This window comes from Euprymna scolopes, chromosome 23 (assembly GCF_053919585.1).
Source record: "Euprymna scolopes isolate OS-2025 chromosome 23, ASM5391958v1, whole genome shotgun sequence".
NCBI classification, from domain to species: Eukaryota; Metazoa; Mollusca; class Cephalopoda; order Sepiida; family Sepiolidae; genus Euprymna; species Euprymna scolopes.
The window spans coordinates 84,293,338-84,437,516 of NC_136504.1; positions in this window are offsets into that span (position 1 = coordinate 84,293,338).

The window sequence follows — 144,179 nt, forward strand, 5'->3', positions numbered from 1 at the left end:
GCCCGGTGGAAGCACCGCCCTCTCATAAAAAAATAAACTACAGTTGTTGTTGGTGGCCAATCCCTAACGTCTTAATGTAAAGAACGGCTTCGGAACAGCCTTCTCATGTTAAGAATGTTGTATGGAATAGACACGCTAAACCTCACCATGGTAAGAATGGCTTTCGAAATAGACACCCTATTGTATGAAAGGGGAGATTGTCAAAGTATTTGCCTCAAGTTGAACCTTCATATATATTGTTAGCATACCCGCCTACAAAGACTATAAACCAAAAAAGAAATTGGGGTGCAGTGTCGTGTGGAGAAATGTAGACTTGTTTATCGCATGTGTAGAACAGTGAATTACAGTGCATAATACATGTTATTTTATTTCGAAAACTACTTGTCTCCACCAAAGTTAAAAGAGACTATCTTATTCAGCATAGTCTAAAACCTCTAGAAGTCGTCAGTGTAAAGAAAAATTGTGTAGGTGTATCTTAGGTAAAACAATTACCTAAAAAAGACAACGAGAATTTAATGTCTTAGCAGTGTCGAAAATAAGGCCTGAAAAGAAAAAACAAAACAAACAAAACAAAACAATTATAATAAAAAAACAAATATATAACAAATAATTCTATCCGTATGAAATGTAATGAAAGGTAAATTTGTAATTTAGCTGCGTAAAATATTTGACAAACCAAAAAATTAAAAATACTGGCGTAAATGTAATCAGATCCAAACTGAATCAAAATTAATGAAAATGAGAATTTTTCTGAATGTAATTCAGGCTTTGAGTGAGAAAATGTGTTTATATAAAAAGAAGTAGTTTTATGATTTGTTAGTCTGCCAACAAACGAATCATTCACAGTATTATTAAATTATATAAAAAGGCAGAAAATAGAAGGCAAAATAAAAGGAAAACAAAACCAAAAAAGGAAATAGGATTGTGTAAGGTTTTTGAAGACACTCCCAAATCGAAAAAAAGTAATTATTGTTTCTTTTTGCCTAATCACCCCAATCAAGATGCCACTTTGATGTAGTGGGCTACTACAGCTCTCTTTTCTAAAGAGATTCGTTCATATTTTTATCTCATAAGTTCGGAAGTTCGATCGAACGATATTTTTATTAAATCAAAACATTATAGGCAGAAAGCTGTTACGATTTTTAATGCTAAAGATAAATGTTTAAAAAGCGCTATCATAACATGTACTGTTTAAAATAATAATAAAAAAAATAGTTGCCGCAGCCTATTTTGTAAATGTTTTCATGTAATAGAAATATTGTTGGTTCGTAACTTTTTTAAGAACCGTACCATAACACTTACTGTTAATTTCAAGTAAAAGGTGCCGCAGTTTCTTGTGTAAATGTTTACATGTAATGAAAGTATTATTGGTTCGGTGGTTTTCTGTTAATACTCAGATACAGAGAACAGTTTGTATTCGTTTACTAAGAGATCAATTCATGTTATCATCGCATAATATAGGACGTTGAAACCGAACATGATAAAAAGAACGCTGCGACGAAATTTTTTTAGTGTACCCATATGTACATATTGTTAATCTAAATAATGCAAAATGGCATAATTCACGACGCTGAAACCAACGAAGCAACAGTATTTGCAATAGATGTAAGCATTATCAGAAGAAGATGTGCTAACTGATTTGTATCAAAGTTACGACTATTTATTTGTGTAACTTAAAACTAAAGGTTATGGTAATTTTTCTAAACATTAGTGTGTTACATCGCGGAAAAGCAACGATAGGAAATTATAATTGATTTAAAACAATGTGTGGCGATAATGTGTGTGTAGTAAAAAGTGAGGGTATAATTACGTAAAGTTATGAATATGAACGTGGTAGAATTTTTTATTTGCTTTAATAGGCATAAAAGTAATGAGTTGTGTAGATTAAACGGCCATATTGAATACGTTTGACGTGCTTATTTTTGTAAGAATGTGTACATTCTGGAATAATAGCATTTTATGGTCTCAGCCAATGAGAATAACCGCAATGTAAGTGAGAAGAAATCATTACTTTCGAATAGTGAAGTGTAAAGGTGGTTGTATGTGTATGAGTGTTTCATTCAGTTAATAAGGGTGACAGGACAATATAGTTATAATGTTTAAATAATTACCCAGTGTTGACTAGGTGTGGTGGGAGGGCATTTGTTTTAGAAGGGAAAATACAAACTATTTTGTCTACAGATCGTGGCGATCGTGATGATGTCGCTCGTAGGAAGTAAGGTAGGATTTTAACATAACGAATAAATGTGTACGTAAAGGCGTTCGAAAATTACATAAGATGGGGTGGGTAATAGCTTAGATATAATACATTTTTATGCGGCATTTGTTATTGCAAACCTATCGGAATTTGTTCCAGAGGAGAATATATGCAAACATTTTATTATATAGTAGATCGATAGTATTATTTTTATATTTGTCTTCACTTCGGCATTTAAACACTCGAGTTATACAATGCGGACTATATAAATTCTACTTTTAATGATATCTCTTCCTCTCACTCTTTCTCTCAATATATATATATATATATATATATATATATATATATATATATATATATATATATGAGAGAGAGAGAGAAAGAGAGAGGGAGAGAGAGAGGATATCATAAAAAGTATATATATTTATTTATTTATTTATTAGTGGCCTGGCAAAGCTACAAGGGTAACAACCGGAGCAGCAAATCTGAAGCTGGGCTGCAGGATACTATATATAAAAATATAGGCAAATTTGAGCATATTTCATTGGTTTGAAAATATAGGTTCTCTTTTACCAATTTTCATAAAAGTTTAACCATAAACTAATATATTAATCTTCAAAAAGCCTGCAAATTTTCATGTAGTTTTGCTCTATAGAACCAAAGATATGAGCATTTCAATATTCAATTTAAAAAAAAATTACTACCTTTTTTGACAATTTCATAAGTTCTAAATCTCATCGACTATATTGATCAAAATTTAACAAATGAAAGCTCGTTGGAAAGGTAATGACCAGAATTGTGCTATGTAACATTTGCTCTTCAAGTCGCACATCCATAATCGAGAGCCTACTTTTGGCACTTTTTACAGCCATAAAATATTTCAATCATAGTCATTTGTTTTCCTAGTTTTGCATATGAATTGCAAAATATCTTATATGTCCCCAAAATTTGTGGCCTTGATGGGGGGGGAGACTAAAACTTGCTACTATGGTTTCAAATGATCTGAAATAACAGCAAAGGAAGACTTGATTCCAAATATTTCTCATATGTTATATTCCCTTGTTCGGTTTAAATACATAAAGTAAATTTCACAGTGTATAAGTATTATTTGATATTGGAGATATTCATAATCGTACGATAAATATTTGGAATCGTCTCCCCTTGCTGTTATTACAGATCAGACAATGCCCGACAGCGGAAGTCAGGTGATTTCATTTTGGTCATGGTCACCAATGCCGGCTATTTTCCAGGGCTGACAACCGTAGTTTGATTTGTTTTCAAGGAGAGGAGGGCTTTACTAAATAAGTTCTGGCTTTGTGTCATACTTCCACCGGACATCGCCGATACACGTTATGCTAGTTTATATATATATATATATATATATATATATATATATATATATATATATATATATATATATATATATATATATATGTGTGTGTGTGTGTGTGTGTTCAGTTGTCTAGCATAATTGTCCGAATGTCACTTTCTTAGGTTTGTTACGCGTAAATTCGAAACATCATTTACTTTGGTCCGTCACGTTTACGTTTGAACTAACACTTTCATCTTAAAACCTGGAGATTGAACAGATGAATCTTAACACTATCCATTCTGTTTTTTCTATTCATTTCATAAATCAATTCTTATTAAGATTTTGGCAGTTCAATTAAAAACTAAAACTTTCTTCTTTCGTAACTGATATTATTAGTTTCCTGTCAAAGGAATAGAATCGCTATTTTGATGCTTCCATATTAGCTGATATATTGATTATGTGTTTTATGTTTTTACAATCATTTGAGTGGGTTATTTAATCCTAGAATACAATACCTATTTTAAATGTATCATTGTGGATGGAAGGAGTACTATGTTAGCTACAGCCAGGACGATTAATTTTGTTTTGCTTTGTTTTACAGCATATCAACTAGTGATGGGACGATTCCAATATTTTTCCCGATTCCGATACAATCACCAATTCCATACTAAATTTCTGATTCCGATACAATTATCGATTCCGATTCTTTAGAAATCTTTAAATATTTAAATATAGAGTTATTATTTTTCCCGACCACCATAAAAAACACATGCTAAATGTGCACATATATTCCCAAACAAAAAAATACACTTGTAGGAATAATCTATCGATTTTAGTTTTACTAGTAGTTAAAAACCAATAAATATTTATTATTTTATAATTATTACCAGTAAAGATTTTGCTTTAAACATACCCCCCCCCCAAAAAAAAGACAAACGAATCGTTTTGGCATCGGAAAATATGCACAAATTTTTCCGATTCCGATACCTTTAAATGTTCCGATTTTTCCGATTCCCGATTCTGATTAATCGTCCCAACACTTATATCAACCCTTTTAAGGTTATTTAATGCCGAATCCAATAATTTTGGGAAAAAAAACTTACTTGAAGTTCGTTATATCTTCAAATGTTATATTGTTGGTTCCCGAAAAACCGCCGGAAAGTACCCTGAACGGTCATTATTATGATTGTTTCGTAGTCTAAATGGAATTTTAACTAAAGTAGTTATTAGAAATGTTAAATGTCGAATTTTAACATAAAGCAACCACGTTAGGAATTTCAAATACCAATAATAACTTTGGAATTCTTAGATAAAATAAAAGTATGTGACAAAAAGTCAGGTAGTGATCCTTTAATGCCACGTGTATTGATGACGTAATTAGAAAAGGAGATAGTTTCTTATATACACGTAGATTTGAGAGAGAGAGAGAGAGAGAGAGAGAGAGAGAGAGAGAGAGAGAGTGATTAGTCATAAAGACAGCCAATTTGGGCAATCAGTTAGCTACCGGTCGTCATGGCTCTGAACACCTGGGGAAGCTGTTCGGCCAATGTATATGTAAAAAGTTAGGACACATGTGCCACTCCAAAGTTGAGGGAACATCTGAAATAAAAGTTGCCAGAAAATACAACCCGAAACTTGTTGGTCGTTTTCTTGGGAAGCATCTGCGTTGCACCTAAAGATAGACAAGGTATCTTTGACCTATTGACCAGATGTAAAACAACACACAACTATTATCCGCCCCTTTGTTGTAAAAGCTTGTCTGTTGTAAATTGTAACATGTTCACGTTTGTTGTTCTGTATTAATACGATGTATACACTTATACATAAATATCGACACCTAATTAATAAAATAGACAGTTAGTTTTGCATATATTATTTTGATAAAGAAAGTAAATGTTCATATTTAAAAAAAAAACGTATGAATAAAACTAAATTCAATAAATATTTTGGTAATTAAATTTTCTCGTTGTGTAAATTTAATGTAAAAAAACAAATCGCTAAAAAAATCATTACACTTCTGGATTGGTTTCCACTTTTCCATGTAGAACGTTTCCAAAACTTGAAACAAATAATTATCAGTGGCACACTAAAGTGTACAAATACCTACAAATGTCATTACAGGGTGGAACGATAAAATTGTCGCCCTAAAAGAAAGCAACACTACAACTTTATTTTTAAACTTTTATTGAAAAAAAAAAAATCAATTCATGTAACTTGATTATTTAGTAGAGCTGACACCTATTAAATATAGCAGCATTCAGTCTTAATCATTGCCACAGTACGGGTCCGGACTAGGAGCATGCCTTTTTCACAGCGAAACTTAGCAAATGGCGGTGATTAGGCTGCCTTTGATGTTGTGAGAGGTAATGTTGGTGATGTTTTCGATGTATGACCAAACGAAGTAGTTCAGTGGTTCAGGTTGGGAGTAGGGGGGGCAAGAGACGAGTACAATATCGTAGCATTCCTTCTGAAGCCAAGCCTGGGTTTCTTTGGACGTAGTCGGCGCTGAGTCCTGCTGCCACACCCGACGGTCTATCAGCTGATTGCACCAGGGGATTACTACACTCTTCAGCACACCCGGGTACACTTTAGAGTTGACTTTTAAGCCGACTTTGAAGATATCGAGTGGCATGATGTGGCCCTCACTTGAAATCACACCAAAGGCCATAACCGTGACCGGAAACTTCGTTGGAGCTGTACCCTCAAGCGTTTAACCACCCAGATTTGCGGTTTGAGCATGCTATCAATGGTCTTGTTTTCATAACTTGTATCGGTAGAGAGCATGAGTTGTACAGCGGCTTATCTCCAATCTTGCTCGTTAAACATTTCACATATGGTAGAAAGATCCTATCGCTCTTGGCATTTGTACACAACCGGTCAAATAGTAGATGGTCTGCAAAAAAAAAAAAAAAAAGAAAACCAATTTCTATCAATGGAATCATGTCATCTTTTCTAGGGGGACAATTTTATCGTTCCACTCCGTATTATTTTTTTGAAACTCTTTAAAAGAAGTGAGAACTTTGTTCATTAGATGGCATTTTCTTTTAAGTCCCAAAGAATGAAAATATTTTTCTAGGTTCTAAATTGTTGATATGAGCTTGTGGTCTTCCTTCCTCCCTTGTTCATACTTTTATTTATTCTCTCCTAGTATTTTGCCCTTTTTTTCCTTTTTTCATCGTCTTCCACTTCCCATTCCTCATACCAAAATTTGACAAAAATCAATACATTAATATACAGATCATATCATTTAAGTAATAAATCATTATAAGGAACCAGCATTGTATTCACGTTGAGGAGCGTCTAAATTAAATGCCGTCCTTAGTAATACAAAATCTAACTGAACTAGAGTAGAGGCATGTATTTGGGGGTGGGGAGACGGTGCAGTGACTCCAAACATCCAGATTAGGGAAGCATCCAATTTTATTCAAACTATCTCCCTTTCAGTACTAGGACATAACTGAGTCTTTGGGGCATACAACTAAGGAGCTGACCTCGGGTATCGCCTAGGCATCATTAGACCTCTGCACACCATTAAACTGGAACCAGTAATGCGCAGACTGAAAATGAGGCTCTTTCATTGAGCATCATCATCCTGGCTTAACACTGTTTTCGATTGCAATGTTTATTATTATTATTATTATTATTATTATTATTTAAAAGTTTTGGTTTGTTGTTTCTCCACGTTTTCTTTGGTTTATCAATTATTGATTATGAAAATTGATTAGCTGGATCAATGCCTCAGTCTCACTGGGCCTGAATTACCAATCATTGTTGAAGTGCAAAAAAAGGATATCGATTTTGCCAGAGAAATAAAACTATTAAACATTTTAAAAAGAAACAAAGAAATCGAATTCGATTGTCAGAGTTCTTTTAGAGCAAAATAATTAACATCATTGCTATTTTAATAATTTTTGTCATTTTTTTTCTAAAATTGGACATGCCATTCAAAAGGAACCAACTTATCGATTCCCGCTGACAATCTGTCATTCTTTGACACAAATATAAGAGTTTATTAAAAACGGATTTTTATTGAATCCAAATCATATGTTCGAATATGTTAATGGTGTACTTGTTATTAGTTTCACAGCATGACTTTGCCATCCAGGAGGGATCAGTTTATTATTGGATCATTTAAAATGTTAGCATCCCCTTTTTTCTGTAGTTATCAAATACTTCAAAAAGTTATCAAGTAGTTAACTAAATACGTCAACTACATTCATAGAAAAAAAAACTGACATTATTAAAGTAGGCACTTTAGCAGTGTACAGGCCGTGTTACTTTTTAGGTAGGATTTTCTAAGTTAAATTAAATTTTTACGATATCTTTTGCTGCTTGTTAAAATGTTAGATGAAAGTACAGAATAGTTAACAAATCCTTTTCATATTAGGAATGGGTTTCTAAGTAATAAAGTTTTTATTGTTTCTGAATTTTGAGATGAAGTTTGAAAATTTGTATCATTTAGATTATTCGACCGATTGTCCTCATATGGAATGTAATTCGCACAGCTTTAATGAACCTTGTTGAAGTGTATCTTTTCGAACTTGAAAATCTTTTTTGTCAAACTCGAGAATCTATACAGAATTTTAAGCAAAAACCTTTGTTTAATCCATGGAGATAGCACGCGATCATTCTGTCAACCATGACCGAAAGTATAATGCATTTAATACTGGCTAAATATATTTATCTCCCAACAAAGCTATAGCAAAAAGCTAACAGTCGAGAAAATCAGCTCCCTCTGAGAAGGAACTCTGGTTGGTCACAAAAATATATCAGACAACCATCAATAACAACGCGTTTCTCTTCCCAAAGGAGAAGATAATTCCTAGGATGGTGCACCGAACCAAACCATACTTTTTGCGCTTCCGCAATGATTTGTCATTCAGTTACTACCGGTTTAAGTATTATTAAACGGCGTTTTCAGGAAATCTATAGAAATGTACAAGATTATAGTTTTTTTTAGCTTATTAGAAACTTCCGTCACTAAAACAAAATGATTTTTCAGAAATAAATGCTTATTTTTCTTATTATTAATTGTTTGTTTTTCATTATCTGCCTGTCGTGCCTTTATAGGCATTTTCCTTTTTTATAATCTTCATAATTTAATCCATGTTTTCTTCTTGTCTTTTTGCATGATTAATAAATAATTACAACAGCAATCAAATCCGATTAAATATTTCATCCGATAGTTTAAAACAAATGCCTATTTCATTGCGATTATTTTCTGAATTCATCTTAAATCGTTACACTTTTTCATTTGATCTAGCATCTTGTTCCAAAAATATATTACTTTATTAGCAAAAGAATGTAATTGGTTATTAGATCTAGGTTTTTTACAATATTATTCCATTGTGAAACTCTTTAGTTCGAGAGTTTTCATATCAATATAAAGATGAATATCGTTTGTAATAATTGATTAAAATTGTTGCTTCATATGCACTGGTTTGCTGATTCGTTCAGAAATGTGGAAACCATTTTAAGTAAAAAAAAAATAAAATAAAAGATTTAACAAGTTTTATCTTTATTCACTATTCAAAAGAAAAACGCAATGTAATATCCCTAATCCCTCATCCCTTGAATGAACTCTTCCGTTAACTATAAATGCTGCGTAATTAACGCTATTTGTGACTTTCAAAAGAAAAACGCAGTAACTACAGTTTTTTAAAAATATTCTTTCAACTTTTGAACAGATTTCAATTTGTATTACAGTTTGTAATGTAGTGTTTGAAACTGAAACAAAAAAAAATGTCAGTTTATTTATGCGGGAACGGCTAAGGTGTTATGTTATTTAACAGTGCTTCAAAATTTGTTTGCGTTTTTTTTTTCTCTCGTTCAACATGAAAGAAATCGCCTGATTGTTTTTAAAGTTTACCTAGTTCGCTTGAGTTAAGTGTGAAGTAAGATGTTTGTCGGAGATAGCAAATTTTGTACGTCTGGATTTACTGATATGTATTTCTGTGATATTGCCTCTGCACATATCCCGACAACTTACATCAACCGCTGAAATATGCCAAGCACTGATCAAATTTTAAAACGCTAAAAAACACACACACAAAAAAAACACATTTACCATATAGTAAATTAGAATGATGACAAATAGGAATACAATGCATAAAAATATAACATCACCTTACCATAGGTTTCATGGATAAATATTTATCTTTTTTTCTTAAATAAAAACATATTTTGGAGGAAAAGAAGAATTTCCTTTTGTAAGAAACATTTGTGAAAATATGTTTTTTTTTTTTTGGTATTTTATTTTGTAAGAAGGATTTTTTTTTATATAATTTTTTTTTTTGTGGGGGAGGGATTTTTCTTTCTGTTTACTATCCTTTATTATGTTAAGGTTTAGGGAATAGGTTATTTCCTTAGGAATATTTTCGGTCGACTGAAGGGCAACCGCTGACGGCAAAGAGGGATATCCTACCCACATAATTCGTTGTAGCCTTCATCATATAATCTACGAAACTAAGACTGTGGTTCAATGGAACCATTCTGATATTAATTTACTGTAAGCTTTTCAACAGTCGGATACGACAAAATATACTTCATTATCACGTGAAACGTTAGGGTTTCGGCGTTACAGTTTTGTACTGTAACTAGGAAACCCTTCTTCTTAGTGGAGTCATAACCCCCCCCACCCCACCCCAAACCCGAAACGGTTTAAGGATCCTCTCAATGTTGTTTTTCCAATTCATTAACTGTTATCTACTAAGAATTTCATTTTAAACACACGACGCGTTTGTTATATCAATCGATTTTTTATTGGTTGAGCGTTTTTGCCAGATCCCGGCAGTCTACGTAAGCAAGATTCACAGAAAAACAGGTCAATAAATGCAGAAGTACGTAACTTTGTTTCAGGTTCCAGTTGAAAAGATACACATCTGTACAATTATTAACTTTAGTTTGCAGTTTCCTCAACACAGGGACACAAAAATGTAAGACTGATTGGTATGGACGACAGGCATCAAATTCAAGTCTTTAGTTTCACTTTTCATCTAAGCCAGAGAGTAGAGCAAAGAAATATACGTCTTTTCACCTTGCATCTCAATTGTAACTGTTTATATATTTTTTTGTGTGCTAGCATATAATCACATCTCTAGTGATTTTATGTGATTCGATCAGATAACACAGACATGTCATAACTCGCATAGTAAATACATAGGGCGCTAAGAACAATTTATGCATTTGTGCCTTTCTGACAATGTATGCTTCCTTGGTTTGATGATTGGATTTTCAACGAATGAAGACAATGTTCTTCAATCTCTTCCAAACTCCTTGTCTAGATCTATGAGAGATAAACCTTCAACAGCACTTCCTTTTCACTAGCTGTCAATCGACCCTTTCTAGGCATTTTGGGAAACATGCAATAAAGGGAATCGACACTTAAAATTACCAGAAAATAGACAAATTAGCATAACTTTCAAAATATTTGTTCAAATTCCGCAAACTTCTGGGAAATAAGGCATGTTATTATGCTCTTCTAGTGTACCAAATTTCATCTCTCTGCATCCCATAGCAATTTCAAAATTAAAAAAATAGTGACCTGCAATACACAGGGTTTATTAAGCACCAAAGTAGGTCTGAGTATAAATTGTCAGAAAGGCACAAATGCGTAAATTGTTCTTAGTGCCGTATGTACTACTATGCAAGTTTGGACATATCTGTGTTATCAGACCAAATCACATACTAATCACAAACGATTGCACTGAAAGGGACGGCTAGAATCCTGAAAAGATCTCTTGGTTGGACTCACTAAAATAGGGGTAAATGTCAGACATCTGGTTGGATGTCCCATCCCCTACAAGAAAAAGTTTAAGAAAAATGAAAAAAAAAAAAAATCACTACAGGTGTGATTATGTATTAGCAAAAATTAAAATAGATCTTTATCGTATAACTGTTACAGTTGCTCGTTGCACAGAAAATTAAGTTTACAGGTTTAATTTAATGCCTTGGTACGACCACCAAAAAGTAACAACAGCAATAGAGAAAGAAATAATACAATTTATAGTTAATTTATTCACTTTAATTACCACACATTGTTAATAATGTATGATTTGTGATTATTTGGTGATCTACTCTCTATTATTGTTAATTTTTAGTAAGGATGACAAAACTTTCAGATCAACTTGTACATATGTTTACTAAAACTAAAAAGTTTAGCAGATGGAATAGTGGATAAGCATCACAACAGACTAATAACGGAAATATAGGCTCTAGTTTAATGATGTGTTTGTATTATTATTTATTCAAATGCCTTCATAATTTTGAGAGATTAGATGGCTCTTCCATTGTCTTCCCACAAAATTTTACATGAGAATACATTTTTAGATTTTATGTAGCTTCTATAACCTTTCTATGTATACAGAACATACAACCGGTACATATATATATATATATATATATATATATATATATATATATATATATATATATATATATATATATTCAGAAAATGTGAGAAAATATATATAATTATTTTCCACAGACGACCCAACGTTGTAACCCACAAGAGCCAAGAAAGTCAACAAACGGGAAGTCCAAGACTCGAGTTTCGCCCTCATTTGGGCTCATCAGTTAGACATATCCGCGCTCATGGTTTGAAACCCGAACCTCCTGCATGCTAGATGAACATTCTACCAACTGAGCAACCACGCCACACACACAGGAATGTCTGTTAATTTACACAAATCAAGCAAACCGCGGCACATCCAACAGTGGAAAGAACCTATCGAACGAGGGACGAGGTATCAAACCAGCTTTAACCCAAGCCGACGTCTCACCAGTAGGAATTTATATACTCGAAAGGACAATGTCACCCTAATAAGCTAACCTAACGAGTAATCAATAGAATGTTCCGAAAGTGTGAGAGAATACATATAATTATTTTCCACAGCCGAACCAACAACGTTTTTGCTCAGCTGGTAGAGTGCTCGCCTAGCATGCAAGAGGTTCAAGTTTCAAATCCTGAGCGCGGATATGTCTAACTGATGAGCCCAAATGAGGGCGAAACTCGAGTCTTAGACTTCCGGTTTGTTGGCTTTCTTGGCTCTTGTGAGCTGCGACTTTGGTTCGGCTATGAAAAATAATTATATGTATATACATATATATATGTACATATATCGATATTTGTATATATATATATATATATATATATATATATATATATACAGGGTGTCCCAATATAAAACAAAAATTTATTGATCAAAATAAGCACCATCAGAATCAACACACTTTCAATAATGCCAAACAAGTATATTCATGCCAGTAACGTAAAAGTCATGCACTATTGTGGCAATGAAGTCGCTGAAGGAGTTTTTGAAATGGTTTCATTTGAAAAAAAATAGTATTATTTTCCTTAGTGTCACGTGTCTATATAGAAAAAATGACAATACACTGATATGTAAAATATTAGATATGTCTTTATTGTCCATGGTGGTGAAGGAATGTAACCTAGTAAAGAAATAAGGTGTATGCATATACAATGGTTCTTCTCAGTTCTGAGTTGTTAATCATCTAACAATGTTAATGTTAGGTTGATATGCGAGAATAATTTATGACAACCTCATCTCTACTTGCAAGCGTCCATTGCAGGACTTCACCGTCAATGTGGCTACACCTATATGGGATATTTCCTTATGCTGCTAACTTTTGCAGATGTTTTCAACCAAGAATTATCTATTTCTGACAATCTACCATATTTGTTTGTCATGACCAGGTGGCTTGACTTCAACCAACGATGATTTAATTATCGATGATCACTCTTCTTACATTGTTCCTGTTTTTTTTCAACCAGTTGCATCTTCATGTCAAGTGCGCCTACTCTTGTCAAACTACCTTTACGGTACATCCAACCTGGATCTTTAACATTAGTTAGTTTAAATAAAATATATTTTAAAATAGAATAATCTTCCCTTTTATGTATGTGCTACATATACAAACCCTACATTACTTGGAAGTGTTATTATATTTGTTCTTTTGCATTTCCTTTTCACCAATTCAACCGAAAAATACTATAACCTCTATCAAAAAACTAATCAAATGAAAATTTGTTAACTTTCAAATGCATCGTCCTAGTTTGATTAAGTAAACAAACTAATTTCTGAAAGAATGTGGCACTGAAGATAATGATGAGTCGATTTTATGTTCACCCTAACCCATATATTCATGCATTCGAAAGGGCAGAAAGAAAAATAGTTCATTATTTAAGTCGAAATCCATCTCATCCTAGGTGATACAGGTGACAGAAATAGGGATTAGCATGTAATGTTTTAATGTTAAACATGAATATTAAAAATTCTCATGTCTGCAAAGAATATTTGCATAATTAACTACACCAAAGAATTGTATACAGATTAAAACAACATTTACTAACAATATGGTATAATTCATATTGACAGATTTCTATTAGATCACTGAAGTTAAGCAACGTTGAGCCCGTTCAGTACTAAAATGGGTGACCACTTGGGAATTCCAGATGCTGTATGTGCTTTCCACTTATGCTCTCTGCTTATCTGATGCTGTGCTTCACCTTTTCTGTCCTCGGTCGGTGGAGGAGAAATTCTTCGTGACTAAGGCAATCTTAATTTTTGTTCCTATCCAGAGTGGCCCATTTGGGAGTGATGGATATTCCCCCACATTAAAAACGGACCTTATGTCTGAGTCTGCCCTCGAGCGGCAGTAAATAGAACAATAATTGAAGTGTTTATAGCAACATGGCTTCATCACCTGTGACCCATTTGATGAACTGGTTGGCGTAGAAAAGCATGGAACCATTATGAAGTATTATTTTATCGATGAAAATTGATTTTGTTTGGCCATTTTTAAAACCAAAATAATTTATTATCACCAGAAAAAAGGAAAGCAGAGAAAAAATCTTATGAAATAAAATATGCATTTATGAAAAGCTTTAAAAGGCAAAGTTCAATATATGCGGCTCATTCAGTAAACATATAAAACTGATTCTAGACATGGGGTTTAGTATAATTATATATTGTTAATTATATCTTGATTTTAAACTTAATAAGTGGGCATAAAAGTGGTGCATAACTGTTTCGTTCAAAGGTTTCATTTTATCCGTCCTATGACGGGTATTCTTCTAGTTAATAATAATTATAAACGGTGAAGAGTTCCACAGATCAAAAGTTAAGTACTAGCCTATCCTGACACATGGAAACACAATGTCAGTTCAATTTTGGGAAATTCCCTATCATTTTCTCAAATGTCGGTAAAGCCGTTCCTTCTCAAACTGACAGCTTGTCAAGTTCTGCACCTTTCTTTCTTCGCTGCGCAACTACAACTTTGAATAAATCAATCTTTCTGTTGACAGATTAGATGATATTTGGTAAAAGCTCTCTCCACAAACTTGGCACACCAAAGTTGTTGCTTTAACAATTTCTTAGTCCACCTGGAATTTAATCTTTTAAAGTACAAATAAAATGTCTAATATAATCCGATTCAGAAATGTCAAGCTATACCAGGTGGTATGTAAAATTGAGAGGACTTATTGTTATTCCTAGTTTTATCTTTTTAGTGGTAGTAGTTGCATTGGTAAGCATTCATTCATTATCTATGTGCATAGCACATTATGAAGCTTCTAGTTACTGCCATAGGTTACTGTGTAAGTGTTTTGGCCTCTTGATTGGTATGTGGAAGAAACCTTAAGATGCGCATGGATTTGTCAAATTCCTTTTTTTTTTTTTTTTTTTTTTTACACAGTGATCACCACTTATCAAGGCCCGGAAGCCACTCAGGGATAAGGGTTATTGCAAGTACATCACGTTAGTGAGGAGATTTTATGAAGTGTTTAATTAGGGGGGCGGTTCATTTGGAATTTGTTAACATTAGACTTGAAGAAATCCAAGTTGTAGTCCGGAGGGAAGCAGGCAGACGGAACAGAGTTCCACAGGCGTGCAGTTCTAAGAAAGAAGCCTTGCTCATGAAATCCGCGTTTTGATTTAGGCACAGATATAGAGTGGGGGAAATTTTTCACAGTGGATTCAGCTAAAATCGGACAATATAGAGATATGCGGGCAAAACAGGATGTTATAATATGAACTGCCGGGCATTGCCAAGTAACCTAGACGCTTACTATTGTGATTGTTGTTATTCAAAATATAGATGTTTGAATGCTAAAAATATAATAGAGAAATATTGATGAAAGCAAGATATTTCGATAGGGTTTGGAATTTGGGAAAATGAAATTTAACTAAAATATGTATTAGGAATTTTAACTTGATAAACTTGGTAAAATCGAATTTAGAAACAATTTAGTTTTCATAAATAACGAGTAAATACGTGACAAAGATCAGGTGATTTTTTGTGCTATGTTGCGGATGATGACATAGAAAGGCAGAGTTTGATATATGCAAGTAGATTTAGTCAGAGAACAGAGGAGAAAGTCAGTATGAGTCAGAGAACAGACCAGTTAGGTGGCTCGAGTTTTAGAGTCTGAGTCGACAGCTATGAAAGTATTTGGCTGGGAGGACAGTAGGATGAACCCCCCCCCCCCAAAAAAAAAAAAGAAATTGTGTGCACTCCAATAAAAAAAAATCGCAACCATGAATAAATGTTTTATGTGTAAAATCTAGTTTGGTTGTCAGAGGAGAAAATGATTTGCATTTTCAGGAGAACGTCTAGAACCATGCACTTATCAACTGGTATCAACTATGCAAAGATATCTTTATTCATCTCGTAAGGAACTGTTTATAAACTGTTATATGTCCTGTGGGAAGGTAAAGCACTGTATGTACTGCAAGGTAAAATACCAGGTTGTGAAACTGGCATGGTCTATCCTTCTCTCGAAGGTAGATGGGACTCTCTTAAGGCGTGGTAGGCACCCTGTCTGGTGATGGCTTCATGATAAAAAATACTGAATAAAATAATAAATAAACCTGGCCAGAGATAGATTAATTTTTAATTTCATTTCTGTCCAACACATGTCAGCACAGGCATTTAACCAAATATGATGATGATCCTTGCTGAAAGACATGATAAAAAAAAAACTAGTGTGATTTGGCAGTTGGTCATATTTTTTAATATAATAATAAATAAGAGTTTTGCGGTTAGTAAATGCAGACGAATTGCTGAGAATGTCAAGAAAAACATGTAAGGAATTTAGAAAGATGGATTTGAGAGAAAACGAGATAAATAAACCCGTGCAGAGATAAATTAGTTTAGAAGTCAATTTATATAATCCGTGCAATACATACCAATATGTAAAACAGATGTTAAACCGAATATGATGATGGTGTTGGAAAAATACAGATAATTCGCGATAAATACGCAAAGAATGAGACAACAGTCAGTTTATCTATGGGCAGAACATTTACATAAAATAAATATAAACATGATTAAAATAAGACAAATCTATGGTGCCAACCACCACACACTTACTCAGAACCTAAGCTAAATGAAGATACCACATCTGTGGCAAATCCACTCAGACCTTAAGGTCTCCTTCATGTAGCGGTTCCCCTGATAGTGTCTTAATCACCTACTTAGTTATTTACACATAAGTCCTTATGATCACTACTGAGAACTTCCCTGACATATAGAGAGAGGAGACACAGCTTATAAATAACAAAACACAAGGATACTCTAATGGGAAAATTATCTACCTTGAAGAAATCATTGGCTTTGATGCTAGATGGCATTCTAATTGTTTGATTTTTTTCTCCTGGCAAGTCATGTGATCATCACCTGAAAAAGAGGTTTAAGCATCAGCATTACATATGGAAGAACAATTAGAAAGTTAGTTAATCCTTCAATGAAGACTTTGGTTCTAGGGCAATAGGTCTTGGCATATCAAAGGTCTTTGATAGAGTCTACTTCACAAAATTGCCAGCTACGGAATAGGTGGAAATGTCTTTAATTATTAAGTCCTTTCTCTCTCTTTTTTATTACTTTTACAGTGGTTGCTAGCGTTCCTGAAAGCAGCTTTAGTCTCAGTGCATCTATTACGTTAGTAGCTATGGAAAAAGTGATTTCTGTGCGCGATGGCAGCAGCACATTGTGAGGAGAACCATGGCTGGCTGTTAGGTTTTTGTTGGAATTTTTTTAGATGGTATGAATCGGTCTATGCCTACAATTAACCGTTCGGTCAGGTCTGATACTATAAAGGACACATCCTTTTAAAACATGGAATGCAGAGGTAGATCAGATATGAATGTGCGGAAGCTATCCCAGTCAGCCATGGAGTATCAGTATACAGTACGGTGGAGGAGTACGTCAGGGGACTGATTACATTTAATTTTTATCTTAACGGATACGACTGAGTGATTGGAGGATCCTAGAGGAGAAAGAATGGAACATGAACATAGCTCAGGGGCAGTGGAGAGAAAAACGTCTAGAAGGCTTGCATACTACACTTCAAAGGCTAACAATGACCGAGATCTTTCTGATTCTTTCTTTTCTCATCTTTCTCTTCTAGTGCATTTGGGGAAAAGGTGGCTGATTAATTTTAATTCAGCAAAACAAAGCTTCTATCTTTTCATTATAATCGTACTGATCTCAATCATGCCCCAATTGAAATGAAGTGATCTTTTCTTGGGGAGACACCATGTCTTGACAAGCTTCTGGAACTGACCTTCACTCCAGATCTGAAATAGAGCACATATATCAAATATGTTGCTAAGACAGCTGTAAAAATGATTAGATCTACTGCTTCAGTAGTTATATCACTGTCGATACATCCTCTAGCCAAATATGTCCTAAGATGGAATATCGTTGCCATATCTGGGTAAGAGCTGCTCGATGCACCATATCCTGTCTTGATAGAGTTAAATACTGACTTTGAAATCTAATAGTTGATGCTCTTTACTCTTGCCTCCAGCTTCTTTCTTACAGAAGAGATGTTGCAAGCCTGGTTCTGCTCTATCGTAATTTCCATGGAAAGTGCTCGTCTGAGCTTCAATGTATGCTCCCTCTTTGCCAAACTTTCACAAAATACACTACATTTGCTACAATCACTACCAACAATTTCTCCCACTTTCTATCCGTGCCTAAATCTAAACACAGATTCCACGAACATAGCTCCTTTCCTAGAACTACCCGCCTGTGGAACATTGTTCCGCTGTCCTGCTTCCCGGCCGACTACAGTATGGTAGCCTTCAAATCTAATGTAAACAAGTTTCTGTTGAGCCGTCCACTTAAATAATTACATTGTGCCCAACTTCCATTATTAACGATTACTACACTACTATCTTACATATATTAACCCTTATCGTCGAGTAGTCTTCGAGCCTTGATATATGGTAACTCCCTTGTAATAAAAAAAAAATCATAAGGATGATTATTTAACGGCTAAAAATTTGTTTACGTTAATTAGTAGGCTAGACACATTAAATCAATATTATCAATTGTTGAATGTTTATTTTAATGTAAATGACTTAAAAAAATTTATGATTTTTTAATTTTTTATTTTTATTCGGATTTGCGTTATCAACTAAACTGTGTTTATATCGAGAATATATATAAGTGAGGATTAGTTACCCCTCTTTAAAACTGAACAAAGAAGATAGAAATAGAAATCAGTCCAACCTTTGTCTGAGAAAATCTATGCATTGGCTAAGGAAAACATTAACCTATGAGTGGGACAAACAATGAATCTGATTGATTAGTAGCCAAACTTACCAAAATGTGTATATATAAAAACACCCGTTTACATATATTCCATGCGTTTTAGTCTAACGAGACTTTATGAGGATGAAATGCAAAACATTCTGTGTTTCTTAATTGTCATATACATTTTTATAACTTACTACAATGTATATGTTTAATCTTTTATATAGAAAGGCGCTGTTTTGTCTTCTGCATTCAAGAATGAACTAGAACATTAATAATGGTATTTAAACTCATATTGCCGATTATGATTTTACTCTGAAAATATAAAAGTTATTGTTGTCATGTGTCAAATATTCTCGGATTTGATCTATATTCGTTTTTCTGATTTGATCAAGCATGGAATCATCAAAAACCGCGTGACGGATCAAGGACGATCATTTGCAACATGGATTCTAAAGATGGAGCAAATGGAATAATCCAAGTTTATGTTGAAGAGATTCTGGTGCATTTTAGATGTTTATCCCACTTATGTCCCTCTACCCCACCTACATATTCTATTGTGATTCACCGTAATCTCATTCTAAAAATCAAGTAAAAGGATTTAATGAATAAACCAAAAACCATGCTAAATATGAGGCATATATATTTATATACAGTTTTATACAATACTTACTTTGTGCTTAATAATTTGGGCAGAGATACACTTGGTGTATGATTTCAGCCCAAATAAGCCATACCGCCATCGAAACATAATGAGCTCTAATCTATGGTTCCTCCTCATAAAACATTCATACAAAAACTCGTCTATCTACAACCACAGTTAATAATTTCCCTTTTACCCTCTGTGTACCTAAAACTAAACAGGGCTACCCGGCGTTGCCCGGGACCGTATAAACAATGAAAACAACAAAAGCAGATATTGAACATATGTTTTATTCTTAGGGGAGAGGAATCTTTCAGGGTGAGAGAGAGAGAGAAGATAAAGAGTGTGAGAGAGAGGCAGAAGAGAAAGTTGTTCCATCCTCTTTCCCAAATTTGACTACTGGTCACGTTTGAACTCTCATCGTCGAGTTGATCCTCGAGATGCTTATTGGCCTTGATAAGTGCTAATATAGAGAGAAGAGAAACAGGGTGAGAGAGAGAGAGAAGATAAAGAGTGTGAGAGAGAGGCAGAAGAGAAAGTTGTTCCATCCTCTTTCCCAAATTTAGATACTGTGCACGTTTGAACTCTCATCGTCGAGTTGATCCTCTAGTTGCCTATTGGCCTTGATAAGTGCTAATATAGAGAGAAGAGAAACAGGGAGAGAGAGAGAGAGAGAAGATAAAGAGTGTGAGAAAGAGGCAGAAGAGAAAGTTGTTCCATCCTCTTTCCCAAATTTGAATACTGTGCACGTTTGAACTCTCATCGTCGAGTTGATCCTCGAGTTGCCTATTGGCCTTGATAAGTGCTAATATAGAGAGAAGAGAAACAGGGCGAGAGAGAGAGAGAGAGAGAAGATAAAGAGTGTGAGAGAGAGGCAGAAGAGAAATTTGTTCCATCCTCTTTCCCAAATTTGAATACTGTGCACGTTTGAACTCTCATCGTCGAGTTGATGCTCGAGTTGCCTATTGGCCTTGATAAGTGCTAATATAGAGAGAAGAGAAACAGGGTTAGAGAGAGAGAGCGAGAGAGAGAGAGAAGATAAAGAGTGTGAGAGAGAGGCAGAAGAGAAAGTTGTTCCATCCTCTTTCCCCAATTTGAATACTGTGCACGTTTGAACTCTCATGGTTTCTTTTCTAAAACAAATCATCTTTACAACACAGTTCCACAGACCAACTTTTCATCTGATTATAATAGTCGTTTTTTAAGTCAGTCTAAATAAATTCTTGTTGAGCCGTCGTTTTAAATAATCAAATTCTGACCAGTCACAACCATCATCAGCAATCCTTATGACGTTTTTTCACCATCCACCTGAGAGTCTAATTAACCTTTATTCTTGAGTGGTATTTTGCCTTCATAAGCTATGACTCATAAGCTAAAAAAAAAACTAAGAGTCAAATTTATATGAGAACACCATTAGAGGGGAGTTGATCAAAAAATGTTCATTCAAATCACATTTAAGTGCATATTGGTATGATCGAGAGAACAGCGAAGAAATTCAAAAGACAAATGATCTAATCGGGGTATTTTTTGTTTTGGGGGTACAAGTTCAGTATCTTCATGGGAGCACATTCTGTGAAAGTATTTGTAAAACAAGTACAAAGATGCAACACAATACGACAGGGTCAGAAGCTTGGTAGACTTATTCACTGATCAATTTATATATTAAGTTTTTGGATTATTTTATTTTGGTAAAAGGTTTTGTATTCGAGGTTTTTAATATTTTCACATATTTCATAAATTCTATTTTGTATATAAGTGATTTATTTATTTTTTTACAAGGTGGTCAGCACTTATCAAGGCCCGGAAGCCACTCAGGGATAATGGCTACGGCATGTACAGTACGTTAGTGTGGAGAGTTAATAACGTGTCTACTTAAGGAGGCGGTTCATCAGGAATTTGTTTACATTGGACTTGAAGACATCCAAGTTGTAGTCAGGTGGGAAGCAGGCAGACGGAACAGAGTTCCACAGGCGTGCAGTTCTAAGAAAGAAGCTTTGTTCATGAAATCTACGTTTTGATTTAGGAACAGATAAAGAGTGGGGAAAATTTTTGACAGTGGTTTCAGCTAGACGGGTGTTTTTCGTAAAAGCTTGGCGAGGGGGGACCAGAGATTGGAGTCAGACGAGCACCTGCCATGGAAATAACGATAAAACAAAGATAGGCTCGCAACGTTTCTTCTGTGGAAGAGAGGTTGCAGGGAAGAAAAAAGGCCCCCCCCCACTAAGCCACAAAGTCTATTTTGTACTCTGTCAAGGCAGGATAGGCTGTTTTTAGCAGCTCCTGTCCAGATATGGCAGCAGTATTCCATCCTTGGACGTACTTGGCTTTTATATAGATAGCGAATTGCATCAGTAGTGAGATATCTTCTGGAGCAGTAGAAGGATCCCACCATCTTTCCAGCGACCTTGGCAACAGACTTGATGTACGTGTTCCATTTCAGATCAGGAGTAAAGGTCAAGCCCAGAAGCTTGTCAAAACATGGGGTTTCTCCTAGATGAGACCCATCCATTTCAATTGATACCAGATGGGGATCAGAGCGTTGATGACGTAAGGATAGGAGTTTGGTTTTAGATGCATTAAAGGTAACCAGCAACGTCTTACCCCACTGAACCATGCGCTCAGGATCAGAGGAGAGAGATTCAGAGAGAAGTTTGTCATTTACAGCCTTTGATGTGTTGCCGTAGATGGTCGTGTCATCAGTATGGATGTCAACGAATGATTTAAGTATGTCTTTAGGGAGATCATTGATGTAGATCAGGAAGAGATTTGGGTCCAGGATGGACCCCTGAGGGACTCCAGCATTAATACTGTGGGCCTCTGATTTTTGTCCATCGACCACTATGAGCCTATCAGAGAGAAATGATTTAATGATAGGAGAAACATTTCCAGTTATACTGTAGCTGGAAATCTTGTGAAGTAGGACCTTATGCCATACCCTGTTGAAGGCCTTTGATATGTCGAGAGCAATTGCTCTAGAAAGGGAGCTTTTGTCAAGAGATTCACTAATCCTATGAGTTAGCACATCTGTGGTAGATCTTGCAGAACGGAAACCATATTGCGTGTCGCTAAGAAGGTTATTTCTGCTGAGGTGGTTGAGTATTTCTCTATTTAATATGGATTCCAGCAACTTACTCATGACACACAGGAGACTTATTGGTCTCTACTGAGAGGGAGATGACTTATCCCCTGAATTCTTAAATACAGGGCATACTGATGAGGTTTTCCAGGGAGTCGGAAAGCACTTCTCCTTAAGGCAACGCTTCAGCGGTTTTGTAAGTATGAGGGCAAGTTCTGGTTGGAACTTTTTCAGCACTATAACTGGAATGCTATCAGGGCCAGTTGCTTTACTGGAATCAAGGTTCTTTAGTTTGGCGACCTCACGCACAGATATTTGTATGTTGCATAGCGTGTTGTCCGTTATAGGAGGAAATACGGGGAGTTGATGGCCTTCGTCGCATAGGGTAGAATTAACTGCAAAGTTCTTGACAAATAGTTTGGCCTTGTCCGATGCTGACGAGATGACCTTAGGTCCATTGATAATGGTTGGGATAGAACGCACACTTCTGTTAAAGATCTTATTTATTATTTGCCAAAACTGGTGGGAACCAAGCCACTGATCAGCTACTTTGGATTTAACAGACTGAGCATATAGCTCTCTTGCATTTTTTATTACTCTTTTACAGTGGTTGCTGGCGTTCCTGAAAGCAGCTTTAGTATCAGCTTTAGCATCTATTTCGTTGGTAGCTATGGAAAAAGTGATTTTTGTGCACAATGGCAGCAGCACATTCTGTGGAGAACCATGGCTGGCTGTGAGGTTTTCGTTGGAATATTTTAGATGGTATGAATCGGTCTATGCCTACAATTAACCAGTCGGTCAGGTCTGATACTATAGAGGACACATCCTTTTTAAACATGGAATGGAGAGGTAGATCAGATATGAATGTACGGAAGCTATCCCAGTCAGCCATAGAGTATCGGTATACAGTGCGGTGGAGCAGTACGTCTGGGGACTGATTACATTTCATTTTTATCTTAACTGATACGACGGAGTGGTTGGAGGATCCTAGAGGAGAAAGAATGGAACATGAACATAGCTCAGAGGAAGTGGATAGAAAAAGGTCTAGAAGGCTTGCAAACAATCTGAGTGAGGTCATAGGCAATGGAAAAATCATGACAGAACCTACCCTCATTGTCTGTCTTATTTGAGTGGGTCAGCCATTCCACGTTGTGGACGTTGAAGTCACCACAAATGTGAATGTTCGCGAGGGATGTGCCGACAGGATGTGGTCTATTTTTTCACATATACTCTTAAAGATAGTAACTCTGCTGTTATGGGGCCGATAGAGGGCAAATATAAATGACGTGTTGTAAGCAAGTGCAACCCGGAAGCACATATAAGGTAAATTAGGATCTTCTCTTGAGATATCCCTGCCACACAGGAAGCTATCTTTAATGTAGGCACATATTCCATGCCCATGGCGGCTTTGGGGTCAGATTTAGATGTTAAGTTAGAGTATCCGTTAATTATGAACTCATCTAGAGAAGTGGTCGGCCCTATTGCAGTTTTCGCTTAGAAAGTCCGGTTTTGTCTTCTGTAATTGGATTTCAACCTCTGGAAGGTTGGAACGTAGACCCCTGATGTTGGAGAAGGAAACATGGTAGTAGGGGTCTACGTTAGAAGATGGGGTTCTAGGTTTAAGTGAAAAAATAAGGAATTTGATTTTGTTTATTGGGCTTAGAGATATTAGATTTTTGGGTATATCCACTGTCTTTTTGAATGAGACTATAGGTTTCACCTTGACGACATCAAAGAATTCCTGCATGATGTCAATATTGTAATATCTTAGTCTCATTGATGTAAAATAAACAAATTCTATTACAAACTGTCTCACCATATATGAGATGAAAAATGGCAGAACATGGTGACACTTTTTGTTCAAGCAGTAGACAATGCAGAACCTATTTGGTTAGGAATTCTTTTTACAATTTGTAATAATGTATAGTGCCGGCTTATTGAGCTTCTGTATCTGATTGGGATTGTCGTATAAATATTGATACTGATATTTATAGGGATTTTAATTTTACGGTATTATATAATCTGTAATCTGAAATTATTTCAAAATTTCAGTTAATATATATATATATATATATATATATATATATATATATATATATATACACGTGTGTGTATGTATGTAACAGGATAAAAACAAGTATATAAGGATTCTTTTAATTGAAACTTTTCAATATAATAAAAAAGCTTGATATGCAGATGGAGGTTAGATACAAGAGGAAAAAATATTGGTAATAGAAAAATATATCCTGATGCATATAGATATATTGATCAGTTTTAAACAAGAAAATACAATATAGTGTATAGGCGTTAATATGCCTATTGCTAGACATCACATCCATATCTCGTTTCCTAGCACAACTCCTCCACTTCTACTAAAAAGCATTAACTCTCGAAATTCCTAGCATAAAGAGCTTTTAAGGACCCTACATACTGTATTGTATTCCCTTATTTCAAATTGAGCAATAAATCTATATGCATCACTATATATTTTTCTATTATAAATATCTTTTCGTCTTTCCTAGATTATAACTTCCATAAAAATAACCAATAATATTATGTTTTGCCAGTTTATCTAAATATATTATTAAAATATTCCTATAAATTCATACCATTTTGCCAGTAACTTAATTTTTAACATATGAATTAACATTATGAATTATTATTATCATTTCTGATGAGGAAAAGTTAAAAATAGAATACTTAATGTTGACTTTTTATTAGAGAGTGGAGGATTTCTTTCAGAATTCACCTCAAATAGTGAGGTAAGTATGAGATCGTTGTTTGTCTTTCTCACTTTCTCTCACCATTTGAAATGGCTTTATTCAAAGAACTCGTGCTTTGTTAATTTTTGTGACGAAATTAAAGTAAATATAAATAGACATATTTAATACAGTGGAGGGTGCACACATACTATGCTTTATTCTCGAGTTGGTAACATGACTTAATAAAAACAATCCTTATATTACTTCCACATCATGCAGTATATTTCAGTACTCCCCTCTCTCTCTCTCTTTCAATATATATATATATATATATATATATATATATATATATATATACAGAAAAGCTTATGAAGAGGAATTTACTAATAAAGAAAAAGCAACCAGCAAATACATAGAAATGTTAAAATTTTAACGTGACTTTCTGACAATTTCGCTAACATTGTTTTCCTCTAATGAGAAGAAATAGCATTTTTTGAAAATCCGCGGATTAAGAAGCACCCAGCTTTAGAGTATTCTGGCGAATAATAAAAACTTTTTGTAAAATTCTACTTTGCAACTCTGTTCTTATTATATATATATATATATATATATATATATATATATATATATATCAGTAAATAAAGTATATTATAAGTTGTCATCTTATTGAATAACATGTTCTGGCCTTCGCTCCAATGACAGAATCAAAAGAGAACGTCTTCCAATGTTATACAACCGCATATGAGGGCTACGAACGTTGTGAGTCTCCCTTTATAGTCAGCCAAGTTTCTTTCATTCACAAAGAAAGATACACCTACCATTTTGACATATTCTTATATGTCTTTTACTATGGATATTCATTTCTCTTAGTTAAGAGTTGCTTCTGCTCATCTGAAAATAGTCAGAGGCAACTTATTTGTCTTTCGCTTTCTCTTATTTCCTCCGTCTATCTATCCTTTTTTCTCTCGCTGCTCTCTCTCTCTCTCTCTTTCTCTCTCTTGCCTTCTCCATATCCCGTACTATCTCTTTCCACATCCAATTTTCTCTTTTCTCCTTCTCTCTCTTTCTTCCTTCTTCTCGGATTCACTTTTATGCTCTTCTCTCTTTCTCTCATTCTTTCTCTTGTACCTCCACTCTCTTTCTTAATTTTATCTAGCAGGATCTTACATTATATGTTTTTTACAATTCATTCTACAAAAGAGCTCTAACCTCAAAACCTTTCCTGCGTCACATGATAAAACGAACTAATCAGTATCAACTTTCTAGATATGCTTCACAACATATATACAATTTGGCAGGTAGATTTTTACCTTATAAATGTGTATTTATTTCATATTTTTTAAATTTTATTCCATTTTCATCTCAAACAAGGCACAGTGGCACTTTGATGTAGAGGACAGCGATCGGGGCCATAAGTTTTAGGGATACTATGTAGGGAGTTGAGCAGCAACATGTCTGTTCACATTACACTTATGCATGCCAATACAGTTAGGAAAACAAACATCCAGAAGAGCATTCCAAATCTAGCAGTTCTGGGAAAGAAACTATTAGAGTAGAAGGCCTTTTTACATCTAGGGATCTATACTATGTAAGGGTGGGACTTTGCTGCTTGTCGAGTTTGTCGGGGGTATTTAAGTCAAGGGGGTACAAAGGTTGTAGTTCATTGGAGCATCCATCATTAAAATACCTGTAAAACAGGCAGAGGGATGCAACATTTTGTCGATGAGACAGAGGCTTAAGCCTAGATGACAGTTCAGGACCTATCAGGTTGGCAACTCTTTTTTGAACCCTGTCCAAGAGCGAGAGACTAGCAGCGGATGCATCAGCCCAAATGTGCCAACAATACTCCATACATGAGTGAATGGTGACCTTATAGAGGTACAGAATACTTGTATGTGTAAGTAACTTTTTAGCACGAGACAGCCTTCCTTAATCGTAGCAGCTCTGGAAATGCTCTCAATATATCTGTTCCAACTCATGTTCCTTGTGAATGCTAAGCCGAGCAGTTTGAAAGAAGTATTTTCAGGTAATGTATCTTTACCATAGCTATTGGTGGTTTAGAAGGTTTCTTGTAATTATTGAAGGAAACAAGCTTAGTCTCGATAGCATTGAATATGATCATCCGTTTTTGACCCCATTCAACGACAGACAAATATTTTTTTCTTGTAAGCAGTCTAATCTGAATTCAATCCCGCGTTTTTCCCTGATGGACAACACACTAGCGACCTTTGCACATTTTCCTTGTGGCCTGCTACAGTTAGTTTATAGTTAGTTGCCGGAAGCACCATTGCGGAGGCGTGCTAACAAGGTCGCTCAGATAATTTTTTTATGAGACAACACTGCACCAGCTATTTTACGCCGGTCTACTAACCCACCTTTAGGCCTTGTGCCGTCGTGGAAAGGAAGTAAATACAAAGTAAATCAAAAGTTTTGAACACAATAAATGATAAAAAGACAGTTAAGACCGACAATGTTTACTAATAATATAGATGTTTTTCTTTCTTTTTATCAAAATCGCTCCAGACAAAGCGTGAAGCCACTTGATGTAAGGAGCTAAAAAATAAAATAAAAAATACTTCAAGCTCAAAAGCTACCCAACGGTAAGTGTTAGATGAATAGATTCCGACTGAGAAAACATCAATTCTTTACCCTTTGTCAGAAACATCTCTCATAGAATGTGAGAACTAAAGAATAAAATAAGTAAAGCAAAATTCTCGAGACTGCCGAAAGTAAGCCCAAGTGAGAGATGGGTTGTAAAACCTATCACCCACTGTAGATAGAGGCGTTCAACTAGTAAATATCAAAGATAATTTTTCACCAGGACAATTTAGACAACTTTAAAATTTAGTCATGTCTTTCATTTTAACTAGGTGTTAAAAAAACAACATTCATGGTAATATTTCATCAATTTCATGCTGTGATAATTATACCCAAGAGATCGATAATATTGTTCTGCAAGTACGTATTTGCAATATTATATTTTCCCACGAGTCAAACGAAAGATATGAGGACAACATCTACATATATCAATGCATAATAACACGAGCATCTTTAGACATAAGACTATAATTATGTGTCAGTGTCCGAACGTGCTGTCCTATATTAATAAAAGTTCATTGAGTGAAATACAAACATATAATTATATGATCTGAACTGATGCATTTTGTTCAACTATAATTATTAAACCACTAAGTTTATTGTCTTATTTTGATTGACGCCTTTACTGCAAGAACGTCGTCTATTGATTGGTTGATTTTGTTGGGACGTTTTCAAGTGTAAGTGCTAAATAAAGAAATGTTAGATTTATCAAAGGATGGTTATCGTGAGTTTCTTCCCATTCTAACAGTTAACTTTCATCTGTTACTCGGGGCCCAGTTTACCACAGCTATGTCCTAGTGTGATTAATTCATGTTTTAATTAATTAATGTGACCGTATTAATTTAGTTTTTTTTCTCCAAAATGCAGAAGAACACGTATCAGAAGCAATATGCTTTGTATGAAAGAAATGCAAGTAAGAAAAAATATGTCTGTCTACGTTTAAATAGTTACCGGAAAAATGTTTACTTCTTAGTATTTGGCAAATTGCGTTAATGGTGTGGAGAGTCATAGCAATAAGCGGCCACGGTTGGCATGTGCCCGCTGTAAGAAAGCACTGGTACCAGCACCTGGAACCCTTCCGATATATGGATAATACAATTATGCAAATTTATGCACTGTTTGAAGTCCGAAGTGGCAGCATAAAAAGACGGATATTTTTGTTTGACAGGAGTATTTTGCTTTTGAACGTTGTCTCGTTAATGTGTGATTTTATTGTTGGCTAGAGAGAAAAAAAGACAAGATTGCCGTTGCTTGGATAAAAAAGAAAGGAGAGCAACGTTTTGTCATGAAGAAAAGAAAAAACACAAAAGAATCCCATTCGGGTGTAAATTTTTTCAACTCGAAAAAATTTACGTGACTGAAATAGGAATTAATTTCCTCGTTCGATCATGAGAAATTATAGAACATCTTTCACAAAGAAAAGTTATTTGGAAGTTCGTGTTCTGAGATGTACGAATTTAATGTCTTGCACATACATATTGAATTTTTAATCATTTATCAGAAAAAAAACATTTAAGGAAGAACTATGTCGAACAATATAACATGTCGTCATTCGTTGTTATTTGCATTATTCAGTTATAAAAAAATTGTTCAGAGTATACTAGTGAAAAGATAGTTGAAATATGTAATTGATGAATTCGATTAGAATTGTTTTCATCATTTACATAACTCGGATTGTAAAATTATGTAACTCACTGGCAGAGGCACAATCAAATAACGATTTGACATATGCTGTTTAGGTCTGATGACGAGAAATGTACAAGATAATTTACATGTAATATATATATCTCCGTAAAATCGGTGACAGTGTTCTCGATTATCAAAAAATCCAAAATACAAGCGTAATATTTATATATGTATTACAGAAGATCAGAACAACATTGGTACCGTCGGTTTCGAATACGACCAAAGGAAACAGCATGTGATCGTCCTTTGTAGACTCGTTTCAGCCTCCATTATGGCATATTGCTTTAGAAAATAGGAACTCGTGAACTGTGTGAAATTTTTCAGGCGATGTAACCGAAGTCGTAGATGGTATGAATTCAGTGTAATCTCAACTTAAATTTATAAATCTTAAACTGTAATTTTTGTCAACTTTTTATGTTGTAAATATATGTAAAATATAGTAATATAAACTAAAATAAAAAAAAGATAGGATAGAGGATTGAAATGTTGATACTACCTCTTACAGCAGACGAGTAGCAATTTTTCTAGGTAACACACCACGAAGAGTCCACAAAGGAGGGTTATATCTTGTCTCCCTTTGTCAAATTTGAAATGGACGGTACAAAAATTGTTTTGATTTTCTGTGATACATAAATAAATATTATATATACGTATATATATATATATATATATATATATATATATATCACAGAAAATAAGTAATATGTGTGTAATATATATATAATATACATATATATTATATGTAATATATATCTTACACAAATCTTATGTATATATATATACAGTTGTCCTCAAAATTATTCATACCCCATACAAAAAAAAAATTCTTGTTTTGATTATTCATTTCTGAAAGGTATTATGATGGTACTTCCTTTGTATTTTGTCTACTTGTTATTGCACATAAATCCACACGTGAGTTGGCTAAACCTTATTTTCATAATAATAGATAGGGACCAAAGTTATGTTTTGCACATGTTCAGATCAATCATACCCCTGCCAATATCTAAACAAAAATGTACTTTTATGATCAACCCCATTCTTTTTACTTCCTATTAATGTGCTACCCCTTTTAATCTTTGTCTTGTAGTTATTTCAAGATGTTTCAATTGAATGAATACCTTTTTCGATGTCAATATAAATAGATTAAAAAAGTTTCTTTGTCCACAGGTTCTGATCATCATGGGGAAGAAAAAAGAACTTAGCGAAGACCTACGTCAACGTATTGTGCAAGCCCACGGTGAGTGAAATGGTTACAAGGCTATACAGTACAATGTTCCTGTGGCAACCGTCCAGAGTATAATTAATAAGTATAAGCGATTCAGCACTGTTAAAAACCTCAGTGGGCGTGGCAGGAAGCGTAAGGTTTCAACCAAACTTGCAAGGAAGATCTGCCGAGAGATCAGCAAAGATCCCCGAACCACAACCAAGGTCCTAAAAAAAGAACTTCACCAGGCAGGGACGATGGTTTCAAGGTCCACTATCGAGAGAGTTTTGCACAGATGCATGGATGCAGGCCTCGAAAGACACCGCTGCTCCAAAAGAATCATGTGAAGGCTCGCCTGGCCTTTGCTACATACAGCAAGATTCCAGCTTCTGGTCAACCATCCTGTGGTCTGATGAGACGAAGTTGGAGTTGTTCGGCCACAGAGATACTGCATACGTATGGAGGAAGACAGGAGAAGCATACAATCCAAAGAACACAGTGCCAACCGTCAAGCACGGTGGTGGAAACATCATGCTATGGGGATGCTTCTCTTCCCACGATACAGGGAACCTCGTCAGGATCCAGGGAATCATGAGAAAGGAGAAATACATCCAGATCCTTGATGAAAACCTGAAGGAATCTGCAGAGAAGCTCAAACTTGGCGACAACTGGAAGTTCCAGCAAGACAATGACCCAAAGCATACTGCTAAAGTAGTCCAGAAATGGTTCAAGGATAATGATATCAGCGTCCTGGAGTGGCCTAGTCAGAGTCCTGACCTCAATCCCATAGAGAACTTATGGCGGGACTTAAAAACCCGAGTGATGGCCAGGAAACCAACTAACCTGACCCAGATTGAGTCTTTTGCAATGGAAGAATGGGCCAAAATCCCGCAGGAAACGTGTAGTAAGCTTGTGGACACCTATAAGAACCGACTTAATGCTATTGACTATTGAAGAAAGAAAATGGACACTGTAAACCTAGGGTATGAATAATTTTGAACATGACTTTTTTTTAAAGATCTGTGAATAAAATACCCCTGAAACTGAATATTTTTTAATTTGCCTATTGCTGTTATACTTTCACCTGTTGGTTGCACATAAATCATAAACAAACTTAAAAAAATGCTTTCATTTCATCACAACAATGAATTATGTCAAAAATCAACGAGGGTATGAATAATTTTGAGGCCAACTGTATATACATATATTTATACACAGATATTAGACATATTTATATATATATATATATATATATATATATATATATATATATATATATATATATAAACACGTTATATATATAAACACACATATATATATATGTATAAACACACACACATATATATATGTGTATAAACATACATTTATATATATTTAAACACACATTATATATATATTTAAACACACACACACACACACACACATATATATATATATTTAAAAACATAATTTGTATATATAAGATGTTTGTAACATAAATAAACAAACATCCAAAAACTTGTGATACACATTTTTTTTTAATTTATCGCAGTGTGAAATGATTTGGCTTTCCCCAAAAATAAACAGCGGAATAAGAAATATCTGCAGACTGAAAAATAAGCAATCTAACGGAAGATGAATTTTTGGAAAGAATCCAAGAGTTTCGACATTTCTTCGAATCTCACAAATAAGTCTCATTTGTTTGATTGTAATTTTTGTTTCGATGTTTTGTATCTAGCCTCGCCAATGAACCACAGTACAATGATGGCGGTGGAAAATAAGAAAAACATACGAACAACGCAGAACACCATAACAACAAATAAAGAAACACTATGTAAAAAAAGAATCTATTGTTTTCCCTGTTGCTTACATATAGGACAATTAAAGATGATAAGATTATATATATATATATATATATATATATATATATATATATATATATATATATATATATATATATATATGGGTGTGTGTGTGTGTGTGTGTGTGTGTGTGTGTGAACATGCATGAAAATGGATAGGAAAAGTATAAAATTTTTCTTTATTCACTTTCTGTTGGTGACGTTTAGGAATACAAAATATTATGTAAGAAATTTAAAAACTTTTTTACAAGAATATATTTTCGACTGTACCTTCGGTCTTCTTCAGTGTACTGAAAGAGATGTGCATGCACAGAGGAAAGACAGGAAGGAAAAGGAAGAAGGAGAAAGTGCCATGTAAGAATTAAATACATATAAGTACGCAAAACACGCGTGCACACAATACATGTATACATATAAAAGAAAGATAAAAAATTAAACACTAAATAAAAAGAATAAAAGAAACACGCATTTAGCTGTCTAATATTTTTAATTACAACGACAATATTTATTCCAAAAGAGAACAAAAATCTAATAGATATAAAACGTTTTGAGGAGAGACGCTGTGAAGTCCTTGTAATTTTCATCGACCTATATTTTTAATTGACTTTTCATCGACTCTATATATTTTAACTTACCGCCGTTTACTGTATATTTTAGTTTTCACTTTTAATTCAACACCTGATGATGATTCGTGGACGAATCGAAAGCGCTTGTGACAGTAACAACTATGGAACTTTTATTAATATTTTTGATTTTGATACAAAAAAGATTATACGGAAAATCGAAAAATTAAAAAAAAAAAGAAACATATATATATACGTCCAAGGTAAGGATATATGGTTCAAGCATATTTTCTTCTCGAAGTGTCCGCAGTTTTTTTTTTAAAGTTTTAACTTTTCGTGTAATCATCTACACCTCTCCAGGAATGTGTGTGAGAGATTCGATAGAGATTATGAGAAGATTTATTTGAATTGTAGTTGGGTTGCGAGCGAAGGTGCGTGTGAGGGTCAGTAGGTCTGCTGGCGGCAGTGGGGGTGCTAGTATCATGAGGAACGGGAGAGCGTTTCAGTTCCAGGGTCAGTAACAGGAACGGGTTGGGTGTTAGAGGGAGGAGTTATGTAAGGCATTTATGTATGTTGGTACTATTTCAGAATTCGACCTGATTAAGAGTAGGTTTTTGCGTTTTTATATTAATAGCTTAAAGGATTTTTAGCTTCTTAACGTTTGTTTCGTGGTGTAGTATTTTTGTGTTGTTGATTAAAATTTCTCTGAAATTTGAAAGCGGCAGTGATGCTTTTTATATAAAACTTGGAATATGGCACTACATTCAACATTATGGCAGGTAATAATGTAGTAGTGGTATGTCCGACGTTACTATTAATTGCATTGTTGTTATAGGGGTTACATTCTCCCAAGGGACATTTAAACTTATAGATGGCGTTGATGCGTTTAAGTGGTTTTAGAGGAGAGAATGGATTGTTTTAATAACTAAGTTTTGGATTTTAAATTCTTTATAGTTAATGTTATTTTTGTCAACGGGGGAGATGTGTCTGTGGATGATGTTTCTTATAGCGATTTCTTCTAACTTAAAGCCCGAATGCATTTGATTGTAGTAAAGCAGATTGATTGTATAAGCGTTATTACGTTGTGGTGTATTACTGTTAGTGGGGGTTTACTTATTGTGTCGGCCCTGTCGGTGGGGCATTAGAATACACCGACTGCCCCCTGCAGAGGGTAAAAGTCCCTCAATGGGGATCCTGGATATGACCTTAAACTATATCCAATGGTAAGGCCCTAGCTTGTGGGCTTTAAAGAGTGTGGAGCCACCCTTTAATTGCCATTGCTCCCAGGTTCACTCTGACCCAGAGTGGTAGTACCTGTTAGGGTTCCAACTATGGGTTAAATAGAAACCGACTTGAAAACAACAAATATATTCTATTAAAAATTCTTCAAAATCTTTGGATTCGGCATTAAATAACCCGAAAAGGGTTGATATGCCGTAAAACAAAAACAACCAACCAACTTATTGTGTGTGTTATGGCTGTTAAGGCGTGGGCGGAATTCCAGGCCTGTTCCCCCCTCCATGTAACTGCCCATTGTGCATTTGGTGCAGTATAATAAATGTACTACATCTGAGCTATTGCAGTTGAGAAAGGGGTGAGTTTGACGTTAGTGCCTGGAGAGGTGAATGTGCAGTTGGTGTTAATGTGTTGACATATTTGACATCTAGACTTGTTGCATGTTTTGTTTCCTTGAGATGCGAGGTGTGATTTATTTGAATGGATGTTAGCAAAGAATGTACATTAGGGAGCTATCGTTTTGCACAAATGAGTGGTTTGTTATATATTGTGTTGACTATGGGGTCCTGTTGTGGTTGTTTGAACTTCTGTTTTAGAGAGTTGTGTAGATGTTTAATGTCATTGAAGGCAAATAGCATATGGATTCGTGTGGATGTTTTGTTCTTTTTTGTACGTTCGTATATTATGTCTGCTAATATGTGATGCGCGGTTGAGGGCGTGTTTTACTATTTTGAGTGGATAGTTGATACAGAGAAAGTGATTGGTTAGAATGCCTATCAATGCATCATTATCGGATGGGTTTGTGCAGATCCCTTTAATGCGCAGGCATTGACAGTATATGATGGATCTTTTTGTTGCAATTGGGTGGTAACTCTCCAAATGCAGGTAAAGGCGTCCGTCGTTGAGTATGGTGTAGGAATGTTAAGCAAGACTAAAAACGGGATGTTTGTGATGGAGGGTCCAGTAATGAATTTTATGTTGCTAAGGCAGTGGTTGATGTTTTGATAAAAGTCCATCAGTGTCTCTTCGCCGTGTAGCCAAATGAAAAAGATGCCATTTATGTATCTGTAATAGTTTGAGGGAGTATGTGTGTATGTAGTTTTGTTCCAATGTGTGCATGAAGATGTTGGCAAATATATATATATATATATATATATATATATATATATATATATATATATATATATATATATATATATATATATATATCTTTGAGGCATTGTTAATCCACATTAATAAACCAACGATTAACCAGACTCAAAACCAAACGAAATATTTTAGTGATTTTAAGCGATTTTAATCGTCTTTTAATCATCATTTAATCGTCTTTTCATTTCATCTCACTATTTTCATTTTTCAATTTCATTTTTTATTTTTTACTACTCGCCTGAAGATGACCAATGGAAGTCGCAATTATGGGAAATTTCACTCGGAAAAAACGTTCGGAAAATGGTCCGACAAAGAGAAAAGGGGGATTACAAGAAAAACAGACAAGAGTTTTCTGTGCTATTTAATGAAACGTGCATATATATATATATATATATATATATATATATATATATATATATATATATATAGAAAGAGAGAGAGAGAGAGAGAGAGAGAGAGAGAGAAGGGGATATGGTACAGCTGAGACACTAGTTCCCATTAGATCACCGAGGTTAAGTTACATTAAATCTGGCCAATACAAAATGGATAATAATATGGAAATACTATGCTCTCTATGTCATCTCCCCTAGCCGTGACACAGATAGTGACTGGAGTTCACATGTGAATTTTTACTCCCCATAAATTTCTGTAAAACAATGGTCCACAAAAATGCCATCATTTGAGCCGCCTCACACCACTTTGCGATCTTGTGTCTCGGAGAAGATGCACTTTGAAAAAATGTAGGGGATTTTATAAATTAGATTAGTGCTTACACTGGCGAAGCATAATTTTTTTCTGTTATTTGTATGTAGGGTATACACTCGTATAGTTATAATATGTTAGGTTCAGTCAAATACAACATTTGTTGGTTTTCTGATCGGCAACATAATACATTTTCACATGCATGATATTAGCTTCAGTCAAACTCTTTACGCTGACGCATAAAATTGGCAAGAGTTAGATGATTGCTATCAGCTCTAAAGTTGTAAAACATTTTACGCAATCTCATATTTCCATTTTTACGTTACAATTGTGAACGAGTATAAGTCTGACGTAATTGACACACAATCGACGTTGTTTATATCTCCTAATATGTCTAAAAACTCAATCTTTTGTTTTTTGGCATGACTTAATGTGAGAGTACTTAAGCAGGACAAACCAAAGGAAATTTTATTCCAAAGGTATACATAACAGATCAAAGAAAATGGTATTTTAAAGTTAGATGTAACGAACCAAAGTAAATGGTATTTCAAAAATACACGTGACAGATCAAAGAATATTCCATTCCGATATGACACAGGACAAACCAAAGAAAATTATATTTTAAAGTAAGCATGATAGGCCAAAGAAAATAGTATTTTAAACTTACACGTGAAAGACAAAAGAACATTCTATTTCAAACTTACATGTGACAAACTGAAGAAAATTCTATTTCGCTGTTATCCAGGACAAATCGAAGAAAATTATATTTCAAATGTAAGCACGATAGACCAAAATAAATGCCATTTCAAACTGGACAATTAATCAATCAACTGTGACAGAAAGCCTCTCAAGCCGATACGAGAACATATATCCAATAAGCATAGCCGTATCGTTGTCTTATCGTTTCCCAGCAAAAATAAATCCAAAGTTTGAGCAATTTATATCGAGTTTGTTTCACCAACAAAACACAAACAATTTCAGATAATGTGAACAACTCGACCTGCACATAAATTGAATTTTATCTACATTAGTCGTTAATGGTTTCTTTCATGTTGTTGGTGTGAGTTCGATAAGATCGCTTTCCATGATTACTTTCTGTTTCGAGTTTCCTTTTTACAGGCTAAAAAAACTGACAATTATTTATCGTTTAAAAAACAATATAAAACTTTATAAATGTTTCTGTTATCCTGAAAGTCTGTTTATTTACCTTATCTGCAGAAAAGTAGGCACAAGCTCGGTTGAGGTTCTTGAGTTTACTTTCGGCAGCCACGTAACTCCCGCTTCTCTTATTTTGTCCTTTAATCCTCATATTCGATGAGCCATGTGTATGACAAATGGGGAAACATTGCTGATTTCTGGGTTGGAATCGGTCTATATAACATTTATCATCGTTGGCAAGTGTTTTTTCCTTAAACTGCTTTTTTAGCTTCTTACATCAAATGGCTCCACACATTGTCTAGGACGATTTTTTAGAAAAGCAAAAGTACTAGGTGAGCTACGCTCTGGCCCACAAAATATGCGTAAACAACTCTATCAGAATTTCTCGATAGGAGCGCTTCAGGCTTATGTATAAACCAACCTCTGCTCAGAAAGTAAGATCTGAAAGAATCGACCTGGCACGACCTAGTAGAAAAATACTCTCAGATAAGAGTAGGAAAGCCACTGCCAGACTGATAGTCAAGAATCTCACCTACTCGAACTGTACCAGATAATCTTGAAACCCTGGCCATTAAAAAAGGCCAAGATTAACAGATGTCTGCTGTAACGAATGATAGAAAGTAGGCAACAAGACACAACAGGGAAACGGTTATAAACGACTGGATCTTTTTTGGCTACTGCTAAATAATTTTCTATTATTTGCTTAAGCGCTCTGGAGTTTATAAAATGTACATCTATTGAGCTTAAATTTTCAAAGTGATTATAAATTATATATATATATATTAGCATGCCAAAGAATAGATTGACGAAAATAATGACAAGCTTTAAAAGCGAGCGAAAAAAAGGGATATCTGACTTACTACAAAAAAATGCTAGTTTTATTTTGGTGTTCATATTTTTGCTGATTAGGAGACTTTGTTTAAAGAAAATCTTTTATCAAATTATTGTTCAAGACATATACTGTCTATTTCAATAAAAACATCGTTTCCGAAACGATCGTACAATCTAATGATTTTGTTTGTTTTCCTTTTGAAATTGATTTTTAATTCAAAATTATGAATCGTTTTACTAATATATATATATATATATATATATATATATATATATATATATGAATGAATGAATAACGGATAGAATAGAATCTCACCTACTCGAACTGTACCAGATAATCTTGAAACCCTGGCCATTAAAAAAGGCCAAGATTCACAGATGTCTGCTGTAACGAATGATAGAAAGTAGACACAACAGGGAAACGGTTATAAACGACTGGATCTTTTTTGGCTACTGCTAAATAATTTTCTATTATTTGCTTAAGCGCTCTGGAGTTCATAAAATGTACATCTATTGAGCTTATGTACAGAAAGTAAGTAAAATAGTAGCTAAAGAGTCAACATTGAAGAAGGTTGGAACTTGGCTGAAGTAAGTCGATTAATCCTGATACTTCTACGCATGCACAAATATACATTCATATGTTAATGCCGCTTAATTTTTAATGTTTTTTCTCCATCTGACGATAGTTCAGATGGTAATGATTAAGGCTGGAGCATTACATGTTTTGCTTGATAGCTGATGACACCCAAGACATATATATATATAGATATATGCTTACTTTTGAAATCACCTCTATATTGGGCGCAATATAATATGTAATAATCAATTGAAAATTGACTCTATAATAATAAATACGAAATCTGGATGAATCAAAATATCATATTTAAGCATATTTTACGACCGAGCAACGCCAGCCGCCTAACTAGTGATAATGTAATATAAGTTTTCTCTCTTGCATTTCTAAAAGTTGATATTTTCTTTCTCGTAAGCAGCAGATGTTAAGGAGTTAAATGATACATTTTAAGTTTAAATATTATATTAACAGCAGCTTTCAATCCTATTTTTTCCTGTCCGTTTTGTCAAAAGATTAGATCTCAACGCTGAAAGGTCAGAACTGTTTTAGCTTTTAAAAAAAAATCGAAGAAAAAAGTATAAATAACCATCAGAAAAACAAAATTTCTCCAAATCTATCGCATGAAGAATATGAAACATGATTGCATTGAATTCCTTGGCAAAAACTAATTTGAATTTTATATTTTTTATTCTTTAGTATATAACTGTTTAATTTCGTGCTTAGAACAAACTTGTTTTCTCTAGAGAGATCTATAGATAGCAATGTCTGCTTACTGTTTCGGCAAGTTTCTCATCTACTAATCTGAATCTGAATTTTCAATATTTTTCTGCCTAAGCTCTTGAGCTTTTCTTTTATGTTAGACAGAAAAATAATCCCATTCTCGCAATATCTTTTTTAGATGAAAATAAATGAATTCAGACATTTTTTCTTTTTTATTTCTATATAAATTAGGTGATATATATTTCTATGCCCCACCGAAAGTTGAATCATGCCACAATATGTCACGTCGTCGTTCCTATTCTTTTAAAGACTTCATTTTTCTAATATAAAACAATAATATAATAAAGAGAACGATTTAGATTTTGGAAAAGGGAAGAAAGACAAACATAAAAAAACAAATAATTTCACAAAATTAATATATGTTACTTCGTTTGTGTACAATGTACAACCTAGCGTCCATATCGTTGACCAATCATCACCAAACTTTAACAAAATATCATAATCTTAGAAGTGATAAAATTTTGAAATACCTAGGTTGAAAATTTAGATCACAGAAAAGATTGAAGTCCCACTTCTCACAATAATTTCGACTCTGTGCATTATAGAGGTTTGATATTTCGAAATTTGATGTATGGATCTGATGATTTTTTATATTAGGTTGGTACAAAACCAATATCGTTTTCTCACATGTTACTTTTATATAGGATTTCTGCATTAATTCATTAATATATATAACCATGTTATATATAATTTTGAAGCGCGTTTTTCGTTCTCTTGAATTGTATTATTCGTTACCATTCGCAATCGCTTCATTCATTTTTGCAGGCTTTTTCACAGCATGGACAAAATTCAAATCCGCACGATTTTCTTGTTCCAGTTCAAATTAGGCCGAAAAGCTGCCGAGACAGCTCATAATATCAATGATGCGTTTGGCCCAGGAACCACTAACGAACGTGTGGTACAACAGTGGTTCAAGAAATTTTGCAATGGTGACGAGAGCCTCGAAGATGAAGACGGCCGCGGCCTGCCGATTGCGCTTGATAACGAACATTTGAAAGCCTTAATTGAAGCCGATTCTCGCAAAACCACACAAGAAATGGATGTTAAACTCGAGGTCAACCTCTCAACAGTAGTTCATCATTTAAAGCAAATAGGGAACACAAAATGTTGGATAAATCGGTACCGCATGAATTGAACGATAATAAAAAATCCTTGTTTTGAGGTGTCTTCTTCACTCCTTCTGCACAACAAAAACGACCCATTTCTTGAGCGGATTTTGACGTGTGATGAGAAGTGGATCCCCCTACGACAACTGGTGACGTTCGCTACAGTGGTTGGATGCTGGCGAAGCTCCTCAATACTTCCCAAAGCCAAAATTGCACCCAAAAAGAGTGACGGTTTGATGGTCTGCAGCCGGTCTCATCCATCACAGCTTCTATAATCCGGGCGGAACGATTACAGCAGAGAAGTACTGCCGACAAATTGACGAAATGCACCAGAAGCTCCAAGGTATGTGCCCGAGATTAATCAATATGAAGGGAACAATTCTCCTCCATAACGCTCGCCTGCATGTTGCCCAATTGACCCTGCAGAAGCTGAACGAATTAGGCTACGAAACGCTGCCTTATCCGCCATATTCACTGGACCTCTTACCCACCGAGTATCACCTTCTCAAGTATCTCCTATGTGAAAAATGCTTCAAAAGCCGAGATGATGCCGAATCGGCCTTCAATGACTTCATCGCTTCCAGAACTCCGGATTTCTATGCTAATGGGATAAACAAACTTGTTTCTTGTTGGCAAAAAGGTGTCGATTCTAACGGTTCTTATTTCGATTAATAAAGTTTATTATGCAAGGAGTTATGATTTTTTGAAGTTGAACGTCAAAAAAAAACGACATTAATTTTTGCACCAACCTAATAGTAATAAACACTATGCAAAATTTCGGACTGGGCAGATAAATAGGATTTTTGTCAAACGTTGGAGAAATAAGGTTTTGATAAAACTTTGATTATCCTTACGTTGTCAAAAAAAGTATACAGTCTCGTGATTAACTTATGTTCTTGTATTCATTAAAACTAATGCATGAAAATATGTAGGTAAGAATTATAGTAGTGTCTACAGATACGCATTTGGAATGAATAAAAAAGAAAACGAAAGCGTTTTTGTTTTTCATTTAGTACTTTGTATGGAAATCGTTCCAGACAAGGCGCAAAGCTACTTGATGTAAGTAACTATAAAGGTCACTACTACTTCAAAGTCAAAAATTATCAAACAGTAAATGTAAAGCTGATGAATTTCGATCCAGAAAACATCAATTGTCCCCCCTTTGTCAGAAACAATAATAAAATGTGAAAACTAAAGTACAAAATAAATGCAGCGATAGTTACGAGGCTGCAGACAGCAAACCCAAGGTCCTCTTTCCTATCTCCTACTTTCACAAATATGAACTACGCCAATCAAATAACAAAAGAAGACATATTTAGTGATAAAATTAATAAAAGTGATTAAAATCAATAAAAGTGATTAAAATCAATAAAAGTGATTAAAATTAATAAAAGTGATTAAAATTAATAAAAGTGATTAAAGTGAATAATTATGCATCTCATTAAAAAGTTGTTTTTTTATTTATTATTTGGAAATGTATTTATACTTCTTTTTCTGTATTTGCTCGTGAATAATAAGTGTTCATTTCGTTGGCATTGAAAGTCTGCATTATCGAACATCAGTATAGTACAGCAACTCATCTGACCATGCAGTCCGAATCATGTTATAATGATTGGTCGCGAGTGGACGAAGGCCATTAATGAAACATTGAAGAAAATTGCACTTACAGACCCCTGTCTAAATGTTTAACACTATAATGAAGATAAACATCGAGAAATAATTATTCGAGAAGATGACGTAGATAATAATATGTCCTGTTGCAAGATTTCATCAATCTATATAGGATAGGTGGCAGGGGTATGCGATGCCGAGGCGGTCAGAGTAAGAGGAATGAAATAGAAAGCCGATTGAGACAACATTGTTCCTTTGAAGTTGTCCCGGATCGGGCGGCCAAATTGGCTGTCAATTTTTGTTTTATTTTAATTGTTTTGTTTTTATGCAGAAATGGATATGACTGCGTTGTGATTGTGTTATTTCGGGCATACAATTCGGTTGGGTGGATCAGAGAAAGATAACAGGCCTTTTATTGAGTTCAAAACCTTGTTTTTCATGTTAAAAATAGTCATCACTAATCAGGCTCACGGGTCCGTCAAAATGCTTTTGCGGTCCGGATCCCACTCGCAGGCCATAACTTTCCAACCCTTGGTGTAGTAGTTACATTACTTCACCATATCTCACTGAAAAGACATTGCTGGTCTCTCTCTCTCTCTCTCTCTCTCTCTCGATAATTCCATGTAAAGTGCTCGACCGAGCTCCAATCTTGGGTTTCTCCTTGTAAAACATTCAGAGTGAGAACTTGTATTGCTACCACAACTGATTTGTTGATATACCCAACCACTGAAGTAGAGACACTTTCTTTGTTCTTACGAAACAAAGAATGTTGGGCATTCATAACTGAAACTTGGTAGAAAATTCAGACATAAAGTGAAGCTTATTTGTGACACAGATAAGCTACACTTTATGTCTGAATTTTCACACACATACACACACATGACCGGAAGACACAAAATATGGTTTATTGACAGGGGAACATAATTCTTCGGAAATAATAATTATTGGTGGATTAAAAACTACCTGGAAAGTTAATTTTAATTTGCAAAAGATTACCGCAGGTGGGAATATGCTAGATAAACGCTCTATTGGCGTAACTACATTGACAGTGAAGGCAGAATCTTAGAATAGACATTTACTGGTGGATGCCTGGGTTTCCCAAATTATTATATAAACTAACCCGGAATCTCAATTCCGGGTTAGTTTATATAATAATTATTGGCAGTCAACTGAAGATCGAATTTACGAAAACCGCTCTATCAATTCCCGTGTATATGCTCCACCTTTCTCACCTACTTATCTTTGTAAACTGCCAACAATAATAAAAATATAACATTATATTTTTATACATCAGAGCTTCTCCTTATTTAAGCATAGCAGAAATACAATAGAAGAAAGGATTCTAAATTTTATTAATGATTCCATGGGTGACATTTTTAGAGGGTTGATCACTCACTCTCTCTCTCTCTCATATATATAACTTTATATTAAATGCTAAGAAAAGAGCCACAATTATTTTTCAAGATAAATAAGTAAACGTCTTACACACCATACATTTATCTCATAAAAAGAAATCTTCTTTTACCTACAAACACCAATAATTTGCAATACATTAAACAAACAAGGAATTCCAGTCATACAAATCACATCACAAACCATAAAACAAATATTAAAAACAATAAAACATCTCCAAAACAATCCAGTTTCCAATATAGCCATATACACTGTTCCTTGCCAAAATTGACATCATATAAAGGTTTGTGAAACCCAACAATGATTAGAGAAAACCCCCCAATAAACATAAAAGATATAAGAAATAGCAATTTTCTGAATGCATTATTCTCTCATTTATTGTAGCATAATTATACTTTTTACTTCAAAGAAGCAAAAAAAAAAAAAATAGTTAAATTTATTTCAAAATAGTTAAATTTATTTCAAATAAACTGCGACGGAGATTCTTGAATCAGCGCTTATCGCAAATTCAAACACAATTAAGCAGCGTGGATGTTTTTATAATGTATCGCCACTAATAAGTAAACTTCTGTTAAAAGAACATAATTTAATTTTAAATATAGGTTAATTGACTCACACCATAGAAAACACTTCCTATATTAATTAACATATGTCACCAGTCAATAAATTACACAACGAAAATACACTAATTTCATTTCAGATTCACATCCTTATTTGGATTATAACGGAAATATGAGTTCCAGAAAGAATATGAATTGCATCACAGCTTTTTAAATATATATATGACATTATAAAAAATCTTGCCTTCCACAACGCTATACCTTCCCATTTTTTAAATTTCCAACGACTTTTTCCGTTTCTGGAATGGAACAGTGTCATACATTTCATTACATCAAAAATATATTTTCAAATATTTGTACTGATGTTTTGTTTTCTTAATTTCATTCATCCAAGGGAAGTCTCGAAATAAAGATAAAACGTTGATGAACACACAACTTGGTTTTTTCCTTATTTACCCCCCTCTCTCTCTCTATATATATATATATATATATACATATATATATATATATATATATATATATATATATATATATATATATATTCGCTGTTATATATCAAAGTGTTTTAATCTAAAAATTAAAAAAAATAATTATACTGAAAACAACGCGCAAAAAAAAGTATGTGATAAATATTTCTCCAAACTTGAGAGTTAGAAGTTATTGATCCTGGATAACGCCAGGTATCCTCGCTTGTTTAAACTATCTTGCTGTATTCAACGTAATTGATAAGTCTAATCCTACTTTCCTCGTTTTTATCTTTTTCGACTTTTACTCTGGCTGGCACCTGTCAGGTCTTCTTTGCAAGAAAAGTATCTATTAAGTAAAAAATCAAGGAAGCGCCTGTTATAATTCCCAAGAACTAAGAAGAGACTTCGGTCGATGTGAGGCGAGGCGGCAAGGTTTTTAATCCTTGAAGAATATAGATTACAGTTACCAGTTTTGAGAGCTTGCAATCGTTATCAGTTTAGAACGGAAGGCGTTATTTTCTTACAAGCTTATCTTACTCTCCTCCCCCACAACGCGCTCAACGATAGCAAGAAGAACTTGATTCGTTTGTGTAATGTTTACATTACATGAACGAATCAAGTCCTTCTTGCACGACATTATTCTATCTAACCATCGATTCTAAGTCTGTCTTTCTGTTGATTCTCTTACTTATCAATGTACCAATATCCTAAGATAATTACTATGAACTTTGTTTACCTATCAGTTTTAAACAAACATTGCTGAAATTAACTATTATCGATTGAATTTTTCTGGACTTTTCCAAGGATCTAACTATGAGCGTACAAGATGTCGGCAATCTTGACGTGTTCTGTCGCTGGATGGTCGAATAAGCTTTTATGTAAAAATAGAAACTGACTGGAAGCAAAACAAAATTCAAACTAGCACACGAACAAGGAGCTAAATGAAACTGAAACAGACTAAAAAAATGAGATTTTTGTTTAATTACTATTTTTAAAAACTATTTTATTAAAAAAAATTAGTTTAATATTTTTTATTGCTTTTTAATTTTTTTTCTAAAGGGGATGCTAATGTAGAAATTTTAATTTGGGGCGCTAAAAACCTATTCAATTGAAAAATGGACTCAAATTCAAAAAAGTGGTAGTAGGCAGGCAGGCTCGAACCCGTACTGCGAAGGAGGAAAATAATGTGAAAAAAAAAACAACAAAAAACCCTGACGTCTTTGCTGTTGCGCCAGCCAAACCAGAAGTGACGAATGTTTAAATTAAGGCTTGTCAATCGAAAAGCGGGGGGGTGAATTTCGAAAATATCAGTGAAAAAAACTATCCCTCCATGTAGAAAAGTGTCCAGTTGAGGGTGAAGGAATTAATGTTTTTAGCCAATTTTTCGATATTTGTCGTCCGAGCTTTAAAACGATACCAATCTCGAGAAAATCCGGCGCCTCTGTGGAAAGTTTTAGACTAACATACATACATACATAAATACATACATTTAAACAAACAAGTGAGCTTACTTTAATAGATGACTGAACAAGTCAAAATTACCTGTAAAGGATCTGTAAATTTACCCTTGTTCGTGCATCCATTCGTCTGTCCGCACTTTTCTCTAAAACTAGGCCTTGGAATTTTTTTAAATATTGCACAAACATTAAACATGATACGAGTAAAAAAGTAACAGAACGAATTTTCCGGACCCCCCCCCCCCCGGGATTCCTTTCGGGTTAAAATGCCTAACATTGATACTTTTGTGCTTATATAAAAAAAAATTGATGCCTTGGACTTTTATAAAACTTTCTGAAAAGTTGTAACTAACTGATTTGTATATGGTTTTGTTTGTCTATACTTTGCGATAATTCTTGGGTGTGCCCCAGGGTCTCTTTTAGGGTTAATAAAAACACTCCATTTTGAGACTATTTTACCATATTTGTCCAAAATTTTCTGTGTATGTGTATTTAGAAGTTTTGCATGGTGCTGAATTCAAATTTAAATATGTTAAGGCCTTGGGGTGTTTTGGGGCAAAATGAGGACGGACAAATGATGAACTTAGTCATTTATCTTTTGCATGGTGCAGAACTCAAATTTACATATGTTAAAGCCAAAAACTGCACCGTTTGTTCGTTTTCACCAGGATTTGACGCCCCCTAGTGGGAGGGGCAATGCTGAGCTTAGTCGATTTTTTATGCCTCGTTCACTGTGCACTCACAGGGGTCTATGTATGCTTCACTTGTTAATTTTTTTAAAAGGCAATATGCAGTAACTAAGAGATTATTTTCCAAAAGAATATAAAATGTTGAACGTATCGGAGTTGAAATCAATTTAGTATTATCAAATATATATTTTGTGTATTCATGCAGTATATGAAAACGAAATGATCATTTGGGGAGGGGGAGTTGGGAGCTACTGTAGTACATGTTTGTTTGTTATGATTCCATCCCCTGAGCATTACCTCCTTCTTTTTTTGGAGGAAGGGGAATGTAACACAAAGTAGAAACATTTTTAACACCGTTGTAAACTAGTACATCGGCTTATTTGCCGTACATCGGCTTATTTGACAGGATCGATACAAAAATTGGAATGGAAACTAGTTGAGTAATAAAAATAATTTATTTTAAAAAATAATATTCATAAAAATATTTTTTTCACGACATATTTCTCATGTTTTGGTACACTTGTTTTGTTTTCTCGTTGGTGAGTTTATAATAATAATTGATTTCAAAACTGAAAATATTGATAAACATTTTTACTTCTTTTCATCGAATCTACCGCCTATTCAAGTTTTTAGCAACTAGGTCGATCCAATGCAACATATTGTCATCTAGGAAATAAGCCGATAATACTAGCATAGTTACTCATTTAAAAGAGTTTTCCCTCAGATGTCATATATAATACTCAATTGATTTTACTTTTAATACGTTCAGTAGGTCATCATTATTTTAAACACACAAAAAATGTGAACTAGTGTATATGATCTTTCTGTAAAAAAATTATACGTCATCTAATCTTCAGGTTTACCAAATTATAAAATTTACTTCAAGATAAAGATTTTCATTTAACTATCTTGAACAGTAAAAATAAATGAACATTTTTTTAACATTTGGATTCAGCAGACTACTGTTCTCATATTGAATCTCATTTTAACATTTCGGTCGATGTAACCTCCTACCTTCTTCAGGTGTATCTTGTCGAACTAGAGAATGTTTCTGTCCACAAAAAACCTTGGCACAATGGTTAGCGTACTTGGAAAAATCAATTGTAAAAGTGATATTCTCCTGAAGGTTAAAGATTCAATTTTCAGTGTGGGCGACCGAAAAATACAATTGCAAATTACTTAGGACCTCTATTCAGTCATAGCGGACGGAACAAGAACATGCTACCCCTGTGAAAAAAATAAAAGGTTCTGCTCGAAATTCCGTCCAAATTCTCGAGTTCAACAAGATACACCCGAAGAAGGTCAAAGGTTACATCGACCGAAACGTTGTAAAAATCAAACTCAAGACGAGAACAGTAGTCCGACGAATCCAAATGATACCAATAACCAATCCTCATCTCAAAAGTGCAGAAACGTATTTTTTCAAATTTACCCAAATATTATTGAAAAATTTATTATTATTGAACAATTGCTAAAACATGAAGGAAAGAAAGAGAAAACAAAATATTAGGTGGTTTTGAGTTTCATCCGAGGACATTTCTAAGAAATTACGTATTGGAAAGTTCATCAGTCAAATCTGTGTGAACAGAGAAAACGGAAGTAACAAACTCCTGATTTGATTAACAAACTTAGGGGACGTTATTGAAATGATCGGTTTTCATAAAATAAAATGAGGTTTTAAACTATTAGCTAAACAAAATCGAAGGTATCGTTCTCTGTGTTACTTGGATTATTCAGACTACTCTTATAATATTGGATGTTATTCTTATAATGTTTCCGCCGATGTAACATTTGACCTTCTTCAGGTGGGTCTTGTTGAAATTGAGAATCTGTATATCGAACTCACAAATCTATATGAAATGTCCAACGAACACTTTATTTAATCCATTGAATTAGTTTGTCCTCGTTCCATCAGCTATGACTAAGTTTTAAGTAATCCATAATTGTATTCTTAGCACCGCGTGTACTTGCGATTGAACCCATCACGTAACACATAAAATAATTAAGTAATAAACAATTCTATGTGACAGTCTTCTGGAAATCGAAGGTTGTAAGAATAACAGCCAAGATGAGAACAGTAGTCCATATAATCCAAATTATTAATCATCATATTAAAAAAACATTCCGAAGTATATTATCTGTCTAATTGTATATTAGGCGGCTTTGAATTCATTCAAGGGCATATTTATAAGAAGTAATTGTTCAGAGTTCAATAAATAAAGTTTCAGAAAGCGGAAGGAAGAGTCACGTGATATCATCGACAAAGTTAGTGGAAGTCGTTATTGGGAGACTGATTGGAAGCCAACCAACTACATAAAATAAATGAGGTTTGAGAAGTATTCGTTGAGAAAACTAAAATTATTTATCCCTCTTCTATACTGTGCACTGGGATGATTAAATTATAAATAAAGAACAAGACATTATCGTCTGTGTTAATTAATTGCAATTGACAACAACTAGATGGATTTCGTCAAGCCAAGAAATCTTCATATCTTTCAGTCACAGCATCAACAACGTTTCCCCACTTTCCTAACGGATAAATAGACACTACACCACCACACGATACGCACACCGTTCAGCATTGAATTAATGCACGCACAAAAAAGAGACGCCTCCAAGGAAACTAATCTCACTTTTGTTAATAAAAATAGCTACAATAAAAACAAAAATATATATTGCAAAATAATAAGAAATAAGAGTTTTTAGTCCGTTAAAAACTGGCAAAAAGTATACCCGTTGACTTATTATGTGCCATTTATTTCAAACTTCCAAAGTAAATGTAGCATTGGAGTGACTAATTCCTATTAATCTGTATTAATACTTAACTATGCATTGAACCCTATTAATCTGTATTAATACTTAACTATACATTTAACCCTATTAATCTGTATTAATACTTAACTATGCATTGACCCCTCTTAATTTGTATTAATACTAAGCTATACATTTAACCCTATTAATCTGTATTAATACTTAACTATGCATTTAACCCTATTAATCTGTATTAATACTTAACTATGCATTGAACCCTATTTATCTGTTTTAATACTTAACTATGCATTGGACCTATTAATCTGTATTAATACTTAACCATGCATTGAACAGATACTATAATACTTGGTTCACTGCACAGTATCATAACAAAGGTTCATACAAAATTTCAGCCAGATCAGTCAGTAGTTTCTGAGAACAAGTTGAACTGACAAACTGACAAACATGATGTACTAGACAGAGTTTTGTTACATTAGAGCACATGGTGGAGCAGCTGATAGTGTGATTACAAGAATTAGGATTGGATAGAATAATTTCAGAACATTTCTTCCATTAATAATAAGCAAAGCATTATCACTGTCGACTGATGTATGGAAATGAAATCTAGGCAGTTAGGTTGAGAACATGCAGTACATGAAAAAAATATCGTACACGTTCGTTCGTCATGATTCCATCCACCCAGGAATTACCTCCTTTTGGGGGATGGTGTGTGGGGGAAAATGTAGTATATTATCTGTTCTGTTGCGATGATACCATATTCCAAAGGAATTAACTTCTCCTTTGATAGGCAGTGTAATATATGTTCGTTCTTGGTGATATCATCCTCCCAAGCATTACCTCCTTCTATTTTGGGGATGAGGGTGGGAAGAAATATAGTATATTATCTATTCTGTTGCCATAACACCATGTTTCAAAGAAATAAACTCCTCATTTGACGGGCAGTGTAGTATATATTCGTTCATTATGATGCCATCCTCGCAGGCTTATACATAGTAAGATACATCTCCATTTACCTATATATAATAAAGATATACTTACCTATGTGTCATTATGTGATTTAAGCAGACTTTATTGAAGTGCTCATTTTAGATTAATAAAAAGATTATATATATTGTTTACTTCTAATTGATTTATTTTTATTGATTTTTATATACATTAGTGAAAGAGATGTGAGTCAGCAATCTCTCCCTTTATTTCTCTTTAAAGATTCATATTAGACTTAATGGAAATTTTTCAATAAGATATGTTAAAAACCCCCACTTAAATCCCATAACATTTGAAACAACAACAAAAAAAATGTCTTGCACTCAAATAAATCTAAACTTTGTATTTGGAAATTGTTTAATGCACACATTTTTGTTTTAATGTTTTCCAACTTTTGAGATGAGTCGTGTTATTTGGGTTCATCTGATTACTGTTCTCATGTTGAGCGTGATTTTCACAATGTTTTGACCGAGGTAATTTAATAAGATGCGAAGAGTAATCCAAATAATCCAAATAAAACGAATCATCTCAAAAGTTCAGAAACATAATATTTTGAGACAAGGAGGTATATTATTCAGATTATTCAAATATCATTCAGATTATTCAAATATCATACAGATTATTCAAATATCATTCAGATTATTCAAATATCATTCAGATTATTCAAATATCATTCAGATTATTCAAATATCATTCAGATTATTCAAATATCATTCAAATTATTCAAATATCATTCAGATTATTCCAATATTATTCAGATTATTCAAATATTATTCATATTATTCAAATATCATTCAGATTATTCAAATATGATTCAAATTATTCAAATATCATTCAGATTATTCAAATATCATTCAGATTATTCAAATATTCAGATTATTCAAATATCATTCAGATTATTCAAATATCATTCAGATTATTCAAATATCATTCAGATTATTCAAATATTATTCAGATTATTCAAATATCATTCAGATTATTCAAATATCATTCAGATTATTCAAATATCATTCAGATTATTCAAATATCATTCAGATTATTCAAATATTATTCAGATTATTCAAATATTATTCAGATTATTCAAATATCATTCAGATTATTCAAATATCATTCAGATTATTCAAATATGATTCAAATTATTAAAATATGATTCAGATTATTCAAATATTATTCAAATTATTCAAATATGATTCAGATTATTCAAATATTATTCAGATTATTCAAATATCATTCAGATTATTCAAATATTATTCAGATTATTCAAATATTATTCAGATTATTCAAATATGATTCAAATTATTCAAATATCATTCAGATTATTCAAATATTATTCAGATTATTCAAATATTATTCAAATTATTCAAATATCATTCAGATTATTCAAATATCATTCAGATTATTCAAATATCATTCAGATTATTCAAATATTCAGATTATTCAAATATCATTCAGATTATTCAAATATCATTCAGATTATTCAAATATTATTCAGATTATTCAAATATTATTCAGATTATTCAAATATCATTCAGATTATTCAAATATTATTCAGATTATTCAAATATCATTCAGATTATTCAAATATTATTCAAATTATTCAAATATCATTCAGATTATTCAAATATCATTCAGATTATTCAAATATTATTCAGATTATTCAAATATTATTCAGATTATTCAAATATGATTCTCATCTTAGACGTTATTCTCAAATCGTTTCGGCCTTTGTAACATCCGACTTTTTTCAAATACGTCTCGTTTAACTCATGGCACGATGTATATATGTGCTAAGTAATAATTAGAGTTAGGACAACAGCATATTCTTTTCATTGTTTTGACTCTAGAGTGTGTATCCATTGATATGCTTTTATATAGAGTGATGTGGTGCTCGGTTGATTACCAGTGTCTTACTGTGTCGGATATATACTAGAGAGTCAAAACAGTGAAAAGAATATTCTGTTGTCATAGCCCTGATAATAAGTTCTAAATAAATCATTCTGGAGGTAGATGGTTCAATGCTCAGTACAATCGATACTAAGAATCCAATTACAAATTGCTGAAGTTTTCTATCCAACCATGGTTCATGGAATGGGAACAAGCTATGTCCATGGGCTAAATAAAGCGTGCAGGTAGTAATTCTGTATAGATTCTCAAGTTGTACAACAAGCACCTGAAGCAAATCAGAAGTTGCAGCGGTTGAAATGTCATAATAATCAAAATAATACAAAATATTTGATTTGATGCAGTTTCAAAATGGAAACAAATTAAACAGAATGCTCTAAACTTGTGTAGAGCTATTTATTCACGTGTTTAATCTGTAAAAAGTTCAAAGCATATGAAATTTACAAAAGAGTGTATGATCACTCGGTTAAATGTTACTGTAAACCATCTAAAAATCTTTCTGCCGTACTTTTCTGTCTGTTAAACAAGCGAAACAAAAATAAGAAAAGAATGAAAGAAATTCTTTCCATTTTCTCTTGTCAGACAAACCAGCAAAAGTAAAGAAGTTATGCGTAAAGGAAGAATCAAGACGCCCTTTCCGTTTTTCACCATTGAATATTCAAATGTTTGTTATGATGTCAGTACACGGTGATTTGGGTAGGAGTATTAGGACATCTGGCTGTAAGGTTGAATGGTCGGTCATTTCTATCTAGTTAGGACCAATAAAAATAAAATATAGATCAGGACTAAATATTAAAATCGAAGAAATCGATTGAAAATATAATTTTTCATTACAAATCAACGAAGTAGTTTACAAGAAAATTGAAACAGTATTAAAAATTAAGACAAGCCAGAAGAGGACAACTGGAATAGTGAGATCATTTAATTTGCACAGTTAAAATAGAGAATATTTCTAAAAAATTGGGAATTTCTGTGAGTACAACACACACTTGTGCATTGTAACTATAAATATATTTGGAAATTCCACAAAAATCATTGAAATAACACACATTGTTATGCTCTTCCAGTATATAAACTTTCACATTTCTGAGGTTTATATTAATTTCCAAATAAACAAAATAACCTGCAATAAGGCAATTTACATGGTTTATATATATATATATATATATATATATATATATATATATATATATATATATATAAAATAAAAATTACAATTAAATTTACCAAAATGATCCAAGATGGTAAAACTAAAGTATATTGTAAATGAATTAATATTTATAAAGTTATCTCAGCCAGATGTAAAAGCTCGATAAAACCAAATAGGAGATAGAGCTTATAATAGCTTATAATAGTTATGTCTCGCCAGCAGTGATAAAAGCACATCTTATTTTTCTTTTATTAATTTTATTGAAATTTTTCCCCTTTTCCCTTGTACATATTTGTGAATTATTCCATGGATTTCGGCCTTTTGGATTATTTTGGACCATCTTCCAATTACGGGATTTCCTTGGATTTTACTTGTGCAAATGGAAATTTAAATTGACTTTCTTGAAGTTATATTTTTGGATTTTACCGTCATTGGATTATTTATCTTTCACCAGACTATTCATTCACGTGTAATCACCTTTTTCGTCACCATATTCCCTCTGCTTCACTTTTTTGTTATAAAGTAAGATTTTTGACTTACTTGTTGTTTCATCAAATACTTTTGTATGCAAAATCCAATTGCTAATTCCTACCCTCTGATGAGAAGGAAAGTATTTCTTCGAAACTCCGCGGATTAAGGACTATCCACTTATCAAGTGTTCCCTTTTCAGATTAAATATGTTTTTAACTCTTTTTCAAAGTGTTTTTAACATGTTTTATTAACTGTTTGCTCCTATATATATATATATATATATATATATATATATATACTGTTACTATATATACGACTCTTAAAAATCATTCTCACGGTCCTGCAATCTTTTAGAACCTTTCCCAAAAAATAATTGAAGCATTTTTCTTTATCAATTCACAGGTTGCCATAATCTTTTGATAGGAAAAGTTTAAGGCAAAACGGACTGTAAGTGGAAAATTTTGAATAGATAGACTAATAAATATGTCCAGTTTTTAATAAATACTTTTGTTTGGGCTTTTTTATATCTTGTATGGTTCTGCCATTTCAATATTGAGCACTCACTATAATATTAGTAATTTCTATGATATCTTTGGCCACTATCCTTTATGATAAATTATAAAATATAAATTATATAATAATTTTTAAATTATATATATATATATATATATATATGTGTGTGTGTGTGTGTGTGTGTGTGTGTGTGTGTGTATTGTTAGTATCTATCCGCATATGTTGCCATTTTATAGGAAATTTATTTCAATTTCTGATCGTGATATTAACTTTCATAATTCAATAGTCTGACATTAATTTTAAAAGAACAAGAAATGTCGGTGCACAACACTTTTCTTTCTTTCTTCCGGTAACAGAGGGCCAAATGATTCTTATTAGAAACCAAATCATTTATGATTCTTTATTCTGCGATCTTTTGAAAATTCCTACATCTGTGAATATTTATGGCACTGTACGGAAGGCCATAAATATTCAGGACGACAATTTACACTTGATAAGAATCAATTTAATATTTAAGAACTTAAAGTGAATCTATTTGCATCCTGGAAATGACAGCAATGTATATGAATATATATATATATATATATATAAAGGATGGAATGAAAATTGCCGCTCTTGAAAAGACGACATGATTCCATTTCCGTTTAACAAAAACATTTTTTTTTGTGTTTCAGACCGCAGACCCTCTACTAGTTAGCCAGTTGTGTATAAATCCCAAGAACGATAGAAGCCTTTTATCATGTCTTCAAGTGACACAATGCTTAATGAGCGAGATCAGAGATGCGCCGCTGTACAACTCATGCTCTCTATCAATTCAAGTTATGACAACAGGACCATTGTCAGCATCTTTAAAATGTATCGCTGGATTGGCACAAATAACAGGGACATGGCCAGGGTTATGAAAACAAAGTTTCTAGCCACCGTTTGGTCTTTGGTGTTGTTCAAGTGAGGGCCACATCTTCGAAGTCAGCTTGAAAGTCAATACCAAAGTGTACCTGGATGTGCTGAAGAGTATGGTGAACCCCTGCTGCAATCAGGTGACCGCTAGTAGAAACTAGGTGTGGCAGCAGGATTCGGCACCGGCCCACGTCCAAAGATACCCAGGCTTGACATTAAAAGGAGTATTACGACTTTGTACCCTTCTCTAACTGCACCCCTCCTTCTTTGACCTGAACCCACTGGACTAGTTCGTTTGGTCACATGTTGAGAACATCACCAACATGATCTTCCACAAAAGCCAGCCTGATCGCTGCCATCCGCTGATTATTCGCCGAGTATTCGCTGAGCTCCTGCCAGCACTTGTGGGAAATGCATGCTCTCAGTTCCAGACCTGTATGGAGGCGGTGATTGAAGCTATATTGAATAGATGTCAGCTCTATTACATAATCAAATTACCTGAATGCATTTTTTTTAATAAAGGTTTTTAAATTTTCTGTAGTGTTATTTTCAAAAAGTTCAGTTCACTCCAACCTCCCGTCATTATTTTTTATTTAGTCTATCTGTTGGCCCCTAAAGGGTAAGATTGCTCAAAATAAAGAGTGATTTTCAGATTATATTGTCTTTTATTGTTTTGAGAAAACAATTTTTTTTTTGAGTGACCAGTGAAAAATTTAAACTCAGGGAGATTCCAGAACACTATCACAAGCACTAATTAAAATTAAGAAGGCCCTACTAAAAGCTAAAACTAAGTTTCTACCTCCCCACCCAGCAGTAAATATTGTTATAAATATAATTACTGTTGGAATATTTTCTGTTTTTACACCAACAATTGTATACTCCCCCCCTGTGTATATACTTATATTTTTTATGCTGGTTCATGATTTATATTTATATATATATTGTTTTATTGGATTGGGTTCCGTGTCCCTTTTTTGTACGAAACTCCCTTCAATTTGGAGAAAAGAGAAGTGCTAGCTCTGTGATGACGTCATGAGCTCAGCGCGTATTTCGCGCTCTTTTGAAATTCTGCTGTCGAGGAGAGAGACCGTGTTCTTTGCCCGGCGCTGAAGATGGAATTTTGAAGAGCCCTCCTTGAAAGAAGTAAACCCGGCTGTGACGAGACAGGCTTCTGGAAGTTAACTACGTGGCTGCGGTCCTGCACGTATTTATTTTATTATTATTTTACAAGGAGTGAAATTTAAAGAAAATACCTTTTACGTGACAAGGTATTATGGAATTTCCTATCCGGACAAGCGACGAGGTCTTGCTCCTGTAATACGTGTGTCTACGGTTTTCACGCAGGAAAGGAAAATTCTAAAAGAACTTTGAACATTATTTTTGTGAGTACGTTCCTTTATTCAAGGCTTTATTTCGGAAGTACTTTTACTTTTAATATATTCTGTGGTAGTCGGGTTAACAAACGACCCTTCCGTTAAAACATTGTTTTATATAGAAGAACCAGCATTTTTTGTTTTGTTACTGTATTATTGCGAGCGTGTTTTGTCTTCGTTATTTTGGCGTTTTAAGTTTAATGCCCGCAAAGGGAAAAATTTGCAACTTATTGTAAATAAAGTTTCTTCTTCGTTTTAAAAGCAAGACATTTATATTTCATTCCTTACCCCCACCCCCTTTTGTTTCATGCCTTTTTTTCAGCCTAGTTACTTTTGCGTTGAATTTATCTGGAAGCAAGATAAATTCCGACATTACTTACATATTATTATATTCCTATTTTAAACTAGCTCTTTTTTTAACTCAACAGGGTTAAATTACATTTATTTGGAAAGAAATTATGTTAAAATAAGTTAATCAAAAATATATTGTTGACCTTGTGTATGCATTGAATAGCAGCAGCGGCTTTTAATATCATAACTTAAGGCGACCATGAAATAGCTAAGCAGACTCATTTTTTTAAAAACCGGAAATCACAAACCGGATGGACGATTTAAACACCCAAGCAAGCAAGCAAGCTGATCTGAGTTTTATAATTATATAGATTATTAAAATATCTGAACCTTGCAACTATGTGAGAATGTAATATTTATATTCATATTCATCATTATTTCCGAATTGCCGAGAAAAGAATATCTTTTTCATATCGACAGAATTCAATGAGTGGGCGATATGATTAATTTTTGGCAGAGTGCAATTCTTGCAGAAGATTCTTTCATTTATTTATTTTCTATTGTTCTCCCTGCTGCTTTTCTCATCATTCATCTTTGTCTTCCATTTTGATTAAAATATGTTTGCGTTTTTGGCAGATTACATTCCAGTTAGACACAATCCATCAAAACCTGCAAACAAGAAGAAAAAATAGATGCACAACAAAGCACTAGATACCTACGATTTATCATCGTGGCCAGCACGCTTCATGCTACCATATTCTTCATTATTATTATTATTATTATTATTATTGCTGTTGTTATCTCCCTTGTTCGTCTGAACTATTCAATGGACAAAGTTACATTTACTATGTTCTAAGATGCAGAACAAGGAACTTATTAAATATAAAGAACATAGCTAAAAAAATAAAACAGAAAAAATATCTAATAAAACATTAGATTTTATAAGTGCCCCTTTCATTTCTTATCTGATTTGTTTGCACTTATCAAATATACAATAAATATCAAATATATAATAAATATTAAATATATAGTAAACTAACAGAGCTACCCGGCGTTGCCCGGGGCCATAAAAGAAAAACAAAATAAAGTGTGTATTTTAAAATTAAGGAATAGGAGAACTATATATCTAAATATTACCCTGTTCCTTCATTCTCATTTCATATCTAAATATCTTAAAGCCAGTTTTTTTTCTATATTCGCATTGTGTATTATTCTGGCCCTTCTCCTCTTCTGATGAGAAGCATTTAGCTTCGAAATGCTATCGCCTAAAGAGGCTTTTTCTTAATTTTCCCCTTAACTTTTCTTTATTGTCCTGATGATATAATAGAGTTATATATAACTTTTTTTCTCATCTTTCATTTATTATTATTGTTTGCTCCTCTTAATAGTGTTGAACTTTTCTTATCTGGAAAGTTTTGCTTTGTTAAAGATTTACTCTTTGGTAATTACATATATATATATATATATATATATATATATATATATATATATATATATATATATATATATTAAATCGTATTTCCACGTTTAATTAAAGTTTTATATGTTTTTTTATTCAATTCCAAGGTTAAAGTACAGAATAGGTACAAAACACCCTCCCCATGTTAAGAACGGCTTTTAAATAATAACGTTATTATTTCAGCATGGATCACTCTCTGCATGAGTACCCATTTTTCTTTTAATATTCATAAAAAGTAAAACTTTTTTTCAAAATAAATAAATAAATGTTTGTAAATGTGACAAATAATCGTTTAGTTACGGCAACGTCAGTAAATAAAAGATGTTACGTGCGGGGTGAGGTGGGGGACTAAGGGAGCGACTTATTTTTTTTTCTGCTGGTCGCCATGGAACTCAACGCCCAAGGAGTACCAAAATGTAATTTTTTTTTGTCAAATAAATAAATTTCAAGCAATTTTTGCAATAAATAATAGATAGCAACTTCGTTAATTTTACGACTCGCCCCAGCATATTATAAACTTCCCCATATTAAAACGGCTTTCGGAATGAACACCCCAACCTCCCCATATTAAGAACGGCTTTCGAGGTTTATGGAAGGGCGTGTTTTTTTTTAACATGGGGATGTTAGGGTGTTTATAATACGTTGAGGCATGTCGTAAAAAGGAAACAGTTAAGAAAAAGTTAAAACAAACTTTTTATGTAAACAATGCCGTGAAAAGAAACTAAACAATTAAAACGTAATGTTTCATGAGTGAAAAGCCTTAACATAAATAAAAGAATTTAAAATTAAAAATTTGTAAGTACATAAATGAATTTACATTTTTAAAATATGGGATTATTTTTTTTGTGCTAATGCAGAGAGTGATCCGCGCTATTATTTTAAATCGTATTTCCACATTTAATTAAAGTTTTATGATATGTTTTTATTCAATTGTAAGGTTAAAGTACAGAATAGGTACAAAACACCCTCCCTTCCCATCTTAAGAATGGCTTTCTAAATAATGTTAATGATTCAGTACTGTTCCTTGTCTGCTTAAGTTTAACTTTTGTTTATTAAATTGTTAGGTGAAAGTCCAGAATAGTTAAAAACACCCCTATGCCCATGTTAAGAATGGCTTTCTAAATAATAACGTCATTATTTCAGCGGGGTAGCTTCTCTGCATAAGTACCATGTTTTGTTTTTAAATTGTTAGGTGAAAGAACAGAATTATTACAAAATACCATCCCCATGTTAAGAATGTCTTTCTAAATAACATTATTTCAGCACGGTATTTTCTATGCATACGTACTATCTATTTTTGTTTATTAAATTGCTAGGTGAAAGTATAGAATAGATGCAAAACTGCCTCCCCATGTTAAGAATAGCTTTCTAGATAACGGTATTATTTCAGCACGGTACCTTCTCTGCATAAGTACTATCTTTTGTTTATTAAATTGTTAGGTGAAAATATAAAATAGTTACAGAACACTCTCCCTTTCCCATGTTAAGAATGGCTTTCTTAATAGCGTTATTTCAGCACGGTACCTTCTCTGTATAAGTACCATCTTTTGTTTATTAAATTGTTAGGTGAAAGTATAGAATAGTAACAAAACGTCCTCCCCATGTTAAGAATGGCTTTCTAAATAACGTTATTATTCTATTATTATATTATTATGGTACTTTCTCTGCCTAATGTTTTGTTTATTTTATTGTTAGGTGAAAGTACAGTACTCATGCAGAGAGTGATCCGTGTTGAAATAATAACGTTATTATTTAAAAAGCCATTCGTAACATGGGGGGAGGGTGTTTTGTACCTAATCTGTATTTTAACCTTACAATTGAATAAAAAATAATAAAACTTTAATTAAACCTGGAAATACGATTTAAAAAATAGCACGGACCACTCTTTGCATTAGCACCAAATATTATTTAAGCAAGTTACCAATCCGTAAAAACAAACTGTACTTTTACCAACAAATCTTATATCGAAAAAAAAAAAAAAAAAAAAAACTCAAAAAGCAAGCGACAAACTTTTTTTTGTGCCTTATATAATAAAGAAAAAATGTTTAAATTAAAAAATTTGGAAGATAAACAAATGAATTATGTTTTTTTGCTTTGTTTTTTTTTTACTTATCGAGTAAACAGAAAATGAAATCTACTTCGTTTCGTGAATTCGTGGCTGTTAAATGAATCAGACCGGAAGTTCAGTTCTATCAACAAAACAGCTTCGCACTAACGGTTATGAAAATATATTTATTCTATTTAATATTTTAATAATTCGCGAGGTAAATTTATTTTAATAATATAAAAACATCCCTCGACTCTAAAGATGGGTTGTCTGAAAATTTCAAATAAATTGGTAACATAGAAATATGGTTTTATTCGCTTATAACGAACGAAGAATTACATTTATAGATAAAACATTTAATGCCAAAATTTTACCCTGGCTTTATTTAAGATCGCATTCAATTATATGTTGACACGGATCGTGCTGAAATAATAACGTTATAATTTATAACCCTAGTTTTAACACGAGGAGGAAGGTTTTGTTAACTATTCTGTACTTTTACCTAAAAATTTAATAAACAAAAGATATCGTACAATCTACTTTAACTTTAAAATTTATAAATTATTAATAAATAATAATATAATATATAAATATATATTATATAAAATTATAAAGAAATAGTATGGTCTGCACTGCAAAAATACCGTATGGGTGTGTGTGTGTGTTATCAGCAGACAGAGGTGGAGTCTCCATATCATATGTACATGAGACTTATGCAGAAGACAGACCGTGATATTTTTTAGATAAGATTTTCAGATTAAATTCAGTTCTTGTGACATGATTTGTTTATTAAATTGTTAGGTGAAAGTACAGATTAGTTACAAAACTCCTTCCTCTTCCCATTCGTATCTACATATGTTTGTGTATGTGTTTGCGCACACGTGTGTGTGTGTGTGTTTTTAAAAACAAAGGCGGCAGAGTTTACAAAAGTGACGTGATATATTTATATACGATCATTACCAAACCTGACATGATGATAGTCCCCTACCTAGAGATTGTGTACACCATTTTTGGTGCACTATTACAATATCCACTTACTACAAGGGTGCTCACAAAGCGAGTGCTCAAGTGCATAGCAAAATCCTGCACAAAGCACGGGTATTTTTGCTAGTGGAAATATATCACAAACTCCTTAAACATATTTATTCTGAACATACATTAATCAGAGTACTTAGACAAGTAGGTTTCAGTTTGAACAAAGGTGATACAATAAATTTGTGGAGTCGGCATTTATGTCAGATTTCCATAGAAAGAAAATATTTTTAAATAGAGCATCAGTATACAATAGACGGAGGATACAACTGTGCAATGTCTATTGGTCCCACAAGTGTGTAATAAATAAAAAATAATGATAATAAAAATAAACTTGTCAGTTTCCTTTATCCTAAAAAAAAAAAGACCGTGGTATCAACATCATCAGTTGGAAACACAAAATGGCTACAGTGTTTTTGAGAAAAGGTAACGAACAAGGAGGGATAGTACCACCCAAATTTCAAATAGAAAAAAGAAACATTACTGAAATATTGAGGAGATTTATTGTCACTCAAATCTCAGGTAAAACAGGAAACTCATTACTTATGATTGATGCGAGAATGTAAAGTTAGAATAATAAAAAATGTAGCTTGCTGGAATACCTATGGAAACATGCTGTCACTCAAACTGCAGGGAAACAATGGTTGGTGTGAGAACTCCAAGTGAGTATTAATAACATTTTTTCAACCACACACACTCAGGTGAAAACTCCACTGACATTTTACTTCCACATATTCCTATTCTGCATTGCCGTTTCTAGATGCCTGGACATCTTAATTTGAATCTTTTCCAGAGTAGCCTGAAAACTGTTTACGTAAGTGAACTGTCCCCAAAGGGATGCCAGGAAAGGAAGGGATGGGACTAGATAACTTAATTTTCTTTGAGAGTCATAGAAGTTTAGACTGAGATCGGCATAGATGGCCTGAAGAATTTTGTAGCTTCTCCAGTTAATATTGTGTGCCCTTCTCAACAGGTTCATGTGCGTTCCATACCACTCACGTCACACAGCCAAGGTTCAAGCCCCCAAACCATGAATAAGAATAGACGCTATTAGAGTTTGGAAACTCTTGGCCTGGTATCAAAATGTTCGTTTTAACTTCATTAGTTCTTCTAGTTTTTAAAATAATAATAATCAATAATAACAATAATAATGTGTGTAAAAGGAAAAAAAAAAGAAAAAAACTTATGTTAAAAATTGAAAAGTTACAAAAGAGTTAACTAGTAAGGAGCAAGGAATTTAAGGCAAGAAATGAATAAAAAATGAAAGACAAGTGCACTGAGAAGAAAATGCATGATCAATTCAGTAGAAATTTATCAGAAATAGTGGACAAGGAAAATCCTGGCAATGGGAAAGGTGCAGAAAATGCTGGGACTACCAGGAGGCTTATTTCAACCTACATCCCAGAAAACACCAATTGCCGTTGCCAGCAGGAAATCAATGGTAAATGGCTGTTGCGATACCACGAAATCATTTGCTATAGTCATTGAAAGAAGTGGAGAGTACTGGGAATCTAAGTAGACTTATTGTTAACCACACTCCATAGAACGCCATCTGTTATTATCAGTGAGTAATCATTAATAATGACCTGTGACAGTACCCCTAGTGAGTAGTAACAATAAAAGTAGGAACAGAGTCGGAAAATTTGATAAAAAGACTTGGAGAAATTGGAATCGAAGGGAAGGCTGAGACTATACAAATGGCATTGATAAAAACAACTGAAATCGTAAAGAAAATCCTTAAATGTGTAACCGATAAATCACAAACACTAACCAAACACATTTAATTGCAACAGAAATAAAACAAAATCATCGAAGGAATATCAATTGAACCCGAGGGAACTGAAACTGCAAAAAATCAAATTCCAGAGAAGACCAATGATCAGAGCAACTCCACACTTATATTAATAATACTACAACTATTACAAGTATATTACTATTTTGTGTGGTACAGAGAGCATTCCAAAAGTAATGCCTCCTATTTTTATTCTATCCGAATGAATCAGAGAGTTTCCTCTCTCTGTTGCAGATATTGACCGTAGGAGACTAAGAAAGCAACTCCTGTCATGGACATGAATCAGAAGCAAGGATGCGTCATTGAATTCCTCCATGCAGAAAAAATTAAACTAATAAATATTCACCGGCGCCTGTTAAACGTTTGATGTAGTTGATGTCATCACAGTTAGAATATAGGTTCATCGACTTCAGAGTGGCGACTGGAGAGGCTTATTACCATCCAAATTCTAGTGGGAGCATGCTTTTTCCACAAGCATCAGTCAGTGGGAACTCGTCAAATACTCGGGGTATGGCAGCAATAAGGCTGACTTTGGTGTTCTGGGAGGTCATGTTCATGATGTTCTCGACGTATGACCAAACAATGTAGTTCAGTGGCTTCATGTCAATAGAGGAGAGGGGAGCAGTGAGAGAAGGATACAACGTCGTTACACTCCTTCTGAAGTGAAGCCTGAGTCTCTTTGGACTTTCAGGTTGGCGCCGAGTCCTGCTGCCACACCCAGTGTCTGTTAGCGGCCACTTGATTGGACTAGGGGATCAACAAACTCTTCATTACATCCAGGTACACTTTGGTGTTGACTTTCAAGCCGACTTCGAAGATGTGAGGTGGCATGATGTGGCCTTCACTTGAAACAACACCAAAGACTGTAACTGTGACTGGAAACTTTGCATGTGTCTGTTATTCGTGGCAATCCAGCGATGTATTTTGAGGGTGCTGTCAATGGTCCTATTGTTATAAGTTGGATCAGTACAGAACATGAGTTTTACAGTGATGCATCTCAAATCTCGCTTGTTTAACATTGTGTCACTTTCAGGATAGAAGGCTCCTATTGCTCTTGGGGTTTGTACACAACTGACCAATTAGTAGAAAGTTTGCAACAAAAAAAAAGAAAAAAGAAAAAAAAAAGAAAGAAAACTGATTTTCATCAAACGAAAATGGAATCATGTCGTCTTTTCTAGGGCGACAATTTTATCGTTCCACCCTATACACATATACATAGAAAGAAAGATAAACGGAAAAAACGGATATAATAAAATGATCCAATAAAATTGAAAATGTGTTATTTACAATGATTTACAATAATAAACGTAATAGACAAAACAGATAAAAACAGATAAAAAATAAAACAAGAGGGGAGAGAAATACAAAAGGGTGATTTCAATTTTCTTTCTTTAATGGTTGATTACGGTTAATAAAAAAAAAATGCTGAGAAATTTCCTTTCCTTTCTTTTTTTGTAAAGTGCACATCGAACTACTTAGAAACTTTGACATTTTTTCAAACGTCATTTAAAATGCAAAGCAGCAGTCAGAAATGTCAAAAGAAATTTAAGAATAAATATGGTAAATTCTTGCCAAGAATGAAAACCATCAGTTTATTCTTTATAAGAAGCTTATAGAAATTCAGAAGACAAAACTAAAACTGCCAATCTTGGAGCAGCTTAGAATAATTCGATTTAATATTTGATGATGATGATGATGATGATGATGATAGTAGTAATAATAATAATAATAAAAACAATGGCCAAGGTAATCTGTGAAATTTCATCGTTAATCAAAATTTTTGGTTTACTTTATTCTTTTTATTTGGAAGTATTTGATTTTGCAATTAGAAGGAACAGAAATGTTGCTTTTGGCTTGGGATAGTGTATATTGTCTAGTTAAATTGGAGGATGAAAAAGATGGATAAAAACATGAATATTATGAATGGTCACCAATTAATCGATGCCTCCGTTCAATCTCGAAAGACAAAGGATACGCCCTGTAGGGGCAGCTGCGTGTGTAGTTGTGAGGCAAGGGTTGTGCAATCCCTGACCACTCCTCTTCTGAATCGGCAAGGAGAAGGCCAGGACGACTGAAAACAATGCCGAGATAAGTGGAAAACATATACAGCACCTGGAAGTCTCAAATGGTCACCCATTTAGTATTGACCAGGTTCAACGTTGCTTAACTTCAGTGATCCAGCAGGAACTGATGTGTCAATGTGATTAACCAATTAATAAATGCTATTTTACTAACAGGAATTTTGGAATGAGAGCGATAAAACATAACGAACTAAATATATTTATATTAACAATCTTAGAAAGATATAAAATATATCAACGTTTATTGATAAGTTTTAATGTTCTTGAATACGAAATAAAAATAAAGTTTGTTTCCGTTCTATTGCAAATATGCAAAAATAAAGCGTTACAGGTTAACGAAACTGAAAAAACTCTTTAGAACTGAAGCGTTACAAACCAACGAAAATGAAATTGATATTTCAAACTAAAACATGCCAACCTCTTCTACATAAATGTTTGGATGAATTCATCCAATCAGTGAGTTTAGCGATAAAAATGGTAATTCAAGCTCGACCACAAATGGAAGATGGACAAAGCCTATTAGAGATATGATGACTTATAACATAAAAAAAAACAAAAACAAACAACAAAAGAAGATCAAAGATGAAAATATTAATTCTCAAAGACCAAAATATTCCTCAGGGTTTAAATCAATGGTGACTAATTATCTAGCATTTTATTTTAACAAAAAGATTAAAAACAATGTAATCTTTTGAAAATGAAAGGGCCAGATGCCGACATAAGGAGAGAACAATTACGAGCATTTCCTCTGGGTGTGAGAGGATGGCTTCATCTAAATAATAAATGAAGTAGCTCTAATTACTAATTCATTATCTTTAATTTATACATTAAAAAAGAAAAGTTTCTGACTATGCAAAGAAAGTTACGTTTTTTGTTGACATTAATGTATTGGCTTAGAAAGTTCATAAAAAAAATGAATCATGCATGGTCCCCCGTGAGTGCACACTGAACGAGGCATAAAAAAAAATGAGTTCAGCATATGCCCCCCGCCTCCTTTAGCCACAAAAATCCCCAGGGGACGTCAAATCCTGGTGAAAATGAACAAACTGCAGTTTTAGGCTTTAACATATGTAAATTTGAGTTCTGCACCATGCAAAAAAACAAAAAAAGGAAATGGCCAAGCCCCACCCCAGCCCCATTTTGCTCCAAAAGTCTCAACGGCCTTAACATATTTAAATTTCAGTTCAGAACCATGCAAAACTGCTAAATAGACATACACAGAAAATTTTGGACAAATATGGTTGTGGACGACTGTGACGGCAGAAGCAGCAGCGACTGTTCACGGTTTACGATTTTGAGTATGTTAGGCTTATAAGATAAGCGATTCAATGTCCTTTCTGGCTTACCCAATCAGAAGCCATCTCTTGCCAAGCTGAGAACGTGATAGAAGTTAATAAAAAAAGGTTAGCATACGGTTTACTTTCTCTTTTCTTGGTTAACACATGGTACCGACAGTAACTCCATATGGCTTGAACCAACTCCCAAAACTTCTCTCCTGGAGAGCAACAGACTCCTTCTCTGAGTCTTTGGTCTTGTGTTCAACTTCAACAAGATAGATACCGCAATGCAGAAAAAGTGAGTTCACAGCTTTCTTAACAGTAATTAGCATGTATCAGATCGGTGCCAAAGTTTTTGCCGATTTAAATTTTATCTTGAAAATGAAAAACTTTTTGAAAATCATTTTTATAACAACGACGGCCTTTGGTCACTGTAACGTGATTCCATCAATCAGCGGAGGGGGCAAGATTTCCCAACCAGATTCTCCTCAGAGATCTTTAGTCAATAGTGCTCTATGAGGGCTATCATACTCACTTTCTGTTAAGTAATGATCGTTTTTAGTTCAACAAGGTTGAAAATATTGCAGAAAAATATGAAGGATGCTTTAATAATCTGAAAGAAAATGTTATAAATAAATCATGATGATATATTTAAGTATCATAACTTATATATGGCAAAATCATGTTAACACACCAGTTCTCGTCAGATCACCGAAGTTAAGCAACGTTGAGCCTGGTTAGTATCAGATGGGTGACCATTTGGAAATTATAGATGCTGTATGTGCTCTCCGCTTATCCTGGCATTTGTTTCCAGTCGTCCGATACATACATTCACTTGCCACTGGTATTTAACAATGTCGACCCAGATGTGTGGTTGGAGATTGCACACCTGCTGCCACAACCATTTCACGCACAGGCACCCCTTCTTGGGTATCCATAGTCTGTTAAAGACTGACGGAGCCCTTTATGTTTAAGTAATAACAATATGTTTAAAATATATTTCAATGGTTTAAAATGCCCCTTCTACAAACCGGTAAAAACTTTTGCACTGACGTGATAGATTGATAAACGGTTGACAGACAATAAGGGAAATAGATAAAGAGATATGAATATAAATAGGTGTGATGGTGACCCACCATATTTTGGGAATATATAAGCTCTTCCAGACAATATGTATGAATCTTATGAAAAAGTGTTATGACAGTCTTTAACATAGTCTTTATGTAACCTCCTATTGCTGTATTTCTAAAAATACATACTCTTGCAAATCTACTGCCATGTTGTCTTATTTATTAACGATCCTTCTAAGTTTCAACAATATGGGATAACTCATATTTCAACAAAAATATCCAACTAAATAGAATTCTTGCTAGTATATGTAATGTAAATGTTGAGTTTGATAATAAATTGTGACAATTTCTTGTTGATGTATGCTACCCCTTTCACATGAGAATGTAATGCCTGTGAGAATGATTTCATGAAAAAAGAACAGATACTACATTATCCCCACTCCCTTCTAAAAAAGGAGAAGGTAATCCAGGGGAGGATGAAATCGTGGCCATAGAATAGATATTATAATACTCCCCCCCCAAAAAAAGGTAATGCCTGGGAGGATAACTTTATAATCGCATAACAGATATAATAATACTCTCCACTCCACCCCCTAAAAGAGGATGCAATACTTGGGAGAGTGACATCGTAATCACAGAACAGATAAATCCTCTAACACAAAATGAATGTCGCTATTGGATTATTCATGCAATTTTACTTTAGAGCTCTGTTTGTCTTTATATAGAACTTTGTTTTTTCCCCCAAGAGGGAAAGGCAGAAATATAACATTTATATTCTAGATTCTCAATCTAGTAACCTTAATTGACGGTTCAACAGAAAAGAGCATGATTTTCAATTAAGGTTGACTGAATAAAAAGTAACGGCTGTGCTATAGTGGATATAGGTGCTCTCTTGAGTGCCACTGTATTTGTTCTTGTTTTGATCCATTTAAATATAAAACAGACATATATTTATATATTGATAGATAGAAAAAAATAACTGACAATCATAAAAATAGTTTGCTGTTTGATTAAACTGATTGGTCAATAAATGGTTGCAAAATGTTAAAGGTGTCACAGCAAAAATGAAGAATCACATAAGGAAAATGTTTTAATTATTTCTAGTTAAATGTTTTTTCGTACATTCCTGCCTTTTATACTAAATTAAACCCTTTTTATAATTTTTTTATTGTCTTCTCTGTGTTAAAATTTAAAAGAGTGAGTGGATGTTCCATATGTATCAGGAACGTTTTTGATTTTTCGTCAAACATTTTCATCTGAGGAACATAAATAAACAAAATCGCGTGAAGATGATTCAACGAAAAATTGAAAATGTTTATGATACATGTGAAACATGCACTAATTTTTATTATTTTTTATTTTATTTTAACACAAACGATTATAAGAAAACTTGAAATGATAAAAAAATTCAAAGATATAATATTAAACTTTATTCCCAAACTCTTGTTTCGATTTTAATAAAAATTTATGTTATTTTGATTCTGGAAAATGTTGAAAATTTCAGGCTTAAAAAGAAATTAGACTCTAGAGGATCCTGCTTTATTGCTGTTTCATGACTATGAATCAAATTCAATGAAACCTGAAATATTCAATTTACAAATATGAGTATGTGCTCATATTATGTTTTCTAAAAGCCTTTTAAAATACTAAAAAGAAACTGAATATTTTTTAATTGCTCTTTAACGTCTAGCGTTAAAATGGCACAAAAAATTGAGTGTCTAAATTTTCACAATCCCTTTTTAACCTGTTTGCATAAAACTAAATTACAATAAATATAGCCCACATTACTTCTCGCGCTTACCAGTTATGTTCCAAAATCTATAATGATTGGTTAATTAGTTCAGGAGTTTCTATATCTATATATCTAAAAACTGAAAATGTGTGTGTGTATACATTTCCCTACCGAATAACTCTGTCAATTTTCAGTCACAGACTCGAGATTTGACATAACGAGTATTGAGATTTGGGAAAATATTTTTAATCGCTTTTTACCCAGAAATTTGGCTGTCAAGGGACCAAAGTTCAACGATTTGACCTTTGAAACCCTACAAAACTCCTCCGCCAATTTTGTGTCTAAACACTTGAAATTTTAAATGTAGGTTACTTGGACATGGATCAAAATTTTTAATTTGATTTGAACCCCCCCCCCCAAATAAATGTTAAGGGGTCAAAATTGAGGTCAAAGTTTTTAAAATATTTGATCTCTGCGGTCCAAACATTTGAAACTTTGCATAAAGTGTATTCAGAAATAGGGCAGGCTTTTTAATCCGTTTGAGTCGAGGGGTCAAAGTTCAAAAGATTTTACCTTTACGGTGTCTAGCAAACTACTCAGCCAATTGTGGGCATAAACATTTGAAATTTATACATAACGTGTATTCAGAAATGCGGCAAGCATTTTAATCAATTTGGGGCGAAAATTTTGCTGCCAAAAGGTCAAAGTTCAAAGAGTTGACCTTTGCAGATTCTACCAAATTCCTCCGCCAATTTTGGGTTTAAAGACTTGAAGTTTTAGATGTAGGTAATTTGGACATGAGTAAAACATTTATTTTGATTTGAGACCAAAATAATAAATGTTAAGGGGTGAACATTGGGGTCAAAATTAAAAGAAATTTGACCTCTGTGGTCTCTATCAAATGATTCAAACAAATTTTAGTCTAAACATTTTAAATCTTTCATAAAGTGTACTCACACGTAGGGCAACTTATGAACAGTACATAGGGCCCGTGTAAAGCCGGGCTGAACTGCTAGTATATACACATACTTAACTTTAGATAAAAATAGGGATACATAAGATTCTTGTTTTTGTTAGCATAAAAAATGTTACAAGACATTTGAATTGTCTGTATCTTCCAGACCAGCACAATTGAACAATAAAAAGGAAAAACTATTTCTTCCATTCAAACCGAAAAGGTAAATACAAGCTAGAAAACAACAACAACAACAACAACGATGCTATCAACACAAGAAACAATAATACATTTGAGAAATGTTTTATTTTGTACTTTTGATTATTGTTTCTTTTTGTGACACACTTAAAAAAGTCATTCTCATTTCCATACAACATGGCTTCTCTTTTGTTAGAGTCAATTGTGTTTGTTATTCTGGTTTCATTTTTACTCGACTTCCTTCCGATTTTTTTAGGACAATAGCAGAATCAAGATTCAAAGTAATATTAGCCCTTAGCCATTTGTGATTTGTCTAGTGTGAAGACATGATTCCATGTTTAATACAAACATTAGTCTGTCTCTGTGTACCAAAGCTAAAATAGAAAATATAAAATAATTAAAAATTAAACAAATAAAAAAAAACAACATCTTAACTACAATGATTATAACGAACTTGGCCTTTTCGCCATGATCAAAGTGTAGTATCTGTTCTTCAGATGCGGCACTTCCATTTCTCGTTCTCTTTCAGTGGAAGAGAAATCCTTCACGACTGAGACAATTTTTATTTTTTTACCTTTTCTCCATGTTAAAAAAACGACCCTGGTGTCTAACTCTGTCCCGTGGGGAGGCATTGTAAATAGGTACAATGATTACATCCGTAACTCACCACTACTGCTTAAACATATGACTACACAGACAATCAAAAAGAACTTGAAACAAAAACAAGGTAAATAGCTATGCCTATGACCTTTGACATTGTCGATTGTCCAGAAAGGGACATAAACAGACTGGACGCTAAAATTCAGAAAATGGTGACACTGTATAGAATAACATACAGAAACCAGTGTCTGCCTGTGCTGTATCTTTTAGGTTTTGGAACACATCTGGTAAGCGTAAAGGATCGTTATGTAGGTTTTATATAGTTTAATCATTACATGGATACATAAAAGTGATTCAAAACTATTTTGTTGCAGAGATTAATTCTCAGACGGCCATTCTTATAACATACGAGGTGCCTTCAATAAGTTTCCAAAAGTTTTTTGTATGGGCAATTTTATTGATAGTGCACGCAGGAAACTGTAGCCCCCTTTGAAGTAATCTCCTCCGGCCGAAATGCACTTGTTGTATCGTTCTAACAACTTCTGAAAGGCCTAATGAAAGTCTTTTGTGAGCTTATCAATGACCCTCGTAACAGTTTCTTTTATCTCATCAGTTGTCTCATAAGAACATCCTCTAAGGTTTTCCTTGTGCTTAGGGAATAACCAAAGGTCACAGGGTGCAAGTTCTGGACTAAAGGAAGAGTGAGGAATTGTCTTGATGCCAATCTTAGTCAAGTAGTCTGTGACAAGGATGGAGGTATGAACTGCACCTTTGGGACAAACTTCACACAAATCTTCTGCATCTTCAGTTCCTTGTGAATAATTGTGTTTACTGACATCACTGTGAATAATTGTGACTAATTGTGTTTACTGACATCACTGTGAATAATTGTGACTAATTGTGTTTACTGACATCACTGTGAATAATTGTGTTTACTGACATCAAACTGTACACTTATTGTTTCTATAGACACATGGCGGTTCTTATCCATGTAATTCTTTATTTAGCCAATCAACTCCTGTGTTCTGACTTCCTTACTCCTCCGACACCTTTCATCACCCCTCACAGGCCACCTGCCTTCTTTTAATCTTTTATGCCACTCAAAAACAAATGATGCTTGATTCATGTTAGATGGTCGAAAAGTAGTCTGAAGCATTCCATATGTTTCTGTGGCATTTTTCCCCCAAGTTTAAAACAGAATTTTAGTACATATCGTTCTTCTAAAGTGTCCTCACGTCCACATTCCATTTATGAAAATAACCAGCTGTGAAAATCAGGCTTTAGTAGGGTGTGATCCAATTCCTGCTATAGCGGTTCATTTGGACCAGAATCATAAGAATGAAGTATAGAAATAACATACTGAGTTTTCAAGAGTCCACAATAATTTTAAATGCCTGTACAAAATGTCTGAAAACTTTTCGAAGGCATCTCATATATACAGTGCCGTCAAAAGGAAAGTCTGCACTTATCATTTTTTCAAAAAGCTACAAATTTAACTTAAATTGAATGTAACTGTTTAAACAGCCTATATCTTCTTTGATTCGCCTTTTATTTCTCTATAATTTTACCTGCTCATATTTGACTTTTAATAGAAGTATCCTAGCGTTCACGTCAATTTTAAAAATTAGCTTTTTTTATTAGATTAAATGTAAGTTAATCGATGATTGTTTCTCTAAGGGTTTTTCCTGTATACTTTAATGCAGAGGAAATGCTAAAACATATCTTATTTCTAAAAGTGACTCATGTTTGAACAAAATTCTATTCTAATTGTTTTACCATCTATTCTAATTGTTTTATATCTAGCTCCGACTGGCAATGTTGTAAAATGACATGCAATTGTCTAAAAATGTTAAATGCTAGAAAAGTCTGGAAATCGGGTATTATTTTACGTTAAATTTATACTTATTGATTTCTTATCCTATATCTAAAATAATAATTATTTTTATTTTTTACTTTCCAAAAGATTTTTCAGGGAGTTTAAATGTGAAATAAACGTAAACTGGTCAACTAATCTTTCCTTATATTAGCTATTACACAGAGGTATAGGGGAGGGAAACACTTTTACCCAAGGATTACTCCACTTACTCTTGATCCTCACCTTATGATGTTAAGTGTTTAGTAAAAAGGCATTAAGTACGAGTTTTTAAGTCTTTGATATGACTTAAACGAGGATTGAACTCTAGTCTCTCACTTAAAACGTTTACCATTATGTTAAACAAAGTAGAACCTCATTTTTTGTTGTGGTGGAGTGATTTAGCTTAGGGTGTTAATCTACAATAATACCATATTTTTTAATTCTAAGGATATTCATTTTTTCCTTAGCTACTTCGAAGATAAGTAGCAATGGCTTTGATCATCCTCGTGTGCTAAGAAAATCAGTAAATTAAACTACTTCTAGGAATCACTGGTTTCATCTGTTATTTTTTATTGTTTGAGTCTGAGCTTAAATGCATAGTATTCTAAAAAATGTCAACCCTTGACAGGTAAGTTAAGTAATTCTGCTAAGATCAGCAGGAAATGCTTAATGGGAAATAGAATTAAGAGTTTCCAAACTATTTCTCCTTCCCTCTGTATATCAAGGGAGACGAGTCATTTTCCTCATGATGCTAAATGATCTGTCAATTACAGGTTGACTTCAGAATGGCTGACTGCCAAAAAATTACTTACTCGGATAGAAGATAATTGCATAGTATCAGCAACAGTAATCAGTTTTATCCAATCACATTACGGCTTTATCTACACTCATGAAAGCCTTATGATATAACTAGTAAAAAAAAGAGAGAGAACAGAATAACAGTCAGCCATTTTTGGTTTTCTTTTGTTTTACAATGTTACTCTTAACTTTTCTCATTTTTTTTCCTGTTTTTCTGATTTTTTTTTCTCATCAAAATACGTTTATTTTTCTTTGTATCATTTATCTTTCCCTTTCCTCTTTTTATGCATCAAACTCACTGAAAGCTTTTATATTTTTATTGGTCCTTTGACCCCAGCTATTAACTCCTCTTCTTTGTTAATTTCCTTGTATCGCCTGCAGGGTTCAATTGATACATTATATTCATTGATTTCATTTAGCAATGATTTTCTTGTTTGACTGGAACAATAACAAAACAAAAGAAAACGATGAAGTTATAACAGGAAGCCATTATTAATATAGCCCAACAAGATATATATTTCCTTTGAGATAAATCCTTTATTATACTAATAAAACAAAAAAACAAAAAACAAAAGAAGATAAGCAACAAAAAACAAAAGATAAACAATAAAAAATATAGATATTCTTTATTATATTTATACTTTAAAAAACATGTCACTCTGTTCAACAAAATGCCTTTACAAGCAACATGTGAATACTGTTCATCAATATATTGATAGGTAAAAACACTGAGGATTGTACCAAGGCTGCTGCAAAGAAGGTGGGGTCCCTTTACTGGGCTAGAAAATTATTCACACCAGAGAGCATCCTATATCTTTACAAAGCCACAATTTCTCTCTCTATTGAGTATTGTTGTCACATTTGGGCTTGTGCATCTTCCACTAGCCTCTCTCTCTATATATATATATATTTTTTTCTCCCTCTCTCGTTCTCTCTTAGGCAGGACTCTAAAAAAGAGTTTCAAATCTAATATGTCCTGTACTGTCGGCCAATCTTCAACCTCTATACCACTGCCTCAATGTTGTATCACTGTGCCTGTTTTATAAGTACTTAAATGGAATTTGCTCCGATGAACTAATAGCAACAGATAGACAATATGAGGATATAAAGAAATTCCATTATCACATGGTTAATTGATTTGAAATAAATAATACACATTCGTCCATACGTTATCACGTTTCACACAAATAAAAAATAGATCATCCGATCAACAACGATATTGATTGTTAATTAATCTGACCAACATGAAAACAATTCCCACTGTACGCATTTTAAAATGAATTGTTCCAAAATCAAGTTAGGTTCTCCTATCCAGTTATATACTACATAATCACGTTGACACAACGGCTCTCGTTAGATCATTGGAGAAAAGCAGAGTTAAGCCTGGCTAATACCAGATAGATGATCATTTAGAAAAGCAAGCACTGTATATAGGAGGATGAGGACACTTTCTTGCAAGAGTTGCAAAAACCTAACATTGTCATCTCCTCTGACGGGGATGTACACGCGACTGAGGACTGCTTGTGAATTTAATATTTTCATAAAACTTTCTCCTTCAGGGGATGCTGGTTCAACCCGCATAAGGTGAGTGTCGCCTCAGTACAGTTCAGTCAATCAGTATCGATTAAAACAGTAGAATTCTAAAAAAATACATTAAAAAAACGATATTCGTTTCATTGATTTGAATAATAATTAGCTGACAATTATTCGTAAGGTAAGAAAACAATGTGTATTTGTTTTAAAAAGAATTATACTTTATGATTTTTAAATAATACAGAAAAGACATCTTCATTTTTTGTTTTCTTTAAGAATATCTAACTGACAATTAGAATTATTTCTACCAGCGGGACCTATGTAAATTCCACAGGGAACTCATTCATATGTAATATATTGATGTTGGCATTCTGTAGATGTTCAGCATAAATGGAAACGTTCTGATATTATTGTAGCTCTTTTGTTAAAACAGCAAAAGTATTTATCGAAGCTAACATGAATGCCCGGTGTAGCCTAATTGTAAATATATGATATTTTAATTCTTGCATATTTCGTATATATTATGATAGAGTTAATGTTCTATCGATTTTTATATATCATAAAGTTGTGATATCAAAAATAAAAAAAATATATTCATATGACTTAGGTGCACCAGCTTGAATCGAAACCGAAACCAAAACTTATGAAAAAAAATAAAAATATATATATATATATATATATATATATATATATAACTTGAGTTCCTTCAGCTATAATCGAAACCGAAACCCAAACTTATGACGAATTCTTGTTAAAATTATTTATTACAAGAAATGGAAGTCCATAACAATTAAACAACAGTCATTCGGATGTAAGTGTGATAAACAAAATAAATAACACATACCCTATCCTATTAATTTAGAGATGAAAGAATCGTTCTTAATAATATTGACCTTGGCAGAGATATTTATCATTTTAAAAGAATATTAACGGTAAAATTTCATGAACAGAGTTTCTTTCCAAAAACTTCTCATCTGTGAAACATATTACCACGGGATTGCTTCTCTGTGAGCTACAACACGTAATCAAATCCAATGTATAAAACATTTGTCATAAACTGTTCTGGTAGGTAATTTTTTTTTTTAAATTACCTTTTCACCCCAAACAAGGCACATTGCCACTTTGGTGTAAGAAGCTACTATCAGGGACATAAGCTACTGGGGTATTATGTAGGGAGGTGGGCAGTAAGATGTCGGTTCACATTACACTTGAACTTCTGCATGTCAGTACAGTTGGGGAAGCAGGGAGCTAGAATGGAATTCCAAAGTCTAGCAGTCCTGGGGAAGAAACTACTGGAGTAGAAAGCTCTCTTACATCTAGGGATCTCTACTGTGTAGGGGTGGGATTTAGCTGCTTGTCGGGTCTGTCGAGAGTGTTTACGTCGTGGGGGCACAAGTGCTTGCAGTTCGTCAGAGCATTCACCATTAAAATACTTGTAGAACAGGCAGAGGGATGCAACATTTCGTCGGTGGGACAGAGGCTGAAGCTTAGATGACAGTTCAGGACCTATCAGGTTGGTAACTCTTTTGAACCTTGTCTAGGAGCAAGAGACTAGTAGCAGATGCACCAGCCCAAATATGACAACAATACTCCATACATATGCGAATGGTGTCCTTCTGGAGGTACAAGATATTTTTGGCCGTTAGTAGCTTTCTAGCACGGTAGAGAGAGCCTACCTTCTTCGGAGCAGTCCTGGCAATGCTCTCAATGTAATTGTTCCAACTCAGGTTTCCTGTGAGGAGTTTAAAAGAAGTACTTTCAGATAATGAATCTTTGGCCATTGCTATAGGTGGTAGAGAATGTTTCTTGTAATTATTGAAGGAAACAAGTTTAGTCTTGGCAGCATTGAATGTGCCCATCCATTTTTGTCCCCATTCTACTAATGATTGGAGGTCATCCTCTAGTGTTTCTGCCATTTCCTTAGATGGAAGATTTTGCCCATGTAATGCCTCATAAAATCTCAATGAAATTTAAAATCTCATTAAAATAATCAAATGAAATTAAAATCTCATTAAAAAACTCAAATGAAATTAAAATCTTAGGAAATCGTTATTAATTAATGATTGATATTTATTATTAAGATTAAAAATATTGGAGATGTTCATTTGTTTTCCTGTCATGCCTGTTAAAGAGCGTGGTGTCATCAGCATATATATCCATCTCAGAGTCAATTTTGTCAAGGAGGTCATTTATGAATATTAGGAATAATAAAGGTCCAAGGATAAACCTCTGAGGCACTCCAGCATTTATATCATATAGTTTAGATGTACAACCATCGAGGATAATCTGGATTTTTCTCTTATCTAAGAAGGATTTAATTATGTTAAGTACTCGTCCAGTGATACTGTATGATCTGATTTTCCTGAGAAGACCTTCATGCCATACCCTGTCAAAAGCTTTAGATATATCTAGAGCTACCGCTCTACCCTCCCCTGCTTTGTCCGGTGAATGGTATATACGTTCAGAGATTACAGTTAGGATATCTGCTGTAGAACGGGCTTGTCTAAATCCATATTGTTGGTCGGTCAGAAGTTTAACATCTTGAAGGTGATGGAATAGAGCTTGGTTAATTATGGACTCAAATATTTTGGTGTTAAAGTGGGAGAGGGCTAATGGAGCGATAATTTAATGGGTCAGTTCTTTTGCCAGAATTCTTGAAAACTGGTATCACAGAAGCAGTTTTCCAGGAGTCCAGAAAGCAAGATTCATTAAAGCATTTGTTGTAAAGTTTGACGAGAACTGGAGCTATTTTGGCGGAGCACTTTTTTAATAGCACAGCCGGGATGAGATCAGGTCCACATGCTTTTGAAGTGTCAAGGTTTTTATGATAGCATACACCTGAGAAGGGGTGATTTTTAGATCGTCTAGCGTGGCGTCTATCCACAAAGGAAAGTCAGGAAGGGGGTGGTTAGCAGGGTCCAGTGTGGAGTTGGAGGAAAACCGACTGGCAAGCATATTAGCCTTCTTGGTTGCTGAGCAAACAACGTCATGATTGTTGGTTAGTGGGGGAATTGTTGATTGCCTATTATTTACTACATTGTTGTAGATTTTCCAGCAATCTCGGGTTCCTAATTTTTGTGCTTCGATGCGTTTTTTAGTGGTTTCAGTGAATTCTCTTTTAGCTGTTGCTATTTTTTTCTTACAGTTACTTCTAGCTTCTATATACTTCTGTCTGTTTGAACTGGGCTTATGGCGGTTAAATCTGCGGTATGCATGCTGCCTTTACGCAATGGCAATTGCACAAGTAGAAGTAAACTATAAAATTTCCGTGTGGGAACATGTGCTTCAATTGCCATTTTGAACCATTCAATTTTGTTCATTTCATTCGCCATTTTCAACCATTCCTAATATCCTTCATTATTCAAATGACAATTCATCCATCTCATTTATATATTATATTATATATTATAATTAGTCACTCATTAATATAATAAAAACGAATGCAATTAATTTGAAAACATTAGAAAACCAAATAAGGTTATACAATTTATTTATTCAGTTATTAAGATAATTTTTTCTGCGATACCATTTGCGAAGAAGATTTAAAAATAAGAAGTTATGTTATTGACCGCTGCCGTAAAGTCTGAGATCGTTTTCTTTGCTTGGTACGAATTTAGAATGAAAGGAGCTTCGGCTCATCTTTGAAACCATTATTGCATAAAATTAATCTGAAAAGAATTTTAAAAAGGAAACCTCACGACATAATGTTTTCAAACTCCTTCCATTCAAAATGTAATTGTTTTGTAATTGAGCTGTAACAGAGCATGGACATGCGTATGCAAATGCATACCAAATGCAAATTGACATCATTTTAAGGAAGAAGACTATAAAAAGGAAAAGGAGCACGTTAGAGAGGATGATTACGTTAAAGACGTATTATATAATATTTTTCATAAACCAATTGACAATCTATCCAATTCCTTAACACTTATCCTAAAGTAGTTTTAAGCTTTTAAGACTAATTAGCATAACAAAAATAGAATGTAATTACTTTGTAGAGTTTAAAGAATTAAAATGATCTTCAGGGTTATTCGGAAGTCTTGTTATTCCTACTAAAATCTAACAACAATAAAACAACTATCACCAAAGCATAGCTTAATAAACTACTACGTACAATGTCTGCAATAAGGCAGTGCTGCTTCTTCAATTTATACATAAAATCAGTCAGTATTAATTTTTAAAGTATTAATGAAAGATATACTCTTGACATGCATCATCAGCTCGATCCAGTTTTTAATTATTCTCTTTATAAAGAGGCCATAACACTTGTCCCAGAATGGGTAAAATTAAGTCACTGGGTTGAAGAGTATTACACCATTTTATGTTTTCTTGTGAAAATTAAAGTCCGCATATGACACATGTTCTAATTTGGATCAAAATCCATTACATTCTACTAAATATATAAGATTTAAGGCTTAAAGATATTAACAAAAATAAATTCAGGGAATTTAGCTTAGTGTATAATGACTATGGGTAAAATACAATGCAAATCTGATATTTCAATTTCAAAATGGAAGATTTTGCCCATGTAATGCCTCATAAAATCTCAATGAAATTTAAAATCTCATTAAAATAATCAAATGAAATTAAAATCTCATTAAAAAACTCAAATGAAATTAAAATCTTAGGAAATCGTTATTAATTAATGATTGATATTTATTATTAAGATTAAAAATATTGGAGATGTCAGAATTTTCAAATAAATATACATTTACATTACAAATAAATAAATATACATTTACATAACAAATAAATAAATATACATTTACATAACAAATAAATAAATATACATTTACATAACAAATAAATAAATATACATTACAAATTATGTAAAATAAGCCTGAGTCTGATGTTGCAATATAAACCAACAAAACCAAGAATAAATGCTATCAAACAAATATAGAAGCCGTGGGGCTCAATAGGAAGATCTGAGTATGATAATCGACAGGGACTCCAGTGATAGTCAACATGAGCGGCCACAATTAATATTTGCGAATGTTGGTCCTATTTAATTCAGGTTAGAGAATGCAACAGACCAAATACAGGTAAATAAATATGATCAATGCAAACCAAAAGAACTCAGACGAGAGATGACGTGACATTACAAAAGTAACCTTTGTACAAAGATGGTTCTTTACACAGATAGAATATAATCGCAAATTGTGCCATCGATTTTCATAACGCATTGTATAATTCAAAAATAAAAACAAAACAGTTACTGATCCTTTACATTTTTTTCACTGTTTTAAAGATATGGAGGAAATTTTTCCTGGGAAAAGGGTGGAAGAATTACGTGCTGCTGATGAAAAATACGTTTACATCATTCCATCGCCCTAGAAATTACCTGACTTCTGAGGCAAGATTAATGTAAGAGTCAGATATGTCCTAAGATTGAGTACTACTGCCAAATTTGGGGAGCCGCCACTCAAAGTAGTTCACTGCCTAAACAAAATTTACAATTAACTTCACATTCTAGTCGGGGATGATCTCTTGTTTGGCTTAGATCAATTTGTTTTATAGAAGAGACGATGCTAATCTCTCCCCCCCTCTCTCTTTCCCTACACTATCTTTATTTCCATCGAAGGTGCTCATTCCTTTTTTTTTTATAGAAGAAACGATGCTAGTCTCTCTCCCTCACTCTCTCTCTCTTTATTCCTCCTCTATCTCCCCCTCTCTCTCTCATTCACTTTCTCTACGCTAACCCTATTTCCATAGAAGGTGCTCAACTTGAGCTCCAATATGTGGATCCTCAGCAAGAATTCCCTTTGTTATCACAATGCAAAATAACTTTCCTTTCTTCAACATCTGAGCGCTTAGCGTTCAGCACAATTTCCATAAACAAAGTTCTGCTGAACGCTAACTTGAATCTCATCTGCAGAACACACTACCATGGGACTGTTTCCCTGCAGATTACAACATAGTCGTCTTCAAACGGCTGTTATTACAAGACCCTACTGGTAATTCAAGCTTAGTCTATTCAATAATTTTTTCTGAATCCTCTCATAAGGTTCTCCATTCCATCACATTATCCTTGAGGAGCTTTTGGAAATCAATTAGTAAAATAAAACTTCTTTCTCGATCTGCTCCTAATTAATAAACATCATTCAAAGGTTGTTTATGAAGGATTTTTTTCAGTTGTTTTTATTTTAGAGCAGAATAGAATTTGATGTTTATTAACTCAAAAGCATATTCATGGCTTTTTTTTGTCTTTGTTTTCTCGTTCATTCATATAACAAAGGATTTATGTCAAAGCATCCGCAAGTGAGAAATATTTATCATTTGAGTTTGTGCTCTCATTATGGTTACAATAAAACCTATGATAAATAAAATCAATAAATATATGAGCTAGCTGCGGTCAAATATAATACATTATATCTACATGTATATTGAACTTGATGTGTACAACTATGTTTGATCTTTGTTCCATGTAGAAAAATTGTATGTGGAATCTACAAAAGATTTTATGACTGAATCTTATGTAATGGTTCTTGTGAATGCTAATAATGCTATTTTCAATTTGATCAAGATCCATTTTGGAGATGCAAGGTCCCATATTTACGGACCTCTTTCTTCTTCTCCTTCTTGCTCTTCCTCTTAAACCAGCATCCAATTATCTTTATTTCCATCGAAGGTGCTCATTCCTTTTTTTTTTTTATAGAAGAAACGATGCTAGTCTCTCTCCCGCGCTCTCTCTATCTCTTTCTTCCTCCTCTCTCTCTCCCTCTCTCGCATTCACTTTCTCTACACTATCCCCATTTCCATAGAAGGTGCTCAACTGAGCTCCAATCTGTGAACCCATAGCAAGAACTCCCTTTGTTATCACAATGCAAAATAACTTTCCTTTCTTCGACATCTGAGCGCTTAGCGTTCAGCAGAACTTCCATAAACAAAGTTCTGCTGAGTACAGTGAAATTCGGTATATAGATTATATACATATATACAATTATTATATGCTATATTAGTATGGAAAATTTCTTGAAAAAGTGGCCTACAAGCTCAATATATAAAGAGCTCTTAAAACGGCATCCGATGATATTTTCGATATTTCCAGTTGCCAGAGATCGTGAAAGAGGGGAGTAAGGCGAAGGAGATGAAATGAGAGGTGTATCTAGGAGAGAGCAGTCAGGGATAGAGGAGAGAAAATAATAGAAAGAACTAGGGAGAGATAGGAAGCTAGAGAGAAAGTTAAAAAAAAATAATGTTACCTACATTATTATTCTTCTATTTGTTTATTCAGACCCCCAGGGAACCGCCGGGTTTCTGTGCTGGTAACCTCTAAATATAAATAGTGTTTTCTCTATACAAAGAAAGGTTAAAAACACATATAAAAACTAAAAGTGTATTTATATGCAAAATTTTCCTGAGAAGACAATAGAAGTGGTCTGGAATTCATAAGTGCCTCCTAAGGGAGCTAATGGATAAGAACCAGCCTTTAAAACGTGAAATATATCCTATTCTGGTGAAATTTGAATGATATGTATAAGATATTTCGAGGAAGACAATGGAAGTGGTGCCAAATCTTTATGTATCTCTCAACATGCAAAATGTCCATGTACCGCTCTATGGGAGACATTGGTAAGAACTACTTTAAAATTTTTAATATGTGTATCCCATATAAATAGAATTTATACCATATGCATAAACCACTAACTCAGTGTATTTTCCAAATTACAGTTTATTTCTTCTATATTAGGAGACAAAATAGTGAACGGACAGTAAAAATAAAAAAAAGAAATGAATAATGTGTTATAAAGCATATAAAGCGATTTTGTCTCTGATGTATCGTTATTTTCATGGAAAGTGTACGACTGAGCTTCAATCTATGGCCCCCCCTCGCCACACTTTCACAAGAAACACTCGTCTAGCTGTAAACACTATCAATAATTTCCCCCACTCTTTATCTGTGCCTAAACCTAAACGTAGATTCCATGAACAAAGCTTCTTTCTTAGAACTGCACGCCTGTGGAATTTTCTTCCGTTTTCCTGCTTTCCGGCTGACTACAATATGGTTGTGTTCAAGTCTAACGTAAATAAGTTCTTGATGAGCCGTTCCAAAAGTTATCAAATTTACCAAATTTTCATTACTAATGATTACTATATTGTCCAATTTCTACTGTACACTCTTTAACCCTTATCCTTGAGTGGCCTCTTGGCCTTGATAATGTGTTGATGCCTATGTAAAAAATAAAAAAAAATAAAAAAAAAATAAGCATAGTGTAAAAGGGCATTGCTCCTCACAAATTCCAGGGCGACGTCAAGTCTTTCTGTTAGTGTATCATATTTAAACACTGCAGATAAATTCACAAAGGCAAAGTTAGAGGAAATTATCATGCTCTGTTTTTATGATCCAATTAAAAACAAGGCTCTATATCAAGATTTAACACAATTCAATTTAACAGACATGTAAAATAATCAAAATGGGCTTATGGGGTTCGGAGTTGGGATATACAAGGGGTTGATAACTTTTTTTTACCGGGCGACATCGTCTGTGCTTGCTGGTAAAAATAAAATCAAAATAAAGACATTCTGATGAAAACGGAAAGCATAGAAAGCTAGATAAAAATTGCACTCGACCCCCCCTCCCCGTTTGAAAAAAAAAATGTCTGACTATTTTAAAAAGCTTTCAGTGAGTTCCATGATTAAAGCAAAAAGGAAAAATAATTGCGAAAAACAAATTTATGAAAAACTTTGTAAAAAGAATGAAAAATTTAAAGGAAAATTATAAAATAAAAGAAAAACAAAATGGTCGACTGTTATTTTTCATTTCTCTTTTGTCAGTTATCAAAACTCCCCATGCTACTTCTACTACTACTAAGATGTAGAGATGTTGTTTTGTTTGATGCTTGTTTAAATCTCGTTATGTCATATAGCATTTAAAGAGCAATATATTCAGTTGTTCGGAAAATAATGGCCGATTTTAGAATGAAACGTTTATAATCAACTTTATGTGTGTATCATTAACTGCCTTCTCAAAACACAATTACACAAATATACCACTATATGGCGTCAAATTTATTTTATCCACCCCCCTTTATCATGATGCCAAGGGGCATCTTGATCTGCCTTATAAAAAAGGATGTACAGACTCGTTCATGCTCCTTCTCTTTCACAACCTGCAACAGATATCAGCCCGACTGTCTCTCTCCATTCATTCGTACTTTCTGCAATAAACATTTTCAATGCACAATGGCCGCTTCATTTCTATGTGTACATATACATACGAATACATTCTCTTACTTTGACTAGATTTTAATTAACACTATTTTACAATCTGTTTCGCACCCAAGAAATGTTTTATTGAATTATATTTTCTTCGCCTTGTTACGTTGCTTTCATTAGTACATGCTTGTATTTTCAACACACACACATACACATTATATATATATATATATATATATATATATATCAATAATTATTACGTGCATATATATATATATATATTAAGAATTATTACGTGCACGTAATAATTATTAATAGATAATATTTGAAAAAATAAAAAAGTAATACGTCCTAAAAAATGTGGGCGGAAAAAATGTAAAAAAAAAGGGCAAATAACTCCTACCTTATGAGAAAAACGCTCAGGGGGCGAAAAAGAAAGAAAGAAATTAGTACGGAATCGCTAATAAAAAAATAAATAAATATTCACCAATACATATATATACATATATATATATATATATATATATGTGTGTGTGTGTGTATGAGTTCTTCTTACTCAGACATTGATATTAAAAGTCTATTTTTCTATTCAAAATTATTAAAACAAACTTCTTAATATACTCAGTCATAAATATGCGAGCGACTACATGAAGGTTAATAACTTCTTTGAAAAACGAACGCTCATTGATTAATTATTAATTTTTTATGGTTTATTTATAGATGACTAGTTGCATTTTACTATTACGATGAATTCTATTTATGCATAATTTCTACATTGTGCATGATTGTGTAGAATTTAAGTTGAAAACGCTCTAGCACACGAACCTATTTTTATGTCTCTCTCTCTCTTTATCTCTCTCTCTCTATATATATATATAGAGAGAGAGAGAGAGATATATATATATAGAGAGAGTTGGCAGTTTTTTAACTTTTAAAGCTATATAAAAAAAACTTATTTAATTTTTATATTTTTTATCATTCGTTAGAAACCTATTTAGTCAGTAAGTTATATAATCACCTGTAATCAATGCATACATTTGCTCTCTTAAATTCACTATAGTAATAATGTTAATTAATGGATCATCAGTTGTTTACCATGAAACACTCTTTCAGGGATTTAAAAACAAAACAGTATATTAAATTATGGCTCCCCAGCAATATTGATCAAACACCACCTCCCTTAATCTTAAGAAGAAAAAATGTTACAGATATTAGATCTAGTTTCCTACTCTTAATTAATTTGTCTATATAGCTGTATTCTTGCGTGTGTGTATGTTCTTTTATGTATAGATTTACGTGTGTATGTTTGTGTCGCTTTTGCACATGTACGTATGTATGTATACAAATATTTGCCTGAGCATGAATATGTCTGCATTAGTCAATCCCCCCACCCATAACTTAACGCATAACGACACGTAACTCTTGTAGTTAAATCACACCCATGCAAAGTCCCTTTCTTTCTCTGACACGTTCAATATAAGTAGAAGCCCCCACACACCACCCTCCTGTACAACTCACAGCCCCAATAAAATTATGACCCATTTTTATTTTTATTTCCAATTTACATTCTGTTATGAAAAATTTGGATAATCTTCCAATAGGTCCTAATGCGGTCTATCCTCTTTTTTAGAGAGCTCGAGATTTTTTATAAACTCGTTATGAACTTTTTGTACTTTTTTTGAAGAGCTCCATTTTTTCTTTTTTAATTCCTCTCCACTCTATCCGATTTTTCTTTTGGCGTCGAGAGGTTCCAGGTCGCCTGATGAAGTCTCTTTGACTGAAACAGATAGCTATTTGTAGCGACCATATGTAACTGTTCACCCCAAATAAAAAAAATATTTTGCTCTTTTTAGCACTATTTAACAATCTCGTTGTCTTAATTAGTTTTAACTTTTGAACACCTAAAACATATATATATATATATATATATATATATATATAAGAGAGAGACAATATATGAAGAAGTTGATGGGAACATGATATTTGTATGGAAACATAAATCGTAAAATTGCCTACTCATCAATGAAACAGCTGCAATGGAAAAAATCCAGGAAATAAACGAAGGTTATAAAAAAGAAAACGTGAGTCTTTGAATTCGTCACAAAAATTTACACTATATATATATATAGTAAATAATTATATATATATGTACATATATATATATAGTAAATATATATATATATATATATATATATATATAGTAAATATATATATATATATATATATATATATAGTAAATATATATATATATATATATATATATAGTAAATATATATATATATATATATATATATATATATATATATAGTAAATATATATATATATATAGTAAATATATATATATATATATATATATATATATAGTAAATATATATATATATATAGTAAATATATATATATATATATATATATATATATAGTAAATATATATATATAGTAAATATATATATATATATATATATATAGTAAATATATATATAGTAAATAATTATATATATATAGTAAATAATTATATATATATATATAGTAAATAATTATATATATATATAATAAATAATTATATATATATATAATAAATAATTATATATATATATATAATAAATAATTATATATGATATATATAATAAATAATTATATATATATATATATAATAAATAATTATATATGATATATATAATAAATAATCATATATATATATAATAAATAATTATATATGATATATATAATAAATAATTATATATGATATATATAATAAATAATTATATATATATATAGTAAATAATTATATATATGATATATATAATAAATAATTATATATATATATAATAAATAATTATATATGATATATATAATAAATAATTATATATGATATATATAATAAATAATTATATATATATATATAGTAAATAATTATATATATGATATATATAATAAATAATTATATATATATAGTAAATAATTATATATATGATATATATAATAAATAATTATATATATATAGTAAATAATTATATATATATATATAATAAATAATTATATATATATATAGTAAATAATTATATATATATATATATTAAATAATTATATATATATATATATTAAATAATTATATATATATATATTAAATAATTATATATATATATATTAAATAATTATATATATATATAAAATAATTATATATATATATTAAATAATTATATATATATATTAAATAATTATATATATATATTAAATAATTATATATATATATTAAATAATTATATATATATATTAAATAATTATATATATATATTAAATAATTATATATATATATATATATATATATATATTAAATAATTATATATATATATTAAATAATTATATATATATTAAATAATTATATATATATATTAAATAATTATATATATATTAAATAATTATATATATATTAAATAATTATATATATATATATATATATTTTTTTTAAATAATTATATATATATATTTTAAATAATTATATATATATATATTAAATAATTATATATATATATATTAAATAATTATATATATATATTAAATAATTATATATATATTAAATAATTATATATATATTAAATAATTATATATATATATATTAAATAATTATATATATATATTAAATAATTATATATATATATTAAATAATTATATATATATATTAAATAATTATATATATATATTAAATAATTATATATATATATTAAATAATTATATATATATATATATATATACATATATATATATATATATATATATATATATATATATATTGCTAAACGAGACGCCAGACATTGACGAACGAGCAATAATCAACCTGGAGCAGTTCCCGACACAGCACTGGATGGACAGATGCCCTGACTTAGATGAAATCTGCAAAGCAGTGCTGATGTTACAAAATGGCAAATCAGCTGGGTCTGATGGCATATACCCTGAGATCATCAAGCGAGGTGCACTCTCTGCACAATCATACAGAGTGCCTGGAACACTGCAACTGTCCCTCAAGATTATAAAGATGCACAGCCAGTGACCATATTCAAAAAGGGAGATCGCAGGCTGTGCAGTAACTACAAGGGTATATCACTGCTCTCAGTCCCTGGGAAATTGTTTGCTTGTGTTCTCCTGAACAGGCTTACAGTCCACGCTGAAACCTTGCTACCTGAGACACAATGTGGATTCTCACTCAAACAGATCCAGTAGAAGTGTGTGGAACAAAATATGGAGCTGTATATGATATTTGTGGATTTTACGAAGGCTTTCGGCATGGTGGATCGAAGCACTCTTTGGGAAGTCTTGCTGAATCTTAGCTTTCCTGCACACTTCACCAGCCTTGCCAGAGCCCTTCATTCAGGTATGAAAGCCAAAGTTAAGCTGAAAGGCGAGCTCTCCGATCCGTTCGACGTGCAGAATGGTGTCAGACAGGGCTGCGTCCTCGCTCCAACCCTCTTCTCACTCTATCTGTCAGTTGTGCTTTGGCATGCCTTTAGAAATTGTGATAAGGGTGTTTTTATACGACCTAGGCCGGAAGCAGACCTTTTCAATGTCAATGCACACAAATCCACAAATATAACAACAAAGATACTCGTACGGGAGCTCATGTTTGCTGATGACACCGCATTTGTAGCGCAATGTCATAGTCTTAATAACTCGCTTCGCAGGATTAGCCAAGACCTTCGGATTGAAGATTAACATCAAGAAAACCGAAATGATGTACCAATAATCCCCAGGATCACCAGCAACAAGCCAGTCAATTAAGATTCAAGGCCAGGAGCTTTACAATGTCAGCAAATTCAAATACCTAGGGACCACGGTCAAGAACAACAACAAAATGGACGAGAAGATTTCTACAAGAATGGCTAACACCTCCATATCCTATGGAAAACTCAACAGAAGGTCTGGCAAAATAAAGACCTGACTTTCAGAACTAAATGCTTGGTGTACCGCGCCATCGTCCTCTCGTCACTCTTATACGGTGCAGAAACTTGGCCAGTGTACAAACTGGTAGCCCACAAGCTCAACATCTATATAATGAGACACCTCCGGCAAATTTTAAATGTCAAGTGGTATGACTATCAGCAACAAGGAGATCCTATCACATGTCAACCTCCCAAGCATATATGACCTGCTTATCCGGAAAAACCTGAGATGGGCCACGCACGTAAACAGAATGGAGAACTCCCAACTACCAAAACAGATACTGTTTTCACAACTGGAGGATGGGGTACGAGGCATAGGCAGACCTAAGCTCAGGTTTCGTGACACCGTCAAACGAAATCTAAAGGACAGGTTGATCCCTACTAGAAGCTGGAAGATCCTCAGTCGCGACCGTGACGAGTGGAGAATGATGGTTCACAGGAAGTCGTCTTCGGATACGAAGGACAGCACATGATGATGATACATATATAGTAAATAATTATATATATATAGTAAATAATTATATATATATAGTAAATAATTATATATATATATATATATATAGTAAATAATTATATATATATATATATATATATAGTAAATAATTATATATATATATATATATATATATAGTAAATAATTATATATATATATATATATATATATAGTAAATAATTATATATATATATATATATATATATAGTAAATAATTATATATATATATATATATATATATAGTAAATAATTATATATATATATATATATATATATAGTAAATAATTATATATATATATATATATATATAGTAAATAATTATATATATATATATATAGTAAATAATTATATATATATATATATATATATAGTAAATAATTATATATATATATATATATATATAGTAAATAATTATATATATATATATATATATATATATAGTAAATAATTATATATATATATATATAAAATAATTATATATATATATATATATATATATATATAGTAAATAATTATATATATATATATATATATAGTAAATAATTATATATATATATATATATATATATAGTAAATAATTATATATATATATATATATATATATATATATAGTAAATAATTATATATATATATATAGTAAATAATTATATATATATATATATATATATATATATATAGTAAATAATTATATATATATATATATATATATATGAAATAAAAATTACAATAATTTTTTCTTATTTATATTTATGTCTCGGCAGTAGAGTGAAAAGCATATCTTATTTTTCTTTTATTAATATTATTGGAAATTTCCCCTTTTTTCCCTTGTACACATTTTTGTGAATTATTCCATGGATTTCTGCCTTTGGATTATTTTGGACCATCTTCCAATTACGGGATTTCCTTGGATTTTACTTGTGCAAATGGAAATTCAATTAACTTTCTTGAAGTTATATATTTGGATTTTACCGTCACTGGATTATTTATCTTCCACCGGACTATCCATTCACGTGTAATCACCTTTTTCTTCACCATATTCCCTCTGCTTCATTTTTTGTTATCACGTAAGATCTTTGACTTACTTGTTGTTTCATCATATACTTTTGCATGCAAAATCCGATCCTGCATTTTGCTAATTCCTACCCTCTGATAAGAAGGAAAGTATTTCTTCGAAACTCCGAGGATTAAGGACTATCCACTTGTCAAGTGTTTCCTTTTCAGATTATATATGTCTTTAACTCTTTTTCAAAGTGTTTTTAACATGTTTTATTAACTTTTTGCTTGTGTGTGTATATATATATATATATATATATAGGCTAGGAGCCTTGACTGTCGTACAGACGGTCGGGTTTCAATCCGGGCTTGAGGTAGTTGCTTGTCTAGCCGCACTGATGAGCTGTGAAACAGCGAAACATTACTGTATGTGGATGATTATAATGCTCGTCCTCTGGAGTTGAGCATATTCAGAAGTCATACACGAATTACCATTTGCGTATAAGCGATGCTCTTTCTGTAAATCGAGCTTAGGTAGTTCGGACGATGTCAAAATATCGTTAAACTCATGACTCATACAGCAGCCGCCGATAGCGTAGTGAGTAGGAGCCTTGACTGTCGTACAGACGGTCGAGTTTCAATCCTGGCGTGAGGTAGTTGCCTTTCTATTCGCACTTATGAGCTCTGAAACAGCGAAACAGTACTGTATATGGATGACTATATATATCTTAAGACTGATAAATGTAAGGTGTATCATTTTATGTGAGAATCCCCATTTCCTCCATTATTTTTTGTCATTTAAGTGTTACACACATGCATATTCGTCTTCGTTATCAATGACCTTCGCGCTTCACGCTAAGCCGGATTGTAATATACACACATATATTGTCTGAAAAAAAAAAAGAAAGAAACTCGTTGTTTCGGTTTTTATAGTACTCATGAAATTTGTGGATCAATATTTTTTTTATTGTGATTAGTTCAAAGAAACTGCTGATTTGAACTTTCATCCAATCAAAACGCAAAAAGAAATCTTACTTCTATTCTTACTGTATGCATGTATGTTTTTATATATTTATCAATGGATCTGATGCATCTTTCTGTAGTACAGTTTAATTTTGTTTGAATAAAATGCAATCATAGTAAGTACGTTAAAAAATCTTTCTCAATTTTCTCAAAACGTTAACCAATTACTTAAGTGGTCTGAAATTAAGAATGTTAAACCCTTTGGCACTAGACATCAACCCTTAATAGGAAGCTGATAATACTCGCAGAAATAAAGAATTACGACAAAAGAATTATTCGAGAAAGCCAACAGGTAAGATTTTTGGCCGGGCTGAATTACAAGCACCTTGCCAGGTCATAAAAGCTCTTGGACTCTTTTACAAAGGCATGAAACCCGTTGCCAAAATGGCTGCCAAGTATTTAAATTTCCACTGAAAGCTAACGGAAAGTCGAGGTTAAAAATAGACGCACAGTTTATCAGAAATGTGAAAGATCGTAATCTGTGGAATCGGCAAGGGATTACAAAGTAGTTTTAAAATAAGCTTTTGCGTTTTAAGACTGCAAAAATGTAGACTAGAGTTTCTTTATCTTATAGTTTTTTAATGTTTTCTTAAATAAATGTTTTTCTTTGCCCTGGGGAACTGGCTTTCATGCTAGGAGTGACCTAGAATATCTCTTGTCTTTTATAGCGATGTTTGTTTTAATTATAAGAAGATTTTATACAAACTTTTCAAAGAATGCATGTAAAGCCATCAAAAATCTGTTGTGTATTCTTAATACAAACAAACGGATTGAGAAACAGATGATATTTATATACTAGCAAATCGCCCGGCGTTGCCCGGTTGTAAGATACGATCAAATATAATAGTTTAATTCATGCAGATTTCGTATTTATTATATTAAGGATAATTCTCTATTGATTATTATATTAAGCCTAATATATATTAGTGAGATCGAAACTATGGAAAAAAAATGTGTATGACTATCAACTAGAGTCTAAACTAAAATATATAACTCTTGATCCTCATATCTTAGCTTATGACCCACGCCTGTACGCATATATATATATATATATATATATATATATATATATATATATATATATATATATATATAATGGCTAAATACAGACCAATGAACAGAATGATTAAAAAGAAATAAAAAATGAAAATAAATGTAAGCTAACCAGGTTTCGTTTTTCGCTCAACAGAGCTAAATCGAGGAAAACACGATTTTAAAAATGTTATGAATATGACAGGGAGGAAAAAAGCGAAAAGTAAACGGGGGAAAAATTACATAGAAACTAATTTAAGTCCTAAAAGATGTTCTTTTTGCTTACAAATAGAAGATCTCAAAGACTTAATAAAAATAGTTTCTAGAATTTTAAATGAAAGGGCGAGTGCGACTTACTCAAGATCGTAAACATGTCAGAACTGAAATTAGTAGCACTCGCATGGTTATTTGTAAGGTGCTCGCAAAACGCAGAACCATACGTATTACTCAGAACATCCGAGGGTGAAAAATTGTCATAACGAATCTTTGATGGTACTTTTTTTCTCAAACGGAAATCCAATCTTTGCGATGTTCGCCCAACATAGTGCGCACTGCTATTACAGTTAAATGCATAAATAATAGAATTATTATGATGGGGTGGAAGAACATCTTTGCAAATGGACAACAACATAGGTCTGGTTGAAAAAACAACGCGTGAATTCGATGCAAAATAACACCGTTGCACTGAAAAGAGATTTTTTTTAGCAAATCGGTCACTGATATTATGGAAACTTTCTTATTAATAGTAGTTTCAATAATATCTACGAGGTAACCATTGTTACAAAGAGTCTAAGTAATGGATTTAAGCTCGTCATCCAAATTAACTCAAGAACAAATCATCAAGGCCCTATGTACTAAAGTCTTAATTGTTGGTTTGTAGGACAAAAAGAGTCCCAACGTGTATAGATAACGGTAAAGGTTGGTTTACGATAAACAGAAGTAAGAAAACATGAGGATGTCTTGGACACACGAAAATCCAGAAAAGGAAGAGTAGAATTCGTTTCTTTGTCTACCGTAAACTTAAGGGCTGGTTGAACGTTATTGAGGGATACACACACAACATTCGTCTCGTTATCAAATAAGCAAAAAGTGTCATCAATATAACGAAAGTAAATGTATGGTTTATGCAAACCAAATAATAGACCCTGTTCATGAAAACCCACAAAGATATTAGCCAACACTGGTCCCAATAGGGAACCCATGGCCACACCATCTGTTTGTTTGTATATAATATCATTAAAACTGAATTCAACAGACATGATGGCAAATGTCATCAATTCTACAAAAATATTTTATAGAATTGAAGGAGGTGGAAGTTTACTCCGATATAAGGCGTCGACACAAATATTAATAGTCTTAATAATGCGACGCATTTGAAAAGACTAGAAATATTTAAAAAAAAACACATAAATTCATTAGAATTAGCATAGTTTTGCATTAAGTTAGCAAAGGTAAAGAAATCTTTTAATGCAAAATAAACAATAACGTTCGAAAACGGGTTCTAAAATACTTGTCAACCATTTAGCGAACTTGTGTTAAGTCAAAATAGAAAAAAATGAATGTGTAGCAATTTCATAAATGAGATTTACTTTCATTTGTTGTACTAACATAAAATAGAAAGGGAGAATAAATTAAATATTGGTTGGAGAAAGGGGATTTGTATTAAACAAGGCTTTTAGGAACCAGACAAATGTAAAATCACAGGATGGCAATAAAAATGAATAAGGTTTGGAATTGGATTAAACAATGTCTCTGTGAACAATAAAAACGATTCAAAAGGTGCTTTTCTTTTTAAAGAGATAGGAGCTAATCGCTGAAAAATGTATATTTCTGCATTCAGAAAAAATGTGTAATTGTAGCAGTTACATCTACTTCCGTTTGCATTTACAATTTTTGGCGTAGTATTTAGTTTGGTTCGGTTCGCTAAAACAGGCACATTGAAACTTGTGTAGAAATACATTAGATAATTCGAATACATCTGCACATGCATATTTTTCCTCTTTTCTGCCCAGCTTCAGTTTGGTACTAAAATACAAACATTACAGAAACGCACAGACATTGAGTTTTATATATAGAGACGGATTATGTACGTCGATCTGAAGTGATACATTATGGCCTCTTCATGTTTTGCATCCTTTTTTAATCACAGCCAGATTTACAGCATCTCAACCTTTTTGGGGTTATTTAATGTCCTACACAATATTTCAAATAATTCATTATTTGAATTTTCTAGTTTACGTCTCATAATTGATTTTGGAGTCATTTAATGTGGAAACAATATACATAATTTCACCATGAAAAAAGACAAGTAAGAGAGACAGATCTCTAAAACCAACCAAAATATCGGCTGGTTTTATTTTATCAGTCTGTTTTCATGATGATTCAATACCCGTATACTAAAAATTCAACTCAATTTCAGACAAAGCGGAAGTACTAAAATGAATTGGTAGAGGAAATCTGAAGAAAATATGAGAGGAAGTGCTGAGGATGAACTTGTACAGAGAAAGCGATGAATAAAGATCTGGCCAGAAATTGTTCTGTTTGGAAGAAAATTTCTAAAAGTCGTCCGCCACTTGTCAACATGTAAAACAGACGCGATGAGGAGGAGGAGGATGGCCGAAGCCTTTCTTCATTATTATTAAAATATAAGTTAATACAATGGATATCACTGGATTTAAATTTTGTTCGGCATATTCGACAGATCATTTTGCAAACAGTGACATCCTCTCTACTCCACGGAAAATATAAGCATATCTCCTTATAGAATTGGTTCATAGTAAAATATCTGGTTTTCAAGTTGACTAAGAGATTTAGTATTAAGAGATGCTAATAGCGTTACGGTTTTTATAAATCTTGATAGACGTGACTAGTGTGTGAATTAAATATGAATTGAAAAGCTAACAAGTAGGAACACTCCATTCATCCTTCCTTCAAATCTCGCTTTTCTGTCACCGATAATTGTCCAGTGTTATTTTAAATTTCATTCGAGAATGTCATCTTTTAACAAAGGCTGTTAAATATTCAAACTGATTCTTTGGAAAAGAAATAAAACAATTAATTTTCTACAACGAAAATGTGATTTCAAACTTTGGCATGACAGGCGAACAGACATAGCCTTTTGCAGAAATGCTATTTTTAACTTAAGCAATGAAAACGCTATTTCAAACTGGAGCAATGAAAATGCTATTTCAACCTTAAGCATGACAGACTAATTAAAATGCTATTTCAAACTTAAGCATAACAGACAGAACAAAATGCTAGTGCAGACTTAAGCCTGATCAACCAATAAAAATGCTTTTTAAAAGTAAGCAATGAAAAAGATATTTCAAACTTAAGCATGACAGATCAGAGAAAATGCTATTTCAACATTAAGCATAACACTCCAATTAAAATGCTATTTATACCTTGGGTATGCCAAACAAGTGTATATACTTTTTTTTAATATTTTAAGCATGAAAAAGCAAAGAAAAATCTATTTAAAACTTAAGCATGAAGAAATAATGAAATAATAATGAAAAACCAATGAAAATACTAACTCAAACTTAACTTCAAACTTAAGCATGCCATATAATTGAAAATGTTATTTAAAACTTAAATATGATAAGCCATTGAAAATGCTATTTCAAACTTAAGCAATACAGATAATTGAAAATGCTATTTTAGTGTGCCAGACCAATAGATAGACTGAAAAAAAATACTATTTTAAACTTGAGTGTGATAGATCATTGAATAGACTAAAATAAAATGTTTAATTTAAGACTTCAGCATGACATACCAATAAAAATGCTATTTTAAACTTATGTGTGACAGACCAAGTTACTAACGGCAAGAGCCTCTTGTAGATATGCATCGACTCATCTAAGAATAAAATAAAATAATGATGCCAACAAAAATGGTTCAAGTGGTCACTTCTTTAATTAGACGCCATTCGTTTCATTTGTTTTGTACCAATTCTTAAAATGTTTCTCTTTTCTTTGATTCTAATTAGATGGAAATAACCACTTCTCCTATTAATAAAACCAGAATAAAGAAATTAAAAAAATATCGCACCAACTATATCTTTTCTTCGTAATGTCGCAATTCAAGAGAGAATAACACTGATTGTTCAATTACTGATATCAGGGTTTTAAAAGGTTCAATTCTGTGTCCTTGGCATAATTTTATGATCCTTCTCAATGGACAATATTGAAATGAAAATGTGTATTAAAAAAAGAGAACAATTACGGGCCGAGTAATTTTCGCTGAATGCGATGATAGAATGGCCATTTTCTCGGCTTTGTTATGTCAATCTCTGATCAATAAATTTCTTGAATTTATTGAAATTTTAAAAAGAAATCTTCAGTCAACAAGCATAAATATGTTTTTCAGATTCGAGAGGAAATTACACAAGGAAAAAAGGTTTCAGAAAATGTTGAAAGTTTTCTCGGTGAAATGTAAATGCAATTATTAACTAGCTGTCCCGACCTAGTGTTGCTCGGTAATCTTTCAATTGACTCTGAAAATACTTTTAAAAGGAGGTTCAATTATGATATAAGACCGTTAGAATACTTTCCCTATTTGGCTCTTATAAACTGACTAGCGGGGGTACCCAGCGTTGCCCGGGTGTTTGGAGGTGTAAAAGAAAAAAAAAAGTAATGGTAGGCAGGCTCGAACCCGAACCCTTGAGGTCAATAGGCTTATAACTTACTGCCACATTACTCGGGCAGAGAACTAAGAATGGGTGAAATTAAACGATTAAAAACTTAAACGATTAAAAAGTTAAGTGACAAGTGGGTAAATTTAATGAGGTCAAACATCATGCCATAGGATAATGACACGCACTTAACTTTGGCTGCAAGCCAGTTTCTGTACATGTTGTTTGTCCCCCCCACCCCAAGATGTTGGGAAAACCAGCTCCCCATAAAAAGGGAGTGTTCAAATGAATAGCAATTATCTGATATGGCGGGTTTTAGCCGCATTGATCAAAGCTAATTGCTTTTCTGGACGTTCACTTTTATACTGTAAAGCCAAACAAGCACGTGTAGACCAAGACATATCGTTAAAATAGTGCGTAAAAGTCACCCAAATTAAAGATCCACGCGACCTCTTTCGTAAATCGTAGATATTATAATCTAGGTAGCATATAAAAGGTTCTAAGAAACAGTAACCGCCCCCGCTCCAAAAGCCTTTGCCTGACATACACAAAAATGCACACATCCACACACTAACAAACATTTTGCCTTTTATATATATAGAAGACATCATCATGGCTGTCAGCAACAAAACAATGTCAAATTTAATATTTTATCTATTTCATCTGTTATTTGATTATTAATAACCTAATTGTTAATGTAATTGTATCAATAATAGTAAACACGTAAACGTGTAATTATTAAAATTAGGCGCAGATGAAAAATATACAGATATGAATTTATAAGACTTTATAAACTAATCAAATAATAATGTGTAATTTGGGAGGAGATCGGGTGTTGTGTAAATAATAGTCCACTAACTCCACTAATCAGCCATAAAAGCTGTTTCTAGTTTTCCTTGTCCGAGAATCTTTTGGTTGAAAAATCTTACACAAATTGTGGCATCAGACAGTTGGAATATTTCGCCTATTTTATCCAAACTTACTGTCAGCGATAAAAAAACATTGCATAAAAGCTTTATCTAGTTAATATGCTATTTAATTATTATATATATTAATTACCAATGTGATTTTATGAATAACAATGAACATCAACTGATATGTTGAAAATTATATTTCAATATATAATTTTAGAGATTATGTTTAGGCGAGAAAAACAGACACGTAAATTTGTCAGACTTTAAAGTAATCAAATAAAAATTATAATATGGATTATGAGAATACTTTTCAACGAAGCTTAATAATCAAAAAAAGAAACTTGCTACATAAGTTGAGGGAGAACTTTTGTAGTTTTAAAAAGAAAACAAAATGCATTTAACGGGATTCAAATGCAATATCTTGAGCTTAACCACTACAACTTATAGTCACAGTAAATATTTGACTAATAGTTTAAAGCTTAGAATAATGATCAAAAATAAGAGTTAATGTGTTTGTCGGGTGGATGATGAAACAGGACAGTGATGAATGGTACCGATAATTGAAACCGGAAAGAATTTGGTTATTTAAGAGGATGGCTCAACAAGAACTGTTTTACGTTGGACTTGAAAACGATGATATTGTAGTCAGCTGAGTAGCAGGCACGCAGTATGGTATTCCATGAGTGGATATGTCTTGGAAAGAAACTTTGTTCATGGAAGTTCTGTTTGATTTTAGGTACACAAAGGAAGAAAGGAAAGAATAATTACAGTGGTTGTAGAGAGATGAGATTTGTTGTGAATGCTTTACATATTGGAGCTCAGTCGAGCAACTCCCATGAAAATAACGATAGAGATGGGCACCCTTTTTTCTATGAGAAAATGAGTGTAGAAAATAGGAGAGGATGGCCTTTACTAGATTTCTAAAGTCGTTTTTGTATTCTGTTAAAGCAGGAAAATGAAGTATTGGCGGCACTTCTCCAGATTTGACAACAGAACGTATCTTTTAAGCTACTTAATGTTTTTTTCTTTGATTTAGTATTGTTCTTTTTAATACTTACAATGTTACACAGGTAATTAAAACATACAGAAAAGACAAAAATGTGTTTTTTAAGCAACCACATTTGAGTCAAGATTTCCGGATGAATAACAGAAATATAATATAAAATAATCGATATGAAATATTTAATTATTTCAATTTAATTATTTGAGCAATAAAATCCAAGATCCAAATTAGAATAAACTTGAAAATTAAAACCACAAAAATCAAAAAGGAAGTATTAACCCATTTCTTTTGAATAAACAGTCTTAATTTCTCCGATCTTCAATTATTAGTTTTGCAATGGAAGTAATTAAGAAGTAATTAAAGATTTCTACAGCGATTACATTTCGTAACCATTTTTTCTTTAAATAAAACGAAAGAGATACATTTGAATATTTCTCATTTTCTGAAGGATTAGTTTTCTCCAATTCTCGATCAACCAGTGATCAAGCGCAGTGGTTAACAAAATAAAGTGTCGGCTCTGCATATTGTGTTCAAGTTCCATTAGAGCTTTTATTTACTACCTCAAGTCAGGTCTGGCAAATCCACGAACTTGATGAAGCGTAATCTATATTGGTAGCTCCCTCCCCTCCAGGTAGCTGGATAGCCGTACGCATGGAAAAATCCATGAAGTTTTATTTGAAGCAAAAGATTTATGGGGAATATCCTTCATTGCCCAGCACTTTTTGTGATCGACCCTACATGCGTCAATGATCAAAGCCTGCATTCGGCTGTCAGTCGATAAGCTGGTACGATGGCTGACACTCGCCGAGTCTAAACTTTATATCGAGTATTTGTATGCATTTCACTGATATACCTGACTGAAGTAGATTCCTCATACACCTTGTGAGTGTGCTGCATATTAGGTATTCGCTGTTAACCTTCATATCTGAGGTCATTCTCTTGCCTGTCATTTAGAGACCTGGCGGACAGAAAATAGTCATTTCTCGTGAAGTAGGGATTAAAAAGCTAACACAAAAGAGAAAGTATAGTCTGGTCTACAAAAAATGTTTAAGCAACCCCATTAGCATTTCTTGATAGGGACACCTTAGGTGATTAACAACAAACAAACACTCTTTTTAAAGCCTGAGAGGGTGGACCTCCTAGAATTGTATGCATTCAAATGAAGAAGTTTGTGTTTGCATCTTTTTCACATGTAATATATTAGTCAATGGTGAGGCGGTCTGACATTTTCCCTTTGACAATGTTATTGTTGAGGGTATAGTAGTACTCTACCAAATAGTTATGTCTTGCCTCTCTATGAAGGTTAGATGTGATACAAACTGAGGTTTGTCACACGAGTGTTGCCCTTTACTGAACACCAAATGAGCGTCTGTGGCTAATACATTACTTGGTACTCTATGGAATATTAAACACACATAATTACACGTATGAAAAAGATGGGTGCCCAAATTGGGGTAGATTATGGATTTAGTGATTTCAAGTGCTGTCAAAACCATCATCATCGTCATCAACCACCACTATCGCCGCCACCACCACCAAAATCCTTAAAGTCAAACCCTCCTTCACTGTAGGAGGGGTGGTTGAAACGTAGAAGCGTCAGAGCTATATGGCTAACAGAACTTTGGTAACGGAACTCTGGGGAAGATATAGAAGAGTCAGTATTAGGATCAGTGGTTCTCTGGTCGTCCCTGCCTCTGTGTGGCAAGCAAACAAGTCTCAGGTGCTGAAATAGAAATCAATGAAGTGAAAGTTGTAATCTTGCTTCTATGCCATTCCTTTGTGTAAATCAAGCTAATTCCTCCCCGGTTTTGCATGCAACTGGTGAGCCTTGCTGCTCTAGGTGTCGGAGGTAAAACCTGCAGAATTACAAACGTTGCTTAGCAACAAAAAGAACAACAAAAATCATTATCATCATATTCGGTGACACGCCCATTTTACATAAACATATGTTTGATGGCGTTTAGAAATTGATTTCCAAATTAACCTATCTTTGACCATGTTTTATTTATCCTTCTTTCTCTCAAATATATTCTTATCATTTCCTCTCATATCAAATATATTCTTATCATTTCCTCTCATATCAAATATATTCTTATCATTTCCTCTCATATCAAATATATTCTTATCATTTCCTCTCATATCAAATATATTCTGATCATTTCCTCTCATATCATCCATTCTTTGTTTGTTTGGTCACTTTCAATGTGACCATACAAACAAAGTCCACTCTTTTGAAAGCACCTCTCTATAATGTCCTGATTTAATTTTCCTCGGAGGTCATCAAATCTAAACCGATCTTTAAGGCTTACATTACGTCACATCATTATATCATTCTTATATCATTTCTTTCCATGCTACACAGTTCCTCAACCCGCATCAACTAGCATCCAATTCTATACATCACCTCACTGCATAGATTTTTCCCTTGGTTGACAATGGTAATGCTCTGCTGGGTAGTAATCGCAGAAAATCCTTAATCTTAGTCTATCGATTCCTAACTCATGCAATCACACGAGTTCCCTTTCCTTTCTGTGTTCCAATGGTATCACTTAGGTAGCAAAACATCTGAACAGCCTCAATATTTTCGCAATGTAAATTTACATTTGAGTTCTAATCCGTCATTTTGCATGTATCCAATAATTGAATTGCGTCTAGCTTCTTTTCCACAAACCGAGCACAAGAACTTTCCAATGCTACAACCACTTGGTATAGCAGTCACTGTTAGACCTTTATTTTGCATATAATTCCTGTAAATTTAAACTCACCAAGTAAACCGTTCAAATAGTGGGGCAGGTTATCTCAGTATTCCATAAGAACCTTTCACTTAGTGATACAAGCACCAAGTGAAAGACTGTTTCACAGTCAACTGCTATGCTTAGCAGACAGGATCTCTTCTGGACAACCAGCACAAAACTCTCTGAATAAAGCTTCTAAAACACTAATAAAAATACCTCGGTCAGGTATGAGTGCATTCCTTTCTGCCTCGCCATACCTAGAAAAAGGAAAACTATGTATTTCTGAAATAAAAACCTACAACTCTGTACAAGTCTACAGGAGAAAAAGTTTGAAATATCGTTATTTTATACTGATTGGCATTTTTTTGTAATGCAAAATGAATATATCTATCATATATAATCATTTCAATAAAGCTATAGGTAAGAAATAATCAATATTATCTTGCATAGATTCGTAAGACTCATCTGACAGCATTCTTACTTATTAATGATAATAAGAGAGTCTACATCTTTCATATTTGTTTGTGCATATATATATCGTTACTAAAAGGATTTATTCATATCAAACGGTTCTTTAGCATTTCATTATAATTTAACAATAGTGAGATGACGTTAATCAAACGTGAACAAAATTTAGTTTGACTATTGTATCATTCAGTTTCCGTTATGAAGAAGAGTAACCTTACTAAAAAGAGTAACCTAACTATACTAACTAACAAGAGTAACATAACCATATACTTTTCCTTTATATTTTTAAAATTCTAAAATATTCTATTATATGATGATTAGGATGACTAAGAACACTCTGCCTGAGGTCAAACTGTTGTGAGAATAACACTCAAGATGAGAACAACAATACATATAAACCAAATAGTACAGATTTTGAAATATTTATTTATTATATTAATACAATATGTTATGTAAACTTCCTCAACATTTTAGTATAGGTCTTTCTTATAAAATATACAGATTTCTCCTTTTAGCCCAAAACTTAGACTCTTTTTTACTAATGGAGATGTGAGTCACACTATCATTACGTCGGCCTATGAATCAGTCATATTTGGAATCTTTAAATTTGCAGATCGAGTTTCCAATGTTTCTGTGAAAGTAAAGGTACTAATGGATGGTCAAATAATGCATAACGTCCATTAAATAAAAATATATATGCTCTTGTACAAGTAATTGAGCACTTTTGTTATTGATTAACACTGAATTAAACACACACATATGTGTTTGAAGATAGTTATGATGATTGTATAAATAAATATTTATTATCAACATGCGTATATGTTTCATGTTCAGTAATAATTACCAGTGTGGGTTATATAGATGTACTATCAAATGCAAAATTTGGACTCTGGACCTGAAGAACTTCAAGCAACTATTCTTAACTAATAAGCTACTGTGAAAATCATATGCAAATGTGAGAGAAATAAAGCTAAATTACGAATGTGGTAAATCTCAGAAAGTTTTTCATCTCCCGAGGGAGCTAACTTTCATATTTCTCTCAACATACTCGGCTTGAATTGAGCTTTTAAAGAATTCATTTTTTATTAGCCTGACCTTTGGAAATTCCACAGAGGATTCTTTCATGCATAATATATTGATGTTACCATTGTTTGAATGTTCAGCGTGAATGAAGACGCCCGAATATTATTGTAGATCTTTTGTTAAAACTGCAAAAGTATTTATCTAAGCTAACAGAGACGCCTGGCGTAGCCCGGTCATAAAATACGCTTCAATATGATATTTTGATTTATGCAGACTTCGTATATATTATAATATATATATATATATATATATATATATATATATATATATATATATATATATGCATGTTTTTATATATAGATGTATATGTTATAAAGTTGTGATTTCAAAAATAAATAAATATATCCATATGACTTGGGTGCATCAGCTTGAATTGAATTCGAAACCAAACCTTATGAAGAAAAAAAAAATATTACAAAGAATTCTTCGTAAGTTGGTTTTGGTTTCGATTATAGCTATTATTATGAAGAATTCTTGGTAAAATTATTTATCAAAAGAAATAGAAGGTCATAACAAGTAAACGACAGTCACTCAAAAGAAAAAAAAATGTAAGCGTAACACACAAAATAACACATGCGCTATCGCATTAATATATAGATAAATATATTATTTATATTAACAATCATTAGTGTGCCTTATATAATTGTACAATTAGTCGAACATTTTCAACCCTGGAGCTGAAGAACTCCAAATCAATATTCTTAACAGTCGGTTCTTGATATGAAACACAGTTCCATTTTTGGAAAAAAGACAACTTTTCAGCTTAATAAGAAATGAGTATGTGCAGTGAATAAGATTAGATTTTGAAAATATAAAAATCTGAGAAAATGAGGAAAAAAAAGCAATAATTATCCACATTGACTTCTTGTTGCCTTTTTCGTCAGTTACAATTTTATCCACTAATAAAATAAAGATACAATTAAAATTGTTCGTTTTTTGTTGTTCTGTTTAGTTTTATACAGATTGATTTTGAAAAAGGAATAAAATGTAATTCATACGTAATCCATACTGTAAAAATCAATGCTTTTACTGCAAGAGAATAAATTCGGTCAAAATTTGTTTCATATATATATATATATATATATATATATATATATATATTATTCTTTATGTAAATACAGTCATATCTTACTATAACGCGCAGATCGTTTCAATCATATTTGGTTTCATCAGGCAAGAAAAATTCAAATACAAAAATTAAAAAGATTCCAGACCTTCTCAAATTTTGAGGAGAGAAAAAATGCCATGACTGGCGTGAAGCAAAATTGAAGTTCTTGCTTCACGCCAATCATGACATTTTTTCTTTCCTCAAAATTTGAGAAGGTATGGAATCTTAAATTTTTGTATTTTAATTTTTCTTGCCTGATGGAATCAAATATGATTGAAACGGTCTGCACATCGTAGCAAGATATGACTAATTACATAAAGAATAATAATATATATATTATATATAATTTGCTCTCTTTCATTGAGTACTATCAACGGCCCTTGTTGAAATTCGATGATCATTAATTTTTGGATAACTTTCTACCTGGAATATATATATATATATATATATATATATATATATGCAGATTCAAATATGGTCTTTCGAATCTTAATATTGTTGTTGCTGTTGCACGAATCAAACGTTTGTGCAAAGGCAACTCTTCAGAAGGAAAGTACAAAAAATAACTTTGTCCAAAAACATCAGAAAATAAACCAAAACTAATAGCACTCACATCATCATTGCATTTATATATGCACGTTTAAACCAAGAACATTCTGTTTACTCTATAACGCCATCTTTAATTTTTGCTTGCTTTGTAAGTATTTTAGTGTAGCAGAATATTTTTCTCAGTCTGTTATGTTTAAGATTAAAATAACATTTTTTTTCATAAATGTACTGATTGAACGATATGGCTGAAGATTAAATGGAAATGAATAAGTAGCTTATTAGATGTGTTCACGTATCGCATAAAAGATATTATACATCAATCAGTCTGTTGGTCAGTTTGTCACATTTAGTTTGAAAGAGTATTTCATCCTTAGATGTGTCCATTCATTGGCGTGCTGAGTGATGATAAGCTACAAGACGGTATGCCACTGTGTCCATTTTAACATATTTTTAGGCATCTGAAAGTGCATTTTCATCACTCAAGTGAAATTTTAATGGATGCAACGCAAGAATATAAGATCTTGTTTTATTTGTATGCACAGAAGGCAGTCAGGTCTTATCTATTGTTTCATTAGTCATGTTCGAGATTCAGCTTGAATGGCCCGTCTCTAGTCAATATAATCTTCATAAGAAACGCATTACCATATAGATGAAGCCGCAAGCCAGAATAGAAGAACCCCCCTCTGCAAAAAAAGCAACATAATTATTGATTAAAAAAACCGAAGGAAGCAAATAAGATTAGAAAGTTTTGTTTGCCAAAAGGCTTTTAAGGGTGATGAAATCAGCCATTTCAGCACAACTCTCTTCGATTCCATATAAATTCACATCTGAAGAAATCATTGATTTTACAATTTAACTTCCATCGCAGAAATATAATAGCACAGCTTGGAGTATATACACAAAAAACAAGTTTGATTTTTCTATGGTTGCCTTTTTAAACCAGATCAACCCTTCTGAGGTTGTTTTATGTTCAAACACAATTAATATGGTAAATAAGTTAAACCAGACGAATACCCGACTCGAAGGCAGCAGCAAACAATTACGGTCAGAACCATTTTCTGATATGAAAGACATCCTGCTTTGAGTCGCTTACTCTTCTGCTTTTCCAAGTTTTGTACAAATTTTTATTTATTATATTATTAGGTAAAAGTAGAAAATAGTTAACAAATTCTCCTTCTGCCCATGTCAATAATGGCTTTCTAAATAATCTTCTGCAGTATTATTCAGAAAGCTATTCTTAACATGGGTAGGGGGAGCTTAGTTAACTGTTTTGTACTTTCACCTAACAGTTTAATAAATAAATTAATAAATTTGAGAAACTGAAACTCTTGCTGGAAGTGATGTTATGGATGAAGAATACTATCCACTGATACTAGAAACTAAATCTCACCAAATACCATCTGCTGTTGACTTTGAGTTGGGTATTATTTTGGTTTGATATAAATCATCGCATATGATTAATTGAACACAAGTTCACATTGCACCCATAGCTTGGGGAAATTTCAGGTTTATACGTTTCCCAATATGATTCAAATAGATCTGATACAAATTGCAATTGGCATGTTTAAGTTTACTATTGTAAATTATTCACTGTACTTAACTGATTGAAAACAAGATGCAATTTTCATCCTCATCCTCGATTTAACGTCTGTTTTACATACTGGCATGTGTTCGGCGGCTTTTAGAAATTGACTTCTACACTAAACTATCTCTGGCCAAGTATTATTTCTATTTCTCTCCACCCATACTTATTTCCTTCCATACTCAACTTGTTTTTCCCCTGTGAATTGGCCATGCCACCTCAACTGTTCTATATCTACGAATCCAACCACTCATATCTATTCTTTAGCTCTTATCATTATCTTCATATTCAGTTTAACATCTATTCTACAGGCTGGCATGTATTAACTCTGCTACCTCAATTGTCAGTGAAATTTTGGTTTGCTTTATGGCATATTAACCTTTGTTCAAATAAAATATGTATAAAAGATGTCATTTTTTTGTAATCACCATTTCTGGTTAGACCAAACTGCACACTGACATGAATATTATCATGACAGTTTTTTGAACCTTACTACTTCTGTACTAGCTCATGACAAATTAGAAGCGGGTGTTTTGTTTTGTGACGCCATCAGTAAAAGATTTCCCTACAGGGCCAATGGGTTCCCTTTATCTGGCTCAATTTTTTAACATATATTACATAATCATGTTGACCTACTGATTCATGTTAGATCACCAAAGTTAAATGATATTGAGCCTGGTCAAAACCAGATGATTGACCATTGGGGGATACTAGATGTGTAGGTTTTCTGAATCAATCAAATATCGTTCTTAATCCTTTCATAGCATTGTTCCATAATCCAACTAAAAATCTCATTACCTCTATTCCTTGAGTGGATTTTGACCTTGGTAAGTGATGAACTATTAGTGTGTGACAAACGAAATGCAACACTTTATTTTATTTAATAATTGTAGACATTTAAAACAATTAAAACAATCAAAATAGAAATGATAATATGGGATTCAAGTCTTGGAGTAGGAGCACACAGAGGAGCAGTTATTTATTCATGGAAAATCCTGGGTTTTCCTTGAGGAATTTAAAGACTATAAATTTACTGAAAATTATTTCATTGAATGTCACTTTCCTTTTCCGAGTACTTAATACTAAATATATCCTTGAGCCCTACCCTTTAAATTGGATATTATTAAATGTAAAAATTACAATAAAAAATGTAATATGATGTTATGGGATTGAGTCAAAGACACAAGGGTCTTCATTCAATTCCGGGCAACATTGGATATTTTTATTAGATATAAATCATTTCAGGCTCATACTCTCCTCCCATAGAAATAAAATCCATCACATTAACTCTCATCCTCGAGTGAAATATAGCCTTAATAAGTGATGGCTCATTAGTAAAGATATTTTTTTAATTCAACTATAATCAATACAATGTCTATTTGATATTTGTTGCAAAGTAGATGAACAGAAAAAAAACTTCTAAATATATTTAACAAAACATCACTCTGTGAATAAGAACGTATAATTGCATTGGCAAAGGGTGATTAAAACGACCATTCATGGAAGATTTTCGTCTGTTAAATTCATCATTATTCGTTTAAAGTCTTACTTGTCCCTCTTTAAATATGATGTCATAGAATACCATTAATCCTCTGTTTATTGGCCCTGTCGGTGGGGCATTAGAATATGCCGACTGCCCCCCTGCAGAGGGTAAAAGTCCCTCAATGGGGGTCCTGGATATGACCTTAAACTATATCCAGTGGTGAGGCCCCAGTTTGTAGGCTTTGGGGAGTGTGGAGCCACCCTTTAATTACCATTGCTCCCAGGTCCACTCTGACCCGGAGTGGTAGTACCTGTTAGGGTCCCAACTATGGGTTAAATAGAAACTGATGTGAAAACAACAAATATATTCTATTAAAAAATTTTTCTTAAAAATCTTTGTATTCGGCATTAAATAACCCAAAAAGGGTTGATATGCCGTAAAACAAAAACAACCAACCAATCTCTGTTTATTATTTTTGCTTATTTAGTTTGAAGAGATCAAGGAATCTCTCTAATGGGGCTAAATCTTGATTTCAATACACTAAAATTTATATCCAGAGATGTTGTCCTTTGTAGACTGATGACTTCTTGATCTTCGGGGTGGGGAGCGGGGAGGAGCAGTTTATACATTTCTCGTAATTTCAGTTCCCTTGAGTGAGTCAGTGTGTTGTTCTTGTCATGTTTCTGTTTCCACTTTCATGTGTTTGGGTAGTGTTTGTAGTTTATGTGGGTTGGTTTTCAAACTCATGGATTTTCTTTAAGATATAAGCTCTCCAGAAAAATACCTAAATGTTATAGCTAATCAAAACTACTAAAATAATTTGAATAAAAAAATAACTAAATCACAGAACTAAATTATACTTGTATAGTAATATTATAAAATAATATATGCTTTCAGCATTTAATTCAACAGTTCTGAATATATGAGTAGATCTTAGTAGTAGTAGTAGTAGTAGTAGTAGTAGTAGTATAAAACATTACACTATATATATATATATATATATTAGTGGCCTGGCAATACCACAGAAGAAACAACCAAAGCAGTAAAACTGAAGCTGGCTTGCAGGACACTATATATAATAATGTGGGTAAATTTATCCATATTTTATTGGTTTGAAAATATGGGTTCTTTTTTTACCAATTGCCACAAAATTTTAAGCATGGAATAGTATTATCATCTTCAAAAAGCCTGCAAATTGTCATTTAGATTCGTCCCATAGAAGAAAAGATATGAGAATTTCAATATTCAATTTGGCTACCAGCATATATATATATATATATATATATATATATATACTGGTAGCCAAATGTAATATTGAAATGCTCATATATATATATATATATATATATATATATATATATATATATATATATATATATATACCACCTTTTTGGCAATTATATAAGTTCCAAATCTCAGCGATTATTGATTATTGATCAGAATTTAACAAATGAGGCCTCATTGGAAAGATAATGACCTAAATTGTGTAGTGGGCTATGTAATATTTGCCCTTAAGGTCGCTTATTAAGGAGATTATCAATCATCCGGAGTCTATTTTTGGCACTTTTTTACAGTTATAAAATGTTTCACTTATAGCCATTCGTTTTCTTAGTTTTGCATGAGCATTAAAAAATATGATATTTCTCCCAAAACCTCTGACCTTGACGGAGGAAATACTAAAACTTGCTGCTGTGGTTTCAAAGGATCTGAAATAACAGCAAGGGAAGACTTGATTCCAAATATTTCTCATATGTTATATCTTCCCTCTTTGGTTTTCATACATGAAGTAAATTTCACAGTGTATGAGGATTATTTGGTACACGAGATATCCATAATCTTTTAGCCTGGTATATAATTTTTCCTCCCTATAATGACGGAGTTAAACACATGGTCGTTTTATAATGTGGGGAAAATCTAGCTGCCCAAAAAGGGACACTCGATTAAAACAAAAATAAAGATTGGCTGAGTCTGGAAAGTATTTTCTCTCCTTGACAGAGAACAGAAAAAACTAAGCCCAGAATCAGATCAGCTACTATACTTTGTTCCTCACCAAGAAGCAAAGGAAGCTATATACGCATACAAAAATAGTTAGATAGAGTGATATGTTTGTTCTGATATTCACTGACATTTCTGTTCAATCTTCACATGAAAGATTTCCTACATATACCCTTGACTGAAATGTCACATCACACAATACATTTATTAAAATAAAACAAAACCCTGGAAAGCATAGAAATATTTCTTTTAATATAAAGACAAAAGCGACGACTGAATGAAATATGAGTTATGCTTCAAGGTTATGTATTAATAGTTGTTTGGATGATGATGATGATGATGATGATGATGATGATGATGATTAGACACGATGCCCAGAACAATTCTATTTTAAGATTGAATCATATTGAATGGGCGCGGAAAATATTCTCTTCACACATAGTTTAATTAAATATGATTCGATTAATAAAATCGAAAAGTTTTAATATATTCATTAAATCACTTGAAGAAAATATAACGAATATGCTTTATTTCCAAAACAATGTGGCGTAAAGATGACCAGAAGATCTTTTTTTTTAATATGAAACAGTTTCGATATAATAAATAAACAGTTTCGATATAATAAATATAAGATGCATCTTTGCAATTATACCAAGAATCTGGTATGAGGAAGTTTAGCTAACTTACAGTTAGAACTGAAACATATCGGTGTAAGAAAACAAAGATTCATATCAAATATATCTCTATTTATATTTAAGTTAGGTATCAGTACATGTTTATATATTTGTATGTACAAATTCATTCCTAAACTAGTTAACCGATCATTATGAATGTTGAAAAACAGCTACCATGCATAATGGTGCCCGAATGTGATACTTATTTAGTGTAATTTGATTTCATGCAAAGTAAATAAAAAAAGGGGTCAAAGTTCTTTATATAAAATCATCGACTCCCCCCCCCCCATTATTGGAATTTTGTACAGTAGGTATCAGACATTAATCATATTCCAAAAATTTCCGCTTCTTGAAGTATTTTAAAGAGTTTTTAGGAGGCATAATATGGAGACAACCTCGCATTTGTATATTCCGACATTTCATATTTTAATTGAATTTTATCCATAGCAAATAGACACCAATTAAGCGAGATTCCCTGAATTTCAATTTCTTCTTAGCACGCCTGAGCTTAAGATTTAAATTTAAAAATCAACATCATGTAATGAATTTGGATCAAAATTGAAATAAGAATTCATAAGGATTACTGTCATTGTATCTTAATTGATTTTGATTTTTGTAAGGCAACATAAAAGTGATACAAAATTAATTTTACCTTTTTCTTTCATTAGAAATTATAATGGATGCCATTTTTAACTAGAGAGTCACCACTTATCAAGGACCGAAGACCACTAGAGGATAAGAGTTAATGAGTGCATGGTGGTCATCAAGATAACAGTGTGGTGATCGTTAGCGGTGAAAATTGGATAGAATTTGATTATTTCAGGAGATGGCTCAACAGGAAGTTCTTTACATTGGACTTTAAGACGACCATATTTAAGCCAGATGGAAAGCAGGACCGGGGAAATTGTTGAGTTTGGTTGTAGCTAGACGAGTGTTTTTGGTGAGAGTTTGGCGGGGCGGGGGGGGGAGTATAGATTGATGCTGAAATAAGAGATGCTGAAAGTAAATAAGTGAATAAATTGCTGACGCTTTCGAAACTGCTCCTCTCTCTTAACATGTGGTATTGGCCGACTAATCAGAACTTTAGTTATTTATTAAACGACCTTCTCTCATCAACGTCATCGCCATGATCATAATATCCTGTTTAACGTCCGTTTTACATGATGACAAGAAATTGATTTCCAATGTAGCCTATCTGGCCAAATCTTTATTCATTACTCTTTCTCCCAGATCTAGTTATATTATTTTCTCCAATGTTTTTCTTCACCTTCCCATCTTAACTGAATGTGCTATATTTAATAACCCAAGAACCCTCATCCATTTATTCAACACGGTTATACAATAGAAGTCTTTTATCCTACAGACATTTTCTCATAATGTCCTGATTTAATCTCTCTTTGACATCATCGTAATTGTAAAGCAAAGGTTACGTAATCCCAGCCACACCTCTCCTCAATCGGCTGCTTTAACACTCACATTGCATATCCATATCATTTTAGAGATCATTTCTCACAACGCAATTCCTACACCATCACTAGCCATGTTTCGCTTCCCTACATCATCATCACACTGCGTTCAAATGTCTAATAGACTTTTCCCTTGCTCAACAGTGGTAATGCTCTGTTAATTGGTAATGGCAGTATCTAATAATTATTTGAGAGTAAAAATAACTAATGGACATTTTTATTTAATTTCATATCTAAATTGTGAAAATGTCATCTTTTCTCTTCAATATTACAGTTGCAGAGTTCAAACGTTATCTATGTTGTATTTTTGTGTGTATTATTACTAGGGCTATGACAACAGCATATTCTTTTCATTGTTTTGACTCTCGAGTATTTATCCGATGCAGTTAAACCCAGTTAATCAACATCACTCTATATAAAAGCATATAAGATATCAACGGATACACACTCGAGAGTCAAAACAATGAAAAGAATATGCTGTTGTCCTAGCCCTAATTATTACTCCCAAATCTAATCTTAAATTGATATTTTGTTTAATTGTTAGATTCTTCGTTTGGTATCGCATTATAAATTTTCATTGAACTTCCTCTACCCAAAATTTGGCTGTTATAGGGATCCACAAGTCACAACTGATATTCATCAGAAATCGTGGGCCTGAAAGTGGGAAGGAAAACATAGGATCGCATTCTATTTAAGCTAGAGTTTTAACATATCAGTCAAGGAAGTTGGGAAGTGAACGAGAATAGACACAACAAAATATGATATCTTTAAAAACACCGATAACTGAGTTTCCCCTTTACCCTATATGTACTACAAGATGAAGTTAATTAAGTATATATTTTGGGTATTATTGAATTTAATAGTCAAGGCACAGCTGTCTGACCAATTGAACGTGACTAGCAAAAAGAGATACCAATCTAGAGAGTTAGTTTATTAGCAGTCTGGGAGGTTCCATTATGAGATGATGAGCAAGTTTATTTTCTGCGTTCTGATTGGGTACATGGGATTTATTCAATTTTCCTAGTGTCACACTTTTGGATACATCCGATGCAAATGCCTTTTTACATAGTTCTCGTCTGTTATTCTCCTAACATAATCAATATTATCTCAGTCAATATTGGGAAATTGATATCAAGCAAAGTTGAACAAGCTTAATTGTTTTATAGCTTGTTTATCATGTTGAACAACTTGCTTGATTGTCTCCTCCGTTGTTGTCCAAGCGTTAACTACATACAACAGTAGAATGGAGTAGATGAACGCTTAATGTATCAATAATAACTGCAGACCTTGGCTTCCGAGACATGTATAAACTGATTCGAGATATTTTAAGTTGGGTGATCCATAGAGTATTTATTTACTCCTCTCCAGAAGATTAAACACAAGAGCAAGTGTGGATTAGATGAAAATGTTTCTGTGGAACAAACTGGATTCGAACCTGGCATACCCCGGTTTTCAGTCTCTATCATTAACGATTTAGCGACCATCACCCCAGAGGATGGACACAGAATAAAAGTGATACTGTGGTGACTTCAATGTTTTTAAATAATAGTAGAATGGACAGTGTAAGATAAACAGAGAATCACTAACGACACCTATTTTCCTCACACTTTTGATGGTTTCGTGCCTGCTTTGTCATAATGTATATTTTATATATTCCTCTCAAATAAGTAATACAAAGTGTAGTATCTGTTCTGTATTTTTTTTAGATTATGCGAAATATTTCTTGTTTGGGCAATTTCTATTTTTCTTCCATCCAGAGTGCTTCCTTTTGGAATAAAGGATATTGCCCACATAATATAATCGACTTTTATCAGACTCTGCTCTCGTGGGGAGGCAAGTAAATAGAAACTGAAGGAAGTGGAAGTCAAACTCAAAAGACAAAATGTGTGAAAATAAATGGAGGTGCCTCGAACTCTGCAAATGACGTAGAAAAAAAATAATATTCAGTTCCAGCAAAACAATATGAATAAAAATTTGCAAATATTGAGAACTTTAAGCATGAAATATTTTACTAAAATAACTGGCATTTGACTTTAAATAACTCGAAACGGATTTATTATGCCATAAAACAAGAAACTATCACTGCGTGTTTTGCTTATATAAATGTACAATCATAAAACAGCCATTATAGTTCGGATAGATTCTAGGTTAATCTTGATTAAAAACAAATCTGCATTGTTAAGCAGGATAAAAACTGGCTATGGATATTTAATGCAGAAATCTTGCACGATAAGACTTGCATTTCAATGGTAATAAAATAGCAATGAATGATTAATGAGTGAAATGAATTAAAACCTATCCAGAAACAAAAAGAAAAGATTAGTAAAAAGAAATCTGAGTTTTCTCTTAAAATGTAGTATTCAAAATTATTGGTGTTCAGTTTGGGGAATAATAAGATCAATATCTCTCCATTTATATCGATACTAAATTTATGGGGTGGAAAATGGAAATGAAATTCGGAATTTTAAAATTTTAACTTTTAAAAGAATTCTGTTGGAAATGTAATATTTTGTTATTTGATTAGTTTAAAATAAGTTAAAACAAAAAGATCTGTTGGGGTTGTTGTAGAGAATTGATCCTTGTTGTGTATCCGTTCTGAGGACCACCGAGTTGTTTCCCTTTGTTTTACCAATAAGGGTCAGAAACAGGATTGAGAATTCACCATTGCTTGACGTTTCCCACAAGGATCTTGCAGAATGAAGAATATCTGGGTTCTCTGGATATCTATATTTCTATTTTATAAGGTGGAATTAAAACCAATGTCTTTTATATTTTTTATGGTGTTACTTTGCTGTAGTGTATAAATATCAGCTACAAATAAATGTGTATTTGGTTTAAACTGCATTTGCATTGCGTTCTGATGATAGATATGTTTGAGATATATGGTAGACTAACAGGGTCATTCGGCGTTGCTCAGGACCATATAAAACAATGAAATAAATGAAGTTGATTTTGAACATACCTGTTATTCTTAGAATAGAGGAATTTTTGATGTCTATGTATCATTTGCCATCTCGAGCAAAAGAATATTTTACCTACCCTAGAGCGGGTATTACACAACATATGTATGAAATAATTGTACCTTCCCTAGGGCCGGAAATTTACAGCACATATATGAAAAATGTTTTCATTTCCTAGAGCGGGTAATGTACAACATATATTTAAAATAATTTACATAATTTTCTGTCGTGCTAACTGCCCTGTATGTCACAGGTAAGAGTTTGCTTGTTTATACATCAGAGTGCTATAGTAAAGAAGCACCTTATTTCTTATATAAATGCCGTACTACTCGAATGATTTTCGGTTTTGATAACTATTAAGTTTGCAGGTTGAAACAAGTAACGTAGAAAGCAATACAAATGACGACTCAACAAACAAACGTAGATCAAATAAGAAGTGTATTAGGAAAAGATATATTTACAGGATATTTACATAATAGTGTCAAATAAGAGAGTCTTTGCTAGAGAAACATATCTGCTCTCGGCGGCCTTCGGTGGCTTCTGGTGAACACACACTCAGACAAACTGAGTCTTCCTATTTATGTGTAATTACTATCCACATATGCAAATGAATGTGTGCCACCACAACAATAACTTATGTACGTCACAGGTAAAATTTTCTTTGTTTTTCACATGTGTACTATACTGTACAAGTACCTTATTTCATGAGTAGGATACTGTACAAGTACTTTTTTTTCTTAATTCGAAAATAAAAGAATTCGATACTTTTAAGTAATTTTCTGCTGTGCTAAATTTTCTGTACATCTAGAGTAAGAATCTGTCTATTTATCTGGGTGCTATAGTGAAGCAGCACCTTATTTCTCATTTAAAAGTCATACTACTCGAATATATAATGTGATATTCGGTTTTAACAACTTTTATAACTTTTAGGTACATCACAGGTAGGATTTTTTTGTTTTTTCATATGAGTACTAGACTGAACAATTACCTCATTTCTTGGGTAAGATGCTGTACAAGTACCTTATTTCTAATATAAAGATGAAACTACTCAATGGTTTTAGTCGTTTCTATTTGTTTTGGTGATGGATATACTTGGGATTTATGTTTTATACATTCGCTATGGAAGAAACACCTTCTATTCAATCGTTGCTTTGTTTATGCTACTGCATGTTTGTACTGCTATTTAATCTAGATGAATGCTCTGCTAACATCCAACAATATAAGATACCATTCTTTGACAAAATAGCAAGATAAGAAGAATCCATTCTCTCAGAGGGTGGAGTACATAGCAAATCTTGGCAGCAGCTGCAGGAATACATATAATCAATTTTAGAACCTGTGATCTAATAAATAAAGCACTAAATATTTCTAAGTAACACTTTTTTTTTGGGTTTGAAAATTCAATCCTCAGTGTGGGTGATATTAAGAATACAATTGTAAATTACTTAAAGCATCTAATCGGTTATGGCAGACAAAAGGAGAACATACTAACCCCCAGATTAAGTAAAACAGATTCCTGAGTTCGACAAGATACATCTGAAGAATATCTGAAGTTACACTGGCCAAAACGTTGTGAAAATTAGAACACTAGTACAAACAATGCAAATCATAAATTTACATCTAAAGAAATTCAGAAGCATTTTGTAAAATTGTTATTCATAAATGAACGGATTTCATTAATTTCTATGGGTTCAGCTGCATTTCTAATTTCTGAATTATTTGTTACTTGCCTGAATGTCCGGCGTTGCCTGGGTGTTTGGAAGTGTGTGTCGAGCAAAAAAAAGTGGTAGTAGGCAGGCAGGCTCGAACCCGTACCGCAAAGGCGAAAAAGAATGTGAAAAAAAAAAAACAACCCGACGTCTTTGACATTACATCCATCGCCAAACTGGAAGTGGCAAAGGTTTAAATTAAGGCTAGTTAATCGAAAAGAAGGGATGACTTTCGAAAATATCGGCGAAAAAAAGCGATCCCTTCTTGTAGAAAAGTGCCCAGTTGAGGCTGAAGGAATTAATGTTTTTAGCCAATTTTTGATATTTCTCGTCCGAACGGTCGATCTTCAAAACAATACCGAACTCGTAAAAATCCGTCGCCTCTGCCGGAAGTTTAAGGCAAACATACATACATACATACATACATTTAAACAGAGAGGTGAGATTTATATAATAGATTATATGGGGTTTTCCTCACTCTATGAACAAGTAGTAGAAGTGAGTATATATGAGCAAAGTGAGGAAGTAGCCTCTGCAAACCCATTTCTTCTGTACTTTCTTTTTATACAATTTTTAAAAGATTATCTTGTTTATTTCATTTCTTCTGTCCTTTGAAGGCCACAACATGTACATTGTTTATCTTTGCACTGTTATTCTCAAGAATATTGACAATCATATTTTCATTTTCTTCCTTCCTCTAAGATATTCTTGTTGAGTAACACGTGATGAAATTTAAGATTTTGAAAAATAGGTTGCTGACTTGAAGTTGGAAATAATTTATAAAATTTCTTAATATGAAACACATTTCGTAATGTTTGTACTTGCACGGAAAATGTATTGGTAAAACCTAAATCACTGCACAATTAGACATTTTTCGAATAGAGTAGTATACGATTGGAATTAATTGCATATTCAGCTTAAACATAAATAGTTGTAATAATACGTTAGATGAACCGAGAAAACTAAAAGAAATGAATTTGAATTGACATTATTGAAGTTAATGAGCCAGTTATATTTCTTATATATAGATTTTGCTCCCAACATAACAGTGTAAATTTTTGTAATCTTGTTCTGTCAAAGCATAAAGAATTAAAGATGAAACACTTTCTCTTCCTGGCGCAACCTTCAGAGCATACATACGTGTGTCTGACGCTGCTTCTGAGCACGTTTTCCAAGCCATAACATTCGACACTACATCCTTGGCAAAAAGACCATGCGATTTTGTTGTAAATTTTCTCCACGGTGCGTTGACAATTAAGCAACTTATGCACCATTCAGTACATTCGGACATATGCTCTATTTTCTGCCCCCATGTGTTTTTACTATTGTAATGTGAATGATTGAACTCTTTGATTCGCATTCATTTTGCTTGGCTTATTTGATCATGCCGTGTTTATGTATTACGTGTTTCTTAAATTTCCTTTTAAGTTCATTTATCGAAAACTGTGAGTAAATGTTATTTCATCCAACTGTCTCTTCTCGATTATTTTTTTTTATATGGCATGTGCTCTATATTTGTTGATGAATGTATACACACAAACATACACGTGAAGAAAATGATATACACACGAACATGAGAAGAGAATGATATATACACGATTATACCTGTGAAGAGAATGCTATATTCCCAACACGTGGCCAGCTTAAATGATACATTTTGAATATCAAATATTCTATCTATACAAGGTTTATGTGATAAAATATTTAATCGATTTTGATCTACAGTTATTTTAAAGAAACGCATGGAATATATAATGTGAATATACATATTCACATTATATATATTCTATCTGTTTCTTTAAAACATTTTTAAATTGGCAAGAGATTCCCAAAAAGACATAATAAATAAATATCAAAGTGACCTTGATGTGCACAAAAAAAAAACACATGCCAGAAGCTATTAAAACACAGAAAATATATGCACTATGAATTCTTGTCAAAGGACAATTTAAACTCGGATATGCTAAGCATTGTCACAACCTCCTCGAGTAGGTTGTTCCATGGGGCACAAACACAGAGAATGCTGCATTGCTTCTGTCGTTACAAAAGCGATGATAGTAAATCAGTTGGAGACCACAACTTGGCACTGAAAATCAGGTCACTTCATACTTCTGTTGCTGAAGTGAGAACTGATTTAGTCTTTGAAGCTACGTGAATAACTTCGTCAGCACCTTGACTGCCAACCGTGCTAACAGGTGTACGATATCTTTTTTACAATACCTTTTGCTTGGATGAACTAACAATAATAGGTTAGTAACCATGTTTGAAATTGGGTAATGCTTGTTTATTCAAGAGAATGGTTCAGCAAGAATTTGTTTATATTAGACTTAAAAACATTTTGTACTTAGTTGGAAAGCAGGACCATGGTATTGTGTTCCATACACGGGTAGTTCTTGAAAAGAAACCGTGTACATGGAAGTTCTGCCAGTTTTTATAGGGAGAAAAGGAAATTATTTACAATGATTGTAGCTAGACGAGTTTTTTGTCAATTTTTACAGGGGAAAAACAGATTGCAGCTCAATCGAGCACCTACCATGAAGATAACGATAGAGCATAGAAGGATTAACAAAATTTTTTTCTTCTGTAATGGGTTAGGTAAAGAAGGGTGCATCTTCACTAGATTTAAAAGTCAGTTTGTACTCTGGTTCTTTTACTTGTTAAAGAAAAGAAACTTTGTGCGAATAATATCGAATTGATCATTCGTTTTGGACGACTACATTTTCAAAGAATACAAGTTTTCATGTTGGAAAGTGAAGAAGCCATTTTTTTTTGTTTATTCAAAATTTAAAAGTTCTGAAAGATGCTTCCAAAATTTATTACCACCACAGCGGTCACGCGCCTAAAAAGTTCATATAAACTAACATCTGATCGTTGCCTAAACAACAAAACGAGACAAGGATACAATAAAAAAAAAAATGATGGTGAAACTTAATTTTTTTAAACACTTTCATTCAGATGATGGATATTTTATTATCCGAAATTAATTTAAAAATTCAAGATAAAAATGTTTTTAATGAATAGATTTACATCTAAGATGTGGTTTCAAAGACATATTGACTGTTTATATACATTTAAAATTTCTTAAAAGATGCCTCCAAAAACTTTTGCGAAAGAATGGGCGAGGATCTTTTCACCTCCCGACTTCTTCTTTCTCACAGAAAGGACGTTGTGAGTCTATCTCTGCTCTATCGATATTTTCACAGCAGGTGCTCGACTGGACATCAATCTATATTTCCCCATGTGAAATATTCCCAATAAATACTCGTCTAGCTCCAAAAACTGTCAATAATTTCGCTTACTCTCTAGCAGTATTTAAAACTAAATGAAAATTTCATGAGCAAAGTTTCTTTTCTAGAACTGTCCGTCTGTGAAACACGAAAATGTGGGGTTGCCTTCCCACTGAAAGTTCCACCTTTACCAAAGATCACAGTGTTGTCCCACAGTCTACCCGATATGGCATGAATCCTTAACCTTGAGTGTCCTTTATGCCTTGATAAGCGGTGACCCCTTAGTAAAAGAAAAAAATGTTACTATTTTAGTTGGTATCAAGTAGACATGTAGTGGTAGACAATTCACATAATGATGATTTCTGAAAGGAATGTGTATTTTTTTAAATAAATAGAAAAGAAATACTTATACAAGGATTTGCTATTACAAGATCAAAAAGTGTTACCGTTTCAATTAATATCAATTGACAAACAGATAATGTAGCTAACGAAAGAACGTGTAATACTTTTTTTTTCAAATATAAAAAGAAAACATGGGTACAGGTGTAATCTTACAAAGTGGAAAATGTGTTGACTTTTTTTGTTGTTGATATCAAGTGGCAATATGCAAACAAACAAAGCTGCCGATGATCCTTCAAAAAAAAAAAATGTAATACGTTTCTCAATTATACAAGGAAAACATGGATTAGGATTTGATATTACAAAGCGCTTCTGGCCTACTTGAGGTGCAAAAAAAGAAATATATAGCATCAACAGGTTGCAAAATTATACCAACAAAATAATTAGACGTTTTTTGCAGTAATCCAAATCACTTTTCGTCTCAAAAATTCAGAATATCAACATTAAATTATTTAGAAAAATAACACACATTTTGCAATGAACCACGCATGGGAAAAGTGTCTGCTTATTTTTCTTAATAGTCTAATGTTTATTCTTTGGAATTTTTTAGATGAGGATTGAAACTTTGGATTGTTCCGATTATTTAGACTATGTATCTAATCTTGAATTTTATTTACGCAAAGTTTCAACTGATGTAACCTCCGACCTTCTTTAAATGTACTTATAAAAGTAGTGATCTATAGTCGTAAGTACATCTAAAAAACAAGAATAGATGTAAGGCGCCCAAAATTCACACTAAAATTGTCTACAAGGATCCATTTGTAAAATTTAATTGCAAGTAACATTTTTCTGGAGGTTGAAAAATACAATTGCAAATTACTTAAGACCGGGCTGACAGAACAAGAACATGCCATCTTCATGGATTAAATAAAGATTTCCATTTGAAATTCTGTGCAGATTGCTGTGTTCGACAGAAAGATTGTTAAGTTCGATAAGATACACCTGAAGAAGGTCAGAGGCTACATCGGCTGAAACGTTGTGTGAATAAGATTAAAAATAAGAACAGTTGTGAAAATAATCAAAATATTACAAACTGACGAAGTATTAAATTATTTTACTTGACATCAGGTGATAATCTATCAGCAGACAATGCAACAAATGGTTATCCCTAAAAAATCATTTGCAACATTTTTTTATTTTAAAATATTCAATAATTCTGATCATGCTTTAACATTGCATAGTAAGCATGTTGTTATAGTTTGGAAATTTTTAGACTAAGATTATTTGTATTTTGTTTTTAATCTTGGACATTATTCTCACATTTCAGCCGATGTAACCTTCTACCTTCTGCCGTCAGTCTTGAGAATCTTTATGTTGAATTCAGAATTTGTACATTTTACAATGGATGCGATAAACTTATTCTCGTCCCATCAGCTACGATCAATCGTACAAGAAATGTAAGTACTATGCATAATCAGTTCTAAGTAATAACCTTCTGAGGGTTGAAAGTTCAATCCTCAGCATGGACGATAGGAAGAATACAATTTTTTTTATGGAAATCGCTCGAGACAAGGCATGACGCCACTTGATGTAGACAACCAACAAAAACAAAAGCTGATGATTGCAAAGACAGGAGATGCCTATTGACCTAAGTCTTGAAAAGACGAAAGCTGTAGGTAGAAGAAAAACAGTAAGCAGGAAGAGAGTTCCATAACCTTGCAGTCCTTGTAAAAAAGCTACTGGAATAGAAAGCTATATTACAATGACTTATTAAAACAACAAATCGATAGAGACCACTAGACCAACGAGTCTAACGAGCTGTAACAAAGGAAGCAGAGAATAGATCAGACAATTCTGAGGAACATATGCCATAATAGTATTTATAGAAAAGATTGAGACTAGCAACAGCACGTCTGTGAGAGAGAGGTTGCAGTGAAGAATGTATGAGGCCAATCAAATTACAGATACGTTACTACAATTTATCAAGAATCTTCAAATCGGACATAGATTCACCAGCCGAAATATAACAACAGTAGTCCATACATGGTCAAATAGTAAATTCGTAGAGATAGAGAATAGCCTCAGGTGTGAGAAAGTGTTTAGCACAATAGAGAGGACCGATTTTACAAGAAACAGAAATAGCAATGGGTTTAATATATAGACTCCAAGAAAGATTAGATGAGAAAAAAAAGACCCCAAAAGTTTTAGAGCTGATTTCTTCTCGAGCGTAGAGTTATCTGTAAGAATTTGGCAAATAACAAATAGGATCCTGAACAGAAGTGTGCGTTCTATCCCAATCATTATCAATGGACCAGAGGTCATCTCGTCAGCGTCAGAAAAGGCCAAACTATTTGCAAAGAACTTTGCAGCTAATTCTACCCTATGCGACGAAGGCCATCAACTCCCCATATTTCCTCCTATAACACAGAACACACTAGGTAGCATACAAATATCTGTGCATGAGGTCGCCAAGCTAATCAAGAACCTTGATTCCAGTAAAGCAACTGGCCCTGACGGCATCCCAATTATAGTGTTAAAAAAGCTTCAACCAGAACTTGCTCCCATACTTACGAAACTGTTTAAGCGCTGCCTTAAGGAGAAGTTGTTTCCGACTCCCTGGAAGACCTCATCAGTTTGCCCTGTATTTAAGAATTCAGGTGATAAGTCATATCCGTCTCAGTACAGACCAATAAGTCTCCTGTGTGTTATGAGTAAGTTGCTGGAATCCATATTAAATAGAGAAATAGTCAACCACCTCAGCAGAAACAACCTTCTTAGTGACACACAATATGGTTTCCGCTCCGCAAGATCAACCACAGATGTGCTGACGGTTATATCTCACAGGATTAGTGAGTCTCTTGACAAAGGTTTCATTTCTAGGGCAATTGCTCTTGACATATCAAAAGCCTTCGACAAGGTATGGCATAAGGGTCTACTTCACAAGATTTCCAGCTACGGTATAACTGGAAATGTTTCCTCAGCATTAAATCATTTCTCTCCGATAGGCTCATAAGAGTAGTGGTCAATGGACAAAAATCAGAGGCCTGCAGTATAAATGCTGGAGTCCCTCAGGGGTCAATCCTGGGCCCAACTCTCTTCCTGATCTACATCAATGACCTTCCTAAACACATACTTAAATCATTCGTTGACATCTATGCTGATGACACGACCATCTACGGCAACACACCAAAGGCTGTAAATGACAAAGTTCTCTCTGATTCTCTCTCCTTTGATCTCGAGCGCGTGGTTCAGTGGGGGAAGACATGGCTGGTTACCTTTAATGCATCTAAAACCAAACTCCTATCCTTACATCATCAACGCCCTGATCCCCATCTGGCATCAATTGGGAATGATGGCTCTCGTCTGAGAGAGGCCCCGTGTTTTGACAAGCTTCTGGGTTTGAACTTTACTCTTGATCTGAAATGGAACACGTACATCAAGTCTGTTGCCAAGGTCGCTGGAAAGATGGTGGGATCCTTCTACCGCTCCAGAAGATATCTCACTACTGATGCAATTCCCTATCTATATAAAAGCCAAGTACGTCCCAGGATGGAATACTGCTGTCATATCTGGGCAGGAGCTGCTAAAAACAGCCTATCCTGCCTTGACAGAGTACAAAATAGATTTCGTGGCTTAGTGGGGGATGCCCTTTTCTCTACTCTGCAACCTTTCTCCCACAGAAGAGACGTTGCGAGCCTATCCTTGTTTTATCGTTATTTCCATGGCAGGTGCTCGTCTAGAACTCCAATCTCTGGTCCCCCCTCGCCAATCTTTCACGAAAAACACCCGTCTAGCCGAATCCACTGTGAAAAATTTCCCCCACTCTTTATCTGTGCCTAAATCAAAACGTGGATTCCATGAACAAAGCTTCTTTCTTAGAACTGCACGCCTGTAGAACTGTTCCGTCTGCCTGCTTCCCACCTGACTACAACTTTGATGTCTTCAAGTCCAACGTTAACAAATTCCTAATGAACCGCCCCCTTAAGTAAACACTTCATCAAATCTCCACACTAACGTAATGTACTTGCAATAACCTTTATCCCTGAGTGGCGTCCGGGCCTTGATAATTGGTGACCACTGTGTAAAAAAAAAGAAAAAAGAAAAATGACACGCCTCCGATTGAAGGACAATACCTAAGTCTTAACAGGATTAAACTACTAACAATTACCTCATTGTCTCATTGACCACTATACACTTATTAACCCTTATCCTTGAGTGGCCTCTGGGCCTTGATTGGTGACTCCTTTGTAAAAAACAAACAAAAACGAATTACTTAAGATTTTGATCCCTATGAATTAAATAAAGGATTTCATTAAAAATTCCATACAGATTCTCCTACAAGTTAAATACAACATACCAAAGAAAGATCAGAGGTTACATCGTCCAAAACGTAGTGTGGATATCATCCAAAAAATTCTGAACGAATCTAAATAATACAAGAGATACTATTTTTTTTCTTTGTTTATTTCCTTGTAAAACTTGTATTTTTTTTTTCAACATCAGTTTATTACACCTTCGAGTGATTTTCTTTTATACAAGAAATTAGTTTTCAAAAAAAGATCTTTGAGAGAAATCAAAAGAAATTCATAAGATTTAATTTCCGGAAGAAAATTATTTAATAATTAATTATCTTGCTCCGATTTTTATTGTATTAAGATGGCTGGAGGACTCCCTCCCACTTTACAGGCTTGGGACTGTCAAGTGCACACGACAACGTTTATCCAATTCCTTTTTTATACCCGTTAATAATAAATAAATTAACAAATCTTAAACATGAAGTAAAATTACAAACATTTAAATATATATATATATATATTTTTTTTTTTTTCTTACCATTATAGGAAAATATATATTACAGAGGCATATATTCTATAATTATTTCGAATTGTAACAAATATAAAGCTTAATAAAAGTGTTTTTTTCTATTTCAGAGCTTGAATATCATTAGTTATCATTCCCAAACCAAAAGATGTATTGAATTTATACTCATAAGTTTTTATTCTTTTTTTATGAATTATGTCTTACACTACTCATCGAATAGCTGTAGACCACTAATTAACTTATCAGAGACAAAAGCATGTTTCCTAAAAAACTTGAAATGTTTTTTTTAACATGGAATGAAAAAGAAATTTGGAGAAAAAAAGAAAATAAAAGGAAATTGAGATAAATATTTTTTTAAAAGACATAAATTCAAAAAACACTTGCTTATTGTAATATTTATAACCCCCCTCCCCCCAAAAATGTATTCAAAACAAATGTATGGCAATTAAGCCATTTTCCTACATGCGTTTTGAATAAAAACTTATGAGTGCGAATAAAACACATCTTCTAGTTTTTGAATTATATATATATATATATATATATATATATATATATATATATATATATGTATGTATATGTGTGTATTTGTGTGTGTTATGTATTTAGCTGATTTTTTTAATTTTTTGTTGTTGTTGATGCAGATAATATTAATAAACAAACGATTATTCAGTCCACAGGGCTAGAGATAAACAAAGAATACCAGAAAATGAAAAATGAGACTTGCACACAATTTGACCCTGTGCTTCAGAAGAGGAACTGCCTAACATGAACGTTATATCGGACTACTCAAACGAACAAGCCATACGTCCAGAGAAAGCCAAAATTTTACAAATACAGTGTAGAATATTTATACTGTTAGAATTGCAGTTTGAATATGCAAGACATAAAAATCGTTAATCATATTTCGCTGCTGATACACAAGGAGATATGTTACATTCTAAGTAAAATTTGAAGCAAAGATTTGATGCAGATCCTGAGATATGTGTTATTTGTAGGATTTTGGCTTTTTCTGTGAACATTGGTCTTTAGTCATATTTTCTAAGACAAACCCTCATCCTAAACAAAGACTCGATTTCTGTACAAGTCTTTTTTTTTTACTTGGTCGTATTATTTGCTTATTTTCTTGACCCATGGCAAATAATCGCTCGTTTAGTAATATTATATGCACAAGTAATAGCATTAATAAAAAACAGATACTTAATTAATAATGTACCATGTACTGCAGAAATTAAATTTCAAATATCAAAAACAATATGTGCGTGTGTTAATATATATGTGGTACAATGTGGTTATTGGTAATCATTTTCAACCTGCATTTCCAGTAGTAAATTCAGAAATCAATGTTATTTATAAATTGATTGTTGGCTTGCAGAAGAAATTGAGGCAAATATAAAAATTATTAAGAAGGTGATGTAGTTGTATTATGTGTAATATGTTCACAAAAGATTATCTCAACACAAGGTGCAGAAACGTATCTGTAATTTGATTGGCCGTCACATTTTCTTCTTGTCTGCACTCTTTCTCACAAATGTGATCTTATTAGTCTTAATCCTGTCTATAAATACTATTATGACATGTGTTCCTCAGAATTGTTCCTCAGAATTGTTTGATTTATTCGTTATTACTTTTATTCCAATTCGTTTGTAATACAGCTTCCTATTCCAGTGCTTCTTTCCAAGAACTACAGGTTTGTGGAACTCTCTTTCTACTGAATCTCCTGCTTTACTAAAAATCATCTTTCCTGTTTGTTAGCTCCTTACATCAAGTTACTTCTCGCCTTGTCCGGAGCGATTTTTATAAAAAAGAAGTTGTTGCGAAGGGGGACAAAACAATTTTTTTTTTTTATTCAAGTGAATCTTATTTGTTTCATTCAGAAATTATACACAGGAGATTTGACGGTGGCTGAATTGTTAACGACACAAACTGGCGGTCTAGGTATTCCAAGTTCGAATCTACAGAAACACTTTCACTTAGGAACCTTTACGTGGTCCCTTCCATTAGTACTCAATATTTTTCTAGAATAATTCTAGCTAACGACATATTGGAGAAACGAATGCCAACAATAATTATCTAATTTATACAAAATTAATGACGCTTAGCAACAGCTTTTAATCGTGTGTGTAACCATGGCAAACAGTGTGGCACCTATTATATGAGAGCATATATTTTTGCACTCTGTTTAATTATACGCACTGAATGTCTGTATAGAAGTTATGACTGAACCAAATAAAAAATATATTTAAATCATTTTCCAGTTCATGCATGATAACTTCTATAACCGTTTTATATGCATATATACACAATGCTTCAAGCAAACTACATAACCTCATTATCTTTTTTATGTTTGCCTCAATTTCTTATAAAAGTACAAAGTCTGACCTAATTTTGAATGTTGGCTTCAGATCTGATATCAATTTTCATTCATCAACTTTAACTGACAATTTCCATCTTTATCTAGTGCCTATTATTATAAAACTGAATTTTCTCCGCATTAAAAAAAAAGACCTTGTATCTAACTTTTCTGTCATGAAGAGGCGAGTTAATAAACACAATCTTTCTTGTAGACTCAAATAGGCACATACCGAGATAAAATACTCCAATAGTGAAATTCTTGCTTAAATAAAGCAATGTTTGCAAAAGTTATCTACCCATGAACTGCAATTAGAATTTGAGTATCAAATTCAAAGTTTATTTGTTTATAGTTTGTCGGTTGAGCAATAACTACTAAATTTTATAGTCTATTATTCCTATCCTGTTGCTGGATCCTGGGAGTAACATTTAAAAACAGGGTGCCTAACACCCAGGTCTTGAGCAGTTTTGTTGCGCATGTCCACACTGCTCAAACAGTGCAGATTACATTGATTGGGCCACATTCACTGTTTACCAGTTGGCCACATTTCTAAAAATCTCTTGTGTAGAGGGCTGGTCTCTAAATCTCTTGTGTAGAGGGCTGGTCTGTAACTGTGCAGTGGTTGTTCTGAAGAACAACCACTGCACAGTTACAGCTGGGGTACAATGATGCAGTAAAGTGCAATCTAGAAGCTGCGGACATTGATGCAGACTTGAGAGAGCCTATCAGCCAACCAATCCAAATGAAAAGGAACTCTGACCACACTTCATGTCAATGGGAGGAGAAGCTGACACAAGTCTACACAGAGAGGTGGGCTAGCAGAAGGAAAAATTGACAAGGCTTAGAACACGCTTTATTGCAGAGACTGTCAATCCTGCATCAGCCTAGCAGCTACAGATATCAATTCAACTCGGATACTACTCAGTATCAATGAAGACCTAATATGCTATGCATATATGCCACAACATTTTATGTTGCATTCAGATATACAAGGTGAGTCACTGGAAACTGAGGTTATGAAGGAGAACAAAACAAATAACAACAACAACCTAAACGGCATCTTAAGTAGGTATAAAGACTACTTTTTTACTCCCTATTCCTTACTCAATAAAAGCAAGGGCATTCTAAAACCATGTGGTACAATAGGGAAAGAGGTGGCTGGTTACTTTTAATGCAGCTAAAACCAAGCTTCTATCTCTACATCAATAATGCATTGATGCTAATCTGGCATCAATTGAAATGAACGGTTCTCGTCTTGGGGAGGCTTCATGTTTTTACAAGCTTCTGGACTTGACCTTTACTTCCGACCTGAAATGGAACATGTATATCAAATACATTTCCAAGAGTGCTGAAAAAATGGTGGGATCTTTCTGCCGCTCCAGTAGATTTCTCAGTCCTGATGCAATTCTCTACGTATATAAAAGGCAGGTACAGCTAACGATGGAGTACTGTTGCCACATCTGGACAGGAGCTGCTAGAAGCAGCTTATCCTGCCTTAAAAGAGTTCAAAATAGACTTTGTAGCCTAGTGAAGGATGCCTTTTATCTTCCCTGCAACCTCTTTCCCCACAGAAGAGATGTTGCGAGCCTGTCTCTGCTCTATCGTTATTTTCATGGCAGATGCTCATCTGAGCTTCAATCTATGGTCCCTCCTACCCAAACTTTCATGAAAAACAATCGTCTGGCCAAAACCACTATCAATAATGTTCCACACTCTTTGTCTGTGCCTAAACCTAAACGTAGATTCCATGAACAAAGCTTCTTTCTTAGAACTGCACGCATGTGGAACTCTCTTCCGTTTGCCTGCTTTCCAGCTGATTACAATCTGATTGTCTTGTCACAGAGTAAACAAGTTTTTGATGAACCGTCCATCTAAGTAATCCAATTTACAAAATTCCCACTACTTATGTTTACTACACTATCATCAGATTGATTGTATACCCATTAAGCCTTATCCTCGAATGGCCTCCGGGCCTTGATAAATGATGATTCCTGTGTAAAAAAAAAGCATCCGTTTCTCGTGACTCACCCTGTATATCATAATTTTGTGAGAGTTCATAAGTGTATGAGCACACATTTTTTAATACATAGAAATTAACTCTCACATGGACAAAAACTGTGGCAGCAAAGTATGATCCACAAGATAGTAGAGTAGGCGATGAAGATGTGCCCATTAGAAGTTATCTTACCATCACCTTCTCCACTCTCTAAACAATAGTGACAAAAGTATGCTATCATCATCATCATCATCATCATCATCATTGGTCTAATGTCTGTTTTAAATGCTGGAATGTGTTGGAAGGCTTTTAGAAATTGACTTCTAAACTAATTCAGATCTTTATCCCTCTTTCTTGCAAATCTCTTCTCATCAATTCTATATTTTCCCTCATCTTACCCTTTGAACTGAACGTGCTAATTCAACTGTTCTACATCTTACTAACTAAAAAGATCTCGTCCATTCTTTCAACATGGCCATACCATCAAAGTCTCTTGTTCTGCACATATCTCCCTATAATCTGTAGATGTAATATTTCTCTGATGCAATAAGATCTAAGCCTGTTTTAGAGGCTCACTGTCCATGTATATCTATCATTCTTATTTTATTTCTCTCCATGCCACACATATCTTCAACTCTCACTGTGTAGGTTTCATTTCCATACACCCTCACACTGTGTACACGTACATTAGAGATTCTTCTCTTGGTTGACAGTGGTTATACTGGACTGCTTATTACTGAGGCTATGACAACAGAATATTCTTATCATTGTTTTGACACAGTTAGACACAGCTAATTAGCTAAGAACGACATCACTCTATATAAAAGCATATAAGATATCAATGGATACACAATCGAGAGTAAAAACAATGAAAAGAATATGCTGTTGTCCTAGCCCTAGTTATTACTGAAAGAAGTTCACTAAAATTATTCAATCCACTCCTAATTCTAAATCTAATACAAAGTCAAATATTTTTGTACATCTGTTCTCATGTTTTTATAACAACCAAGATTGAGCGAAAAAATTGATCCTTCAACAAAACCAGAGAAAAAGTCCTGGCAAGAACATTTTCTGTTTTTTTTTTTTTTTTTTTTTTTTCCTTACACTCTAAGGAAACCAGTGAAGAAGTTCGCTAATCACTATCATATAACATGCATTTTAATAACTATCTGGTACCAACCACTTATTGTGCACCCAACCACTTGCCCTTCCCTCTTGGTCAGAGTCCAAATAAATTCTCTAACTTAATAGGTCCCATACTGTCTGCCAAGCTCCAATTTCTATCACATCGCCACAGACACTTAGACACCCTCAAGAAAAATAGCTTTGAATCATTCAACTAACAGTAAAATTCCAGAGGCACCTAGAGATATCTAGATGTTGGAAAAATGTTTAACTCTAATAGCTTCTTTTCTCAAACTGCTTGCCTTTGGTATTCTCTTTCTGTTTTCTCTAATCTCAACTATGCCAACGTGCAGAAATTTAAGCATTATATATAAATATCTTATTACCTAACTTCTCACTTCAGTCATGCATCTATAAATCTGGCGCCTATCACAGTAGCCTATTATGTTCAGTGGCAATATGCCTGGTGGGGGCCTAAATAAAAGTAAAAAAAATTAAATATGAGATACTTGAAAAGAAATGAACTTTGCTGTTTGGAAATTTGAATTAATCATGTTAGAATTAGTAAAAACAAAAATATTCAATTTGTTTCTCTAACTGAATGTTATCTAAGATTAAACTCCATTATTTGTTATAGAGATTAGTATTAATGAAGACAATAAATCTTTGTTATCGGACAGAAGGAAAATTGCATCTTTTATGATAAATAACAGGTTAGTTTGCTTTATTTTGACTTTATCTCAATTTTAAATCTATTATAAATGAAAATTTGGCAACTGTCAGTCAGAGGCGAAACTATACTATAACCTCTACTAATGTACAGTGGCGTATCTAGGGTATGGCAGGCATGGCCCGTGCCATGGGCGCCACTCTGATATGGGCGCAAAAATTGCTTGACAAAAATTAAAATTAGTAGTTAGGTATATCTAAGGTATAAATTATTAAGAAGGGGCGCACATTCAAACTTTGCCATGGGCGCCATTTTACATAGGTACGCCACTGCTAATGTACTATCTTCTAATGCCTAATTCAGTTTATTATACTATTTCAGATTAATATCTTTATGTAAACCTAAAACTAAAGGAACATTCTTGAGCACGTGGTGCAATGGGGAAAGAGGTGGTTAGTTACTTTTAATGCATCTAAAACCAAGCTTCTATCTTTACATCCTCAACGCTCTGATCCCCATCTAGCATCAATTGAAATGAATGGCTCTCCTCTTGGGGAGGCTCCACGTTTTGACAAGCTTCTGGATCTGACCTTTACTCCTGATCTGAAATGGAACATATACATCAAATCCATTGCCAAGGTCACTGGAAAAATGGTGGGAACTTTCTGCCGTTCCAGTAGATATCTCACTCCTGATGTAATTCTCTACATATATAAAAGCCAGGTACGTCCAAAGATGGAGTACTTTTGCCACATCTGGGAAAGAGCTGCTAGAAAGACCTTATCTTGCCTTGACAGAGTTTAAAGTAGACTTTGTAGCCTAGTGGGGGATGCCTTTTTCTCTTCCCTGCAACCTCTTTCCCACAGAAGAGATGTTGCAAGCTTGTCTCTGCTTTATCATTATTTTCATGGCAAGTGCTCGCTTGAGCTCCAACCTATGGTCCCCCACTCACCAAACCTTCATGAAAAACACTCGTCTATCTGCAATCACTATCAATAATTTCCCCCACTCTTTATTTGTGCCTAAACCTAAACATAGATTCCATGAACAAAACTTTTTTCTTAGAACTGCACGCCCGTGGAACTATGTTCTGTTTTCCTGCTCTCCAGCTGATTACAATTTAGTTGTCTTCAAATCCAATGTAAACAAATTATTGATGAACCATCCCCTTAAGTAATCCAATTTACCAAATTTCATCTACTAACAATTACTACGCTATTGTCCTATTGACTACTTTACACTCAATAACCCTTATCCTCGAGTGGCCTCCGGGCCTTGATTAATGGTGACTCCTATTTAAAAAAAGTAAAGAAAGAACATTCCATGAACAAAGCTTCTTTCTTAAAACTGCTTATTTGTAGAACACAATACCATGGGGTTGCTTCCTAGCTCAATATATCATGCTCGTTTACAAGTCTAACGTAAGCACGTTTTTGTTCAACCGTCGTCTTAAATAATCAATTTCTGCGCAATTTCCACCATTACTGGTCATCACTGTGTTGTTTAACTGACATTCACAAATCCATATCTTCAAGTGACCTGATAAATGCAGACTTCCTGGTAACCCCCCCCCCAAAAAAAAAACCAACAATGTGCTCACATTCAATGTTTCATTTAGTGTAGGAGGGTAATGTAGTATCTGTTTTGTTATCAAAATACGACCCTCCCAGGATATAACCGCCTCCTTTTTTGTTGACGGTGGGTGGGTGGGTGGGTGGAGGTAATGTAGTATCTGTTTTGTTTTCATGAGACCATCTCCTTAGTCGTTTATCTTCCACTTTGTGTGTGCAAGAGAGAAATGTAATATGATGAAACTATCCTCCTAGGCATTACATTCTCCTTTCTAGGTGGTGGTGTAGTGTATCTTCATTCGTCTTGATACCATCATCCCAGACACTAGCTCCTCCAATTTGGGGTAGTGGGGGTGGTAGTGATATACTAGCAGAAATATGCAATTTCTGATCTCTTAATTTTGCTACTTATAAAAATTAACCTTGAAATTGACCAGGAATTGAAAACAAGTTACTCTTAAGCGTCCTCTGTATAATGATGATGACATCGATGGATACACTGTTTGAAAATGATTACCATTAACTGTATATTACCATGATGATCCCCTTTTTTTGTTTGTAAAAGAGAAAAAGATACAATAATATATATGTGTGTGTGTGTGTGTGTGTGCAAACAAGAAAAATTGATGATGAAAATAAAAACTGAAGAAATTATAATAGTAATTCACCCATAACAAAAATCAACCAAGGAATTATAATAAATAAAAATCCTTAACCCACGAATTTTCAGAGATAAGGTCTTTTCATCAGAGAATAAACATTAGTAAACAATGTCTCACTGATTCAAAATCACATATTGAAAATATTAAAAAAAAACAAAAAAAAAACACTGTGAATCACCAGGGTGTCACAGCAAAAAATCAAATAATAAATCCATTAAGTTGTACTCCGTAAGGTCCAACAGGGAGAAATTGCAATCAGGTATATGAACGGATTATAGTGAAGTTCAAATTGTTAAGGATTTTTTTCTTTATCATAATTCTCTGCTTGAAGTTTTGATGCATTAATACATATTGTAATTAATTCAATTCTTATTTTCATCAAATTTTTCTTGTTTTTTTAATTATTCTGTTTAATATATTGAGTATTCTATTATCTTGACAAGTTCTACTATTAAGATAATATTCATTTTTGTGATTTTAATTATATACATGTACATATATATACATATACACATATATATATACATACATTATATATATACATATACACACATATATATATATACATAATAATATACATACATATATATACATATACACACATATATATACATACATATATACACACATATATATACATATAACCACATATATTATACAGACGGTAAAAAGAAAGTCTGCACTTGTAATTTTTTCAAAAACTGCAAATTTAAGCTAAATTTTATGTAACTGTTCAAACAACTTTTATTTTTCTATAATTTTACCTGTTCATATTTGACTTTTAATTGAAATATTCTACGGTTCACGTCAATTTAAAAAAATAACTTCAAGTTGAGGAGACAAAAACAAAGTCCGCACAATGGAAAATTGTTATTTAAATGTAACTTTAGAACATTAATGCAACACAAATACAACAGGAACACAATGAACTAGTGAATATTTAGTAGCATAGCCATTCTGTAATTTGACAGCCAGCAATCTTTTGGGAATTCCTTCAATTAGACTGCAACAATACTCCGGGAAAAGGGCATTCCACTTTTCTTTCATTTTTGTCCAAAGTTCTTTGAAATTTGAAATTTTATGATTGTGTAGCTGTTGCTTGATGTAATGCATACGTTTTTGATAGGATTGAGGTCTAAAGATTGTGCAGGCCAATCCAAACACGGAATATCATGCTCTTCCAGGAACCTCTTGACACTGTCAGCTGTGTGAATGGGAGCATTATCCTGCATGAAGATGGGATTATCAGCCAAATTTTGACCAAAGTAGGGTAGAAAATGCTCAATCAACATATTAATGTACTTGATCGAATAAATTCGACCTTGCAAGCGAACTATAGGCCCTGGACCATTGGTACTAATAATGCTCCAATCCAAAACTGAACCTTCACCACCTTGCAGCGTTGAAACTGAGCATCTAGAATTAAATTCTTTGTCTTTCCTCCAGTGGATATACTGCCTACCATCACTACCTAGCCTATTGGATTTGCTTTCGTCGCTAAAAAGCACTTTCAACCAATATGAAGAGCCATGATCTTCATTGCATCTGACAAAGTCCAGACGGCGCTTTCTGTTCTTTACAGAAATCATTGGCTTGCATCTTGCAACATATCCTTGCAAATTAAATTCCATTAATCTGTTCTTGACAGTAGAAAGAGAGCACTTTTTAATAAGATTGCACTGTTGTTGGAATGTGGAGCCGTTCCAAATCTGTTTCTCAGGTTGCGTATCTTGATAGCATTGTCTTCCCTATTAGAAGTAACTCTAGTACGACCAGATTTAGGGGCATCAGGAACACTGCCTGTGTTTTGGTGCTTTTGCACAGTCTTTTGTACTGTTTTCTCATCCCATTTCAATCTGTGGTCAATTTCTCGATTGGATAATCCAGAAAGGTGGAGATTAATGAGCTCCTGACGATCACTAAGAAAATGTCGTGGCATATGGACTAAATGTTATGTTGTATAATCTGGAACAACAACAATTACGATTAGAGATTCTTAGTTGCCTGTTGGTGGATATTTTAAACTGATTTAGCAGCGATAATTTAAGCTAGTTTTTAGCGAATTTGTTGCTATGGACTTTCTTTTTGCCTCCTCAATTTGAAATTATTTTTTAAAATTAACGTGAACACTAGAATATTCTAATTAAAAGTCAAGTGTGAACAGGTAAAATCATAGATGAATAAAAGGCGAATCAAATGAGGTATAGGTTGTTTAAACAGTTACATTAAATTTAGCTTACATTTACAGTTTTTTCTTTTTACCGGCACTGTGTTGAAATTTGGCAATAATAATGACTGCTGAATCATTTCACATATTTACTTTGGTTTTTTAGCAAATTTGGGATAAAATGGCTTGTTTTGAATCTTGATATAACCTTTGTATAGTTTTAAAATTGATTTTAAGTTAAAGCTTTGAAGTAGCCATATTTATCGATTATTTTCTGAGAGAATAAAACGAAAATTTAAGCAATAAATATTAAAACTTTGTCAAATTTACACTGCAAAATCTAACAAAATATTGAACTGAGATTAGTGTGAAAGCTGATAAGCATATGCCTGAACGTAAAGTGGTTTATTTAAAAGGGGCTGCCTTTTAATAAAAGTTTTATTAAAAATCCATTTGAAGAATTCGAAAGGCAATTATAATTTAATTGAAAATGTGTGTGAAAACCAAGCGAAATATGTGAAATCTTTTCAATAATCCTATTGGACCATATATGTGAGAGAGAGAGAGAGAGAGAAAGAGAGAGAGAGAGAGAAATCGAATTTAAACTCTGTAAATTCGAATGTACAACAAATTTATTATTCGACAAGAAATCCGAATCGTAAACTTAAAAATTTTCCTTATTCAAAGGAGTTTCAGAGAAAAGTAGTTAACAAAATGATATTGATAGACAGGTTGTCTATGAGTATTATTTTGCTAAGTAGTTTTCATTTTGTATTTATTGTCGAATAATAAATTTATTGTAAATTCTAATTACAGATTTTAAATTCAATTTCTCATATCAATGGTCTATCTCGAATATTGAGATTGTCCCCTGAATATTAATACTAATATGTATACTCGTTTTAAATTTACAGAATTATTCAAGATGTAAACTTGGAAAAACTTTTTGAATATATATATGTGTGTGTGTGTGTGTGTGTGTGTGTGTGTGTGTGTGTGTGTGTGTGTGTGTATGCACACATGCATGCACATAAAATATGTCCGTATGTGCATGTAAGGATAGAAAAGAAAAAGCAAGTGAAAAAAAGTAAATATGTAAATAAAAGCAAGAGGAAAATCTTCAACTTGTAAGGCATCAAATATTTATATATAAAGTTAAGTATGTGTATATCTTTACATATGAAATTGGAGCAATTGCTAAAGTAATAAATATTTAACAAATTTTAGTTTCTTTGGAGCATTTTAGAGGTTTCTATAATATCGAGAGGCACTCTTGTTGAAATTTTAAATGTTTCAAATTTACATTAAATATAGTCATTAGAGACGAATTAAGCAAGATTCCATCAATTTCATTTTAAAGACTTCTTTAAAACGTTTATTACATATTGAATTTAATAAAATAAAATTTGATTTAAAATTAAAAAAAAAAGGAAGATTACTTATTAGAATATTAGATATTAAGAGTTGATGTTTCTATGAAAGTCCGTATTATTTGGATTATTTGGACTACTGTTCTCATCTATGCTGTCCACATTGATACGTGAGGCAAGGAATAAAGTTGTGGTACTTGTAAGGAACGGCCACCCATAAGATTTCAGTTCTTTTGGAGTCAGTTCTTGTATTGACAGAGAATCAAATTGGAAAGATTAAAAAAATTTTTAAACCCACAGGATATTAAGCATGTGAGGGGTTTATATTTATTCATTAGTTCAGCTCAGCAAGATGTGATACAAGATGGAAAGGTGGGAATATCAAGCGAGCGCCTCTAAATTTGCCTGGCCATCCTAGTCAGCATTTCTCATTTGGAGTGTCTCATACAGCAAGCAATAAACTTACCCCACCTGAAAGCCGGGTGGCAAGGCCTGAGTGGGTGGACCTCCTAGGTAATCTCAGTCCGATAGGTATTGAGTCACGTAAATGGCCCTGCACCTGTCGGGCTGATTGTCAAGGCCGTTTTCTTGACTAGTACTTTCCACACAGTCTCTAAGCAATTGAAGCGGCAAGAAGACTCATCCTCCAACATAAAAAATAATGTGAAGAGTTAGGTTAGAATTATCGTTAAAAGAATTTGGATTCCTAGAAAATAAAGTTAACATTACTTTCTTTAATAAAAAAAAGGTTGTTTTCAAATTGTAAACTGGTTCGGCAATTTCTGGAACTGCCTCTGGATTCTTCGTCAATACTTTTAATTGAGTTTAAAAGGAACTGAAATTTAATGGATATTCTTTCTTAATAAGTGCAAAACGTGTTAAATAATGATCAGTTTTAAGCGACTGTTTTCTGCAGGTTGAAGGTTCAGTCCTCACCACAGGCGATTGTAAGAATAAATAAAATTTACTTAAGACATATACCCGTTAATGATTAACTGACCAAAAATAATTTATCCCAGTAGATTGAATGAATGGCTCAGTTCGAAATTCCATATATATATTCCTGAGTTTCAGAAAGAAACACTTAATAAGGTCAGAGGACATCAACCATAATGTTTAGTGAATAACTTTCAAGATTAAAATAGTGATTCAAATAATCTATACCATTGATCGTTATTTAAAAACGTACACAACATAATATTAGAAAATACGATTTCAAAAAATGATGTGCGTTTCCGCTGTTGGACTATGCACCCCCAGATTTTATTTATTGAAAATATAATAGATTTTTTATTAAAAAAATAATGGAAAAATATTTAATAATAGAAGTAAAAAGAAACACTTAAAGTTTTTAAGTATATTTTAATAAACATTTTAATAAATAGTTTAATAAACTAATAAAAAAATTCATAAATCTTATCAAATTTTATATAAACACGAATAACTATTTTTCCAGATAATTATTCAAAAACTACAAAGAAATGTCCCAGAATAGCGAATATATTATTTTAATAAATTTTTTAAGTTAATTTTTTAAAAAACCTAAAACAAATAAAAACTAAAGTTAAATTAAATTTATGAAATCTAAAGTTAAATTTAATTCTTAAAGAAACTAAAGATAAAGTTTATTTATTAAAAACTAAAATATAAATTTAATTTATTAAATATTGATATAAACTAATGGATACTTATATATTCAAACAAAAAAATATTAACCGAAAAACTCAAAATGGCGGATGTTTTTTTTGTTTACTTATTGATTAATTAATTGATTAAATATTTTCCTCTTACTTTTATACCATTTTCCTTTCTTCCTCCATTTCCCTAAATAGTGGGAAGAGTGAATGATTATATAATTAAGAAAAATAGGAATAAAACTTTTTAAAAAATATTTAAGAAAACATTGTGCAATAAACGCATGACAATTTTTCTAAACATCAGATTAGAAAGAAACGACTAAAAAATCATCAAAATGCCGATCATGCAACAGAGAGAAGTAGAGAAAAAAATGATTAAATTGAAATTAGAAAGTGAAGATATTTTTTTTGTGTGCACCTGGCGTGGTTAAGTCAACTCCAGATTAAAAATATTAAAAAAGATATTAAAAAAAAGGACAAAGTGCATTCCCAGCACCCTCAATTTTGTTTGTAGCTGAAAAGAACCAGTTTAGCATGACGTTATATGTGACGTCACTAAAAAGTTATCCATTTCCAAACATTAGTTCTTAAATGGACTTGGCATTAAGTTTGAAAAAGAAATTGAAATGAAAAATTTTGAAACAATTTATATTTATTTCTTTTAAAAAGATATATATTTCATAAAAAATGAAGGTTTATTTTTCAATCTGACAAATGAATTACTATTTTTACAAATAATTTTCCATTAAGATCAAAAAACTATTATTTACGAAGGTCACGTTCAAAATAATACATTATTAAAATTTTAATAACATTACGACAGAAAATAAGGTTTCTGAATTTTTTAAATTACCTTCAATAATTTGTATTATTTATATTATTTGTTTTCTTAGTAAAAATTCTGTTTTGATGAGATATGATGTTTATACATACATTTAATGTAATATTTTATCTTAATTGACTTTAAAAAATTGCTTTAGAGTAGTCGTAAACAATTGTAATACTTTTATGTAGGGTCTTTATTTGGAATATAATTTCAAAATGATTTCAATTTTAAAATATATACACATGCATATTTTGTTGGAAACTGAGTTTCTGTCATTTTGTTTTGTTTTCTGATTTTGGAAATCTTGTGTTTACAAATTTTGTAATCTATATTTTAGATAAATTATATTTTGATTCATTTTGTAAATTTTTCTTGTTTTTTGTTAATTTATGTTTATTTTTATATCATTAAAATGAAAATGGCAAGTTTAAAAAAAAATGAACATTTTCGATAGCTTTTGTTTTGCATTCTGATTTTTTTCCAATGAAGTATTAAAAATCCTGTTAAATGAGAATTATTTACTAACAATGTAGAATACATTATTGTTTAATTGGTATTTTTAATTAGAATTTTTTACTTAAAAAAACAGTGAAAACTTAGTTGCCAACTCGATGCATATATATATATGTGTGTGAACAAAATAAAATGGTTTGAGATTTTAATGGAAAAATATTATTCTTAACCAGATTACTTTGTAAATATGAGTTTTATTACAATTTAATATGTGGAATCTGATTGATACCAGATACTGGGTGATGCTAAACTCATTCCTTTTAGTTGCCATCTTAACTGTGGTGCTGAAAATACATTTGATCCACAAAAAAACATGTTTTAAATAAAACAACAACGACGACAACAACAAATAAAAATAATAAAACTCATTCTGTTTCCCAAGACTAATAACACTTATTTTTTTAATTAACTGTGGAAATAGAAGTCACATAATTTGCTTGAAATCTTTTAAAATAGTAAATTTTAAAGCTAACGCAGTGCTATAAATATTTTAATTTAATTATGAAAAATAAACTTGTTTCTTTTCATTTTTTAGATAGAAGTTCTGTTTGATTTTATGTATTCATCATAAAATAGACACTGACATTATAATATGAGTAATAATTTTGAATACACGACATACATTTGTATATACTCATGTATGAAGCATAACTGAGCTGTACATGTGGGACACTATTCACAATAAGACAATGTGGAATTTATTCTGTTGACATGAGACGCTTTCCAAGCATTACAACCTCCTATAGATTAGCAGTCTTGTATATGTTCCTTCATCATCATACTATCTTCTAAGTCTAGCAAATATATACTCCCTCCAATCGTATATACACAAACATGACAGAAAAGAAAAGACACTAAGATAAATATTTTCCCTAAGATTAATATATGCTTATTTATATTTACAGTAAGAATAGTGCTGAAATGATTAAGAGTACCTCATTTAAATTGCATCTAACAACATCGAAGCATGTCCTGGACCAAAGGAGCACCAGACTTATCAGAATTTTTATGAGGGCGAATCGTGGGTCAACATGGCGCTCTTAGTCAGCTGAAAATAGCAGTAAATCTTTCAATACCCCTTTCTCCTGTTAATAGAGTGGTCGTACAATTCACAAGAGATAACAAATAGTACACAAAACCTCATTTGGAAAGGACCTTGTATCTTGTGAAAAGAAATCTTGAAGAGGATCCTCGGTGTAAAGCCTCTGACATTGCAACACAAGCTAGTGTCAGTTCCAGAACAGCTGTCGGGTATCTTCACAAACTGGGCTACTATAGTAGAGATGCAAGAAGGAAACCTCTTCTTTGTCCTTTCAATATCAAGTGCAGAAAAGACTTGGATCTTGAGATGCTGGAGAGACTTATGATATTTTGGACCAATGTCATTTTCTCTGATGCGTCACAAATTTCATTATTTCCAAAGAGTGGAAGGGTATGCTATGGAGGCTGTCTCAGCAAGAGTTTGACTTAAAAGAAAAAAGAAACTGCAGCCAATGCTGAAAAATGAGGGTTTCCCGGTTATGGTAAGGTCAATTTTGCTAAATACCTTTCAATATTACATGAAGGACTCCTACCAATATTCACAAGTGGTAAAATGATCCAAACTAACTCGCTATTTATGGAAGACGGAGTTCCCTGTAACTCTGTTAGGGCAACACAACATTGGTTGAGCCAAAATAGGATTAATACACATCTATGGCCAAGGCAGTCTTGAAACCCTTCGAGGCATATTAGACTGGAATCTTTGCAAAAATAAAAGGAAGCCATCTTTTAAGCCTGAACTTTTAGCATTATTGCGTCAGGCATGGCAAGGAATTCCTCAAGATGACATTTTTAAAAATAATATTCTCTGTCTTCTTACCATAAAAATAATTATCAGCTAAAATTTCTTTAAATCAATCAAACGAATATCACTTTTTGTATGTATTTATTTAATACCGTAATTTAATTTTAAAACTATTGTTTAAATGGGTTAAGTAAAATTTTTTACCTTAGTGACGTCAGATTAATCACCACTCAATATTGTGGACGATCTCAATTTTTATACATGTGTATCAACATAGAATACCTTAGTGTATTATTGTATAGATGTTAATGGAAATGTTTAAAATGTTTCATTAACACAATAAACAAATATTTAGCATCTATCCACACTAATAAGTGTGGATAGATGCTAAATATTTGCTTATTGTGTTAATGGATCACATTACTTTTCTGCAATGAAGATAAATATGAATATTATTACATATTGGACTTAATTTAATATTTTTATCATGTTTGAGGGCATTTCTACGGTGGTGCAATTTAATATTTTTATCATGTTTGAGGGCATTTCTATGGTGGTGCAATTTAATATTTTTATCATGTTTGAGGGCATTTCTACGGTAGTGCAATTTAATATTTTTATCATGTTTGAGGGCATTTAATATTTTTATCATGTTTGAGGGAATTTTATGGTGGTGCAAAGAGAACGTGCTAGAAACTTGCTCACATCTAACAGTATCCTATATCTCTACAAAGACACCATTCGTCCATGCATGGCGTATTGTTACCATATCTAGATTAGTGCATCTACCACTAGTCTCTCCCAGAGTCAAAAAACATCTCAAATCTAATAGGTCCCTCACTATCTGCTAAGTTCCAACTTCTGTTTTATCACCGCAATGTTGCATCTCTATGGCCGTTTTACTAGTATTTTAATGGAATGTGCTCTGATAAACTCATAGTATTTGTACCCTCTCGACAATGCATTCTCCCGACTGACCTAACAAGCAGCAAAATCCAACCCCATCACTATTGAGGTCCCTAGTTGCTTCAAATCCTTCATCTCTAATAGTGTCTTCTCTCGAACTGATAGACTTTGGAATTCCCTCCCTGTTTCCTGCTTCTCTAATGGTACTAAAATGCAGAAGTTAAATGTAATATGAACAGACATCTCGCTGCTCAGTGTCCCACAATCCCTTGTGAGATATGATTCTAAATAGTAATCTTTTATGCCAGAGTGTGATGAAAAAT